Source organism: Magnolia sinica, chromosome 1 (genome assembly GCF_029962835.1).
Source record: "Magnolia sinica isolate HGM2019 chromosome 1, MsV1, whole genome shotgun sequence".
Classification (NCBI taxonomy): domain Eukaryota; kingdom Viridiplantae; phylum Streptophyta; class Magnoliopsida; order Magnoliales; family Magnoliaceae; genus Magnolia; species Magnolia sinica.
Genome location: NC_080573.1, coordinates 9,805,838 through 9,920,549, shown reverse-complemented (window position 1 = coordinate 9,920,549; position 114,712 = coordinate 9,805,838). Strand labels below are relative to the sequence as shown.

The 114,712-nt window shown below is 40.6% G+C and overlaps 3 protein-coding genes, 1 long non-coding RNA gene and 1 other non-coding gene across 7 annotated transcripts in view; 2 read left to right on the top strand and 3 right to left on the bottom strand.

Annotated features, from left to right (window-relative positions):
* The first annotated feature begins 21,152 nt into the window (after nt 1-21,152).
* Nucleotides 21,153-88,063, top strand: LOC131239224 (rab GTPase-activating protein 22-like). Its single transcript, XM_058236828.1, has 11 exons — nt 21,153-21,749; nt 38,002-38,097; nt 41,300-41,403; nt 72,403-72,698; nt 74,402-74,524; nt 76,367-76,455; nt 80,741-80,846; nt 83,926-84,023; nt 84,647-84,907; nt 85,752-85,835; nt 87,650-88,063. The coding sequence occupies exons 1-11, from the start codon at nt 21,660-21,662 to the stop codon at nt 87,662-87,664; spliced, it is 1,362 nt and encodes a 453-aa protein (XP_058092811.1). The 5' UTR covers nt 21,153-21,659; the 3' UTR covers nt 87,665-88,063.
* On the bottom strand, nt 49,104-50,381 carry LOC131239239 (uncharacterized). Its single transcript, XR_009168105.1, has 2 exons — nt 49,662-50,381; nt 49,104-49,359 (listed from the first exon to the last, which is right to left on the bottom strand). It is a non-coding gene; the product is annotated as an uncharacterized LOC131239239 (long non-coding RNA).
* On the top strand, nt 63,834-63,942 carry LOC131222288 (small nucleolar RNA R71). The gene has a single exon (XR_009159986.1). It is a non-coding gene; the product is annotated as a small nucleolar RNA R71 (small nucleolar RNA).
* A 1,711-nt stretch (nt 88,064-89,774) lies between the features above and the next one.
* LOC131239233 (DDRGK domain-containing protein 1) lies at nt 89,775-102,199 on the bottom strand. Its single transcript, XM_058236836.1, has 8 exons — nt 101,825-102,199; nt 100,412-100,511; nt 97,485-97,588; nt 97,157-97,258; nt 96,916-97,077; nt 90,970-91,026; nt 90,573-90,609; nt 89,775-90,042 (listed from the first exon to the last, which is right to left on the bottom strand). The coding sequence occupies exons 1-8, from the start codon at nt 101,936-101,938 to the stop codon at nt 89,837-89,839; spliced, it is 882 nt and encodes a 293-aa protein (XP_058092819.1). The 5' UTR covers nt 101,939-102,199; the 3' UTR covers nt 89,775-89,836.
* A 6,225-nt stretch (nt 102,200-108,424) lies between these two features.
* LOC131239207 (CRIB domain-containing protein RIC10-like) overlaps nt 108,425-114,712 on the bottom strand; it is a 9,110-nt gene continuing 2,822 nt past the window's right edge. For 2 of the 3 annotated variants that reach the window (XM_058236806.1, XM_058236821.1), the window contains 2 exons: nt 113,845-113,938; nt 108,425-108,905 (listed from right to left, as the gene is read on the bottom strand). In XM_058236806.1, the coding sequence (XP_058092789.1) occupies nt 108,685-108,905; nt 113,845-113,938 (315 nt within the window). In that variant the 3' untranslated portion in view covers nt 108,425-108,684. The remainder of the gene's footprint in view (nt 108,906-113,844; nt 113,939-114,712) is intronic. The other variant, XM_058236814.1, reaches the window with a different exon arrangement.

The window sequence follows — 114,712 nt, the reverse complement described above, 5'->3', positions numbered from 1 at the left end:
ACGTGTAATGTGAAGTGAGAGGTCTTGCTGACCTAAAATTGGACAGTGACCCCTTCACTACCGAAGTCACAGGTCAGTGATGGAAAAGCTCTGTGGGCCCACCATCACATATGTGTTTTATCTACGCCGTCCATCTATTTTAACATCTCATTTTATGGATGAACCCAAAATGGAGGCCGATCTAACGCTCAAGTGGACCACAGCGAACGCCTACCGTTGAGAGCTTTTTAGGGGCCAACCACAATATTTATTTGCCATCCAACCTGTTCATAAAGTCACGTAAACCTGTTTGAAGGTAGAACACAAATATCAACTTGATCCAGAAATTCTCTGGCCTTTCAATGGTAAGCGTTCAATATCCACTCTTTCCTATGGTGTGGTCCAGTTGAGGTCTGGATCTCCCTTATTTTTGGCCTCATGACCTAAAGTGAGCTGAAAAATTGTATGGACGGCGTGGATATAACAAATACATCCATTGACTTTTGTGATGGAGGGGTCAATGCTCAATCTGAGTCCCTTCTTTCATAGTCCAGTTCTAGCAGCTCCGCCGTGTAGAAAGTAGAGGTTTCCTGGAATGAGTATTGATTGTGTCGGTTCTTCAGACTCTTGATCTGGGTAATCTTTCAAAGATCCGACCGTTTAAACCATGGGCCTCACTTTGCATGAAGACTTTTGAACTGGTGTAATCTTTCAAAGATCCAGACCGTTTAAACGATGGATCTCACCTTGATCAAAGACGTGCAAGAAATAAACCTGTTGGATCGGAGTGTTTTAACCCTCAGATGATTTTTCTCCTTTTCTTTTAATATAGCCTATTAACCTTTAAATAATCAACCGGTGAAAATATTTCAATCTGAGATTCTTTATAAGTGCTTTCCATCTACAGTGAGGTCCATTATATAAACTGTTTGGATCATCCAAAAGGACCCCGATCCAACAAGTAAGGTCGCAATGTATCTTATTACAATACATAGGGATGTATCTTAGCAAAACTGTAGAGCGCAACGTGTTACATGAGTAAAGAAGACCGAGTCCTCCGCAGTCCACCGTAGAAAATCACCACCATTCTCCAACTACCGAGGGCGACCAGTTTCTTTCGCATAAACATAGGGGCATGCTATTCGCAGCCGTACATCTGCACAAGCCACAAAGTGCCAGAACGTGTAGATGTGGAAGATTTGTACCAGATCGAGACCGTTTATCATGGGGCCCTAAATTGACTGCTACTTAATCCAAGGTCTGGCCGATATATTGGGCTATATAATGAAGATTTTGGATAGTTAAAGGGATAGCGAATGCTAGACCCTGAATTGAATTGGAATGTGGCCCATTGAACGAGTGGCCGAACTTACTTTTAGGGTAAGAAATATTCATGGAATTGATCAGATAGTGGACGTCTCGGATCTGATACAAGTAGGGCTACTCAGGACATTTGAGGCGCATGTGTGTGATTCGTTGCAGATTCGCGGCTGGAAATAGAATTCCTTTGGTTGAAACTCTTGTGAGTCTACCACAACTCATGCCCTGAAATGAGCTTAAAAAATGGATGGACGGTATAAAACACATACAGTACAATGGGCCCCACAGAATCCTTCACCACGTAGCTACGTGCCTGTCCGCAAGCCATGAGCAGATTAAATATTTTAATCGATTGTACGGAGTATATGGTGACGGTTCATGTTCAAATCAAAACGGTCAAATTATCAAAGAATTGAAATGATCCAATTGGTAACTTCTATTTATGAATATCAACCGTAGAAAGTGAGACTCGCGGTATCAACGGTTATGAACGAGATTCAAAGCTTGAGTCCGATGAACCACTTTCTCGAATATATCCAAGGAATATATTACAATTAGGGGTGTAGGCGAGTCCAACGGAATCGAGCTTGGCACAACTTTGATTAGGCTCGGCCAGTTAGCTAACCTCAATAGGCACTCGGCTTGGCTCGGTCCTTGAGCTTGGCTGGCCAGCCTAGCTCAGCTTAGGCCAGCTCAAGTCAAGCTCGGGCCAAGAACAAGCCTCTACGGCATTATTCTCTTACATATAGAGTGCACCCTCAATTTCTCACATAACGTAAAACAGTAACATTGGTTCACAAGTATTTTATCAAACACTTGGCAGGCAACATAAAAATCAAGATTCAAGGATATCTATTTTATATACAGACCTTCCTTGCCTCTAGCCAATACTTGGTTAATTCATTTAATCAAGTACTTGCTACGCAACATCAATATCAAAATAACTGAATTACTGAACTAGTTTGATTTGAGTTCAAATAGAGTTGGGATCCATCCGAGTCAAGTCAAGCTTAGGGAAGCTCAAACTTGGCTTGAATTTTTTATTTTTTTTTTAAGCTCAAAAAATTAGCTCAACTCAACTTAGAATCATTTTTGATTTCAAGACGAGTTGAGCAAGCTAACCGATCTAACTAGGCTCGTGTACACTCCAAAATACAGTAGGTATGTACTTTGGCCTTCCAATTTACCCGTGAATTAGTTGAGACCCCGACCTCACCTAAGATAGTGCAGCCCTTTGTGAGACTTAATCTATATGCGGAATAGGCCCACGGATCTGTCTGTGCATGGGACATGGCGAGCAGGGGTTTAGATAGCGTACCTAGATGAGACGCCACCATGGAAGCCGAATAAGAATACCAGAATACCTGTAGGGCTTAGGATCTTCCTCTCCTTCACACCCTTTCTGAAAATCAGTAGATGAGACTAGAATTTCTACTGTAGTGTACGATCGGGGACCCAGCTCTCTTTTATATAATCTGTGGAGGGAGAGTTTAAAACCCATCACAACTCTCTCTCCCACGCTTCACTTTGTAGCATCCTAGTACAACTCAAATTGTTGTTTGCGTAAAACAGTGATAGCATTCCAGCCCTAGTACGCAAAGCTGCACAGATAGACTGCGCAGCGTATCACCTAAAGTGGGGCCCACTGGTCTACTCAATCATCCAGTCCAACTGAATGACAATTCAGACCGTTGATCAGTAAGGCCCACTAAATAGAGTTCTTACATTCTCCCACTTGGGCCTCATTGAGTAACGTCAATGATAGTCATATATATAATAATTTTGTAAACAAGTTTTGATATTTTAAGAAAATATCCAAATGGTTAACCAATGAAAACAGTTGGACAGTATGAGTAATGCTATTCAATCTGGTCCATCAAGACAGTCAGTATCGAAACGCGGTAGTCATCACAACATTTAATTTAGGCGAAGTGAGTTTAAGCGCAATCACAAATACTTTCAATCTTAACGACATAGATCACGTACTAGAAAATGTGGTATAAAGATTACACACTTTAGTGTGATGTTATGTGTCTATCTTTAAAAGGTCCTGAAGCTTTTACATGTCTCCAACGAGACACGACTGTAGTTTTACTTACTCAAAATTTGCGCATATATATAGAAAAGCAGAAATAAATCTTTATATCAAAATCATCCAAACAAACTGTATAAAATGAGATCTCTAAGTGTTTGTGAAAATCAAAGTACGTTTAACTCTCACTAACCGAAAACATCTGTGGGATCAATGACTCCCATGGATGTTACATGCTCCTGAAATGGCGTGATAAGGAGCCCTTTAGTGAGCGGATCTGCAATCATCTGCTTAGTGCTGATGAATTCCACGGACACTTGATGATTCTGAACTCTTTCCTTTACAACAAGGTTCTTGATGTCGATATGCCTTGACCTTGACGAATGCTTGTTGTTACTAGAGAAGGAAATAGCAGCCGAATTATCGCAAAATATTCTCAATGGTTTCGGGATATGCTCCAGTACCCACAAACCTGAGAAGAAACTCTGTAACTATAGTGCCTGATTAGATGCCTCATAACAGGCAATAAATTCAGCTTCCATAGTGGATGAAGCTGTGGTAGACTGTTTCACGCTTTTCCATGACACAGCTCCTCCCACCATTATGAAGATGTATCATGAAGTAGACTTCTTAGTGTCAACGCAGCTTACGAAGTCTGCGTCTGAATATCCGATCAACTCCAACTGATCAGACCTTCTATATGTGAGTCCGAAGTCTTTCGTTCTCTGAAGATACTGCAATACTTTCTTTGCAGCTATCCAATGTTGCATTCCTGGATTAGATAGATATGTTCCCAACATTCCAGTGATAAAAGCAATGTCCGGTCGTGTACAGACTAGATCATACATGATGCTGCCTACTACTTATGCGTATGGAAATTCTTTCATTCGATTCTTTTCTAAATTATTCTTTGGACACTGAAATAAACCAAATTTGTCGCCCTTCACAATGGGCGACTTTCCTGAAGCACAATTTTGCATGTCATACCTTTCGAGTACCCTATTAATATAGGCCCTCTGTGACAAGCTGAGCAGTCCAGGTGTTCTGTCATGGCGAATCTTAATGTCGATGACGTAAGAAGCTTCACCAAGGTCTTTCATTTCAAACCTTTGAGATAAGAATTTCCTGGTGTCGCTCAACATCCTGGTATCACTGTTAGCTAACAGAATGTCATCAACATACAAAATCATCATAACGAACTTACTCCCACTAGTTTTAATGTAGATGCATTCATCTGCAGTGTTTTCTACAAAGCCATATGAAGAAATTACTTCATGAAACTTAATGTACCACTGTCGCGATGCCTGTTTCAACCACTAGATGGACTTCTTAAGTTTGCAAACCAAATGTTCTGAGCCAGTAGCTACAAAACCTTCGGGCTGCAACATGTACACATTCTCATTTAGATTCCCATTGAGAAATGGGGTCTTTACATCTATCTGATGTAACTCTAAATCCATATGAGCTACAAGAGCCATTATGATCCTGAATGAGTCTTTCTTGAATACTGGTGAGAAAGTCTCCTTAAAGTCAATGCCCTCACGTTGGTTAAAACCCTTGGCAATAAGTCTGGCTTTATATCGTTAGACATTACCTTTGGAGTCCCGTTTGGTTTTAAATATCCATTTACAATCAATCGGCCTTATTCCAGTGGATAACTCTACAAGATCCCATACTTTATTGTCCTGCATGGATTTCAACTCATCTTTCATGGCATTAAACCAACGAGAAGGATCAGCACTTTGTTTGACTTGTGTAAAGGATTCAGGATCCTTTTCCACCCCTATGTCAAAGTCGTGTTCCTGTAAGTATATGATGTAATCGTCTCGATTTACAGGCCTTCTCTATCTTTCAGATCTTCTTAATGGTTCAGTTTGTTGGGTCTGATCTTGATTTTCCTCATCAGTGGTTTGTAGATGAGGTTATACGTGGTGCTCTGCAGTGACTGCAGAATCGACTGCATCATTAATGTCCACGTGATCTAGATTGACTATGACAGGAGTCACAGTCCTTTGTTCCTCAAATATAAAATTTCTTATGTTCATGCTCCCATTGTTTCCAGCGTCCTCAATGAATCTGGCATTCTCAGTCTCAACAATCCTGATGGAGTGGGAAGGACAGTAGAATCGATAGCCTTTTGATCTTTGTGAGTATCCAATGAAGAAACAACTTATGGTTCTAGGATCAAGCTTCTTTTCATGCGGGTTATAAATTTTGGCCTCAGCAGAACAACCTCAAACATGTAGATATCGGAGACTTGGTTTTCTCCCATTCCATAACTCAAAAGGAGTTTTGCTTACTGCTTTGCTGGGAACCCTATTTAATATATGAATTGCGGTTTTGATCACATCACCCCACAGAGATTCTGGTAATGTTGAATTGTTGACCATACTTCGCACCATATCCATAAGGGTGCGATTACGTCTCTCAGCAACTCTATTCTGCTCTGGAGTACTAGGCATAGCGTACTGAGCAACAATGCCACAATCCTGCAGGTATTTAGCGAATGACCCTGGATTGCGTCCTGATTCGTCATATCTGCCATAGTATTCACCACCATGGTCAGATCTGACAACTTTAATTCTCTTATCGAGTTGATTTTCAACCTCGGCCTTATAGATTTTAAAAGCATCCAGGGCATCTGATTTCTCACTGATAAGATATAGGTACCCGAAGCGAGAGTAGTCATTTATAAAGGTAATGAAATATTTGTGGCCACTCCATGAGGCTGTAGGGAATGGTCCACAGATATATGTATGTATAACCTCTAATAGATCTACACTCCTGGTTGCACCTTTCTTTCTCGTTCTACTCTGTTTTCCTTTTATGCAATCAATGCATACTTTATAGCCAGAGAAGTCTAGAGAATGCAAAATTTCTTCTCACACAAGCCTGTCTAATCACTCACGAGATATATGGCATAGTCGATTGTGCTACAACATAGAGGAATTCTCATAGTCTAGTCTTCGCTTGGATCCTACTTTATTTCCATACAAGTCATTAACATTATAGACGTGTGAGGCAATCAAGTCTTGCTGGCATAGGTTGTTTATCATAGAGTCTGTGTTGACTTTAATCAAATTAAGGTAAATACTAAATCCTTTATTTTCAAATTGGAATGAATATCCCAATTTATTCAAACGACAAATAGAGACTCGATTGCGCTTTATAAAAGGCACACAAAATGTATTTACCAAATTCAATAAACAAATAGACTCTAACCTAAGTTTATAGACTCTAATTGCCTCAACGTTGACTTTGACACCATTGCCTATGTAGGCTGAGTGTTCTACATCAGTTGGTGGCCTGGTCTGTAGTAAGTCTTGTATAAAAGTATATATATGAATAGTAGTTTTCGAATCTATCCACCAAGAATCCACTGACACATTAGTTAGATTAGATTTAAAACAAATTGGAACAGAATTATTATCTTTCTTTATGAGTCATTCCTTATACTTCACGCAGTCTTTCTTTTGATGGCTCGTTTTCTTGTAAAAGAAGCAAGTATCCCCTTTAGTCCGCTTATGACTCAATCCATTCCCAGGTCAGTTTTCAACTGAAGAACCTAGAGGACTGTGAGGTCCTGAGGATTCCTCGTTAGAACCATGTTTCCTCTTCTGTTTCCATTATGTCCAGGTACATATCTTGAGGTTACAAGATTGACTGTTTTCAAAAAGTTTTAACGGTTCAGAATTTTCTGAAGTGATCTCCAAATGTAACCATCCCAGAACTATCTCTATGAACTCCTTTTATTGAACATAATTGGATCCGGTTAGGATGAGAACTAAATGCAAAATATACTCACATTGGCAAATTGTTTTACATAGAACAATTCATGAATAAAACCAAATATCAAGCAAAGTAAATCAATTCAGTTGTTAAGGGAGGCGACAACTGAATCATCCAAGATGAAGATGGGCCTAACCATCATATCCTGGTGAGAATCTGTTACATCATTATCATTCCTCCTGTGGGTGGTAATAATAACATGTTAGTGATTCTCCTGAACATGAAGCTAAGTGATGTCAATCATGTAAATCTGAGACACTCAACACCTGTGGGTGAGATGAGTCTTTCAGCTTTACATTACCAGCACCATTTACTTCACCCGTTCACGTGTTTGCCAAACGGTAATTGTCTGTGTTTTCGTTACCGCATGCATGAAAACGTGAACGCAACTGTATGCAATCCGCTTATCCCAATGTTACAAGTCTGTACTTGTAATATTTTTCATCGATTGAGGTCACTATGGTGGCTAACACAATCGAATCCAACACTATAAATATAGACTTAGGATTGCGATTATAATCCTGCCTCTCAATGGATTATATCTTAATTAGTCCGATGCAACCCATAAGTTAATTGGTACTGGCCTTTTGAAAAATAAAGGAACCTTGAAGTGAACCATACGGATAGGTTTCACACCATTTATTCCAACGGTCCATATCAACTCCTACGGATGGGTGATGGGCTAATAATAGGGCCGAATCAGGACTCTATATGATCTAGTCATCATCAATGAGCATTACAAGCCTAGCCTTTGACACTTACATGATAGACGGTTGATATGAAACGATACAGATGGATGGTTAGATCCTTACATTAGTGTCCATAAGATGGACATATCAGATCCACATGTGAAAGTTTCATATTATTTATTGTCCTATCTAGTGAATGAGCCAGATTATATGCCTATTTTAAACTAAACAGATGTTCAGATCTAGGAAACGGATTCCAAAATTGGTCCAAATGGAAGGCTCAAATGTCCATTTAACATTTCCTGAGTTGGGCTGAATAAAATTGGTATGGGCCCAGAATAGGGGCTTCATATGGTCAACCATCAGGCCTTAATTGGGCCCAAAATTAACTGGAGTGGGCCCATGAGATGGTTCCTTATCATGAATTGCTAGACAGACCCAATTTAACCCCAAGCCTAAATTAAGGATCAACACAAGAGGTCAAAATGGACCCAAAATAAATTTTAAGTGGGCATAGACCCAAACTGGGCCATGAATATAGGGCCCATTAAACTTCACGGTTCATGGATATGATCTGAATTTAATGTGAACCATATGGTCCAAAGAAATGGGCCCAACTAACATCCATGCTAAAATCTATTGATGAGGCCCACTGGTGACAAAAGGAAACTTGATCTAATGTCCCAGAGTATATGTAATGAGCTTCAAATAGGTGTCAGGCCTAATACAAAAAGTAGGTGGATCCATGACTCGAAATGGGCCCTGACGAGCGTCAGCCTAGCAGGAAGGATTAAGGTGGATCTCGTTCATGGGTCCAAACTAGAACCCGAACAAATGAAATCGGGTCCGAAAGGCCCGACCTCATATAAGGTCGTTTACGACAAAAAAAAACCAGCCGAAAAATCAACCGTTCTCGACTGTCTGAGAGCAGCTGCTACAGAATCCTCAAGCGAGAGCTCTACCACTCGCATCTTATAGAAGGAGCTCTCTGTGCGGCGATGACGACCACTGTAGAGAGAGATCACAGTGCTGGTGATCACGGCTTCGACGATGGACATCTCATGGAGATGACCATCATCGATCGTGGTTGTAAGAAGTGTTCCAACACCTCGATGCTAATGGAGGAGGCAATTAATGCATGAGATGAAGGAGGTGGCAGGAATCCGACCCTGCTGAGATGAAAGCACGCTGCCGACTAACCGAGAAGATGATGGAGACCTTGCATCCATGGTTGTCTCCCAGAGATACAGGTCAGGGTACATAAAATTCCCAATTTTACTGGATCTGGGATTATGGAACTGAAATCCCCAATTTCTGATACGGGATTCGAATTGAAAATCCCCAATTTTACTGGATGTTTGTATTTCAGGGTTCGATTTCAGAAAAATCCCTAATTGTGTGATTTAAATCCCTAATCCATGAACGAATATAGGGGATTAAGGATCTGAAATCCTAATTGTAACTGGATTAGGGATCTGGGTTCTGAAATCCCTAATTGGAATCTGGAATTGGGGATGGGGATATGAAATTCCCAATTTGGGATTTGGGATTTGAAATCCCTAATTGCTGTATTTGGGATTAAAATAAACCTAATTTTCTCAATTTGGGGATTCAAATCTGAAAGCCCTAATTTTGGATGTGAGAATTGAAATTCCTAATTCGAATAGTTGTCTTTAGGGTTTTCGAAATTCAAATCCATGATCTGAATATATCTGGATTCAAGGATTTGAAAATCATTGATCACAACTGTTTCAGGAATTCGAAAATCCCTGATATGATCAGATATAGCTGGATGTGATCGTCCATACCTATGCACAGATAGCTCTGATACCAACTATGGGACTTAATCTATATGCGGAATAGGCCCACGGATCTGTCTATGCATGGGACATGGCGAGCAGGGGTTTAGATAGCGCACCTAGATGAGACGCCACCATGGAAGCCGGATAAGAATACCAGAATACCTGTAGGGCTTAAGATTTTCCTCTCCTTCACACCCTTTCTGCAAATCGGTAGATGGGACTAGAATTTCTGCTGTAGTGTAAGATCGGGACCCAGCTCTCTTTTATAGAATCTGTGGAGAGAGAGATTGAAATCCATCACAACTCTCTCTCCCACGCTCCACTTCGTAGCATCCTAGTACAACTCAAATTGCTGTCTGCGTAAGACAACTATAACATTCCAGCCCTAGTACGTAAAGCTGCGCAGATAGACTGCGCAGCGCATCACCTAAAGTGGGGCCTACTGGTCTACTCAATCATCTAGTCCAACTGAATGACAATTCAGACCGTTGATCAGTAAGGCCCACTAAATAGAGTTCTTACACCCTTACCATGGGGTCCACCTTGATGTTTGTATTCTGTATACTGTCCATCCGTTTTTAGAGATCATTTTAGGGATTATTCAAACAATGAAGCAGATACAATTATCAGGTGGATTATATCATAGGAAAGAGTGGTGATTTACCATTAATGGGCCACAACATATATTTGATGAAGCTGATATTTGTTTTTTTCCCTTCATCCAGGATTTTGTGACCTTATCAATGGATTGGATGGAAAATAAATACCATGGATACATTAAGGTGCACCGTCAGAATTTTTTAATGGTAGGGTGATCAATCACCTCAGTTTCTTAGATAATGGTCCACCTGAAATTTGGATATTTTTAATTTTTGGAATCATGCCCTAAAATGATCGAGGTAAAAAGGATGGACGGTGTAGATACAGAATATATACATCAAGGTGGGCCCCACGGTAAGGGACGCACTGACTTGGGGTGAGGCCGGGGTCTCACTTCTTCGGATCCCTTTAATTTAGGTCATCTTCCAATGGCCCAAACCGTTGTACGGTTGAAAAGCAACAAACAAAAGCCCACAAATGGATTCTTTTGAGAAATTTCTGACTGTACGACCCATTTATGGCCCATTTCCGAGACAAAGCCCACCTCATTTTACCTTCCAAGAATAAGCCCCAGCTGTACGGACGCCTTCCCAGTGGTCAAAAATGCACCTGCTTTTTTCTATAAGCGGATTGGCACAAGCCTCCAACTCCGAGTTGTACCAACGGTTCAAAAGAGATCAACTTTACATTAGCCCCATATTTCGAGATCATTTTGGAGCATTATAAAAAAAAAAAAAAAAATTCATATCCAAAGATCAATTGGACCACACCACAAAGAGTAGCAGAAAATTGATTTTCATTGTTGAAACTTTTGTAGGGCCCGCCATAACATTTATTTTCCATCCAATCTATTCATAAGGTCACAAAGACATGGATGAAGAGGAAAAACAAATTTCATAATGATCCAAAACTTCCGTGACCTCTAAAAGGGTTTCAACAGTAGACGTTCAAAGCAGAATGGTAAAGTCATTTGCTATGGTCAGACCTATCGCTACGGATTATAACCGTAGCCATAGATACCCAAATCCATAGCAATAGAAGTCCATCCAGGGTGGGCTCACCGAACTAGCAACCCCCGCGCCAATTGTTGGGCTGTCCGGCGGGGCCACACTCATCTGGCGGCCCTTATGGCTATATATTATAACCGTAGCCATAAATGGACTACCATCACAACCATTTATACATTTTTTATTTTTTTTATTTACATGAAGAACTTTATTCTACCTATAATTTTCTCTAACAAATATTTATATAAATATGTATATATAAGCATATAATTTTTTTTTTCTCTTTTTTCATTTATTTCTTTATTCATTTAACAAGAATATCTTCTAAACTAAAATTAGTTACTTGATGTACCCCATATGATTTTTGGGTAGGAGAAGCTATTTTTACCAAACGACCTAGTTATTTTCCAAGATTCCATTAGGTCAATGGTCGAAAATCCATTTCATTCACTTAGCGGTCAATTTCATTCAATACATTTACTTCGTGATCAATTCCATGCATTTCACGGTCAATCCCGACGATTCCGTTTTGATTCACAGTCATTTTCATGCATTTCACGGTCATTTCCCTACACTTCACGGTCATTTCCATGCATTTCACGGTCATTCCCAGCGATTCCGTTTTGATTCACGGTCATTTCCATGCATTTCACGGTCATTCCCGGCGATTTCGTGTTCATTCACGGTCATTTCCATGCATTTCATGGTCAATTCCCTTCACTTCACGGTCATTTCCATGCATTTCACAGTCAATTCGCTTCACTTCACAGTCATTTCCATGCATTTCACGGTCATTCCCCGCAATTCCATGTTGATTCACGGTCATTTCCACGCATTTCACGGTCAATTTCCTTCACTTCACGGTCATTTCCATGCATTTCACAGTCAATTCGCTTCACTTCACGGTCATTTCCATGCATTTCACGGTCATTCCTGGCGATTCCGTGTTGATTCACGGTCATTTTCATGCATTTCATGGTCAATTCCCTTCACTTCACGGTCATTTCCACGCATTTCACGGTCAATTCGCTTCACTTCATGGTCATTTTCATGCATTTTACGGTCATTCCTGGCGATTCCATGTTGATTCACGGTCATTTCCATGCATTTCATGGTCAATTTGCTACACTTCACGGTCATTTCCATGCATTTCACGGTCATTCCCGGCGATTCCGTGTTAATTCACAGGCATTTCCACGCATTTCATGGTCAATTTCCTTCACTTCACGGTCATTTCCAGGCATTTCATGGTTAATTCGCTTCACTTCATGGTCATTTTCATGCATTTCACAGTCATTTCCATGCATTTCATGGTCAATTCCCTTCACTTCACGGTCATTTCCATGCATTTCATGGTCAATTCGCTTCACTTCACGGTCATTTCCATGCATTTCACAGTCAATCCCAGCTATTCCGTGTTAATTCATGGTGATTTCCACGCATTTCACGGTCAATTCTCTTCACTTCACAGTCATTTCCACGTATTTCACGGTCAATTCGCTTCACTTCATGGTCATTTCCATGCATTTCACGGTCATTCTCGGTGATTCCGTGTTGATTTACGGTCATTTCCATGCATTTCACGGTTAATTCCCTTCACTTCACAGTCATTTCCATGCATTTCACACCCAATTCGCTTCACTTCACGGTCATTTCCATGCATTTCATGGTCATTCCCGGCGATTTCGTGTTGATTCACGGTTATTTCCACGCATTTCACGGTCAATTCCCTTCACTTCACATTCATTTCCTTGCATTTCACGGTCAATTCACTTCACTTCACGGTCATTTCCATGCATTTCATGGTCATTCTTGGCAATTCTGTGTTGATTTATGGTCATTTCCATGCATTTCACGGTCAATTCCCTTCACTTCACAGTCATTTCCACGCATTTCAAGGTCAATTCGCTTCACTTCACGGTCATTTCCATGCATTTCACGATCATTCCCGGCGATTCCGTGTTAATTCACGGTCATTTCCATGAATTTCACGGTCAATTCCCTTCACTTCACGGTCATTTCCAAGCATTTCATGGTCAATTCGCTTCAATTCACGGTCATTTCCATGCATTTCATGGTCATTCCCGGCGATTCGGTGTTGATTCACGGTGATTTCCATGCATTTCATGGTCAATTCCCTTTACTTCACGGTCATTTCTATGCATTTCACGGTCATTTCCATGCATTTCACGGTCATTCCCAGCGATTTCGTGTTGATTCACGGTCATTTCCATGCATTTCACGATCAATTCCCTTCACTTCACGGTCATTTCCATGCATTTCACGGTCAATTCCCTTCACTTCATGGTCATTTCCATGCATTTCACGATCAATACGCTTCACTTTACGGTCATTTCTTGCATTTAACGGTCATTCCCAGTGATTCCGTGATGATTCACGGTGATTTCCATGCATTTCACGGTCAATTCCCTTCACTTTACGGTCATTTCCATGCATTTCATGGTCATCCCGGCAATTTCGTGTTAATTCACGGTCATTTCCACGCATTTCACGGTTAATTCCCTTCACTTCACGGTAATTTCCACGCATTTCACAGTCAGTGAAGTGAATTGACCGTGAAATGCGTGGAAATGACCGTGAAGTAAAGGGAATTGATCGTGAAATGCGTGAAAATGACCGTGAATCAACACGGAATCGCTGGGAATGACCATGAAATGCATGGAAATGACTGTAAAGTGAAGCGAACTGACCGTGAAATGCATGTGAATGACCGTAAAGTGAAGGGAATTGACCGTGAAATGCGTGGAAATCACCATGAATCAACACGGAATCACCGGGAATAACCGTGAAATGCATAGAAATGACCATGAGGTGAAGCGAATTGACCGTGAAATGCATGGAAATGACCGTGAAGTGAAGGGAATTGACCATGAAATGCATGAAAATCACCGTGAATCAACACGGAATCCCTGGGAATGACTGTGAAATGCATGGAAATGACCGTGAAGTGAAGCAAATTGACCATGAAATGCGTGGAAATGACCGTGAAGTGAAGGGAATTGACCATGAAATGAATCAAAACGGAATCGCCAGGATTGACCGTGAAGTGAAGCAAATTGACTATGAAATGCGTGAAAATGACTGTGAAGTGAAGGAAAATGACCATGAAATGCATGGAAATGACCGTGAATCAACACGGAATCGCTGGGAATGACCTTGAAATGCATGAAAATGATCGTGAAGTGAAGCGAAATGACCGTAAAATGCGTGGAAATGACCATGAAGTGAAGGGAATTGTCCGTGAAATGCATGGAAATGACTGTGAATCAACACGGAATCGCCTGGAATGACCGTGACATGCATGAAAATGACCGTGAAGTGAAGCGAATTGATCGTGAAATGTGTTAAATTGACTGCGAATTGAATAAAATGAATGAAATTAACGACGAAGTGAATGAAATGAATTTTCGACCATCGACCCAATGGAATCTTGTAAAATAATTACATTGGTTGGCTAAATTAGCTTCTCCTACCCAAAATCATATGTGGTACGTTAAGCAACTCATTCTACTTCAGGAGATATGCTTGTTAAATAAATAGACAAAGAAATGAATTAAAAGATAGAAAAATATTTATATATACTTATGTATACATACTGCCATAATTATGTATTAGAGAAGAACGGTAGGGGGAAAAAGCTCCCCTTGTAATTATTTTTTGAAAAAAAAAACAAAACAAAAAAGTAAGACCTGCCAGACTGGGGCCGGCATTCTGGCTTTTTATTTTTTATTGTTTTTGTTTGCTGTGGAATTTTCGTTCCTTTTGTGGTCTCATCATGAGGCCTGTGTTATATCCAAACCGTCCATCTATTTGGCGAGCTCATTTTAAGGCTTGAGACAAAAAATATGACAGATCTAGCTATCAAAAAAAATATGACAGATCTAGCTATCAAGTGGACCACACCGTAAAAGGGAGTGGAGGATTGAACGTCTACCATTGAAATCCTTTAAGGGGTCACCGAAGTTTCATATCAATATGAAATTTGTTTTTCCTCTTCATTCAGGTCTTTATGACCTTATGAATAGATTGGATGGAAAATGTATGTCATGGTGGGCCCTATGAAATTTTTAACAGTGAAAATCAAGTTTCCCGCTGCTATTTGTGGTGTGGCCCAGTGAAAATCAAGTTTCCCGCTGCTATTTGTGGTGTGGCCCAGTGAAAATCAAGTTTCCCGCTGCTATTTGTGGTGTGGTCCAGTTGATCTTTGGATATGATTCTTTTTTTCCGATAATGCTCTGAAATGATCTCGAAATATGAATGAACGGTGATATAATAAATGCATCATTGTGGGCCATGTCGAGGAGCGTCAGCGCTCGTCTTCGCACACCAGCCAATCGGCTTCCGGAAGGAATGAATGACGGGGGTATTTTGGTCCCTTGAAAAGTCGGCCGTACACAGGGGGCGTATTCTTAGAAGCTTAAAAAGAGGTGGGCATCAAATGGCCGGTGGGCCATAAATGGGTCGTACTATAGGAAATTTCTCCTTATTCTTGGAAGGTAAAATGAGGCGGGTTTCGTCTCGGAAATGGGCCATAAATAGGTCGTACAGTCGGAAATTTCTCGATTCTTTTCCCTTTTGATAGTTTGGCTCTTTTGCTTTGAACATGAACGGTCATAATGACCTTTGGATGATCCAAGGGTTGAGACATTCAATCCGAGAGTTTTGTTTTTGAGAATCCCCCATCGAAGCGAAGCCCTATTAAATAAACAGTCTGTTTATTTTTTTTTAAAAAAAAATCCAAATCCAACGGCTATAGTCCGTGCGTATCTCACTGCAATATGACGGAATGTGTCGGAGCTGTTCTTTTCTTAATGCTATTGGAATGATAAGCCAGCATTACAGCTTGCATATCACGTGCTGTAGAGGCTCACATGTGCGAGATCAGGAATATTTATCAGGAGGCCCTCCCTGCTTATTCACCCGTAAAAAAACCAACGTTCCACATTTAACATCCCATTATGAGCATTTGACGATCAGGATATTCTGATATTCTGACCCTAGAATGAAAGCGTTGGATCTAGAAATTTGAACGGCTTGGATCTCTCACTTGAATTGTTCACAGCCACCGGTCAAGCAAGTAACATTATATTCCTACACGCCGAAGTATCCTTTTCATTTGCACGTTTTACGAGTCCAGAAACCGAAGTGAAAGTGAGTTCGTTTTGACTCGGTATATATCCAGCATGTATCGCCGCCTACTGGGGCCCATGTGCTGAAATGGTCAGACGATTTGAACCGTCCATAGTCTTATGCTACCATAGACAAGACATTTTCTTATAATAATTAAACTTCCTTAATAATCCCGTCCTTTGACTTTAGAGTTTAATGGGAGCCATTGAAAAATTTCTTTTCAATGTTCTAAATTCATCTATAGATAGTGATAGCCACATTCATTATTTCAGCCTAATTTTCTCACTCTACCTCTAATGGCATAGTGGAAATAATTAGGACGGTTCTGATCATTTGACAATGTAGGCCGCAATGGGCAGCTATTGACTTTGATGGACCATGACAAAAAATTCTCTTTCGTATGAGGCTGAGGCCTTTAGGTTAGTTGGCTATAAAGCTAAAAGAAAGGCTATAAAGCTAAGATGGCTTGCATATCTCCAAACATGGACAATTCTCGGGGCAGGGTCAAGCCCCACCAGACCAACAAACCTCCCCCACCCCTACACCACTGTCAGATCACACTTCACTATTAGCCACCCCCACGTGGGAATCAATGCTAAGACCTCAGTGTTGAAATGTAGTATATTTCACTTGGTCTACCACTTGAGCTATGGATTTGGGTGTTGGCCTACCCCCTTTAATCCTTCATTTCTTTAATTGAGAGTCTTGGGTCTGAATTTGGGAGGTTGGTTCCTCTGCAAAGTAATACTAGAATAAGCTTGTTCTACCATAGCTGCTTGTGGAGCTCACCGGGGTTTGTGTATTTCACCTAACCTATGCATTACTTGGGCTATTTCATAAAACTTAGAGGCCCCCAAAGTTAAGCAAGACCAATACTCGTGTAGGCTATCACGTGCATTAGAAAGTTTTTAAAATATTATGAATTATTTTCTTAAATGGGTCACAATGTTTTGGATGCACCATCTAACTTGCGATACAATATCATAAGTCTATTGAAAGCCGGCTCAAGTGGGTGGACCCATAGAATCTGACAGTCTTCATAATCTTAATTTAAGTCTTTTGTAATCATGTGAACTAGTCTTTGGAAAGTTGCCTGTTAATTTCTTAGGTGCGCATGCCCTATTACGTATGGGGCATTTAATTCTTAAGTTAGGTCCAACCACTAGGACAAATGCCCCGAATATCAGGTCCATACAATCAATAAGTAGACTTGATCATACAAAACAATGGGCCATCAATCATAAAAATTAAAAACTTCTAATTTCACTTGATAGCCAACATGATGGATGAATATTTTGCCTGATTATAGGAAATATGGACCACACAGTCACCACTCTCATCCTGTAGTGTTGTGACATGGCAAGATTTAATTGATTGGGCTGTATTCTTTCAAAGATGGTAGAGTAGGTAAGTTGTTAAAAATGTCAAGGGCCCATCAGAGCCCAACCAATCAAATCCCACCATATCACTGCACCACAGCTGAAGGTGGTGAGAGCTTGACTACTTCCAAATCCACGGCAGCGAGACCTTTTGAGGACAGCTTGATGTCATGCATACACCCCACTGGGCCCCACCTACAGTCCCTGTAGAATAACTCATTCTACGAGGGCTTCAGAGGAACGGGGCTCCTGAATTTGAAGTTCGATGTTAGCCTATGTGGGCCCACTTTCTATGACTTTTTTAAGGGTGATGGATCAAAAGGCCCACTTGGCGTGGAGGGCTAAAGACTAGCCATGCAGATGTGGACCGCTGGGATGCAATGCCCACCTGATGACCATACTTGACTAATTGTCGATGGACACAACGCGTGTGATGAACAGCCTGGATTCAACACGTGCTGTTGGGATGATCCGGTGTATGAGATGGGATTTTGTGTCTCACGTGCCAAATTCACTAATTCGTGTTCATCATGATCATATGGATGACTTCGCAATCAGATCTACGTACTACTAAGGAGTGGCATGTGGGGGATTACGTGCATGAGATCCACGTTGTTGTGCCTTGCCTCATGATCGGGACCGTCCGTTATTTGTGTGTGGGGCCCACTTTGGTCTATACATGTCATCCAATCCATTTATCTGATGAGAATGACGAGGATGAAGGGACTCTCTAAACATCACGATGTTCTGAAACTTAGGCATGCCACACCACAGGAATCAGAGGTTTTATGCATGATTTAACTGTTTCGTACGGTGAGGCCCACTGAAATCTGGATATCATTCAAGGCCAACAAATCAGGTGGCGCACCTGATGTATGGTACGGATCTGATGCACATAAAATCGTTCGCCCCAGACGGAGTCACGCTCCTGCCTGACGCATGGTAACATTAATTTGGGAAGGTGGGCATCTTATCTTTTCCTAAGACCAAGTCCACGGTCTGGATATAAAGGTGTGTCCCACCCAGTCAAGAAACTCCACATGGTGGGCCCCATCATGAACGGCTCATATTCCAACATTCTGGGTGATATGTGTAGACCCCGTATTATAGACGATGCAGATTGATCGAGACGAGGGGTGCATTGGTACCTCCTCCATACCCGATCTCTCTGGAACGGGTCCCACATTTTAGACAGTTTCATTTGAGTAAGTTTATGCCACGTCTACAAACGACCGAATGGTCGTGTAGAAATATTGTACTCTGCCGGAGGATCAAATGTCGAGCGGTCCGAATGGCCGTGGGTTGACGTAGATCGTAAAGCTGTTTTTGGTAGGACGTCGACAACATGGTTTTACTCGGTCCACATGCACCTCTACAAGTGGCCAAACGTGTCAACTGGCACGTGTGATGAACATCTAAGGGAGCATCGGTTGGCTTTGGTATGAAGATGAACTGGCTGAAATGTCAGGCCATTCCACTCACCAGGTGGGCCATACAACTGAGAAAATATCGGACGGTTAAAAACTCGCAGTTAATGTACACGTGAGTACACTGCCATAATGTTTGGAAAGCGTCATCTGCAGGGTGGGGGCCATCTTGTGCACAGATCAGATTTCTAACACGCTTAAGGTTGGCACGTGTAGGTGCGTGTAGCAAAGCTCAGATTGCACGAGTAGGGGAAAGGTCAAATGTGCCATGCTTGAATCCGGGACGTGGATTGCGTCCTGCACCTGCGAGGACGGACTCGGTCCAAGTGGAGGCTCTGTGGGGCCCACCGTGATGTATGTACCTTATCCACACCGTGTATCTATTTTTCAGATCATTTTAGATCACGAGCCAAAAATTAGGTAGATCCAAGGTCAAGTGGACCATACAGTGGGGATTTAACTTCCACCGTTAAAAACTTTTTTGGAGCCGTAGAAGTTTCGATCAAGCTGATATCCATGTTTTCCCTTCATAAGGTTGGATGGAAAATAAACATCACGGTAGACCCCAGGAAGTTTTCAACGGAGGTCGTTATTTTCACCGCTGCTTCCTCTGGTATGGCCCACAAGATGTTTTTAATGATCAATAACCACTTTTTCATCTGGTGTAGTCAACACGAGACTTTGATATCCTTTTTTTTTTGGATTCTGCCATGAAATGATTTTTTAAAATGTATGGACGGCGTGGATTTAAGGAAAGTACATCAAGGTAGACCCTACAGTCTGGGATACACCGACCTCGGTGAATCCGGAGATCCACCAAAGCTGCGTCCCGTCCACGCAGGGGCAGGACGCAATTCGCGTCCCTGAATCCAAATGTACCGTGTCCGTACGCGCCTCTAACAACCTCTTTAGGAAGTTAATGACGGACAGTTGCTGATGTGGCATACATACATCATATCCCCGCCGTTCATTAGCTAGGGTCCATTTAAAACATGACACTAGAAGATTAGGCCCAGTCCGGTTACCAGGCGGGTCACAGATGTACACCTGATAGGTGAACCGGGCCTGATTTTTGTGCGAGGGAATGCTCGTGGTGGGCCTCACTGCATTTCCATCAACGATCCTCGCAACGTTATCCCGAGTACAATTTATTTGGGATCGACCTCTCTCACGTGACAACTGAACACATGCACGAAATCCAAGCCGCTTATCAGTCATTTCCCTCCTTTTAGATTGCCTATCCAAAAAATAAAAAATAAAATTCAGACAGATGTGATCCGATCATTAGGATGACTCCACGAGCACAAAATAATCCATTAAACCAGTAAACAGATCCCCTACACCACAACTTGTGTGCTGTACCATCTTTCCCGCCAGCATGCCACTTGTGCAGGATATCAGTACCATTAGCATTGGGCCGATCATAAATACGGGTGGCTACAAAAAAATTCCAGTCCGATCATTATATGGGCCACATACTGGAAACAACATAAAACCGACGGTTTGGCTCAACATACAGAATGGCCCACCTGGTGTGCGTATAAAACTGACTTTCCAAAAAGATAATCTTGATGGTGGGGTCTATCGTTTATATGGTACTGATTACTTAAACAGTGACTACTTAACGAGAAAGATGGCACGCTACTACAAGATGTGGTACAGTTGCTTGGAGGTGACCAGTTCTCAAGATAACCTAAACAGGCCGTCCAAATTCAACCTACACGTGTGGGCAATATAATTATCATACCAGACTGAATTTACGGAGCAAGTATCTTAAAATAGGGAACTACACGATGAACGTACTGGATTATACACACGTTTCACATCTTCATCGAAAAAATGCGAGCGGCAGGAAAGTAGCACATCCATCATACAGTTCGGGAGCGGGACCCACATCTCGAGCTGTCCGGATCTCCGTCCGTCCGAATTATCCTCGACTAATTTTAGTTCATCCCTCCCTCAAAACATTGACGATGTCGCTCTAGCTCTTCGGCCTTCCTCTCTTACACACTCTCCTTCCTGCCTTCCCTCCACCAGAAATAAAAGAATAAAATCAAAAAAAAAAAAAAAAAACGCGGGGGGAAGGAGAAGTTGACGGAACTGACCCTAACAGCTCCATTCATTCCACGCCCCTTCCGTGTCCTCATCTCGTAAATAACATACCATTTTCAGGCAATTTGACGGAGAAACCATCAAACCTCCCTCTCTCCTAAAAATAAAATAAAATAATAAAAAATAAAAAATAAAAAACCAACCTTCTTCACACTGAAATCTTCTTCTCCTTTCATTTCCTTCTCATACTCGATCGCTCTTCTTTCTCGCCGGCACGCACCCGATCTCGTTCCCTCTCCATCGTCTAATTCATCTCTGTCGGGATCCAGCTCGCACGTGTACGGTTGAGATCGGTCGAGATCTCTCTCTTCCCCTCAAATTCAGACATTTTCTCCTTTTTTATTTTCTTGGAGGGGGCGGTTTTTATTTGGAATGTGGAAGGATACAGGAGCGCCTACGGATTCTTTCTATGAAGTCCGGCCAGAATGCACCGACGTTCCGAAGACTCGTTTCAAGATCAAGGTCAGTTTCTCAATTCCTCTCTTCGTTGTTCTGCTGCTATCCGTTCATATTTTTATTAGAGATTTTTTTTTTTTTTAGCTTGCTTCGTTCTTGAATTGTTGAATTTGGGCGCATTTGGTTGAAATTTTCTCATTTTTTTCTAATTTATTATTATTATTATTATATGTTTCTTGTAATTGTGGCAACAGTTTTGTTATGTAATTATTAGCTCAGAAAGAGAATGGATTTTTGTGTGGAGGAGTGGAATCTGTTTCTCCCATTACTTGTATTGAAGATTTTGTTCATGTGTGTGATGATCTGAACCATCCTTCCTGTGGGATCCACCGTGTATTGATTACTGTCTTGATTGGATGAACGTAAGCACCTGATATCAACAGACCTTTTCCCATTGGATGTGAACCATTTCAAACATTTGTGTTTTATCTTCCATGCGCGCACCAAATATTATACATCTTGGATCGTCCGATAAGTGAGGTTTTGGTTAGATGGCATGTTCATGGTGGGACCCATTTGACGAACGTTTTGGATCTCATCCATGTCTACTAGGAATTTGGGAGGAAGAATCGTTCCATTCACTTGGGTGTGGTAAATCTGACCAATTCACAACTTGTCATGAATTGGTTTACTGTTTCTGATGAATTCGACAAATTCCATTCGCAAATTAGTTGCTCTTAAGTTGCAAAAAAAATGGCTATTTCTATTCCATACGAGTTTATCGTAATTCACAAATCCTGAGCTCTTACTCTCTTGCAGTTCTGAGATTGCCGGATTCGACAAAAATCTGGGCTTGAGAGGATTTAAACTGACGATAAGAGTAATGGATGCTATGACTTAAAAGAAATTGAGCTTATGAACTTAACGAGATGATGTGATGAATTGAATGAGTTAATGGAAGCATGTAATCACCAAATTCAATTCTGTAGGAATTCTGTGAATCGACCAAAATGAATTGCGAGCCTGGTAACTATGCTGTGGAGTTTGTAGATTATATTGTTTATAATAGTTTTCACTTCATTGTTTGGTTCTGATCATGATCTTGTGGTTATTGTGGTCTAGGCATGATGTTCTCCTAGAAAATTTATTATGATGAGAAACTAGATTCATTTCCAAGAAAATAGTTTCACTGATTGCAAAAAGCCATAGATCTCTAGCCAGCCTTCTGTCCTGATCTTGATCCTCAGCTTGCCTTTTGCATTTATATGAGAAGTTACAAACAGCTGTTGTATATGCTTCAATCCAGGGTTTTGACCCAATCTGCACCTACATACAGTTAGGAAAGAGAACTGTAGAAGGTATAGCTGTATCCATATTCTATTATGATCTTTGCTTAGCTGTGTGTAATCTTTGCATTTGTGCCAACCATATTCTCACTTGTATATATTTCTTGATAGAATTTACAACTAGTCTTCCACAATGTAGCACATAGTTTTTACATGGTATCGGAGCCGATTGGTTCCATCACCATTTACAACATGATAACATCTCGCATATCTTCATTTGTGTCTTCTCCGTAGGTCTCTCATCTCTAGCCGTAGATTTGAACCTGTTTGTGCAGGACGACTAACCACTTGCTCTAAAAGCTCGAATTGATAGAGCGTGACGAATCAATCCCTTTATCTCCACTTCCCATGAGTTAGGTCCTTAGCCGAACCCCTCTCGTAGGCTCTACATCACATGGGTTCCGCCTCACACGAGCTACCTGCCTCACATGGGTGGGGCCCGCGTCACACGGGTTGATATCACTTTGATGGAGGACAACTAACCACTTGCTTTAAAAGCTCGAATTGATAGATTGTGGCAAATCAATCCCTTTATCTCATAGCCTAGGCCCCACTTCCCATAGGTTAGGTTCTCGGCCGAACTCTCCTCATGGGCCCCACATCACATAGATTCCGCCTCACACGAGCCACTTGCCTCACACGGGCGGGGCTCGCCTCACACGGGCCGCCCACCCTGAGTGTGCACCTTCATCCTACAGGCCACCCCACTCGAGCCTGGTGTGAAAATGCCCCTCCATTACCTGTGTTCTCGGGCAGCTTTCTAGTAGTCTCATTGGCAGTTGGTAATCCACTTTTATGGGGTTGTTGCAATTGTCTTCTTGCAAGGAGTTTGGGATCACTGATTATTCGGGAATCGGAGCCTCATTGTTTCAATGATTGGTTGTTGTATGATTCTCCAAATGTTGCTGCAGGATGATAAGAGCATTGTTGTGGTCCCAAGTTGATAAGGCTTTTTCTGTGGTGACTCTCAGCTCATCTGAGTTCGGGGCCTGGCAAGTCGATGGGCTGTCTAAATTTATCTCGGGCTGATTTCTCGGTTGATCTCCAGATGGCTTTTGGCACTGGGTTTCATTCTATTGGTCTGAAGCGTTGGGGCAACTTGATGTATGCCATCTTTGGGGCAGCTTGTTGTTTTTATGGGGCTATTTTCTGCATGATCATCACATTGAAATTATGGAGAATGATTCCTCATGGGATGGCTATCTACCCAAGCCTTTTGTTACCATTCTACTCCCATCTTGTTGGCCATTTGTTGCATTGTGCTCCTTGATCAGTTTGTAGGCAATGCCAACCTTTCAACAAAAAAAAAAAAAAAGAATAAAAGAAAAAAGAAGAAAGATCAGTTTGTGGGCAGATTTGACTGTATTATGATGTGATTTCAATTTGTAACTAGTTTTTGTCTGTGTGTGTCGTGTGAATTCTCAGCTGGTTTTCCAGAGCACAAATTCTTCTGTCCTTCCTCGTTGGGATCTGTTTCCTTGTTGATTTGAGTAGATCCATGGTCGGGTCTTGAGGCTGATTTTGGCAAGCTCGTAGGTGTTTTGAGGCTGATTTTGGCTTGGTGGTAGTGCTTTAGGCAGTGGATTTGGTAATTCCTGAGTAACTCTCTTGACATATGGGTATGATTGGGGTCTTACATTAACAGGGGACGGTCTGTCATAACTGGCTTATATTTTGCACTTCCTTGACATCATCAACATTGATCTCGTTCCTGAGATGCAGCCTGCATAAAACCATAACTGTCAACATTGATAGTGGCACGATACCCCTTTTTGTCTCCTAAACTTTGCCATTATTGGACACCAAATTTCAACACTTGCTGGTTTTGCTGTTTTGTTGCTTCTAGTCTGACGTCGTGCATTGATCTTGCTTTCAACTTCTCACATATGTTTCTAGAGAGCTTCTGGGTTTTCTCATCTGCTTTCTAGAGGGAATTCAGATGCTCCCCCTGATTTTTTTAGAGGATTTTGGCCTCTTGGAATTTGGTTGTCTTTCTTCTGATTTTTGGAGGATTTCTAGTGGCACCATCTGTCTACGTCAGATCTGATGTTTGCAGTCGCCTACAACATCCATCTGGATCTGTGGAATGAAGTCATTTGAATCTGTTTGCATAGCATGCCTTTGTCAGCTCTCAAGTCCATTTGTTGCCGTTGATTATCAATCTGAAGGCAGTAGTATCTATTGCCTGATGTTTGCTGTCATCGGCATTTGAATTCATATCTGCTCTTTTCTTTGGACCAATCATATCCGTGGATCTGATCGCAATCTATGGATCTAATTTATGGCCAATGTTTTTGTGTATTATGATATTCGTCCTTGACGTTACTGCTAGTTTACTAGATCCTAGCACCATGTCAGATCTGCACCTGTTGCAATCTCCAGCTTCCGATTTTTGGAGGGATTCTGTCAGCAATGTTCATCTGTCTGCATCAGATCTAAAGTTTGTAGTTAGTAGCAACATCCATCTGAATCTGTTGAAGGAAGCAGATGTTTTTTTTCAAGAGTCACGAAGATTATGTTAAAAGGAGGAGGAGAAAAACAGGAACAGAAACAAGAAACAAAAGCAAAAGCAAAAACCAAAAAAACAGAGGAGGAGGGCCGCTGAGGTAGCAGACCGACTAGGCTCCAAGAAAAAGGAGGTTACAACCCTTAAGCTTGTCTACGTTAACAGCCCATCCTACGATAAGCTGCTTGGCTCTACGCACTAGGGACGAAACTGAATTAGATTCAGCTCCGAAACATCTGCCATTTCTCTTTTCCCAAACAGTCCACCAGACAGCCAAGAGGGCTATTCTCCAGATAGGAGTTCTTTGGGTACCGAAATGAACACCATGCCACGCCTTTAAAAGAGAGCCAGTTGAGTTTGGAAGGCACCATGAAATACCGAAAGCAGAAGGATTTGAGACCAAATCTAGTTGATGAATGAGCAGTGCACGGACAAGTGGTTGTTCGTTTCTTCTTCGGCCAAACAGAAGAGGCAAACATTAGGGAGAATCATCCTTCTCTTCTTTAGGTTATCAACCGTGAGAGCTGTTGGACCTAGGCCAGTGGGGCCCACTGGTGAGCAATCACTAGTGGGTACGTCTCATGTTTCTTCCGGCTTTTTCCTATTATGTTATATTTCAAATTCAACTTTGAATTTGATTTATGATAGGAGATAGGGATAAGACCGGATGATATGGTTTCATCCAAACTCCTATGCCTTCCTATAAAATGGATGAGACTCTCTCTTGTTAAATACATCATAAGTAATACCGAGAGTATACGGAGAGATATAGTGTGCATGATAGTCTGTCCATTTTGGCTTGTCCTTGGGACGATCTAATCCATAGATCGCAATTCGGGGCCACTTATACCGTAGGATCAGAGGTGTGAATAGATCCATCTGCTCTATTAGTAGATAGACGGGCCATTGGAGTATTTATCTTCTGCTTTGTGAGGGTTCCAAAACTCGTGTAGACTGTCAGATCTTGAGGGCTCACCTTCCGCGCTTCCCAACAGTGGTATCAGAGCGTTCAACGGCGGATCTCCGATTATTTTCATCTAAAAAGGTAAGTGGCCCATCCTTTCTTTTTGGATTGGAATCTATAGCCTGTCAATAAGAATAATCTTAATTCCATACATGAAAAATCATGTGTACAATGGATTAGATTAGATTTTGTATACACGTTATGTATAATGGATGGTGTGATGCATTTCTACTGAATTCTTTCCGTAGACAAAGATTGATTACAAAAGCATGGTCCACGTGATGTACCCTATGATTGTACATCACAACAGCAATATACCACATGTATGTATATCACAGATATGTACATTTTCATACCATAGCTTTTGTAAACGTACATAGATATTAGTGGCTGATGTTGTTGTATTGAAATACACCACTAGATGATGTATTTGAGCAGCGGATTGGATGATGTTCATCATTCAAGCTAAATTCACGTCAGCCATTCATATGGGTTTGAACACATGGACTAAATTGTATCCAAACCGTCCATTTTGTTGGCTAACTCAGTTTAAGATCTAATCATTAACAACATCAAATAAGAACATTCACCTAAATTGAAATGTTTGGATTGAAATACCGAGGTATCAAAACCATTTTTTTTAGGTGTTTTGGAAAGTTTGGATTCAAGATACCATTCCATATTTTCCACAAACATGCCGCAACCTAAACTGGTTGTCTATGGACGGATTCTATACAATCTGGGTTGGATAGGTGGGGTCCACTTAAGATTACTTCTAAGGATCCACTCCTTTCATTATTTTCTCTGTATCATATTATGATATGGGGTTAAAAATGAGGCAGATCCACTAATCTGGCGGACCACACCACAATAAAAAATGTTAAACGGCAATATGCATAGCCCATATGATTACCGTACGATATGACCCACCTGTGAGAATCCATGTGATGTACCCCATGCATGTACATCATAGCAGCTATATATCCCATGCGTGTGCATCATACCAGCTAGATAGCTTCTGTACACGTGACTAGATGGGGTACATAAGTTGTTGTATTGTAATACATGTGTGTACATCTCACCAAACATACAACAATTGTTGTTGTATTCAACTACAACACGTGAAAGATGCTATATAAGTCAATTCAAGTATAGTGAGATACGTCACCAGCAACATATGTACATGTGGTGTAGTTGAATTGCTTGATGTGCACTTGAATTGGCTGATGAGCACACGTGTTGGCTGATATACACACGTGTGTTATATATGGCTATACACGTGTGTTATATATGTCTGATGTACAAGTGGGCCCATGTGTTATATATGGGTATACACACGTGTTTGCTGATGTGCACTTAAATTGCCTAATGTGGATAACGTCAGCTACAACATGTAGATGTTGTATTGTAATATAACACATGTATGTTTTGACGTTAGCCATACATATGGGTCTAATATGTATAACACATGTGGATTCACGTCAACAACACATGTGGGTCTTATCACGACGTATATGTTATATCCAAACCGTTCGACGGCATGGATAAACCACATACATTTAAGGTAGGTCCAAAGGAGTTTACTCAGTACGCAATACGATTTACATGTAGCCTGTGGCATCGTGGCACAAGTCCATGAGATAAATTCCGCTCATATGATACAACTCTTTATTGATGGTGCACTCAAAATAGGGGCCCACAAGACCCACCTTGCATTGGCCACAGCTTGAGAGTTACATGGATCTGGCAATCCTTACCAACCGATGAGTGGCGTGGCCTTCGAACCGATGGTGGAAAACAACCATCTGAGTGGATTTCTCATGTAATTTAGGCAAGTATGGACAAGTGAAGTCCTCTATGCAATGGATACATATATGCTTGTAATATGATGGGGCCTTTAATGTACATTGCCACTATGACATGTACATATACATGCTTATGATTATGTTTTCCTTTATATCAAACTATTAACTGTTGATCAACAGATCATTAGTGATTGAAACGATCATTAACCATGATGATCAATGTTGATGAAAGGAGCTATCATCAACAATGATCATTAACAGTAATGATCGGATCCATCTGTAATGGTCATGATCACTAGTGATGAGAGAACTTTCTTTATGGCTATGCACTTCATTTCTTTTCTGATGATAATGTTTATTTGTGTGTTATAAATAAGCTTGATGTGATTAGATCTAAGCCCTTCTTATTTTTCATTGGAAAATATAGAAAAACTTAGTGCTTAGATACTCCCTATAAATAAAGGTTGTGCATAACCTAAGTGGGAGTTTGTTCTCCTTCACCAAATGATGCATGCAACCAATAATGGAAGGTTGCACGTTATACAAATTTATTCTTATAAAAGCATTAAACTCATCTTAAATAGAGAACTTGATCGTTCTACACCGCCCATTCGGGTATGTGGACTTTTAGATCTCGTTAAGATGTATTGACTACTTTTATACTCTGAAAATTTGTATAACACGTAGAAATGTTGATGATTAATGTTAATACCTTAGATCATAGCTAAGTAGTGATATTTATGCAATGTAGAGATGGCCACTAAAGCGTTCATCGCTGAACAGCTGAAAGGACAACATTTCGACGGTAACAACTACGAAGACTGGTCTCGCGCGGTGCGATGCCTTCTCGACGAGGACGACATATCACATGCACTCGATGAAGTTCAAGAGGAACCCATATTGGCTGTAAACGGGAATTTACAAGAACATAGGGTTGCGATGACTCGTTATAATAAGTGGCGAAAATAGACTCGTTCAGCTCGTAATATCCTTCTTAGCGCTATGCACAAAGAACTCATACCTACGTATGAAGTGCATGACACCGCTAAGGGAATTTGGGAAGCACTGACAAATGCCTATGCGCAAAAGTCAGATGTGAGAGTTAGGGCAATAGAATTAGAATTCCAGGAGTATAGGATGCCAGTCGGTTGCCCCTTCAAAGATCATATCCGTAAGATAGAGCAAATGATAGGTGCTCTTAGGAATGTTGGATGTAAATTGACTGAAAATCAAAAGATAATAGCAATGCACCATTCCTTGCCTGAATCTTAGACCCAAATCAAAAGAATTCTGAACCATACTGATTCTATTACTACGTTCAAAGACTTTTGTGGCCACTTGGTACGTGAGATTAAAATAAATGCAACTCAGCCAAGTTCGGCCAAGGCCTTTGTAGTAGAGACCTATAAGCGGAAAGCTAACAAGAAACGGTTCAAAGCTCGCAAGAAGGCGAAAAAGAATAACCAAGAACAAAAGTCTACAACACCTCTTCCAAATCTCAAGAAGGGGAATGAAAAGAAGAAGAATCAGAAAAAGACAAATATAGTCTTCTTTGTCTGCAGAAATTTCGGCCATTATGCTTGGCAGTGCGTCCATAAAAAGACGATAATTCCTAAGTCACTTAATACTTTGTATGTAGGCATTTGTTTTGAAATCCTTTCCGTTGATACTATATCTAACGAGTGGATTTTGGATTCAGGCGTAACAAAGCATGTGACACAGAGTCATCGAGGACTCGAGGAATTCCGGCTTGTAGCCAAGGGAAGTTACAAGCTGTATATGGGCAATAACGCTGTTGAAGACGTACTAGGGATTGACGTTTTTCATCTCCGTAAGCGCATAGGGCAAATAATAATCCTCTGTGATACTCTATATGCACCGGGGATGCGTCGGAATTTAATTTCTGTTTCTAGGTTATTATTTGATGGTTTTGATATTCGATTTTCTGGGACAAGTGTTTTTTTGAGACTGAATAACCTCATCTTTGCATGAGAAAATTTAATTTTAGATTTATTTATTTTGGACGTAGATCATGATAATGCACCTCTTGCTTTATCTGCTATGTTGAATGAAACTATAATATCTGAATCTCAAAAATGGCACGCAAGGTTAGGTCACATCGGAAAGGATCGTATGACAAGACTAGTACGTTCTGGTCTGTTAGACTCCTTATCCAAAGTTGATTTGCCATTTTGTGAACATTGTGTGTCCAGAAAAGACTTCGAAGAAACCATTTCCCAAAGCGGCTAGGTCCATGGGCACACTAGAGATAATCCATTCAGATATCTGTGGACCCTTCAATGTATATGCCAGAAATGGATGTCAATATTTTGTCACTTTCATTGACGATTACTCGCGCTATGGATATGTATATCTGATCTCACAAAAATCTGAGGCTTTTGATTGTTTTCTTAAATATAAAGCTGAGGTGGAAAATCAGCTTGAGAAAAAGATTAAAATCCTTCGATCTGATAGAGGTGGCGAGTATACGTCTGAAACGTTTAAATCATATTGCGAAAACGTTGGCATTGTTCGACAGTACACAATGGCTTACACTCCACAACAAAATGGTGTTGCAGAGAAGGAATATGACACTATTGGACATGGTTAGATCGATGATGGTACAAGCCAATCTCTCTACCACATTCTGGGGAGATGCACTGTTAACAGCCGTCTACGTCCTTAATAGAGTCCCATCCAAAACCATTCCTAAGACCTCATATGAGATGTGGTCTAGGAGGACTCCTTCTCTAGCCAACCTACGCCTTTGGGGATCTTTGGGGTATGTTTTGCTACCAACTCCGCATAGAGGTAAACTTGATAGTAAAACCATTGAATGCGTGTTCATGAGGTACCCTATGCATTCAATGGGATACGTTCTAGTTTATGAGGACCATGGACGATGGATTGAGATAGAATCCCGAGACGTGACCTTCGTTGAAGATAGATACCCCAGCCGAATGAAGCAAAAGGCTCCAATAGAACTTTTTGAAATACCCAATGTATCTCAGGAGAGTGGGAGTTCTGCTCCTCAAGATGATGATGCTCCTATAGTTCGTCAGGACAGTGGGAAGACATCTCAGCAGGCTCCTGAGTTACGTGGAAGCAAAAGAGGATTGATTCCCCGAAGATACTTCGATATTGAGGGGCAAACATTCTCTTGCGTTACGGTTGATGATGATGAACTTGATTCGTATCAGGATGCATTGTTATCTTTTAACTCGGCAGATTGGGTGAATGCTATGGACGAAGAGATCGCTTCCATAGAGAAAAATAAAGTCTGGGAACTTGTTGATCTGCCTTCCAATCGTAAAGCGATAGATAATAAATGGGTACTAAAGATCAAAACAAAGGCAGATGGTACAGTGGACAAGTATAAAACACGATTAGTTGCTAAAGGTTTTACACAACAAGAAGGCCTTGATTACGAAGAGACCTTTTCACCTGTTGCAAAGTTCTCCTCAATCCGCATGATTTTGTCCATTGTCGCAAGTTTAAACTTATAGTTATATCAGATGGATGTAAAGACTGTATTTTTAAATGATGACTTGGATGAAGAAATATATATGCAACAGCCCATGGGTTATGTGGACAAAAAACATCCAAAGAAAGTCTGCAAGTTATTGAAATCTATCTATGGGCTGAAGCAATCTTCAAGACAGTGGTACATGAGGTTCCACTTGGCCATCACCACTTTTAGATTCACGATGAGTGAAGAAGATCATTGTGTATACAAGAAACGGTCTGGAAGATCTTTTCTGATACTATCTCTATATGTAGACGATATCCTATTAGCTGGTAATGACATGCGATTGTTGATATTGACTAAAGATTGGCTATTCTCGAACTTTGAGATGAAAGACCTCGGTAAAGCCAACTTTATTCTTAGGGTAAAAATCATCAGGGATCGCCCTAATAAATTTTTAGGTTTGTCTCAAGCAACCTATATATAAAAGATCTTAGAGCGGTTCATGATGGAAAATTCAAAAGCTGTTGAAACTCCTATGGATAAAGCTACCAAGCTAAACAGGAAATCGTGTCCCCAGATTGAAGCCGAGAAATTGGCTATGTCCTCAGTACCTTATACAAGCGCAGTAGGGAGCTTAATGTACGCTATGCTTTGCACCAGACCGGATATTAGCTATGCAGTTGGCATAGTCAGTTGTTATTAGAGTAACCCGGGACAGTCTCATTGGCAAGCCGTCAAACGTATATTCCGCTATCTCAGAGGAACAAAAGACCTAATGTTGTGTTATGAAGGTACAAGCCTCGAGTTCAAAGGATATTCTGATGCTGCTTGGGGTAATGACGCCGACGAGGGAAAGTCTACTTCAGGGTATGTATTCTTACTTGGAGGAGGGGCTATCTCATGGTCGCGTAAGAAACAGACATCCACAGCTCTTTCATCTATGGAGGCTAAGTACATTGCATGTTGTGCTGCAGTTCAGGAGTGCGTATGGGTTCGCAGATTTCTATTAGGTCTGGGTGTTGTACCAAGTGTTCGTCAGCCTATATTGCTGAAGATAGACAATACTTCTGCCATTGACTTGGCAAAGGACCCTAAACACCACCAGAAGTCTAAGCACATTGAGATTAAGTATCATTACGTCCGTGATCAAGTGAGAGATAAGAAGGTCGCCCTCAGCTACATTCCTACTAAGGAGATGATGGCTGATCTCATGACGAAACCTATAGTTAGAGATCTATTTCAGGTTCACGTCAGGTAGATGGGATTGAGGAAAGTTTGACTGATGTACTTGTTTTGTAATACATTCGATCTTTCATTAATGAATAATATATTCCATTTATTTAGTATTGAACACTAATATGAACTAGGTAAGTAGATCATCAGCATTTACCTTGAGATCATGTAGGATTTCTATCTTTGTTGGCAGGCCAGTCACCCACTTGCACGGGTTGACCAACCTTGAATGTACAAGAGAGGTACATTCGGGGCCATGTTTATACATTGAGGTGTGAACTTCTCTTTATTTTGAATAATAAAGGATGAGGATATGAGTGAGTCGTATCCGCCTACAATTTTATAAAGATTGAAAATGAGATTGATAAAGTTGAATAGCATAATCGCACCATTCCGTTACATGCGATTAATGCTATTACCTAAATTTAAAGCCAGGTTATGAGGTTATGAGATGAGTCGTACCTCATGTAGAATGACCTGCGTATTGTAGACCCGACATTCACCTAGTAATGTCTACTTTATGGCGTGGATTGTAGCCACGTGCTGGGACCTTTTACCTACAGATTGCTTTGATTTGATCTAATCATTGCAACGTGCGAGTAGCCAGTCCCGTAGGTGACTCTTTGTGTCCTTAGCTACCCTCCTCTTGTGTATATGAGGTTGAGATTGAGTGTCGCTACTTTAGTGTACTATGACGAAAGGTCCTTGATAGGCCAGACTCAGTTACATTAGGAAAGCGGGCAGATTAATTTCAAATTACACATCTGCGTGGGGAAGATCCTGTGACAGCTACACCAATTTTCTAGAATTATAAATACGCACTTGAAGACTTATCCGCCGGCAGTATCGAGTTGTTTTTATTAGACTTTTGCAAACAATATTTTTCTTAAAAAGCATATATATATATATATATATATATATATAAGTATTGCTGTAAATTGGTTTCAGTTGAAGTTTGTTTTCAGAATAACTCGATAAGTTGGATAAGTGCATATGTTGGCTGAGTACTCCAGATCGGGAGTTAACTCCATCCGGTGTGGTCATGCGTTCTAGGACAGGCATTGCAAAGCTTGGGTTATTAAGTACTAGTTAGGTGGTCACTTAGTACTTAAGCACCTGTGAGAAGATTATGGTGATCCAGCTGGTCCCACGCCTCTGATTCTTTGATCGCGATGTTTGGTCTTTGATTGTTATTAGACAAGTCAGATGGATAAATCTTTTGTGCCTATCCCACAATGTGATTGAGTGGGAGATGTTGGACCTAGGCCAGTGGGGCCCACTGGTGAGCAATCACTAATGGGTACGTCTCATGTTTCTTCCAGCTTTTTCCTATTTTGTTATATTTCAAATTCAACTTTGAATTTGATTTATGATAAAAGATAGGGATAAGACTAGATGATATGGTCTCATCCAAACTCCTATGCCTTCCTATAAAATATGAGACTCACTCTCTCGTTAAACACATCATAAGTAATACCGAGAGTATACAGAGAGAGATATAGTGCCCACGATAGTCTGTCCATTTTGGCTTGTCCTTGGGACGATCTAATCCATAGATCGCAATCCGGGGCCACTTATACCGTAGGATCAGAGGTGTGAATAGATCCATCTGCTCTAGTAGTAGATAGACGGGCCGTTGGAGCATTTATCTTCTGCTTTGTGAGGGTTCCAAAACTCGTGTAGACCGTCAGATCTTGAGGGCTCACCTTCCGCGCTTCCCAACAAGGGCCTTGTTCTTCCCAACCAACCAACCAAAAAAGATAACCCTGGGAGGAGCCAAATACTGCCAAATGTGGTTGGTCATAGTTTCAGCCATATGAGAGGGATTGAAGTCTAAAGATTTATATAAAGAGTTGACAGTAAAGATGCTCGATCTGTCTGCTCTCCAGCTGATCTTGTCTTCAGATTGGGGATCCGGCTTGCAATTTGATAGTTGCAGAAGAAGGGCTGAGAACTCATCTATCTCCCAGTCGTGGAGATTTCTTCTACAAACCAGATTCCATTCCAGACCTCCATCTGTAACAGAGGTGCACATTGCAATTGAGATATCGCGATTTGGGACTAGGCAGTATATGTGTGGGAATTCTGCTTTAAGAGGGAGGTCTCCTAACCATCTGTCTTCCCAGAAGCGGATGTTGACGCCATTGCCTATAACGAAACTGATTTCCTTGAGAGTCTCTTTTTTCATGGCAAGAATGCCTCTCCATAGGGCCAAGGCCCTGTAAGAAGATGATTCTAAGGTCCACCACCTGCCCGACGAACGGCCGTATTTGCTTTTTATGACGTTGTTCCAAAGAGATCCCTTTTTAGCTCCCAATCTCCATATCCACTTGCCTAGTAAAGCTCTATTCATATTCTTTAAAGATTTAATTCCTACACCACCATCCCGAATGTGATTGCAAACCTCCTTCCAGTCCACCAAATGGAATTTTTTCTTTTCTTCTTTTCCGTGCCAGGGGAAATCACGTCTGAGCTTTTCCAAACTAGCCAAAACCAAAGCAAGACATCTGAATAAGGACATAAAATAAAGCGGAAGGTTCGATAGGGCCAATTTGATGAGAGTGACACGGCCTCCAAAGGAGAGGTATCTGCATTTCCATCTGGCTAAATAGGAATCAAATCTGTTAATGACCTTGTTCCAAAGAGATATAGGCGGATTTCCAATGCAGAGCGGAAGGCCCACAAAGGAGGTTGGAAAGCTGCTGCTGGAACAGTTGAGCAGGGCCGCATAAGATGAAGTTGTCTGCATCTGTTGCCTCTGCTGGCTTTCAAGTCTGACATTTGTCACCATTGATCATCAATCTGAAGGTATTTGTCACCAACATTTGTCTCCTATCCTCAGTATCTGTTGCCTGATGTATGTTGTGACAGGCTTTTGAATTATATATGTTCTTGTCTCTGGATCAGATCTTTTATCAGTGGATCTAATATATGGTTTAGAGTTTTGTGTCATCATTTTGATCCGTGCCCTTGATGTCGCTGCTAGTTCATTGGATCTGATCACCACGCCAGTCCTCATTGCGACCACCAGCCCCTATTATAACCACTCTTGCCACCCATCATTACTCATCACCGCTTAGATTTTGTCTCTGCAGTCATCTCCAAGTGTTGGAGATGTGATTATTGCTCTTATTTCTGTTGCTGAAGCCTGTTATTTAAGTCTTCGTGATATTGTTCTCACATTTACTGACTTGAAACTCCAACCGCTCTTTCACATTGAGTTGGTATCTTTTATATTCTTTGCTTAGTTGTGTGCACACTTTTTTGTACACGCATTTCTACTTGATATATTCGGTTATTCTCAATATAACATACAATAAATCTTCCAAAATATATCCCCTAGTTTTAACACATACAACAGGATAGAGAGTGGAGGTGGAACAAGGCTGTGGGACATTTCAGATAATTCTCTATGGTGAAAGTGGCAAAACTTCTATTATGGTTGCAGTTTCTAGATTCAATAGAATAGATGGCTAAACCATCAGGTATTGAACTCTTATGGTGGGTGATGTAAGAATTCTATGAGGTGGGCCTTATTGATCAATGGTCTAGATTGTCATAAGGGTTGGATAATGTGATCGGGTGCAACAGTGGACCCCACTAAGTTGTGATGTTTCTAGAATTCATGTAAGGGATGTGATGCTATATTTGTAATACACAAACAGTATCCAAGTGGGACTGGGATTACCAAATTCATGTGGAGCCATAGGGAGAGGAGTTTTGATGGGTTTTAAACTCCTCTGCCCTATATAGCTATAAGAACAGGGCCGGGTCCCCAATCCAACACCAATCAACAGGAGCTTCAACCCCATCAGCCTGTCACAGAAGACTTCAACATCCTATCTACAACAATGGCATCCCAATGAGGTAAGCTATTTGGCTCTTTAGATCTCCATATCTAATGCATAGCAAGGTCCTTTGGCAATTCCGCATACAGTATAACAGGTGATATCTACATATTGTTTTGGAGAACTGCAAAACTAAGTTTGAGAATACTCTCATCCCTTCTATACTTTTCTGGAGTGAGGTCCGACATGATGTTGTTGTTATGAGGACGCAAACTTTTTTTTTTTTTTGTTTGGAGAATCAACAAATACTCTTGATGAGATCCGAATATGGGGAACACATTTCCACTATAATGTCTGAATGGCTCTCACTCTCATTTGCAAATGCATCGACAACAGTACTTGCCTCCCTCTCAACATTGGCAATTGAAAAAAGTAGCCTGGGGCAATATGCTGGATTTCTATAGAATAAGTTCAATCTCCAAGGCGTGAAATGCTCGAAAGAGGCCCACGAAATGAGATTCATGGGTTCCCCTTCAACTATCATCGCAATGGAGAAATCCTTTGAGAAAATCGATGACAAGTACACCCTAGACTCAAGTACCATTGAAATGGAGAAATCCTTTAATGAGGTAAGTTTTACTAGTTGCTTGTTTTGTATGTTTCTCATCTTTTTGTGACTAGCCAATGGGATGAGTCAGAAGTGGGAAAATTGGTATATGATTCTGTCCATGATCCAATAATCCTTCTATTGTAGCTGGTGTCATTTATTCTGCATGAAGATTTAGGTGATTATATTTTGTGAAAGAAAAATGTGTTTTTGATTGTGAGACATGTTTCCAAAAGACAACTTGCAAATTAAGTTATCCTTATTTCTCAGAACGTTTCAGTTATTTTTGCTGATCTTTCAAGAATCTCAGACTGGAAAATTTCCCTCAGCCCACCTCCCCTTCTAAGTTGACAATAACTGATAATGCAATTTCCATATCAGAAATTTACACACTGCTTGTGCGAATTGCTCAAGAATGGTGAAATTATGTACAAAATAAGTAGTTGAGCTCTGAGTTCTTTGCCCTGCAATGGAGGTTTTGCTGCACAGAATGACGAGTCATGTCCAAATGCATTTTTCTGACATTTACATTACTGTTTTGTTTTGAGGTACTTTATAGCATATTCACGGATGGCTTCCTGTTCTAATCTGTTTATGCAGGCTGGAAAAACTCTAAGTGAACGGAAGTGGCAGGCTGCGTTTACTCCAGAAGGTTGCTTGGATATATCCAAGACACTTGGCAGAATCCAGCGTGGGGTAAGAAAATTCCTTCCTGGCCTGTAAGATGCCTCACATACAAAAATATCATTGTTTTTTCACTCGATATGCTTGTATGATGCTTATGATGTGCTAACATTCTCTCCAGATTCTCCACACAACCTGAAGGTGGGAAAACAGTCTCTATGACAGTTGTAACATGTTTTTTTTTTTTTTTTTAATTTTATGGGTGTTCTTGAAAAGAATATTTGGCCTTGTAAGTTGTGACATTGAAACTTGTTGATTGCAATCAACTTGTTGATTGTAATCAACCTATTTAATAGACTATTAGATAGTGCTTGATTATAAGCAACCTATGTAATAGTCTATTACATTGCACCCATGGGGACTTTTGTGTTCTCATTGCCGGTTCCCAGCCTGGATAACGGAGGAGGGTTGCGTCAGGTTGGCAGCCGCTGTCAAACTTATGTGATAACTTCCAACATGAATCTGAACAATATGACATTCCAAGTTCATGCTAGGGTGTTTCGAAGTTATGGTCCTCGACAGAGTGGAAGGATGGAAAAAGATTCACATAGCCAATTAGTTGTGATAAGGCGTAGATGATGATGATGATGATGGAGTTGTAACATTCAATGGTTCATTGCCGCTAGGAATATTTATTAGTTTGGATAATAATCTCTGTGAATAAGATCAATCATGATGAAATAAGATACGTTGAATATTTAACTTTCTAAACTACTACATGACATCCATTTTTGTTAATGCCCCTTTAGCACTATGTTTACATAATATATCAATTGTGTGAGGCATAAAACATTCCGTTTGGGACACAGACAGATCGTCATCAGTCAAGGTGGTTTGGCTCTTGATTCACCCTTGTGGGGTCTTGTCATCCAAGAGTCTCGCAGCAGCTCAACACCCAAGGCAGTTCAGAACCCAAGGTTATCTGGTCCAAGAAGACAAATTGGCCCAGTCCGAGGGTTCTTGGAGCTCATCGGCACGAGGGACATCTGAACTTGGTACTTGAGGGGGTTAGTATCCAAGGTCTATCGAGAAGCACCCATAGTCAAGGAGAATTGGCAAGTTTTGAGGCATGGCTCCCTAAGCAGGCCAAAGCATCTGACCTTCCTAGGTGCTGGCATAGAGCATTAATGTGATTTGTCAGATTCAGTTGTACACCTATTAAAGGCACGCATTGGGTCATGAATGAACGTGATGGCTCATTTAATGTCATTAAGGAAGACAAGCAAAACGTGCAACATGTGGCATGCATCCATTGATTACCTACAGGGATTTGCAGGGAGAGATCCCGTTGTGTATATTTATTTGCAGATGACATGGTTTTGATTGACAAGATGAGGGAGGGTGTAAGCACAAGCTAGATTACACTTGAGGTCTTAGTATCGATCCCTAGCGGGGGTGGCTAACATGGAGTGTGTGTACTGACATGGGTGTGTACTAACAAGCTAACCCCCCAAAAAAAAAGAAAAAAAAAAAAACACACTCAAGCTAGATTTATGGAGGGATGCTTTAGAATCTGAAGGAATTAAAATTAGTCGGACTAAATGTATGGGGCGCAATTTTAGTAGCAGGAGTGAGAACAAGGAATTAATAAGATTGCTGACCAAGAAGTTGCCCAAAATGATCACTTTCAACACCTTGGGTCAATAATTCATGAGAGTGGAGAGATTGAGAAGGATAAGAAAGAAATGTTCCTTTGGAGTTTAATGTGATCGTCGTGTGCCACTCAAACCAAAAGGGAATTTTTTTAGGACAACTATAAGATTAGCCATGGTTTATGGGACAGAGCGTTGGGCAGTTAAGGAACATGTTCATAGGATAGGATGATTATAGCTAAAAATGAGGATCTTGAGATAGATGAGTGGCAAGACGAGGAAGAATGGAATTAGAAATGAATGCATTCAAGGGAACTCAAGAGTAGCACCAATAAGATGAGGTAAAGTAGACTTAGATTGTTTGGTCATGTGCAATAGAGACCAAGAAACGCGCCAGTTAGGAGTGAGTGGGTACAAGTTGAAGGCTCTAAAAGGCAAGGGGAATGCACAAAAGGACGCGGATGTAGTAAGAAAAAATTGAAACATATGGTCTAACCGGAGGTTTGACCCTTGATAGAGTGGAATGGCGGAAGAAGATTCATGTAGTCGACACGCATTACTTGGGATAAGGCTTAGATGATGATGATTACGAGGTCAATTGCTGGAGACCCTTGCCTATATAAAGGCTTGCATTCATTCCTAAACTACTTCACCATTTCACTGCTACTGGAGCATTTACTAAGGCTCCAGATGACACAGGGAACTATCTGTGAGACCTTCCTGTGGCGCATTTTGGCCATAGGGTTTCTGCCTACCCTCAGCCATCTTCCTAGCTCTTCTTACGAGTTTATTAGTTAGAATTAGTCAATGAATCTCAGGCCTCTAGGTCTCCCTGGGAGTGACCAACCACCTCTAGATCCTTTATGCCCTCTGCCCTTTGAGCCAAAGCAAGCCTCTATCCTTGTTGCAATGAGGCTTAGTTGGATAGTGGAAACGACAAACCCCATTCTGGACACACTGTTTGTAATTGAAGGCTGGTGTAACTGTCATCTTATGATTGATGGATAGTGTAACTTTCAGATTGATGGTATTTGTGCCCTTATTATGAATCTTTGATAGTCAACCAACCAAACCCAGCACCTTTTCACTTTCCATGCACCATTCCCAGAGCCCAACCACCGACGCCCCTAACCATACTGGTGCAAAGGTCAAACATTTCAACCTTGCTCCCAAATGACTCCAACTAACCGAACAATCTTTGATGAGCATCTATAATTTGTTCTTGCCTTTCCTAAAGGGATTTATATGGTTCCTTTGGTGACCGTTGGTCATAAGAAATTAGAATCCACTTCATTATGCTTATTTCATTCATGAAATACAGAATTTAGAACTATATGGACATCACTTCAATTGTTGAAAGATCATCGTATGAAGTCTATTGGGAAGCCCAAGTCCCTTTCATCAGAAATTCCATCCATACCAACTATATAGCTGTAGTTAGCTGTGTTAGTGAACAGCTCTTTCTGCACTTGTGTGAGCATTTAGTTTTTGTATATTCTATTGTTTACGATCATATCCATATTGGTCAACTTAATATTTACAAGGCGTTATTTGTTTTTCTCTGATGTTTTACTGAACAAAAATTCTGATCCCTGTTACATCGTAAACTTTGGTTATATCAGGGTATACATCCATCAATCAGAGGAGAAGTTTGGGAGTTTCTTCTTGGTTGTTTTGATCCTAAGAGCACCTTTGAAGAGCGAGATCAGCTGCGACAACGCCGAAGGTAATTGTTTCTCCTCCACTTTGAGCTTGTTATGAGCGTTAAACTTGTATTGCAGTCTTATATACCGGTCAGTTTTCAACAACTACAAACAAACTTGTATTCAAACCTTAGGGCCTATTTGGATTTTTGGAAAAAAAATAATTGAGGAAACGGTGCTTCTCAGGAAATGCTGTTTCTAGAAAAGAGTGAGAAAAGAAACCTGTTTCCTTTGATTATTTTTCAACAAGGTTTTCATGATTTTTTTTTCACCGTTTCCAAATATGTTGTTTGGAAAAAAGAAGAAGAAGGGATTTTTCATGAAAATTTTAATCAAATACAGAATGTGGCAAACATTTGTGCTGAAGATGGCTTGTGGTACATGACACATTGTCACATGTGACACATAGGCACATGTAGGTGCTTGAAGATGGACGTTGGCAAATTGTTGCACCCATGGGCATGTTGGCACATATGACACATATGGAATTCTTAAAGATGGAAATGGCCCATGTGGCATAATGGTGCATGTGGTACATTGTCACATTTGTAGTGCTTAAATGAGGGTGGCGCATGTTGCACATATGGTAAATTGGAGCATGTGGTATGTTGGCACACGGGGCACTTAAAGATGGACATTTGTGCACGTTGCGTGTTTGTCACATTGGGACATGGATGGTGCTTTAAGATGGATTGTGGTGCGTGTGGCACATTGATACATGTGAGGCAATGGAATGAATGTTTGCAAACGTGGTGCACTTGAAGTTGGTTGGTGGCACATGTTTCATGTCTTACATTGGCACAAGTTGTGCGTATGAGGCGCTTAAAGATGGATGGTTGTCATATGGCACATTTGGCTCTTAGCACATATGGACATTGGCACATGTGGGGCGTTTGAAGATGAGGGTGGCACATGTTGCATGTGGTGCATTGGAGTGTTTGACACATTTAGACGTGGGACACTAAAAGATGGGCAGTGACACATGTTATTGTTTACACCTGGTCGATCACGATCAAATCAAATGGTCCAGAAGATGCCATGTGGTAGTCATGCCACACGTGGTGTAGATGAACTTCTAAAGGAGGAGTTAGAGATGTGCGCATTTGGGAGCATTAAATGCTAGTGTTTCATCAAAATCAACTCTTTGCAAAGCAAATCCCATCAAAGCCAATCTCTATCAAGCATTAAATGCTAGAGTCCCACCAAAAGCAACTCTCTGCAAATGCAAGAGCCTAGGGACATGAGGACTATACCAAGTTTCCTATGCAAGAATCCAATGATGTGGAGATTCTAGTAAGCCTTCCAATGCATGAGTGAAATAGCAAGAAGTGTACATGATCTCTTGTACACATGGCCTAATACAATAGGCTACGCTTATGTGGAGAATCCAGGATATTTGCATGGCTAACTATCCAAGTCTCTCATGTTGTCAAATCATATGCAAAGCCACCGTATCTCCAAAACTATAAAAGCAACACTCTAAGAAGAGTTCCAGGCCCTCACCATAAACAAACAATCTTTCTATAGCACAACGCTGCCTATCTTTTAGTTTAACTTCTTAGCTTTAGTCATTCCACTTCTGTCTAACCATGCTGCAACAAGTTCGGAGCCATTAGTTTAGCTTAGATTCGTTAATGTTTAGCGTATCGTTGTAGTACGCGTTAGGAGTATATTAAATATCCACAACCCAGTCGTTGGATCCCCTCGATCATCGAGTTTTTGCTTGATACATAACCAGTCACATCCTGTTGACTTCACACCACGACCATCTAGTAGTTTGCACAACTATTTTGCTAGCAAAAGCCGTCGTAGGTATTTCCTCTTTTTTTTACTTAGTTTTAGTTTTATTTTCATTGATTGTACTGCCCTTACATTTCAATTAATAAAATCGGTGATCCAACCTTATTTTTAATTATGTCCAATCTTATTGCTTTTTTGAGAAACCTGATACGCTATCACCGTTGAAAGAAAAGTCCTTGGTTCGAAGGCAAAAAGATTCTATTTTGAAGGACCAACCCTCCCCTTTTAAAATCGCTTGATCGCTGTAACAAGTGGTGGTTGAACAGTCAGGGTAACCTTCACAGGTCTGGTCCTAATCTGGCTAGTCTTGCGCTTGAGGTCACAAGCGTTTAGTCAATTTGGGTCGAGTATGACTCTGGCATGCTTGGCACTATTCCTAAGCGCACGTGTTTGATCAAATTTGGGCTGTTCGTAACACGTGTGGCCATGTGTTTGGATTGAACAACAGCAGTTGTATGTGTGGCACATTGGTGCATGTGTGGCACTTTATGATGGATGGTGGCACATGTTGGACACGTGGGGCACTTGAAAGATAGATGGTTGCACATATGGGGCACATAGAAGATGGGCGGTGACACATGTGACTACCATGCGGGGCACTTTATAAAGATTGTCGTTTCCTCTCATTTACCTCAGGGGGTGTTTGATTTTTTAAATTATTTGTAAATACAAGGAAATGAATCATTATTACCTTCCACCTATGTTTGGTAAGAACTGGAGATCACAGAGGATTTTTGCCTAAAAATTGATTCAGAAAGGGCCCACTTAAATTTGTGGGCCCCACCATGATGTAAGTGACTTATCCACGGCATCCATCTATTTTACAAGAAGATTTTAGGGCATGACAAAAAAATGTGGCAGATTCGAATCTCAAGTGGACCACACCACACGAAACAGTGATCTAAAAGACGTCAACCGTTAAAAGTTTTTTCCTTCTTAGGGCCCACATTGATGTTTGTTTATCATTTAACCTGTTCATAAGGTCATAAGGTCACAGAGACATGGATAAAGGGAAAACAAAAATATCAACTCAATCAAAACTTCTAGGGCCCCAAAGAATTTTTCAATGTTAGGCATTCAAATCTCGTTGTTTCCTCCAGTGTGGTCCACTTGAGCTTCGGGTTTGCCTCTTTTTTTGGCTCATGCCCTAAAATGAGCTTGTAGAGGGGATGGATGGCGTGAATTAGTCACATACATCATGGTGGGCTTCACAATTTTTGTCTTCTGCTTCGGGTTTAGTGATGGAAAAGGTGCTGTCAGTGTCACGTTGGGAACATTGCCGGTAAGTACAAAAGTAAATAATCATTACCTATGTTCAAGTATTTACATAACCAATTGAAAAATCAAACACCCCCTTAGTTTCTTGAAAATTACATTTCTTAAATATGGGGCAAGGAAATGAAAAAGGAGACATTTGTCAAAAAATGAAAGGGAAATGGACCCAAGGTTTTCAAGAAATTTACAAAAATAAACAACGGAAGCACCATTTTCAAAGAAATGGCATTTCCTCAATTTATGTTTAAGAAATAGGCCCTTAAATCAAATAGAATAGAACAGAAAATAAACCACTATAACTGTTTGAGTATGAAAAAATTATTACAAATTTGTTAATATAGGGAAAAGTTCGAAGCTGTGGCCTTTTTGAACGATTGTGACAAAAAACCCATTACCCTATCTGTTTGAGGCACATTAGGCCCCAAGTCCCATCTAGTTGAACTGCCATCATCTGAGTGAGTTCAGATCACGAACTGCCCCCACATGAGATTATCACTTGAGGAGGCTTTTAGCATGTTGATGCTTAAGATAATTCGGATCCTGTGACCAAGTAGCTATTCCCCCAAGCTCAACAACCGTCAAAGTCAACTGCCATGGGGGAACCTAGAGCTCGTCGCTCAAGGGAGTTCACAACTAGGATCCATTGCCAGAAAGCATTTGTCACCCCTGAAGGCTTAGACCCTTTTAGTGTGAAGAGTTTGACCACTATCGACATTAACAACTGTCATTAGCATGGTTCTTGGGGTTTGATCGTGCTCGTTATAAAGATGCACAATGAGCCATTGACAAGCATGATGGCTCTTACATGGGTGAACGATGGAGCATTTATATTAGGTCAGCTTCTCACTAAGAGAACCTGCAGAGTGACCAGCACGTAGCAGATGCCCAATTGAATTTCAAAATACGAGGATAATTATCAGATTCCCGTGACCAAAGGGACTTATTCACTACCCTCAACAACTAACAATTATCTTGAATGCCTGCTGCTCAAGGCAGTTACTAAGATCTCATGCTAAGCGAGGACTATCTGAGAGTTGTTCCCTTCATTGCATTTTGCCAAGGAACTCTGCCTATCTTGGCCCCTCTTTGAACCCGACTGTATCTACATTTGTTAGTCAGTCATTTGGTGAGCCTTGGTTGGCCTGCAAGTGACTGGTTACCCTTATTATCATTATTATTTTTTGTAACTATTCGATTTGTACAACTCTAGGCATTTCCTAAGTTCATGGGCTGAGAGAAAGGACTATTTGATGCAGGGCCGATGCATGAACTAATTAACATGTGAGATCAGATAACCGAATTAAGATATTTAACAAAAAAACACAAACGTTGCTATATCCATCACAAATATCATGAAAATCAAAAGAAAATCATGAGTAATCCTGGCCTAAGCTACGAACATCGTAACATAAGATCATTAAATAAAACGAAACTAGGATCTAATGGATGTAGGGACATCCAATTAGCATAGGGTATAATCTATTTTAAAATAGGAAACCTAATATATCCTAGGGTGAAAATTAGGGTTTGGGTAATTTGGGGAAAGTTAGGGATTTTAAGTTTAGGGTTAGGGTTTCGGGGATGGATGAATGGGGTTTTGATATAATGACGATGGAAAGCCAAAAAGGGGTTAGTTAGGGTTTGGTTTGTGGATGGGTATGGGAAAGTTGGGTTTTGGAAAAAACGAAGATTTGAGATGGGAGAATTAAGAACCTAAAGAGAATACCTAGATGGGGAAGAAAAGAGAAGATGGTGTTGGGATAGATGGAGACCTCGCACCTCCGTTGATGAAGATTAGCATCGCACCAATTTTCCTTCCAAATCACATTAAAGTATTTTCAAATCGCATGAAGATGGGAGAAGAAAGCAAGAGCTTCTCTCTCTCTCTCTCTCTTTTAATCACGAAATTCAATGAGGGAGAGGTCACACTGAAAACAGTGAAGCCAAAAGGTTCTGTATCTGAGACAACCCAATGGGGTTGAATATATAGAGATTACAACCATTTATACAAAGAAAGCAATAAACTTAGAATCCTCTACCTATGGAAACAAATTATATAAGGTATACTAGTTATACAAGGTATGTGAGCTGTCTAACATCCCCCCTCAAACTAATGCTGGTCATCTATAAGTAATAGTTTGCTAACTAGAAAAGAGTGACGTGCAGAAGTGAGGGACTTGGTGAGAATGTCGGCAATTTGATCATGGGATGCAACATGTGGAAGAGAAATGAGCCCAGACTGAAATTTCTCGCGGATAAAGTGACAGTCAACTTCAATATGCTTCGTCCGTTCATGAAAAACCGGGTTAGAGGGAATCTGAATTGCACTGAGATTATCGACATGGAGTGGAGTAGGATTCTGTAGAGGAATGCCCAAGTCTGAAAGAAGTCCACGTAACCAGATGAGCTCACTACACACAGCGGCCATCGCCCGATACTCGGCTTTTGTACTCGATTTGGAAACAGTGGCATGCTTCTTACACTTCCAAGAGATGAGAGAAGTGCCGAGAAAAACACAGTAGCCAGCGTGTGAGAGCGCAACCGGGCCAATCGGCATCCGAATAAGCACGAAGGTCCAAAGTCGCTGTGGAGGAGAAGAACAGGGATCGATCTAGAGTTCTACGAAAGTATCGTAGGATGTGCAACACCGCAGTCATATGAAGAGTCCGATGAGCATAAACAAACTGACTGACGACTTGGACAGTGTAGGCAATATCAGGGCGAGTCATAGTTAAGTAAACCAGACTCCCGACTAAGCGGCGGTATAAATCGGACTGTGCAAGTAGATCACCATCATCACGGCCATAGTGAACGTTAAGTTCTAAGGGAGTCTGAACTGTCTTATGATCTGTCAATGATGCCAAGGCGAGAAGATCCTTAGTATATTTACGCTGGTTGACCAGGATCCCACGGTTGGAACGTGAAAATTCAAGTCCAAGAAAGTAGGTTAGATGGCCGAGGTCTTTCATCTTGAAGGATGATTGCAGAACTTCCTTTAAAGCCGAAATGCCAGTAGCATCGCTACCAGTTAGGAGGAGGTCGTCAACATAGACCAGAACAATGGCAATTCCGTGAGCAGTGATGCGCAAAAATAAGGATGGGTCATGACCACTTTGAGTAAAGCCAACACCCATAACAACATCGCGAAAGCTTTGGAACCATGCCCAAGGTGCCTGTTTGAGGCCGTATAGGGCTTTCTTTAGGCGACATACCTTATTGTCAGGGATTAAAGAACCAGGATGAGGTTTCAAATATACGGTTTCTTGGAGGTCTCCTTGAAGAAAGGCAATTTTCACATCCATCTGAGCGAGTGGCCATGAGCGAACAGAGGATATAGCCAGAAGAGTACGAACAGTTTTCATCTTGGCCACGAGAGCGAATGTCTCATCATAATCAATTCTGTATTCCTGTTTGTATTCCTGAGCGACAAGTCGAGCCTTGTATCGATCCAATGATCCATCAGACTTGAGCTTGATAGAATAAATCCATTTGCTACCAATTAGCTGTTGGTCAGGGGGGTCGAGTGACATTGTCCCACGTATGATTATCATTCAATGCCGCAAGTTCTTCTGCCATAGCCTTCTTCCGACAATCATGAGTGGTTGCCTGAAAGTATGAAGTAGGAATAGAAACAGTATTCAGAGTAGCATTCATGGCAGACATAGAGCATATCAAGCGATCAGGCGCTCGATGTTCACGAGCGGAATGACGTATCGAGGTAGGTTTGGGATCTGCAACAGGTACAGTAGGTTCGGGTTGAGTAATAGGTGGTGGATCTGTACGTGGTCGACATGAGTAAACCTGCAACGGACGAGGGAGAGTACTTGAGGCAAACGGAATTTCAGGGAAGGCAGTTAGACCAGGAGAGTTTGGAGTGTGCAGAGGAGGAAGAGATGAATGAAAGACAATGTGTTCGAGAAAAACATGTCGTGAAACCCGAACACGACGAGAAATAGGATCATAACATCGAAAATCCTTATGAGTTTTTCCAAGTACATACATTTGATTGATTTTGGAGATAGTTTGTTACATTCACATGAAGTCAGGTGAACATAATAGATATAACCAAAAACACGAAATGTGGAATATGCAGGAGGTAAGCCGGTGAGAACAAAGTAGGGAGATTTACTGTTCAGAACTTTGGTTGGCATCCGGTTAATCAAGTAGACTGAATGTAACATTGCTTCCTCCCAGAAAGAACGAGGAACACTCATAGCTGTCATCAGGGTGTTGGCAGTTTCAACAATATGACGATTTTTTCGTTCAGCCACCCCGTTCTATTGTGGGGTATCAGAACAGGTGGTCTGATGAATAATCCCATGACCTTGAAGAAATGTACGAAAATCGGTTGAGAGATATTCCCCCCCTGAGTCAGAGCGGAGAGTTTGAACTGGAACCCGAAATTGAGTCTCCACCATAGAGTGAAATAACTTGAATTTTTCAAAAACCTGTGACTTCGACTGTAGAAAGTAAATCCAAGTGTAACGTGTGAAATCATTAGTGAATATAACATAGTATCGTAACCCAGAGAGAGACATAATTGATGATGGACCCCAGACATCCGTATGCACAAGTTCAAACATAGAAGATGATTTTGTAGTACTTAGAGAAAAGGGAATACACTTACTTTTTGAAAGGCAACAGGAAGAACAAGATTAATCCAAATCATTTTTATTAAGAGAAATATTCCCTAACATGCCAGAAGAAATTAACTGAAGTAACCGATCGGAATGTGAATGACCTAGGCAAAAGTGCCACAGTTTTCACAATTTATTTGCCGAACAAATATCTGATGAAGATGGAGAAAAGAAACAACGAGCCGGAGTGACAGATGGATCAAAGTCCAGCACGTACAGACGGCCATGCCGCCTACCCATCCCAAGTACCTTCCCTGTTGCCAAATCCTGCACAAAACAACAGTTGAGAAGAAATATGACTAAGCAGTTATTTGATGTGAGTTGACTAACTGAAATTAAATTGGAGGAGAGGTTAGGGACATGAAACACATCACGAAGGGTGAACTGACGATGAGCAGAAGGAGAGAAAGTCAATGATCCAACAGACTTAATAAGTAGTCTAGTGCCATCCGCAGTAGAAATAGCCCGGTTGCCGGTGTAGGGACGAATGTCACGAAGATGGGATACAGCACTGGTCATATGATTGGAAGCACCTGAATTGAAGAACCATGTAGAAGATGGGGATATACCTGACATACCAGCCGCAGAAAGGGCCTGAACGATTTACTGGAGCATCGCTGGAGTCAACGGAGATGAAAGACCTTAAGCAGAAACAGTAGATGCAGAATCACTAACAGACGGCTCGGAAGAAATAGTGGCAGCAGTAGCAGAAAGAGCACGACCACGGCCACGGCCACGACCACGACCACCACGTCCATGGCCGAAAGAAGATGCATAGGCACATGTATGGCAGTCCTGAATACCATGACCAGTCCATCGATAATAAGTGCACCATTCTTTACATTGAGCGACAACATGACCCACCTTGTTACAGCCGTGAAAGTCAAAGGAGTGGAACCACGTGTTGGTGTAGTGGTGGACACAGCAAGCACCATATCAGATGATCCCGGAGTTGAGGAAGGAAGAGAGAGAACTTTCAGTCGTTGTTCCTCAGCCAATAAATCATTAATAACCGAATTCAATGAAGGAGTAGGGCTACGGTTTAAGAGAGCAGCCCGACAATGCTCAAATTCCGGATGCAGCTTCATAAGAAACTGTCGAACTTGTGCACTCTCGCACATATTTTGGAATATCTTAAAGTCATGAGGAAATGTTGGATCCATCATAGTCATCTCAGTCCAAATTGTGACAATTTTGGAGTAAAATGATTGAATACTATCATCACCCTGAGTAAGGTTAACGAGATCCTGTTCCAAGCGGTATAACCGGGCCGCATTACTCTGTTGATAAATTGTCTAGAGATGCTCCCACATTGCCTTAGCAGTGCGATGTGGTGTGAGGCCAACAACAATTGATCGATCGACCAAATTGAGAATCCAGGTAATAATCCATCCATTTTTCATTTCCCACTCAGCCACTTTGTCGGCATCTGTGGAAGTGGGGACAGGAACAGACTCATCAATCAGTTCCCACAAACCACGACCCTTGAGAAAACTCTGAAAGTGGATGACCCCATAGATTGTAGTTGGTACCATCGAAGCTACATCGTGGGGCCTCTGTACAGGATTCTTTGTCCATAGTTAGGAAGCGATATAAACCACACCAAGGAAGAAGGTACCTCTCAGCAGGATATCCGGTAGCAGTGACAGGCAATAGAACAGAGATGGAGGCGCAAATCAGCAGGAATGGAGCAACAGAGACGCAACAGGGACGTGCGCAGTAGCAGGGATGGAGCAATAGAGATGCAGTAGGGACGTGCGCAATAGCAAGGACGCAATGCAGCAGCAGGGGCGCAGTAGAGACACAGCAGGGAGGGGGCGTGCGGGCGTGCGCAGCAGGGAGGCAGCCAGGGCATGCGATCGGATAGGCCTGGGGAGAGCGGATGGGCTTGGGGAGATCGGATGGGGTTTGGAATGGGCGGACGGATTTGTTGACGCAGTAGGGATGATGCAGAAGGAGTGTAGGGGTTGTCCGGAGCAGGGTTTTCTGACGCAGAAGGGGCCGGATCTGGTAGGCGGTGGTGCCGGTGACGAGGGGGTGGGCGGATTTGGATCAGTAGGGCTCTGACACTATGAAAACAGTGAAGCCAAAAGGTTTTTTGTGTTTGAGAGAACCTAATGGGGTTGAATATATAGAGATTACAACCATCTATACAAGGAAAGTAATAAACTCAGAATCCTCTACCTATGGAAACAAACTATACAAGGTATACTAGTTATACAAGGTATGTGAGCTGTCTAACACACACGCCCTCTTCTTTTTATAGATCCAAGAAGTTTCAAAAATTACAAAAATCTCCGTCTTGTGAACTTTAATGAAAATAACTCTAGTCTAAATAAAATCAACTAAAACACCCATAATGTGTCCAAATATAAAATAATAAAAAACTAAATCCTAAAATATGATAAAGTCTAAAACTGATGTGGACGATCAACGATCAATGGCCCGACAATGTGATCCATGCAATCCAATGGCCCGATCGTCGCGTCCCTTTGATCCAACGGTCTAGATCACTCCATAAAGCAGCCTATGTGCATCTTCCCAGTGTGGGGTCTTTTAGATGCTCGCACATGCACATAGGGTCTTCAGCACGATCACGGGTACTCGCCTAGCCACAAGGAAATCGGCGCGGCCCGCCTCCTCTTCTGATACGTACTTAAGGGTGTACATGACGTGCTGTCCTCATCACTATCCCAGGGGTTTTCCTTTGGTGCACTCTTGCCCAAGTGCCTCCACCTAGTTTGGGCTCCTTGATATCCTTTGTATTTCTTACTTAGGTAGCCATTTAGTGAATCGCAGTCTGCCCCTAAGCATTGAATATTGTTGTGTTTGAGTTGTACCTTTTCCATAGTATGAGCCAAAGCAAAGGCTCTAACCTTGTGTCTGACAAGGCTTAGCTCGGGTAGTGGAAACGGTAGGCCTTACGAGCTATATAGAACTTATTTCTTGATAGGGTATTCTGTATTCACAAGTTTGTGGATATAGAGTGTAACTTTGTTGCATCTGTGTGTGTGCGCACACTAGACATTTATTTCGGTGATTCATCATATTTTCACCAAAAGTTAAAAAAAGAGAAAAAATATGAGGAATCACCAAAATAAATGTCATGCACAACCATATCCGGTGAAAATGAACTCTGAAATGGCCTTCGTTGCCACCCAAGATTTAGTGGCCTTATCTCCACATTAAGTAAAATCAATCTAAATTATCTTAGCTTTGTTCTCTTTCTAAGGTCTATACACATTCCCATTGCTTGAAACAACTCAAGGAAAGAGGAGACCTTTTGGGGAAAAAAGATAATAGCCAAACCATGAGGCAGATGTGGAGAGTAAGGAAGAGTATACTTTTCATTTGACCATAGAGAAGTGAGGGGAAAGGGTAATGAGTTGTTAGCCCAATTCTTCTTTTTTTTTTTTTGATTTTTTTGGGACAAAAAGAAAAAGGTTAAACCTAGATTTATTTTTCATCCAACAACTTATTACTTTACATGTACAAAGTGTGTACTAACTTGGGGTTGTGTAAGAGTGCCAAAGTGCACTCTTTTGGTGCTTAAAATAGACATGTGTCAAGTTTCATGAAAAATAAGAGAACCTCAGGAATACAGAAAAATGATTGAGGTGAAACCTAGAAACGACTCAGTGATATCAAATTAGTCTATTGCCAAAGTGCACTCTTTTGGTGCTTAAGATAGAGGTGTCAAGTTTCATGAAAAATAAGAGAACCTCAAGAATATAGAAAAATAATTGAGGTGAGACCTAGAAACGACTCAGTGAAATTTACATTTTCAAGAAAACAAGGAGTACTATCCATTTTGCAGTTAAGTTGCTATGAGTAAATCCGTAGTTTGGTTTTAACCTAAACCACTGATAACGGTAACCAAGTAACAGATAAACCTAGCCTGAGTGTCAAGCCTAGGCTTGGAACCTAGGCCCAATGTCTAGGCTAGGCCAGGGCCAATTATGAATGGCCCAGCTCGATTCATTATACTATTACAATTATCAAGCAAGCCACCCTTAGTTGCAGGAATCTTGTATATAGGTGTCACACCTACTTTCCGGCACTCTTCCAATCGTTGCTCCTGCTGCTGCACCAAAATTTGTTGCCTCCTTGCTTCACACTTCGTGCAACCATAGGGCCACCATTATACCAAAAGAGGAGGACAATTTAAACTTTAAAGACACTTGTGAGTGGTTCCCATTCAACACACATGTGCACTTTTAGATCTAGGGTCATGTTTCAATGATTAAAGCCATTTATATGATGATTGATTGTGGATGGAGGGAATAACTCAAAAACTTCGTAGATTGGACTTTTTCAAACCTTTGATCATTTCTAACCTTTAATTGGGCCAAGGCCAAGGCCAAGGCCTTTCTACCCTAATTGGGTCTAGGGTGGGGCTAGGGCTAGGGCCAACCCTAGCTCTAGCTTGACTCATTGCTGGCCTACATTGGGAATCGTATTTGGAGTTGTGGGGATTATTTGCTGAAATTTGTGTAGAGGTTACTGGACATTTTGGTATTTGTTAGAAATGGTTGTCTTGATTGCATGTATTCTAAGTGTGAGATGATATCGCGAGAGGGATTCTGCTTGTGAAAAGGATTCCTACTGAGAGAGAGAGAGAGAGAGAGAGAGAGAGAGAGAGAGAGAGAGAGAGAGAGGCCATGGATGTGGGTATTTCAAGAGGGATTCTAGAAGATCTTGCTCTTGAGTCTGAGGCAGAAGTAGAAGCTGGAGTAGACAATCAAAAGAGGGGATTACTAGAGATTCTCGAAATCAATTCCGTCAAGAGAAGAATGTAGCGTTCAAAAGCAGAGATGGAGTCCCAGGTAGTAGAATTAGGGAAAGTTCTTTGGGGAAGGGAGGGCCTTCATTGAAAGGTAAAGGGGTGGAGGTCTAATGCAGGGATATTTTCACACTGGGCTCGAGTGGGGTAACCTGTGGGATGCGGGGGCATTTTCACAACGGGCTCGAGTGGGATAGCCTGTGGGATGCGGGGACACACTCGGGGTGTGCGGCCCATGTAAGGCGGTACCCATGTGATGTGGGGCCCATGATGGGGGTTCGGTCGGGGTCTTAACCCATGCGATGTGGGGCCTTGGCTATGAGATAAAGGGATTAATTCGCCATGCTCTATTAGTTCGAGCTTTTAGAGCAAGTGGTTAATTGTCCTGCATCAAAGTGGTATCAGAGCGGGAGGTCTCGTGTTCGAGACTCCTCACCAGGGGTGATTAATGCAGGACTATTTTCACACTGAGCTCGAGTGGGGTAGCTTGTGGGATGCGGGGACACACTCGAGATGGGCGGCCTGTGTGAGGCAGTACCCATGCGATGTGGGGCCCACGAGGGGGGTTTAGCCGAGGTCCTAACTCATGTGATGTGGGGCCCTCGTGTGAGGCAGTACCCATGTGATGTGGGGCCCATGAGGGGGTTTAGCCGAGGTCCTAACCCATGCGATGTGGGGCCAATCGAGGGTAATAATGGTTAAGGAGCCAACCAAGGGTATGATAGACCCTATAAAGGGTAATGGTTGAGGAGCCATGTCTTCTAGGATGGTCTAGTTTCATCGATTTGTAGGTTGGAAGACGAGTTCGGGTTTGGGCGCTGATATGTTTGGGTTCAGCTTTGAGATCTCCCTTGGAGCTTTGGGTTGTGGAGACGGTGGCGGTGGCCTTCTGTGTGGATCGGGTTTTGGCCATCGATTTGGCGACAGGAGAATGGAATGACCTAAGAGTGGCTAGAGTGTGCATTGGAAAGAAAAAGCCCGGAATCATCCCAAATTTTATTCCGGTGATGGTTGATGACGAGAAAATACTCATTCACATAGTTTCAGATGGGAGTGGGAATGTTCCTACATGGGTTTCTATAGTTATGGGCCAGAAAGAGAGCGACCGACAAGCTTTGAAGAGAATGAGAATGGCGAATGAGGGTGATGGTGCACTAGCTCGGTGCTCCCGTGGTGTTCAGATCCATTGGATCTACGTGGATGAACGGGATGAGCCCACACAAGGTCGGTGAGGATGGAGTGCCGGATGGGGGGACATGTATCTCTTTCTCTAAAAGGCTGGTAGAAGAGATGAGACATCTAGGTGGGTCGTCAGTTATCCTCTCGTTTAAGCCCTATTAATGACCCAAGCTCGTCTCTTGGTGATGTCTCTGCCAGTGTTTTAAATATCAACGATATCAGCCGATTTATCCCACGATATATCTTGTATCCCACTTGTGCAATATGAAACGCACAGGTAGTGCCGATATATCCCACCTATTTGATCCAGTGATCATTTTCGATTTTCGATCCATGTTTTTATTGTAAATCACGTTAAACCAATGTCAAATGGTTACAAATTTATGATTCTTCATATTTTCCATGAAAAATTATGGATTTTGAACTTCGATTTCGAGATTTGGGGGAGATGGGTCAAGTTGCAGAAAATTGAGAAAAATCAAAATGTCTCAATTTCTCACAAATCAGTTGCAATCTTTGTATCCAAACACAAAATTAAACATGTATGTAACCTGATCTAGTGATTTTTCTTTTGCTTTTGAATGTATTGTTGTGTTTCCATACGTTTCTTACGTTTATAAATTATATGAATATACTTGCATCGGTTTAGTTGGAAAGTGTTCACTCCCCAAGTGCAGGGTTGTGATGTAGTAATAAACTCGGTAAGACCGAGGTCGAATCCACAGGGACTGATACCTGTACGTTATCTGAAACCAAGTAGAACTAGAACTAGACTAAGATGTGATCTAAACCAAATAGAATTTAGGAAATAATTTGTGAAATAATTATCTAAAACTTAAGTAGTTCAGGGAAGGGAAACTAGGGATTCAGAGGATCCACTTGTAGAGATCCGGGAGATCTTATGCTCGCATATGGAATTCAAACTGAACTTACTTGATGTGGTTTTCAAGAGATGAGAGGTATATGAATTAGAATGGATTCCATCATCTAACCATGCCCAGGAGACAAAGCAAACAACAGGATTAAACTAATTACCAACCAATCAACAATTTATGAAGATCAGAAAGGTACTGTCATCCTACCATGCCCAGGAGACGATGGTGAACAACAGGGCGTCCTGACTTCATAAATATAAAAAGAGGAAAGAAATATTCAAAGCCATTGCAAATCCATTGTAATTTCTGTCACAACAGACCATTAAAGACTAATAAAAATATTCCTTATAATAATCAACTTAAATCCAAGTTCAGTTTATGAAAAAACAGGAAATAATGTCTCCCATCTCGCTACAAGCTTCTCCCCTTAGCCCTAGCTAAGGGGTTTAGCCAAACATGGGTAGGCTAATCTCCAATTAAGAGAAAGAAGAAAAACAAAAAGGAAGAAAAAAAAGAACCGTTCAGCCGCTGTTCCTCCACATCTTCTGCTCCTTTTTTTCTTCTTTCACTTTTCTTCCTTTCTTCCTTACCTTCCTTTCCTTCCTTGCAAAAAAACTCCCCCACGTACAGCAACTTGATCCGATTCCCTGGCCTCCTGTCTTCCGTCCTCTTATACAGATTGTCGTCCGGGAGTCCTACCCGGAATAGAGTGCCCGTGCGAAAGGCCGGAGTCCGCGGACGAGTTGGTTGCGGAGACGTCTTCACGCACAGCAGCAAAACTCGGCGTCTTCTCCTCTTCTTCTTCTTTGCTTTCCTTCCAAAAGGACAACGTCCTTTGGAAGATTTTTGGCAGACCTTCATGATGAACGGTTCAGATCGTCCGTCCGATCACCGCCATGATCGCACAACACGCCGCAAAAGTCGGACGACGTCCGGCGCTAAAACAGAGCCTGCGAAAGGCTTTCGCTGTGACTTTGTGGGGCCCACCTGGCTTCCTCTTTGGAAAATCCGATCCGTCCACTGTGTTCTACTCGAAAAATCAGGTGGGAAGCACTACTTTTGGACTAAATTCCATGCGGCCCACAATGCTTTCTACTCCGCCGTCCATCTTCCGTTTGGACGGTAATCTTCCTGTTATTACGTTCAGGGGCCCAAAAGGACACCTAAGTGAGGCTTATAGGCACCCGTGGGACACAATGGACCGTTCTGATTGGTGTTATGCATGATGTGTGGGGCCCACAAGCGGAACCGACGGTCGGCAGCGTTGCGTTGCTGCGTAAAAATAAAGAATTTTGCGTTTTGAGTCGGTCAGCGCCTGCTGACCGACTTTCTTATTATTAATGCTCGTCCGGTGCACTTGTGCACCTTGCACGTGCACTGCATGCATGGGTCCCATGGTGATGTTTGTAAGAAATCTGCTCCATCCATCTGTTTTAACACGCAGTTTAAGGGGTTGAATCCAAAAATGAAGTATATCCAGCTGTCTGGCGGGCCCCAGATTGATAATTTGTGGGCTGATCTGTCCGTTGGGCCCTTTCCACAGTGATCCAGGAGCTGAAATTTCACGTGTACGGTTCATTTATGGTCTTCAGGACATGTATGGAGTTTTGAACTGATCAGATGGTGGGAACCCTATGATCTTGCATTCTGGACACTTTTCAGGCCACTTGAGCTTCAATTCTTTGATTTTCTTGGGTCCCTGATGTATAATTTCGTCGCTCTTGGTCTTCTGGAGTCCGTCCACTGCTTTAGTGTCGTCAGATCGGTAAATCCATGCTTTTTAGTGTCCTTTCCCAGTCCAAGCTCATGAAGACGCCCTGCATCACAAATTCAATTAAATTAGGCTATTAAACGGTGTCATGCTTGTAAACTCATGCAATAAATGGGTCTGATATGCAATATTTGACCCTCAACACAACCCCCAACCAGCATTTTGCTAGTCCCGAGCAAAGTATGCGAAAAAATAAGTTGAGAATTACAGAAGAATTTCTATGAACTCGAGTGATTTTGAAAAACAATCTAGATATTCAGAATTCAACAATTCATGAATGTTAGGCCTTACTCTCTCCTAGACTCAAACACACGGTAAGCTTCATTCAAAGTATTAGTCCCTTAATTAGAAATAATCCTAAACATTGAGTTCCACAGATGTAAAGTGTAATCCCAACTTTCAACATTAATATTCAATTCTTTATTTCAGGATATCGTTGGTAATCAACAAGAGAATTCATAATAACCAAAGCTTGCCTCAAAGATCATCTTTTCATTCCTTTTTTTTTTTTTTTTTTTTTTTTAAAGACTAATAACCAAGAAGGGGAATGAAGTCCACACCTATAGGGAGCAAACCTATAGTGAAGATTCTTTGCCTAACCTTTGTCAACGGTATCTCTTCCTTTTAATTGATCTTGACGGGCAATTGTTCCAATTGGTTCCTTCTATGCTTACTGATCATCAAATTAACCCTTCAGTTTCAAACTGAAATCTTAACGTGTAAGCGAGATGTGACATGTGAAATCATGACTCAATCAATGTTTACAACTTCTAATCATGGATTAATAATTAAACTTAACTGTGAAATCTAACGAGCAACTGAATCCAAGAGCAGTAAATCACCAACATTCCATATCTTGTAATTCTAAATCAAAGATGGTCGTCAAATCACTTTGAATTCACCAGAAAGTCCAGAAAAAAAATTAAAAATTTTCACAATTTTTGCTCAAGAAAATACTGATTAGGTACCCTAATCTCCCACCCCCAACTTAAAAGCTACATTGTCCTCAATGTAAAGGATATGAGTATGGAACGCGCATAGGACAACAAAAGTAAAGAAAAAGTGAAGGGAAGATAGTACCTGGGTGATGAATCATGAGAGACTTTCAAAGAGATCGCGGCATGGAATCCAGTCAGCACAAAACTAACAAAAATAAAATTCTACCTATACCACTTTCGCAGGTGCTCTCGATTGCATTTAGCGCATGCAACAAGCCTTTAAACCCCTAGGTTACCCCTAGTGGACGAGTTGTAGTCTCGTGAGGGTTTGCAGTAATGTTACCCACAAACATTGAACTAACTAATGATAAAAATGAAATGAAATGAAGAGCTGGGTTGCCTCCCAGGAGCGCTAAGTTTAACATCTTCAGCCAGACCAAAACAACTACCATAATCCTATGAAAGCGATAAACCTACCTATACCTCCATCAGACTAGGAGATCAGTCCTGGTAAACAGGATCAGTCAGAGGTATGGACATGTCCTCTGAATCAAATTTCTCGACAAATGGTTTCAATCGATGGCCATTGACTTTAAACTCCTTGCCATTGTCGGGATCTCTTATCTCAACGGCCCCATGAGGAAAAACAGTAACAACAATGTAAGGGCCGGTCCAACGAGATCGAAGCTTACCCGGGAAGAGATGTAATCGAGAATTGTACAAAAGGACCTTCTGACCAGGCGTGAATGATTTTCGCAAAATGTGTTGGTCATGGAATGCTTTCATCTTGTCCTTGTAAATTCTCAAATTATCATACGCATCATTCCGGATTTCTTCAAGTTCATTCAATTGAAGTTTGCGTAGCGAGCCAGCGTTGTCTAGATTGAAATTAAGATTTTTGATCGCCCAGTATGCTTTATGTTCCAGCTCCACAGGCAAGTGACAAGCTTTCCCATAGACAAGTCTAAAGGGAGACATTCCAATAGGAGTTTTAAAGGCAGTACGGTATGCCCATAAGGCATCGATCAGTCGGATTGACCAATCCTTACGATCTGGGTTGACCGTTTTCTCCAAAATGTGTTTAATCTCCCTATTGGAAATCTCAGCTTGTCCACTTGTCTGTGGATGGTATGGGGTGCTTACCTTATGAGAGATACCGTATTTCTTTATTAAGCTCTCGAATGGTCTATTACAAAAGTGTGAGCCCCCATCACTAATGATGGCTCGAGGCGTTCGAATCGAGAAAGGATGTTCTCTTTCAGAATTTAATGACCGTGTGATGGTCATTCTTTCGACAGGAATCGCTTGACCCATTTAGTGACATAATCCACGGCGAGCAAAATATACTGATTTCCAAACGATTGGGGAATGGTCCCATGAAATCGATGCCCCGAATCAAATGCTTCAATGATAAGGATGGGATTTAAGGGCATCATATTTCGGGGACAATGCTCCCAATTTCGACAACGCTCACAAGCTTTGCAAAACTCATGAGTGTCCCCGAACATAGTGGGCCGATAAAAGCCACACTGCAGAATCTTGGCCGTGGTCTTTTTAGCGAGAAAAGTGACCACCACGAGGCCTCGTGTGACGAAGGAGATGACGCTCTGATGCTCATCGTCTGGTACACATCTCCTTAGAATTTGGTCTGGGCAATATTTAAATAAGTAAGGATCATCCCAGAAAAAGTTGCGCACCTCGGTGAAAAATTTCTTCTTATCTTGCGCAGTCCACTGTGTCGGTATGGAACCTGTGGCAAGATAATTAGCAATATCAGCGAACCAAGGAGAATGAGAGACTCTGAATAGTTGTTCATCGGGGAACATATCATTGATATGGGTCGCCTCAAGGGAATCGGAGGTATTAAGGCGAGAAAGGTGATCGGCCACTACATTCTCTACTCCTTTTTTATCTTTAATTTTCAAATCAAATTCTTGGAGTAGAAGGATCCATCGTATCAAGCGGGGCTTAGAATCATTCTTAGAAAGAAGAAACTTCAGTGCCGCATGATCTGTATAGATAATGATCTTAGATCCGATCAAGTAGGACCTGAATTTTTCCAAGGCGAACACTACAGCTAAGAGTTCCTTTTCCGTAGTCGAGTAGTTCACCTGGGCGGGATTTAGAGTCCTACTCGCGTAATGAATGACGTAGGGCTTCTTATCTTTTCTCTGGCCTAGGACCGCCCCAAGAGCATAATCAGAAGCGTCGCACATAAGCTCAAAAGGAAGGCTCCAGTCGGGTGGCTGCATGATAGGTGCAGTGGTTAACGTGCCTTTAAGCTTGGTGAAAGCTTCCTGGCACTGCTCAGTCCACTCGTACGGAACATCCTTTTGAAGAAGATTACATAAAGGGCGAGAGAGAAGACTAAAGTCCTTTATGAATCTCCTGTAAAATCCTGCGTGTCCTAAGAAGGATCGCACGTCTCTGATGTTCTTGGGTGGAGGTAGGTTAGATATAAGATCGATTTTTGCCTTATCTACCCCGATTCCTTTGGACGAGATGATATGCCCAAGGACAATTCCCTTGAACCATGAAATGGCACTTCTCCCAATTAAGTACCAAGTTCTTTTCTTCACATCTTTTCAGCACACATTTAAGACTTTCCAAGCACTTGCTGAAAGATGGACCGTAAATAGAGAAATCGTCCATGAAGACCTCTAGATATTGCCCTACCATATCAGAAAAGATACTAAGCATACATCGCTGAAAGGTGGCAGGGGCATTACATAGTCCGAATGGCATCCTTCGATAGGCAAAGGTGCCGTAGGGACATGTAAATGTGGTCTTTTCCTGGTCTTGGGGCTATCTCTATCGGTTGTAGCGAATACTGTCGAGGAAGCGTAATAGGAATGACCACTAACCTTTCCAGGATCTGATCAATGAATGGTAAAGGAAAGTGGTCTTTCCTCGTGACGGTATTCAACTTCCTGTAGTCAATGCACATTCTCCAACCAGTAGTGACTCTAGTTAGCACGAGTTCATTATTAGTATTGGCTACGATGGTGATTCCGGACTTCTTAGGGACCACTTGAGTTGGACTCACCCATTGACTATCAGATATAGGGTATATAATACCCACATCCAATAGTTTAAGAACCTCGGCCTTAACCACTTCCTTCATGTTGGGATTTAGTCTACGTTGTGGTTGCCGAGCGGTTTTTGCATTATCCTCAAGGTATATGTGGTGAGTACAAATCGAGGGATCGATTCCTTTGAGGTCCGCTATCGTCCATCCCAGGGCTCCTTTATGCTCAATGAGAGTAGATATAAGCATACTCTCCTGTTCTTTCTCCAGGTGGGCAGAGATCACCACCGGGTATGTCTCATCTTGACCTAAATAGGCATATTTCAAATCAGAGGGCAAAGGTTTTAGGTCAAGCTTCGGCGGCTTGAGGTTAGACGGTAGAGGCACTACATCGGTTTGTGGTAATTCTTCAAATTGTGGCCTCCACTGGTTAACTTCAAGTACCGGTGCAGTATCAAGCAAGGCGCACGTCTCCCTAATCATGTCATCATCAAAATCATGGGAGTGGGCCAGGCATGTCTCTAGATAGTCGGAGGATAAGGTTAGAGGTGTCGTATCTTCCACGAAAGAGTCAATCATGTTAATATCGTGGAAATCGTCATCATCCTCCGAGTTGCTGCCGTTATTGAAAAAAATGTTTGACTCCAATGTCAAATTTCCAAAAGACATAGTCATGATACCATTCCTGCAATTGATAATTGCATTTGACGTGGCAAGGAATGGGCGACTAAGAATGACGGGAATCTGAGTGCTCATGTTATTGATGGGTTCGGTGTCCAGGATGATAAAGTCTACAGGGTAGTAAAATCTATCAACTTGGACCAACACATCCTCAATTATCCCTCTTGGTACACGAACAGAGCGATCAGCAAGTTGTAGTGTGGTTAGGGTGGGTTTTAATTCACCCAAACCTAACTGTTTGTATACCGAGTAGGGAATCAGATTGACGCTCGCTCCTAAGTCAAGAAGTGCGTGATCAATTCGATGGTTCCCGATTACACATGATATGGTTGGGCTACCGGGATCCTTGAATTTCTGCGGCACGTCTTGCTTCAGGATGGCACTCCCTGTCTCAGTCAAGAAGATTTTCTTTTGAATAATTTTCCGTCGCTTGGTCGTGCATAAGTCTTTTAGGAATTTGGCATATGAAGGTATCTGTTTAACGACATCAAGTAGAGGAATGTTGACTTTCACCTGTTTCAACACCTCTAAGATATCCTGAGAGTTAGAGAGAGGTTTTGGTGAAACCAACCGTTGGGGGAATGGAGCAACTGGCTTCTCTAGAAGTTCCGGTTCCACATTTTGTGGGACATCACTGGATCCATCATTGTCGTCCTCTTTTGGTTCTTGAGGCTTTTCGGGCCTAACCGGAAGAGTTTTATCAATGATCTTCCCACTCCTAAGAGTGGTGATGGATTTAGCATGTCCCATCTGATTTGAAGAGCTGGGATCATTATTCTCGTACTGCGGTTTAGGATTGGGGAGAGGTTGTGCAGGAAGCATCCCCTTTTCTATAACCGTCATACGAGAATCTATTTTTTGCATGAAATCTGTGATTCCCCGCATTGCCTGAGCCAGCTCTTGTATGGGATTTTGAACCGGTTCCTCTTGAGGTTTCACTTGATTTGGATTTTGATTGAAGAAACCTGGAGGAGTTGCCGTTTGTCCATTTCTCCAACTGAAGTTTGGATGATTTTTCCAGCCAGGATTGTATGTGTTAGAGTTAGGTCCAGTAAAAGGTCTTTGATAATTATTTACGGCATTGGCTTGTTCATTCAACACTCCTCGAAAGGCAGGTATTGTAGGACAGTTTTCAGTTGTGTGAATGTTGCAATCACAGATGCCGCAAACAATTTCATTGACCTTATCCTTCTTTCCTTCCATGGCCTCAACTTTCCTTATGAGCGTAGTCACTTTACACTTGAGATCATCCTCTTCTTTCAAGAGATATAATCCACCTTTTTCCTTTAATTGAGTTGGCCTAGACGTGGTGTTCGACTTTGGGTAATAGTCCCAAGATTGTGTTTTTTCAGCCAAACTATCGAGGTAGTCCCATACCTCGTCGATATCTTTATTAATGAACTCTCCATTACACATTGTCTCGACCATTTGGCGCATGGAAGATGTCAGTCCATCATAGAAAAAATTTGTAATGCGCCACGTTTCAAATCCGTGTTGTGGGCATGAACGCTGACCAAATCTTTGAACCTTTCCCAACATTGAAAGAATGTTTCATCTTCCTTTTGGGCAAAGTTCATGATCGCTTTTCTGAGGGTAATCGTTTTATGATGTGGGAAGAATTTTTTTATGAATTCCCTCTGCATATCGTTCCATGTGCCAATGGATCTAGGACGCAGTGAATGTAACCACGTCTTAGCTTTCTCTTTTAAGGAAAAAGGAAAGAGTTTCAGCCTAATTGTATCCTCAGATACATTAGGAAAACATAATGTAGCTATAATTTCATCGAACTCTTTCAAATGCAAATATGGACTCTCTGATTCAAGTCCATGGAATTTGGGAAGGAGTTGGATAACTCCTGGCTTGATGTTCATTTGTCCTGTATTTTCAGGAAAAATCATGCATGAGGGCGTACTCACTCCCGCCGGTTGTAAAAAATCTCGTAAAGTACGAGGCGGGGGTGCCTGTTGCACCTCATTTTCATCCTGGGTATCCTCCACCCTGGGTGGAAGTAGAGGAGGTTGGTCTTCAGCCATAACCTCAGTTAACTCAGGGGATTTCGAGCGGTGTCTAATCCTGCGATGGATAGTCAACCCCTCAACTAATCCTCCTTCAGTCAAGAGACGTCGAGTGTTGTCACGGGCCCACTTGGGCATGAAACACTCGCAGCCCTCAATCAAATTCAAAGTCTAATCCTAAGAAAGGAAAAGGAAATCTAAAAAGAAAAAGAGAGTTGGAAAGAAATTACCAAATTGGAGTCCTAAGTTAAGGGCCTGCAAAATAAAAATAAAATAAGTTAGATTCTAAAATAAACTAGGAAAGTCTTATACTAGAAAGTAAATTACTAAAAGAGAGTTGAAAAATAGAAAGTAGGGAAAGAGCTTACCAAATTAGAGATTTCTAACTTAAAGGCCTACAAAATAGGAAGGTTAGTTTCTGAACCAAAAATCCTAAAAATAAATGAGGAAACAAATTAGATTTTAAAAAGAGTTAAAAATAGAAAGTGAAAAACAAAAGAGAAAAGTTCCGAAAATTAGAGGATTTTTCTAGAAAGGGAAATAACTACCCTAGTTTCTAAAATAAACTGCTTCCTAAAAATAGAAAAAAGAAGACTAGAATTAAAAATTTCAAAATTTAAACCCTAATTCTAAAAATATGAAAAAGTAGAGAGATTAGGAAGGAATTACCAATTGAGAAACTTATGCCCAGATCCTATAAAATAGGAAACAAGTTAGTTTTGAACTCAAATAGAAATAAATAAATAAATAAATAAAACTAAGGTTAGTAAAATCCTAATCTTAAACTAATCCTAAAACCAATTAATTTCAGAAAATCGTAACCGTCAGTCCCCGGCAACGGCGCCAAAAACTTGTTCACTCCCCAAGTGCAGGGTTGTGATGTAGTAATAAACTCGGTAAGACCGAGGTCGAATCCACAGGGACTGATACCTGTACGTTATCTGAAACCAAGTAGAACTAGAACTAGACTAAGATGTGATCTAAACCAAATAGAATTTAGGAAATAATTTGTGAAATAATTATCTAAAACTTAAGTAGTTCAGGGAAGGGAAACTAGGGATTCAGAGGATCCACTTGTAGAGATCCGGGAGATCTTATGCTCGCATATGGAATTCAAACTGAACTTACTTGATGTGGTTTTCAAGAGATGAGAGGTATATGAATTAGAATGGATTCCATCATCTAACCATGCCCAGGAGACAAAGCAAACAACAGGATTAAACTAATTACCAACCAATCAACAATTTATGAAGATCAGAAAGGTACTGTCATCCTACCATGCCCAGGAGACGATGGTGAACAACAGGGTTTCCTGACTTCATAAATATAAAAAGAGGAAAGAAATATTTTAAGCCATTGCAAATCCATTGTAATTTCTGTCACAACAGACCATTAAAGACTAATAAAAATATTCCTTATAATAATCAACTTAAATCCAAGTTCAGTTCATGAAAAAACAGGAAATAATGTCTCCCATCTCGCTACAAGCTTCTCCCCTTAGCCCTAGCTAAGGGGTTTAGCCAAACATGGGTAGGCTAATCTCCAATTAAGAGAAAGAAGAAAAACAAAAAGGAAGAAAAAAAAGAACCGTTCAGCCGCTGTTCCTCCACATCTTCTGCTCCTTTTTTTCTTCTTTCACTTTTCTTCCTTTCTTCCTTACCTTCCTTTCCTTCCTTGCAAAAAAACTCCCCCACGTACAGCAACTTGATCCGATTCCCTGGCCTCCTGTCTTCCGTCCTCTTATACAGATTGTCGTCCGGGAGTCCTACCCGGAATAGAGTGCCCGTGCGAAAGGCCGGAGTCCGCGGACGAGTTGGTTGCGGAGACGTCTTCACGCACAGCAGCAAAACTCGGCGTCTTCTCCTCTTCTTCTTCTTTGCTTTCCTTCCAAAAGGACAACGTCCTTTGGAAGATTTCGGGCAGACCTTCATGATGAACGGTTCAGATCGTCCGTCCGATCACCGCCATGATCGCACAACACGCCGCAAAAGTCGGACGACGTCCGGCGCTAAAACAGAGCCTGCGAAAGGCTTTCGCTGTGACTTTGTGGGGCCCACCTGGCTTCCTCTTTGGAAAATCCGATCCGTCCACTGTGTTCTACTCGAAAAATCAGGTGGGAAGCACTACTTTTGGACTAAATTCCATGCGGCCCACAATGCTTTCTACTCCGCCGTCCATCTTCCGTTTGGACGGTAATCTTCCTGTTATTACGTTCAGGGGCCCAAAAGGACACCTAAGTGAGGCTTATAGGCACCCGTGGGACACAATGGACCGTTCTGATTGGTGTTATGCATGATGTGTGGGGCCCACAAGCGGAACCGACGGTCGGCAGCGTTGCGTTGCTGCGTAAAAATAAAGAATTTTGCGTTTTGAGTCGGTCAGCGCCTGCTGACCGACTTTCTTATTATTAATGCTCGTCCGGTGCACTTGTGCACCTTGCACGTGCACTGCATGCATGGGTCCCATGGTGATGTTTGTAAGAAATCTGCTCCATCCATCTGTTTTAACACGCAGTTTAAGGGGTTGAATCCAAAAATGAAGTATATCCAGCTGTCTGGCGGGCCCCAGATTGATAATTTGTGGGCTGATCTGTCCGTTGGGCCCTTTCCACAGTGATCCAGGAGCTGAAATTTCACGTGTACGGTTCATTTATGGTCTTCAGGACACGTATGGAGTTTTGAACTGATCAGATGGTGGGAACCCTATGATCTTGCATTCTGGACACTTTTCAGGCCACTTGAGCTTCAATTCTTTGATTTTCTTGGGTCCCTGATGTATAATTTCGTCGCTCTTGGTCTTCTGGAGTCCGTCCACTGCTTTAGTGTCGTCAGATCGGTAAATCCATGCTTTTTAGTGTCCTTTCCCAGTCCAAGCTCATGAAGACGCCCTGCATCACAAATTCAATTAAATTAGGCTATTAAACGGTGTCATGCTTGTAAACTCATGCAATAAATGGGTCTGATATGCAATATTTGACCCTCAACAGAAAGCGCATATATTAGGACCCCATATAAAGGAAATCCCCATTATGTGCATTTTTTTTTTGGTAATATTTTGATTTCAAAGTGTGTATTGATGTCTTTTTCAACAATCCCTAAAGTTTCATTGAAAAATTCAACCAATTTCCCAATGTTCCCATGTTTCCCAACAACAACGATACATTACGCGATACAACCGATATATCTCATGCGATAACCGATATATATCCGTATCCCAAGGGTGTGATACATTACGCGATAACGATATTTAAAACATTGGTCTCTGCTAAGGCAGCGGGAGATGACATGTGTTTGATTTGTGTTCCATTGCTAGGCGGTGGAGTTGGAGAGGTGACGATGTGAGAGATGTGTTGCTATTTCTTTGAAACAGGTGTGAGGGCGAGATGTTAGTGAGCAGGTGGCTATAGTAATGCGTGGATGGCTGGGATCACTCCACGTGGTCTAGATAAGGGAGAGGCCAATGGGGTATTAACATGTGTATTCTTGGCTAGCTGCAAGGATACAATATTTAAGCAGTGACGTTAGGGGGATGTGTCTGGAGGTGTAATTATTACAGATTTGAAGGCATTAATGGGTGTTATGCCTGAGATGCCATGTGGTCACTCTCTCTCGATGAGGGACGATGGGTGTCAGGGGGTTAGCGTTAGCAGGTTTGACGACGACGACGATGGAGAGAGGCCCTGGTGTCAAAAGGGTTGTAGGAGGGGTTATCAAGGTGCCTGTTGCCAGCCACAAGCTCTCTTTAGTTGATGTGTGTCCTCTTTCCACTTGGTTTGCCTAGACAATTGTGGGGTTAGGGAGAGGAGGCCATGTGCCCATGTGACGTCTTTAGCTCCTGTCGCCTCTTGCTTCTTATATATAGTTCGAGATGAATAACTTAGCTTTTTCCCAAGGTATTCCGCATCGGTAATGGTAGCTGTACTGGTCACCATCATTACCGATACGGGTATCAGCCATAACAGCCAATAAGGGAGCGTAACGACCATTACGACCATCGTTATGGTTGAAAAAAAAATTGCCAAAAAAATTCAGAAAAATATCTAAAAAATTCAAAATATTGTAAATATTCCAATTATGTATTCAATTTTTGTTTTAAAAATGTTTGTAATAGTGTAACAGTCCACCCTTTGGTGAGAGTGTTGTATCGAGTTATCTGGTGTATTTATGAACATGGTTATATGTTTCTAATGTTTACACATTACAATCAAGCATTAGAACTAGAAATCGGAAAAAAGAGCATAAATATCACTTTTCAATTTTTTGAAAAAATAGCCCTCGGAGCTTCTATTCACTCAAATCGTTTCAATATATGGTTTTAATCCTAAAAACTATAGTAAGAGTGGTCAAAATTTGTTGTAGAATGATTCAAGAGTGTTTGGAATGAGAAAAAGTGGAAAAATGAATTTAAATAAAAAAGAAGAGGCCATTTTTCGACTGTTACGGGGGTAACAATCATTTTGCCCTGTAAAGGCGGATACGGTCCCAAAAAACCAACTACCCCATTTTACTCCCGTATCGTGTAACTGTCACGGCCATTACCTATATGTATTGGCCTTTATGGCCGTATCGTAATGGATACGGAACACCTTCCTTCCTGAAGGCAATAACCCCATCTACAATTCTGATTATTCCTCTCCTCAAACCTCAACCTCACCTTCCCCTGAAGGTTTCCACATTCCTGCTTCTTCCATTTCCATTTCCTTCCTTGACGACCCCATTCTTAACGCCGATGTTGATGACCTTTGGCTCATTGAGTCTTCTGAGGTTGGGTTGCTCTCTTTGGTGGCAGTTCCTGACCCCTTGGCCTCCAGATGTGGTAGAGATGGGCTGTTTGAGATGGTGGTTAGGAAGGAGCTGTTTATCTTATAGCAAGTGTTTGAGGGAAGATGAGATCAAATGTCGTCAGCAGTCGATAGCCCTTTGGTTCAAAGAAGGCGATAAGAATGCTTAGTTCTTTCACGACATTGCTAGTTCCTGTGCTAATAAAATTTCGTCTTTGACGATTGAGGACATGTGCATTGAAGATAAAGAGCAAATTTGTTCAGCCATTGTCAATTTCTATTCGAAGGTCCTCTCTAAGGAGGAGTGGAATCGGCCATCCGTTGATAATTTGGATTTTAATTATATCTTTCCTAATGATGTGGAGTTGTTGGAGTGTATAGTTTCAGAAAAAGAAGTTAGGCATGCTGTTTCAGCCCTTGGAAGGGATAATGCTCTGGGGCCAAATGGGTACCCCATGCCCTTTTTTAAAAAAGTTTTCTAGGAAGTTATTAAGGATGACCTTTTGAGTTTAGATGTTGAGTTCTTTGCGTCTGGGTGGCTGCCAAAGGAAATGGGAAGTTTGTTCATTGCCTTAATTCCTAAGGTTGAGGGAGCTATATGTCTCAAAGATTTCTGCCCCATTAGTCTTGTCAGCAGTCTCTATAAGATCATCGCTAAAGTCTTGGCCCAAAGGTTCAAGTCTGTCCTCTTGAAGGTAGTCTCTACCTCTTAAAGTGCTTTCATCCTTGATAGGTAAATCATTGATAGTGTCGAGCTTATGAATGTATTGATGCATGTCATTGGGATGGTATGAAAGGGATTGTCTGTAAGCTGGATCCTGAGAAGGCTTATGATTATGTAGACTGAGGTTTTCTGGACGACATTTTGGTAGGTTAGGGTTTGGGGTAAAATGGAGATCTTGGATTCATTCTTGTATCTCCTCAATCAATTTCTCAGTCCTCATTAATGGGTCTCCATTTGGTTTCTTCAAAGCTTCTAGGGTCTTCGTCAGGGAGACCCCCTATCCCCTTTTCTTTTTTTGGTCACGTTCAAGGCTCCAAGTAAAATGCTTAGCAAGGGGCAGTCGGTGGTACTTTTTGAGGGTTTTAAGGTTGCGAATGTTGCTTTTCCAAATTTCTCATCTCTAATTTGCTGATGACCCACTCATTTTTTTGTGATGCGGTGGAGTCTAAGGTCAATAATCTATGTAAAATCATTTGTTGCTTTGAGTTAGTTTCGGCCCTAAAAGTTAATGTCCAAGAGTGAAATCTAGGGGTTCATTTGGAGATGGGGGAAGTCAAATCGTTGGTGAAAATTTTGGTTGCTGGGCCGGGTCCTTTCCATCAACTTATTTTGGGCTCTTTGTATCGGTAAACTTGCTAAACACTTTTGGGATGTAGTCACAAAAAAATGGAGAGGAAGTTGTCGCCTTGGAAAGGTAGACTTCTGTCCTTCGTAGGTAGATTTACTGTAATCAAGCCTGCTTTATTGAACCTTTCAATTTATTTTATGTCTTTATTTTGTTTCTCTAAGTCAGTTCTCCTTATAATTGTTAAGATGTGGAGGATTTTCTCTGGTAGGGTGGAGCATTAAAAGGGAAGTTCCATCTATTAAGTTTGTGGGAGGTTTGTAGGCCTTTTAAGGAGGGTGGGGTGGGTATTAGGAGGCTTGAGGGTGTGAACTCTGCTTTGCTGGTAAAATGGGCCCGGAGTTTTGGGGTGGAGGAGGGGAATCTATGGAGATCGGTTGTAGCTGGCAAGTATGGGCTTTCCAATATGGGGTGGTGGATCAGGGAGGCTTCTTTCTATAGAGCCTCCTTTTACTGGAAATCGATTGCAAGGTTGGCCGGAATTATTTTTTTTCATCTGATCGGGTTCTCAGTTGGAGAGGGGGGAAGCGTTCACTTCTGGGATGATATTTGGTTCGAGGAGTCTACCCTCAAGTATGATTTTCTTGCTACCGTGACTTGTGAGGTTATGTCTGATTCATTATATCTCGGTGGCCAAATGCTTTTCGAGTTAGAATCAAGGAGGTGTTTGGCTTGTTCCTTGTCGTTGGAATCTCTTGGATGTCGAAGTCGAAGAGCTGGTGAGACTTCTATCTCATCTCAGTGGTCTCTGTCCAAATCTTGGAACCTGGTTGAAAGATTGGTCGGGTGGATTATGAGTTCACTCCTTCCTTGAAGTTCTTTCATCTCCTACTTTTGAAGCTAAAGGTAGCTTCATGGGTTGTGTTTGGAGGTACAGAGCCCCTCCAAAGGATGTTGTCTTTGCGTAGCTTGCGAGAAGGAACAGCGTGCTAACTGTTGATAACTTGTGTAGAAGGGGTTTGGTGTTACCTAATGCTGGCATCCTTTGTTTGAAGGATGAGGAATTGGCAGAGCATATTTTCATTCACTGTCCTTTTGTGAAGGGGGCCTAGGATTGTACTCTCCCAGCTTTTAATGTTTCTTGGGTTATGCCTAAGTCTATGGAAGTGCTGTTTCTTTTGTGGCATGAAGGGGTTCCTCAGTCCAAAGAAAGGTCTAAGTGGCAGCTTACTTCGTTTGTGGTTCTGTGGTCTATCTGGTTGGAAAGGAACAACAACTATTTCAGGAACAGTAGTGAATCCATAGCTATCATTGTTAGGAAGGTGTTTTTCTTTTTCTTTTTGTTATTATTGATCAAGGAATGTGATCCTTGAGTTTTAGTTGTTAGGTTTGTAAGGCTCTTTGGGTTTTCTTTTCTTTTGTTGTTTCTTGCCTTCGGGTGCTTTCAGTAAATTCATTAAATCTCCCCCACCCCCAAATAAAAAAATAAAAATAAATCTAGCAAACACCCATATTATTGTATTAGAATTAAGGCAACACCTATCTATTATTGTTGGAATCATGTGGCCATCAATCAGGTCTTTCTAAATGTGGATCGACCGGCATCACATGGCCTGGGTATATCAGGTCTATTGTATGGATTTTGTCACGAAGCAACGCTCTAGAACAAACTCCAAAGTTTTCTGCTGGTGCTGGGCGCGGATCATGTTCCTTTTGGTATAACCTCCACCATATGTTTGATGAGCTAAGCTATGGAACTAACCTTGGGGCATGCATGCCATGCTCTAGCTCTTACATGTCTGACAAACTTGACTATTATGCCCTTGTCATTTGTTTGTTATCCTCTTTAATTTAAAGCTGTAGCTTCATTCTGTTATTATTCCGAATTTTCCTTTTTCCGCTATTAATTGAACTCATATGGTAATCAGACAATGGTTGTTAACTTCTCTGTGCTTAAATATGCATATGCAGGGAGCAATATGCTATATGGAAACAAGAATGCAGGGACATGGACCCTGTTGTTGGTAGTGGCAGGATTATCACAGCGCCCATAATCACTGAGGATGGTGTGCCCATTCAAGATCCTTTGGTACTTCTAGAAGCTAATCGAAACAAGGACGATGGTAGCACTGAGGACTCGCAGCATTCTGATGGAAATGGATTGCAAGAAACTGCTTCAAATGATTTAGGTCCAAATTCTGCTAATGTTGCGGAAAGGTTGACAGACAAGAAAATAATCCAGTGGAAGCTTACCCTACATCAAATAGGTACTAATGGTTGAAAAGATGGTACTTCTTTCTATTGATTTTATGTTTCTGTTTCACCTTGGATAATTTCGCTCCTGACTGCTAGCCACATTGTGGACACATTGTATATCCTCATTTTTCTACTTCATTTGGGGAAATCGATTTGGCGGCTTCAGTAATTTCACTTTCTAAACTGAAAAATACTGTACTGTGATCTACTGAAGGCGCCTCTTGTACATCCATGTGATTGAAACTGTGATCTTCAACAGGAACTATCTGAACTCACAAGCGATGAATATGTTTTGAGAATTGTATGGTGACCTCGAATTTCCTAACATTATAGGACAAGGTAGAAAGATCACTTCATTTCCTTAAAGTCTTAAAATTCCCAGTAAGCATCTTGATATAAATGTTATGGGATTTATCATCGCCAGATGACTCCTAGTATACATGTTTGTTGGTCTTTTACAGTGCCTTTGGTAGTAGCTTCTCATTCAAAATAGAAGCAATTTTACACTTTAGAATAGCTACTATTTTGTAAGAGAAGCTGCTATAAGTAGCTTCTGGTGGTGTTACCTACACACCCTTAACTTATCCAAGGTATTCAATAATGTTAATGGTGGCCGTAATGGCCACTGTTGTTACCATTATGATACGGGATGTAACAGCCATTACTTCCATTTAAAAATAAATAAATGAATAAATAAAATTGGCTGGTAATGGACCGTTATGGGCCATTTTTCTGTGGTGGTCGTTGTGGCCCCATAATGCGTAATGGTGTCCATCGTTACCATTATGTAATGGCTGTTACATAACAGTTTTTGCACACCTTGAATTTATCTCATTTTTTGTGATGCTAGAACAATGGCCTTCCATGAAAATGATGCATGTTCCAATTTTGAACTGTAATGTAGTGGTGATCACCAGCCATAGATATTGTAAAAATGTCGACTAGCTGCATACTAGATAACGAGGAAGGCACGCGATACCTTGAATAAACTTTCTTCATGAAAGTGATGATACTTTGAGATATTTAATGCATTTGTGAAAGATAGGACTTGATGCAATTTGAATGGTACTTGTAGTTGCAAAGTTCCGGATAGGAGAGACGACAAATGCGAAAATAGAACGAGTGAAGGAAGAAAGAAAGAAAATAGTGGAATTAGACATTGTCATAGGACCATGATGACAGAAATAAAAAGGACCAAGCTCAAGCTCCTATCTTGGATGGCAATATCCCAGCTGGAATCAACTCAAGCAATTCATGGCCCTGGGAAAGTGAAGGTCATTGGCCAGTAGTTGACATGTCTTATTTGTAATCTATTTGCAGGCAATTTTAGATCTTGATCTTTAATTCAATTTTGTTTTTCAAATAAACAGTTTTTTTTTTTTGCACTATATGTTTTTAACATTCCACCTTTTCATTAAGATTCACAGACTCAAGTTAATAGTCATATAGTTAAAATGGTTAGGGGCACCATTACTAATGATAGCGTGCAACATGATAAGAACTTTTTCCACTGAATGCTTTGATTCGTCATTTATCTTTTAATGGGTTTGAGAAATGATTCTATTGGGTGGGAGATGAGGATTGTAGTCATAAGTACTGTGACTGAATTGGAGACTTACTGGCATCGGATGGTAAAAACTCTTCCCGTATTCTAGAACTTATTTTATATACACAGAATTGTAATGTCTAATGAATGAATTGGTATTTATGCTAGGTCTTGATGTGCTTCGGACTGACAGAACATTGGTGTTCTATGAGAAGCAAGAAAATCTGTCAAAGCTTTGGGACATTCTTGCAGTTTATGCGTGGCTTGATAAAGATGTTGGCTACTGTCAAGGTGGGTGATCACTTGATCAGCATAAAAATGCAGCTTTTGTGAATTAAATGAAGTTATTACTTGAGGGACATTTGGGTGCTATAGCTTCCCGAGGCTGACAAGATGCACAGGGCGGCTGAATCATGGTTGAGAGAGAAACTAACCACGGTTTTGACTTCGATCAGTGAAATCAGGAATATGCTAGCTTGCTGTTAGTGTGCTTAATGTGGGTTGCATTTTCTGTACTGTCAAGCACATTATGTTGGCTTTGAGAACCCTGTCAACCATAATCTGGAATACACCCAAATTATACCCATATCTTACTAATCTGAAGAAAAATTGGCGTTGCTATCTCTAGCCAAGGTATTCCATAACGGTAACTTTACCTTTACAATACAGGGTGTAACAGCCATTATGGAGGCCGCAATCGTCGTTACAATCTCTCTCTCTCTCTCTCTCTCTCTCTCTCTCTCTCTCTCTCGGAAAAAAAAAAAAAGGTCCTGAAAAACCTGTATCAGCCCCGTAATGGACCGTTATGGCCTCTACGGGGGGCGTAATGGGCTGTTATGGGGGCTGTAATAGCCTTTACGGGTCATTTTTTTTTTCCATTATGGCCGTTACGGCCTTTACGACCCTGTAACATGTAACCAGTGTTCGAAGTATCGGTATCACTACAAGTTTCACTAGCAAGGGATACAGAAACAATATCGATATCGCCGATAATATCGCTGATAACCGGAAATATGGGGAAACATGGGAAAAACAGTGGAATTTTCAGCTAAACTTCAGGAGATGTTAAAATGTACATAGTTGTATATTTAGAAATTTAAAAAAAAAAATTGCAAAAAGAATACATACGTAACAAGTTTCCATTTAATGGGGCCTTAAAAGCAAGTGTCGTTGTAAGAAATTAGTCCAACCATCCCATCCAGCCTATTTAACCATCCAACTATCCATCGATATTGCAAAATATCAACAACACATGATATTTCACTAAGAAATCAATAATAATTGGAAAGGAAACAAAAGATTGTGGTCTCAATATCACGCATGTTGCGATATTGATAATATCGAGATATTATTAATATTATCAATGAAAAATTGAACACTACATACAACCATGTGCCTATCAAAAAGAAAAAGAAATAATTTTTTTTCTAATAAACAAAATTCTGATGATATCAATACGTTGGTGATATTATTGAATATCATTGATACACTTATGATACATGCATTACCTAGAATTTATATAGTCGAAAATATTGGCGATACATTGGCGATATTGATGCATTGGCAATACAAGCAACATGCAGAATTTACATAGTTGAAAATATTGACGATTACATTAGCGATATTGATACGTTGGCAATGCTTAGTGATACATTACTAATATCTAGAATTTCTGATACTACCAGCGTTATCGGTATCGCTACCAATGTTATCGGTATCGCTGAGCTGGAGATAAAGATAATATCGAAGATATTTCAATAATATCAGAGATCATTCGAACACTGCATATAACAGTTGCCACCGTTACCTTTACGCAACGGCCTTTACAGCCCCATAATGGCCTTTATGGCACTCCATGTCTCTAGCCTTTTTTGATTGAGGAAAGTCTTTTCAGAATATCATAGGTTTCTTCCTCTCTTCTGTTTTCCTTTGTTCTGCCCTCATTTGACATTTTCTCTTTTAAGGGGCTAGACCATATCCTTAAATTCAAGAATGTTTCTGTATTTAATTAAAAAGGCGTGGTTGATTTATGTAATATGTACTTTTTATAATGCTCAATTACTACGATCATCTTTCTGTTTTACTATTTGTACGAAATGCTAAAATACATATATTTATGACATTGGTGAACAGGAATGAGCGATCTTTGTTCCCCTATGATAATCCTTCTTGATGATGAAGGAGATGCATTTTGGTGCTTCGAGCGCTTGATGCGCAGATTGGTATATATTTTTCAACCTGTTGCTTCTTATTGGTCCAAATATGAGTGTTCTTTTGAGTTGCTTTGTAGTTCTTCAAAAGAATCATAAGATTCATGGCTCTACCGGATTACTTTTAGGGCCTGTTTGATTTTCCAGTGCACTGGTAAATACCAGGGAAAAGAGTAATAATTATTTCCCTGTGTATTTACAACGCACCTGATTTGACTACTTACTTTTTTGACACACAAACCGAAAATATTACAAAATATATATGGGTCCCACTGTGATGCATTTCGCTTATCCACACCGTTCATCCATTATGCCTTTTGAATTTATAGTATGAGCAAAAAAATGAGTTATATCCAAGACTCAAGTGGGCCACACCATATGAAAACAGGAATCGAATACTTACCGTTAAAAACTTTGTGAGGCCACTGTTTCTTTTGGTGTGGGCCACCTGAGTGTTGAATCATCCTCATTTTTTGGCTCATGCCTCAAAATATTGTGCTAAAACATATGGACGGAATTGATATATCATATACATTACCTTGAGGTTCAAAAATTTTAAATAGTTATTTTGAACCGGTTCCCAATGCAGAAGTTTCCCTGGATTTTCAAATGCATGAAATGGTAATGATTACCCATTTCCTGGGTATTTAGCCAAGCTCTTGAAAATCAAACACGCCCTTAAGGTGCAGACAACCATTGATCTCACATACCCTTTTGAGGGTTCATATATCTTTAGGATGTTGCATTTATGCTACTCTTTATATGCTTCTTTTTTCTTTTCAATAACGCAATTTTGGATGAGCAGCTACCCTTTTATTATTGTTTATATTGGAATTTCTTTTTTCCTTCACCTTATTATCTGAACACATGCATTTTAATCTGTCATCATGTCTTCAAACGCATGCATATGTATGTTTTTCTGTAATAGGGCTGTACTCCAATGGTATCAATACCACCAACACCACATGTTGTGGTGGTATTGGGCTATTGTGGGGCCTGCATGATGTGTGCATCTGATCCACCAACTATCATTTTCACTCCCCTCATGTTCACTGTAGAGCCCAAAAATCAGGCTGCTCCAAGACTCAGATGGTCCACACCATGTGAAACAATTTTGGATCATGCTTGCAACCTTTAAATTCACATTTTGTGGTCCACTTGAGTTTTGCAATGGCCTGACTTTTGGTGTGTCCCTTCATCCTGGTGGGGCAAGTCCGATGAGTGTCTGGTTTACATGTACACAAGATGGTGTACCCTACAAATATGTCGGGAGGTTTTATTGGTTGATCGTCCACTCCCAACTATCCCTTCAGGTGTAGCCCACTTGTGTTTGTGGTCGGGCTGATCTTTTAGCCCATGGCCTAAAATTGATGTGTGATCCATTAGACAAGGTGGATCTGATGTACACATCATGTGGGCCATACCATGTGAGTGTTTTCCATTACACACATGTATAGGGGAATGATCCCTTGCAATTGACTCTTACCGCAGAGTTGAGTTGTGTGGGCCCCACCATGATATGTGCATGACATCCAATCTGAACATCAGGTTGGCCTAGTTGTGTTTGGGTACGAACCCAAAAATAGGCCAATTGGTGACTTAGATGGGCCACATTATAGGGAAACAATTGAAAGGGGATACCAGGTGTTCACTATGATTGGGGCCCACTATGTTGCTTATACTTTATATGCCATCTGGTCCATTCAGCTGATGCATCCCATGACATGCCAAAACACAGGCCATTCCAACAGTTAAGTGGCCCAATGCGAGCAAGGGTTGGTGTCCCCTCCTAATTGTTTCCCTGTATTGTGGCCTACTTGGTTCATGTATATAGGTGATTTTTTTTGGGCCCCAACCATAACCAAGTGCACCTGATGAATGGAATGGTCTCAATTACACGCATCATGGTGGGGCCCACGCAACTTGACTTGATGGTAAGCTGCAATGGAGTTGACCATGTGTGTCTATAGGGGGTGACACCCACCATTGATTGTGTATGGGGCTCACCATGCTGTGTGTATGCAATCCAATCCATTCACTTGATGCATCCCACCGGCCAGGTTGAAGGACATGCTAAGAATCAAGCCATTACAACACTCAGGTGAACCCCAATGCAAACATCACAGGAGGGCATCCCAGCCCAACTGTTTTCCTGTGGTGGGGCTCATGAGCCATGGATTGGTGGATGGAATGGATTTTCATTCAGACATCACAGTAGGAGCCACACAACAAAGTACTACTGTAGCTTATGGTAGTGTTGGCAGTTGCACTACTGGATCATTCTCCATATGCAGAGAAATGTCCCCCATATGCACACACACGTGTGGGCACACACATAGTTAATAATAATAAAACGTATCCCAAGACCTTGACAGTTCTTGATCAAATCCAGCTACCAACTCATATTTGTAGTAATGTAGTTAAGAATTTTGGATAGATTTGTTATAACTCGTAAGTCATGACCCTCAGTCATAATTCGTAAGTCACAAGGGCCTGTTTGATTTTTCAAATCCTCCGGAAATGCATTGCAAATGGGTAATAATTATTTCCTTTGGAAATCACCGCATCATTCTTGAGGGTTGATTTGACGTATACTTTTTTCAATGCTAAAATCAAGGATGCTGCCAAATATGTGGGGTCCACCATGATGTATGTGACTTATCCACACCGTCCATCCATTATGCCAACTGAGTTTAGGGCATGAACCAAAAAATGAGGCAAATCCAAATTTCAAGTGGACCACACCACATGAAAAAGGGAATCGAACACCCACCATTAAAAACTTCTTGGGGCCACTATTTACTTTGGTGTGGGCCACTTCAATGTTGGATGTGCCTCATTTTTTGGCTCATGCCTCAAAATGTTCCAGTAAAATGGATGGACAACATGGATATGTCATATACATCACGGTGGGGCCCACAAATTTAAGCCAATGCTTTTGGACCATTTTTCGACGCGGAAATACCTGCCTATTTTCAAACAGGGTGAAATTGTAATAATTGGTTATTTACAGGGCATTTACAGTGAATTTGGAAAATCAAGCAGGCCCTAAATGTCCATTCATGTCTAAAATATAGCACTAGAATCTAGTGGAATATGTCAAATTCGGTTGCGGACTATCATAACTGTGAAAGGAATCTAGTGGCCTTATTCCAGTTTGTGATCTCATGATTTCGAAATTTGTTTTTCATCTTTGCAAGCTTCCTTAACAGAATCCTTGAGATATAGAGGTAGATCCTGGGGAGATATTTCCATGCCTTGGTGGTTCATGTCCCCCTTTCCCCTTTTGGGGCTGTTTGTTAAAATTCCTTTTGCTGTTGCCAAGAAAATAAAACAAAAGAAAATGAAGAAGCATAGAGGTCTTGGCTGTTGTATTATTGAGCTGCAATGGAGCTACTACTGGTCACTCCTTCAATGAATTGTACTTAACTAAACAGTCTAAATTTTTTCCCGCCAGTTAACTCATAACAGCACGAGGGTTTGCTTTATATTAATTACTTCCAGATTCTGCCATTTTCTCCTACTATGGATCTAGAACAGTAGGAATGGAGCACCAGCATTTTTATACATATTCAAGCCACCTCTTGAAGTGGATACACCAATCTTATGGCACCTGCCTTCAACATTCTAGTTTCTAATACCACCCATGTAGCATAATTTGTTTAGCTTCCCTTTCTCTATATAATACGCTGTTTGGAAATTGGAATATTTAGAAAAGGTTACCCCCACATTTATACAGGAGATAAATAACAATATATCCCATCCTAGAAGGAAAAAAAAAAAAAAAAGAGAGAAGAAAAGAAAAGAAAAGAAAAGAAAAGAGGGAAAGGTGGTTCCTAGGAATTGCAACCACAAACTATAGAGGGTCAATTACAGTTCCTATGAGAATTCACATTGAAAGTGCACATCACCAATTTAAATTGGGAGCATCAGGTGAAATGGAAGATCCTACAGCTAAGCCCTGATGGTATTATCTCCTTCTCAAGGTACTAGGATTGCATTTCTTGGACATTCCATCTCATGAGTTATTAGGGGAATTAATTTGTTCAGTAAAGTCAAGATTTAAAAATTAATCTGTACTGATATAATCCTTCAAAAGAAGAAAAAAAAATTACTGATGTAGTTTCTTTCCATGACACTCAAGTTAGCATGTGGAAATTAATTGACTGCTTCCTAATATTTCTTTCTTTATATGAGAATCTATTCTTTTGTTTTTTTTTTTTGGACTGCAGTAGCTTGTGGACTTTTTCATTTTAAATTTCAAGTTGCTTATGATATGTATTTTGAAAATTTAAAGCGAGGAAATTTCAGATGCACAGAGAGTTCAGTTGGGGTGGAGAGTCAACTTAACAGTCTTGCATCAATTACTCAAGTTCTTGACCCGAAGCTTCATCAACACTTAGGTACAGTTTATGTTCGTGTGTCTACCAATATTTGGGAGCTTTTCTTCACTGTTAATCAAGCGATTCCTGCATGCGCTATTTCTAAAATTGCATGGTTGATAATTATGATGAAAGATTGATCAATGCACATGCTGAGTTGATCTCGTCCCCTTCAGGGTTTTTTTTTTTTTCATGTTCATGCATTTTCTAAGTCAACTAAAATTTGGTTATGAAATCCCTAAAACCTGCGGGGCAATATTTATTATTTTTATTATTTTTTAAGGAGGGATACTTTATTAGAAAGACAAAAAAAAAAAAAAAAAAAAAAAAAAAAAAAAAAAAAAAACAAAAAACAAAAACAAACAAGGCTACAGGGACAAGAGGGTGCATGGGGCATGATGACAAATCATCAATCTCAAGAAAAGGTGGGCTTAGCTCCCTAATTTCCACAAACAGGTCTTTGCTGTACTTGGCAAAGGCTCTTCGGTTCAGGAACCTGATCAATGACCTTCATAGTGTTTTGGAAAACCACTTTCAGTGGGTTAATTTTGTTGCAAAACATACTGTTGTTGCATTTTTTTTCCCCCATACTGTCCAAATCCTTGTTGACAGAGCAAGTCTCCATGATCTTCTTTCTTGTTCCTGAACAACCCCCATGCCACACTTGGAGGACTGCAATTGACCTTGCCATCACCTTGACTATCCTGAGTAAGATTGGAAAACCTCTACCAAAAAGCCCTCCACAATATCTCCTTTGGGGATCAGGAATTGGTGATAAATTCTGATGGTATAAAGATCAAATTCAATCCAGGTTGGTAGTGGTAATCCTTCTTCTCATCTCAGTCGGTTGATGAGGTTGCAGACTTGCAATTGCTGAAATTGGGGATGATCCTTGTTAAAAAAGTGGGTGGACGTTGGTTAGAATAAGAAGGGAAAACAAATGCCTCTCAGTGGGAGGGATGGGTGACATTGTTCCTTTCCAAACTTCCTTGTATCCTTCATTGACAGGGTTAGAAGAGGATGTCTTTAAGATGGTAGGCTCATTTGGCAAGGTGGTGATCCCCAAGTCTAGAGGCTCTGGGAGTGCACACGCACGCACGCACGCAATTAAAAAAAAAAAAAAAAACAAATCCACCCTTGGCTGTTAGATTGGTGTGGCCTCCTCATCTTCGAATCTCTGTGGATGGGTGAAGTATGGCCACAATGGTCGAAGAGTAGTCCGGGTGGTGGAAGATGGCGGCCAAAAGGCTATTAGGGTGTGTTCATCAATCTTTGCTCTGGGTAAACACAGGTTGGAGTATAGCTTAGTTGGACATCGATCAGAAGAGAAGGCCTCTAGTCTCTTCATCGAAAGGTGAATTGCAGAGAAGTCGAAGGTGAAGTCTGCAAAAGCCAGGAGGCTGGGAATTCTAAGATGTAGATCCAGATATCCAATTCTGTTGAGGTTGTGAAGTGCTAAAAGGAGAGGGCATTTGCTTGAAAGCGTCTATTTATGACTTCACTAGGTGGATGGAGACAGGGGAATGCTAATGGACTAGAGGAGGTGGGTTCACCTATATAACATTGTATTGGTTGCTTGGGCCCCTGAATCCTTAACAACACTGGGTGATTGTTGGGGTAGTTGAGAAGGTTGATCCTTGATTCCTATCCATGGAGTTTATGGAGTATTCTAGGGTTAGAATCAAGTAGGTGAAGTGCTAGGACGGAAGATTGCAGGTAAAGCTTCGGCTAGAGAACATATGCTTCCAGATCGATGTAGTGATTGACCGAGGTCTATTAGTATTGGAAAATATGGTAGGGTGCTCGAGAAAAGTAATGAGTTGGGGGTTTTGCTTGATCTAGTAGGTGACGAGGTCTCGGTGGGAATTCAATCAAGTGTTGAAGATGTGAATGGGGACAAGGGAGTTTTGCTTTCAGGGGGAGAATTCCACGGTGCAGATCAAGGGGTTTTTCAATGCGTTGGGTACTTGGGTTGTACCTGTTGGGAACTGTGGCAGACAATGGAGTTCTAAATTTGGTGTTCTACGAACCACTGGTGGAGCCTAGGGACAGCTTCCGGGCAGTTGTTGGTGTCTTAGTCTTCAAGGATCCCATTGTTTCAAAGTTCAAATTTGAGTATTTTTCCTAGCATGTGAAAGGTGCAACTGTCCTCATGAGACATTGCCACCAATGCTGCTTGAGGTTGATGTTGATAATGTCTCTATCCCAGCACGTGGTGAGCCTATGAGTTGTGCAATTGAGAAGCTAGGGCTTGAAGGGCATTCTGATCTTGAGGGTTAAAATGGGGCCCTTGCTTCCTGGGACTTTAATAGCTGGTCAGATGTGGCCAGCTCACATGTGGGCGGTGTTGTTTTTTCATCAGAGGGGGTGAAACATATGCTCTTGCTTGTCTTTTACTATTACCCTGCATAGTAATTACTCTTTGGACCTGGTTCATGTGGACAGCATTGTCTTCCCTCTGGTTCCTTTAGATGATCGTGCACCTGGAGACAAAAGGGACCCGCTATCTCGACATCCAGATGCAACGACTCCCATTCATAGTCCTCACAATGATTCCACATCTAGTGTTCTGTCACCTTCTCCCAATGGTGGCTATGTTGGTGGCTGTTGGTGTATTAGTCCCTCTGCTGTTAGGAATCTGCAGCTTACAAAAAATTGTTGTTAGGAACTGGTTTCGATGACATCAATCTCTACTTTCTGTACAGAAAGTAGTAGAGACTAGAGGGTAAGGAAACAATTGCTTCAGTTCAGGATTTAACAACCACTACTGAAGCTGATGAATTTATCAAACCAACTTATGGATACCTCTAACAAGGCTGCAGCTAAAGATAGATCCAAAACATTCATCTGCAAGATAGGGATGACAAAGCTACATTCCCCAGTCATAATCGAAAAAAAAAATGTGTATAATAGTTCTGCTTCATAATCAGGTCATTGGTCTCAGGGATCATATGGTCTTTTGTATGTTACATATTTGTTTCCATTGATTTTCATGATAGAACTCTAGGGCTTCTCTCCTTTTGCTTGCTTGTATTTCTGTATAACCCTTTTCTTGGATCAGATAAGTAATGAGATTTCATATTATGGTCTTGGAGCACAGAGACCCTTGGTGGAGGAGACTATTTATTTGCATTCCGTATGCTCATGGTGTTGTTCCGCCGAGAGTTTTCATTCGGAGATTCATTATACCTTTGGGAGGTAAGCATGTACAATAAGACCTAAATCAATTGATAGATCTTCCAGTTTCTCAGCCCATCATTCTATATTTCATTAGCTTTACTTGTATTGTTGATAAACGTCCTAACCCATCGATAAAAATAAAAAAAGCCCACATCCAATTCAATGCTTTCCCATCACCTTCTCTTCGTTCATTTGAGGCTTTTGGGTTTTCCAAAACAGATTTATCTCTGAATGAAAAAAGAAAAAAAGCAGCAGCAGCATAGTTTCTTTCTCAAAGTCCCATGCTCTGAAGAAGCATCGTTGTAATATTAACTGCTTTTTGGCATTTGATGAATTTATAATCCAATTGATTAGAATAAAAAGCATACCCTTATTTTGATAAGGGACCTATTCATCCCTGTTCTATATACATCTCTCAGTGGCATATTTTTCTTGAAATAACAAAAAAGTGTCTCCGTCCTAAAAGAAGATTGAATTGGTTTACAATTTTCATATGTATCAATTGATCATAATATTTTAGAGTGTCTTATATTAACATATAGATTATTTTGGACAAAACAAAACTATGCATGTGGCTTCAATAGGTTATATGTGGCATGCATCAATGCCTGCTGATTTCCCATGCTTGAAACTTGTTGCAGATGATGTGGGCCTTAGAATATGACCCCGACATCTTTGCCATGTATGAAGAGACCGAAACACTCTCTGAAAGAAACGAGGGATCCAAAGGTAAAGTGAAGTCGACACGCCAATGTGGGAAATTTGAGAGGGAGAATTTGAGGAATGGAGGAAATAATCCAGAAGGCAACCTCCCTATTTCAGTTTTTCTTGTGGCCAGTGTCCTCAAGGACAAGAGCTCAAAGCTCTTGCAGGAAGCACGGGGACTTGATGATGTTGTAAAGGTATAGTGATGTTATTTATCTCTATAACTCGTAATGCTTCTGAAGCATCCTATTGTCTCTTTACATGTTTGACTTCACCTGTATTAGCTTTGAAATCGTTGTCCGTGACGACAGGACACCAAATACTCCCCTTCAATTAGCAGGAGTTCTGCTTATTTCACACACATCTTCCAACATGCGCATGTGTGAGGTGGATTCCACCCTCTGGATGACCTGGCCCAAAAATCAGATGAGCCACATGATTATGTTGAATGTGGACCATTGGAAGTTTAAAACTATTCCTTCTTCCTTTTTTTTTTTTGTGCACATGGCCCATCTGATGAGTTGAGCAGCCCGGTCTCGGGCCAGGTCATACACAGTGTGGCCCAGTTGATGCATGTCTTGGAGGTCCCATGCTTGTGCCAGGTTGCCAGGTCAAAACCTCAAAGCTTGATTATCAGAAATTTATCCTATTTCCCAAAAAAAGGAAAGAAAAGCAGGTTCTGAGTTTCCATAAACTATAATATGTTAAATCACATGGTAATTTCTAGTAATGCAAGCTCTTTGAGTACACGATTTCTCAACAGCTCAATCTGTCACCTGGATCATTCAGTCGCTGCAGTTCATGAAGGATATTTCTGTTATTTTAGCAGAAAGATCTAATGTTTCAGTACTTTCACAATTATGAGAAGTTCCACAATCATTCTACCAACTTGACTATCGCTGGAACCATAAGTTCTTCATTTTATCAAGAACGAGGCTAGAGTTTTAAAAGTCTCTGGAGTTGGAATTTTGTAATTCAACAAATTCATTTATTTGCTAAGATCGAGGGACTGTTCAATCTCATTATTTGCTTTCCCTGCAGATATTGAATGATATAACTGGAAATCTTGATGCAAAAAAGGCTTGCAGTGGTGCGATAAAGCTTCATAAGAAATATCTAAAAAAGGTAAGATATCGATGCTGTTTCTATGGTTGAAAACCTGAAATTGTGCGATGAGTCTTTCCTCTTTCTTCCAAAGTAATCATTGTGGCATATGTTATGTGCGTTTTTCTCAATATTAAATATTATAGGGCATCATGTGGTGAGATGAAACTGCAATACATCCCAGATAGTGCACCACCAACACTCATCTTTACATGTCTCACATCATTCAAGCTGGGTGGAAAAAGTGGATATTTGCCACTGGAGTTTTATGTGATCACCGCATACCAATCAAATGTAAGGGGAAATTTTATAAGATAGCTATAAGACCAGCCATGCTTTGTGGGACAGAATTTTGGGCAGTTAAAGTGTAAAATGTTCAGATGATGAGTGTAGCTGAATTGAGGATGTTGAGATGGATGGGTGACAGGACGAGGAAGGATAGAATTAGAAATCACTGATAGGTAATAAGATGAGGGAAAGTAGGCTTAGATGGTTTAGCCATGCATAATGGAGACCAAGAACTGCATCGATGAGGAGTGAGTTGATTCAAACTAAGGGCCATAGAAGGGCAAGGGGAAGGCCAAAAGGATGTGGGGGTGGTAGTAAGAAAAGACGTGATTACCTAAGGTTTAACTGAAGATATGGTCCTTGATAGTGAAATGGCAGAATAAGATGTGTAAGCAATCCCCAGTAGTTGGGATAAGGCTTAGATGTTTTTTTGTTTTTTGTTTTTTGTTTTTGTTTTTTGAAAGATACCATACTTTATCGAAGCCCAATGGCAAAAGAAAAACAGAACAAAAAAGGGAAAAGAAACTCAAAGGACGATATATTAGAAAAGGGATAAGGCTTAGATGATGGTGATGATATATTAGAAATAATCCTTCCACGACATGTTTTATGGCCAAATGATATCCCCAAGGACCCAAATCATTGAATAGTTCCATGCCGCTACATATATGTGGCATTTGTTTTCCTTCCCTTTCTTGAATCTCATTTTCTTTCCTGGGCACAGTCATGCCTAGAACGTATCAAATTGCAAGCCAGCTTTTTATTTTTTAAATAATCCAGGGCCTTTTGCAAAATGTGCAATGAACACCATGCCTTGAACCATGGCTGGCATTGCTATCACTCACCATGACATGCCATTTAAAATGCAGTGCATCCTTTTGCTTAAAACACCAGTGCTTTGGAGCCACTGGTGTAGCTTGTTACTTAAAGCATCCGTTTAATGATGCTGGACTGATGAAGCTGCATAGCATAACATATTAGCCAGTATTGATGCCATACTGGGAGTTATTGCTGATACTCTAATCTGTACATACCTGCACATTACTCGTAAGGACCCATTCGGGTGTACACCAGAATGAGAGTGGAAATGAATGTGCAGAAGTGGAGCCATTTGGAAACCCTGATCCATAGCTCAAGTGGTAGACTGAGTGAAAGATACCTCATTTCAACACTGAGGTCATGGTATCGATTCCCTAGTGGGGGTGGCTAGCACTGAAGTGTGAACTGACAGTTGGGTGTACTAACAAACTAATCAAAAAAAAAAAAAAAAAAAGTGGAGCCATTTGGGACTACTGTTCCCATAAAATGTACATGGTGTGATGAGCTGAACCCCCATCCCATCCACCGAATGCACCCACAAAATTGAGAACTGAATGAAAAATGGGTCTGTTCACGTCATTCTCATTCTTGGTGGTGGAGATACTGCTCCTGAGCACATTTTTTAGGTACCCCAAACTGCACACAACACTGCTTATCAGTCAACATTTGTTGAGCTGATATTTCCAAATACTGTCTCCCCTTCTCACTTGTTATTGTTTGAACTGCAGGCCAAGAAGACGTAGTTCTTGAATCAAAACGTTATTCCATTATACGGACAAAGTTCACTGGATATTCAACGGAATAATATGGGGTTTACTTGCTCAACAATGTCGCCTGGATTGCTTTCATATACTTGATTTTGACATGCCTTCACGTTGGTATTCTCTACTAAAACAAATTCCTGGCTCAGCGGAAGGATTCCTTTTAGGGGTTTCAGCACTGCTGGCAACCAGCAATGTATGTGAGATTTGTGTGTTACAGGGTTCTATGTTCTTCTCCATCATAGCATACCCACGAATTTGTAAGTGTAATCGTATTACCTTGTATGGTTGTCTATTATGATTGAAATACAGAGAAGGTCGCCTGATTGGTAGCTTCTTTCACAATTCATATTTAATAAAAATTATCCAAATTTTCTTTTATGAGTGCTCTTAGTAACTCAACGGCTCCTTTCAATCTAGTTCAAGAACTCAAATGTTCTAGCCAGGTAAGGTTGAGCAGAATCCAAGCACATTTTAAAGATGTGAACCATGAGGGATCTCTTATGGATCATTTTGTGTACCGGCAGGCTTGTTTCTTCTTAGCATGGCTAAGTCAAACATTTCTCCTACATGATTGGTCGACCTATTTGATCATTCTTCTACAATATCTCACTACTAGTAGTTAGCCATATCTCACTAGTAGTAGTTAGCCATGGATCAAAGTTGCGATCCTCAGCCCAAATGCAGCATGTTGTTTAATCAGAAACGGGCAAGCCTTCATCCTAGCAGGTGCCAAAGCTATTTCGCATATGCAATGCTCAAAGCTCACCCAAAACCGACCCCAGGATGGGCTTGTGTTTAACTTTTGTTTAGAATGTTGAAAACCTTGGAAAAGAAGAAGGAAAAAAATCCATAGAAATCAACTTTTCTACCTTTTGAGAGAAAAAGGGTAGCTATGGAAATCTTTTACCATTTCCACAGTTTTTTTGACGAAAATGTGAATATTGATTTCTTTCCACAAAAAAAAAAAAAAAAAGTAATAATAATAAAAAAAATTGTTAAATGCCAATTTCTACAATTACCAGAGAGTACTCACCATTTTGATCATTCTCCTTCTAACATCTCCGTGCATTGCTAAAGAAATGAATTGAATTGGGTTAATTTTCATGGGTTACCCTCTACGCAGGATTCCATTGTGGTTTTACATCTCCAGGTCTTGGTTTGGTTTGTCCTTTTACCCAAACAGTCTGAGGGGCAGAAATAAATGAACTGTGCACGGTCTCCCATCTATATCTCTCATTTCTGTGCTTGGGCTTGGGATTTACTTTCAGGCCCCTGGGCCATTGACAGACCTACACAGGCAAATATTGAAGACAAGGCACGCCTATGCAATGTCGGGCCGTTCGTAAGGTAGGCCAGCAAATAAGGAATAGATCCCGCAACAGTTAGGACGGGTTGGGCCTTTATGCACTGGCAGATAAGCCAACTACAACACAAAAAACTCTGCCTCAAAAAGCCCATCGGTCGGAAATACATGGTACAGTTCTTCCAGTCAGTGGGTCCCTCCCATCGACCCTACCTCATACCATCTAGTTAGTGGGTCCCTCCCATTGACCCCGACTCATCTCGTGAAGATAATGAATCAATGTTTTAAACCAGCATATCAGGTCTCATATTGTTCACCACCAATATGACCACATATCATCCCTGTATCGGGTTTTATATGAGCTATTTCAGGCACAATATAACTGTATCATTCATGAGCCGATAACAGTTTCAGCTGATACTTTAAACCTTGTTGCGGACACACTGGAAATAATACAAGGGAACAACTCATCAGAGGCATAACACGGTAGCGAGGCATGGATGCATGTTTGTACCAAATGGGTACTTGGTCCAGATAGTCGATTTGATGGTCCCAAACATGTATATGCCATTTGCCCAAAAACCTCCCGCATTGATCAGAGGCCAATTTTCAATCATCTCCCATCTTCATAGCCTTTGATAAGATTAACGGCGGTTGATCAGCAAAACATGGCCCAACTGCAAAGACTGGATGCATCATGACAGTATCAAGTTCTGATGCATCAAAACTCTATAATTCCTCTACCAAAAGGTGCACCTATGCAACTCAACTGAACATACAATTGGAAAAAAAAAAATTTCTTCCTGTATTCAAGCATTTGGATTTTCAAGTAACAGATTTACACAAGCTTAACCCACAGCAATCCCGTCAGAACTGCCAATTTCTTCAACAAATTGCAGTTTTGGCTCCAAATCGACGAACTGGTTGGACCTACTGGCTAAATGTGAAATGCTAACCCTTCCCTGACGTTTGATGTAGTCTGCGACTGCTTTCATTTCCTCAGCTGAGATATATATGTACTTTCCTCGATCATCCATCACACCAGATAGCCGTCCTGTGCATACACCCACAATAAATCCACACTTTTCAGTTTAGGCCTTCTCCTTCTTCCTTTTATCAGCACCTGTGATTTCCTGTGCTTGACAGGCCGTTTTGTTTTACAAGTAATTTGAACAGAGTTACCAAGTAGGGGCTGGAATACTGTCAGGGTTGATCGTTTCCTGCATGGTGAGTCATCCACTGCACTTGTGGCGTACATGGTTGGAAGTCCATAACATCTGTGTCTTGCGCCTTGTAGTGGATGGGACATAGCCAAAAAGTACATGATCAGGTGATCTTAATGGTCTGGTTTTGCTTGTCAAGTTCAGAAAGCTGACTGATTTTGGCCACCAGTTGGATGGTTAGATCATTCAATCAGTGTTATTTTCAGGCTATGTTCCATTTGCAAAACCTGGATGGTCCATTTTGGTGTAAATTCACCCCAGATGTATGGTAGACAAGTCACTGCTATTTAAAATATGCAGTGAATACAGACCGTAACCATGTCCATCAGGTAGATACGAGTAGAAGGCACTGCTAACATACCCATACTTTCCAGTGACGTTATTCGATTGATGCAGTCCTGCAAAACCAGAAATAGTTTCTCAATCAATTAAGAAAACAGATGAAACAAGAAAAACAGAAACCAATCTGAACTGCCCAGGCATGAGACCCAACAATTTCCTCTTTTTTATCCCTTTTTTTGGTTGATTTACATAATCAGTAAGAGCAAGACCTAGACCCAGTACAGCAGCAGCAGTTTATCCTGGATTTCCTCCTCTTGAAGGCGGTTGCATGTACCAACTCGGCTTCCAAGCCGCATGCATGACCCTACTTCATGAATGGCTGGAGTTTTTCTATGCACTGTGCCAGACATTGCTGTTGCAGATTTAAAAGTAATCAAATTTGCCAAATTGCACGAGACGTGCAGATGGGAAAGTACCTGAGTGCGTAGCTTGAACTCGGCTGCCAGATCTTCTAATTGAACACACTTGTTTTTCTGCAAAGATTATACAATATTATTACAATCAGTGTTTTAAATAGCGAATGCTGTGTAGCATAGCATTCACCCCTCTGAAGCATGAGGCATAAGCTACACACTACTTCTAGATTTTTAATCAAGTTTGCATTTGGTTACACTAATTCATGAGATTCTGCACCAAATTAGACTGATTAATAATGAAATTTAACAAAATTTCATGATATTTGGTGCAACTGAAAGTAACCTAAAATAATATGAAAGGGCAACGATTAAAGATGAAGGTAAAGAAAGAGCAACGAAATTGATTTATATTATTTTACTAAAAGCATTGAAAGATTAACTAATTTTTATTGAAAATAGAAAAATGTAACCAATTATGAAAAAAATTAATTGATTTAAATGTTGAAGTGAAAAGTAACTTGTAATGTAAGCTATGTAGTGTGTAGCATATGCAAATTATCATATAGCCTGAGTTATATGTAACTTAAGCTATTTTCATGAGCTAAGTTGATGGGGACATCACGCACACACACGCACTAACGCCACCCCCCCTACGCACGTACGTACGTAGAAGGAGGACCCTACCATCAATCTAGCTCAATGACGACGTTCAGGGAGGGCCTCCTAGCTAGAAGTCAAGTTTTGGTTCAAAAAAGTGGTCCGATAGTCAAGAAAAGCCCACCATGGGATCTTATGATCGTGGCCCACTCGTCGGATTGGTTTTATATTTTAGGTTTTGCTTATTATTATTATTTAAAACATCATGAACGCTTTAGATTTCCTTGTTTGGTTTTTATTTTAGTTTACTTCATCGCCAAGTAATAGGTGTTGCACATGGTGCGAGTTTTTGGGTATAGGGTTCTCCCTATAAATAGGCACCCCTTGTAGTTCTTTTCATTCATTGAAGTTAATAAAAAATTCCTGCTTTATTTTTCTGCTCTCTTCGTGAGTTGTGGAAGAATTCAAAAGTGGATGCGAAGTCCTCCCTTTTCGAAGGGCTAACTACCGTGGTGCGAAGCCACATCGATCCCAATTTACCCCCATCTTCCATCATCTTTTTTTCCATCTTCCATCACTCATACTTCGAATTTGTCCTTTTGTTGCATCAGATTTCTTCATTACAGCAGGTTTCCAGATTTCGTCCCGCAGGCGAACTAAAACTTCGGCGGAGCACCACGCACAAACCTTATATCGGATCGAGCTGAGATTTGGGAGTTTTGGAGTCCATCCCTGGCCGACCAGGGCCAAGGTGGCCTTTTTCTGAATAGTGGGCCCCACACACGTGCGGCCGGGATCACACGCACGTCCGTCTGGGCCATTGTTGTTGTCCACACGCGGGATCATCTTTTGGCTCAGGTTTTTATCCTCTTTTATCCTCTCATAGCCGCTTTTCATGAATCCTAACCTTAGATTACATGATCCCTAATTGATTTGCCCCTTTTTATCACCTTAGGGTTCATTGAATTGAAATTAGGGAATCCCTTGGATTAGAGACTGATTTTTATGCATGAGTAGTTGATTTTATTTCCCTTTGACATCGTTTGGTTTATAATTTTTATTGGTCCAGTCCTAGCCTGTGTCGGCTTGGACCCGCATAGATTCCCCTTTTTAATTGAATGTTTGGATTTTCATGTGGGACGTGGAATTTGTGTGATTGTTTCTGAATTGGTAGGATCTAAGCCTGAAATCTTGCATATCATATTTAATTTTCCATGTCCTACATCAAATTTGGTATCAGAGCCTAGGGTTCTTGTAGGGGAATTCATTACATGTTTAGGGTTTGGTTGTTTATGTTCATTACGCATCAATTCTCATCATATATGGCTGTTTAGAGGTCCATAAACCTTGAAATAAGCTGTTGAAATTTTCTATTATCCCCTTATTTGAATTATTTTAGAAATTAACTTAGTTTTCTATTTCTAGGTTTAGAAACTTTCCTTTTCGGTTTTTCTTATAAACTAATTTTTTAGAAACTTTCTTAATCTGTTTTTAGAAACTAATTTACTTTCCTTTTTCTTTTTTTAGAAACTAACTTACTTTCTATTTTTGGCAACTTTCCTTTTTTCTTTTTCTCTAGAAACTAGGTTGTTTTTTTTAGAAACTTTTCTAATTTGGTTTTTTTTTTTTTTTTTAGAAGCTTTCCTAATTTGTTTCTTTAGAAACTTTCCTTTTTCGTTTTTTAGAAACTAGGTCGATTCTTTAAAAAAAAAAAATAATAAATAAAAATAAAAAAATCTCTTATATTTTGACAACTATATTGCTAAATTTTGGTTAACACCCTACACTAAACATGGAACAATTGCAAGAGTCACTAAACAAGTTGTCCCAGAAGTTGGAGTTTATGATTAAGCGCTTGGAAATGGACCAATGTTTTGAGCAGCTTGAAGAATGCATTGCCCAACTAAAGACCATCGCCAGGACAAACGCCACCATTGGGGTAGATATCCAATCTCAAGCAGGTGGCCTGAAGGATAGACCAATGAATGGAGTTGGCCAAGGAATCAGTTATGGGCATGCACCCGTGTACCCCCCCATGAGGGACATCAAGACCATTATTTTGAGGGATACAACATGTGCAGCCTTGTGACTGGAGAGAGTGCACCAGATGTTAGTGTAGAGTTACCCACTAAGGTCATTTCGATAGTGGATGAGTTTCGTGATGTTTGTCCTGATGATCTACCGAATGAGTCCCCTAGGAGGGATATAGAGTACACCAGAACATGGGACACCGCAATACCTACAACCGAGTTTACGTTGAATAATTTTGTTGATAGGTCCACAGGTCTAAGTCCTCGTGAAGTCGTTACTGATTATAAACCTAGGAAACTTATTGATCTTGTCCCTATGTCACTGTCCCATAGGCCGTCAGAATCTGCAGAGTCTTTTGCGCATCACATTCATTCATGGCATTAAGAAATCAGGCAGAAGATCATGACTAATAATGAACATTGCACATTTTCTACAGACCAGTATAAATGTTTCAAAGGATTTAATATTGGGGACTCTGTGATGGTCTGCATCAGGCCCGAGCGGTATCCTTCGAGGGCTGTTCGTAAGTTACACGCGTGTAGCGCTTGACCCGTCAAAATTATAAAACAAAACGTTCTCAATGTGTATGAGGTAGATCTTCCACCTTCCATGGGAATTAGTTTCACATCCGATGTGGAGGATTTAGTTACTTTTCAGGAGACCACTGATACTTTGTCCGGCCCTTTGCCCACCCATCCTGATTCCCCATATTTATCCCTTGAACCATGGCCCCTTCCCAACCCATTTTCCCAGCTTCTACCTCCCATATCTACTTTTCCTAACCTTTCTTCCCAGCCTCTACCTCCCATACCTACCCTTCCCGACCCATTTTTCCAGCCTCTACGTCCCATACCTACCCGTTCCGACCCATTTTTTCAGCCTCTACCTCCGATATCTACCCTTCCCAACCCATTTTTTCAGCCTCTACGTACCATACCTACCCGTCTCGACCCATGTTCCCAGTCTCTACCTCCCATACCTACCCGTCCCGACCCATCTTCCCAGCCTCTACCTCTCATACCTATCCTTCCCGACTCATTTTCCCAGCCTCTATCTCCCATACCTAACCTTCACACACCCAAAAAGGAAACAAAGAATATCCTGGACCATCAGATAGTTTCAACGTCGGACGGCGGGTTTCAGAAGTACGTGGTTAAATGGAAGTCACGCCCAGCTTCAAACAGCACGTCGCTCACTGAGGAGGAGCTACAAAGACTTGATCCTGACATCCTGGAGCGGTTCAGGAGTTTTATTTTGCCAGTGGGGAAATCTTTGCAGCTAGGGAAAATTGATGAGGACATCACACACACACGCGCACTCATGCCGCCCCCTACGTATGCACGTACGTAGAAGGACCCTACCATCGATCTGGCTCGATGACGACGTCCAGGGAGGGCCTCCTAGCTAGAAGTCAATTTTTGGTTCAGAAAAGTGGCCCGATAGTCGAGAAAAGTCCACCATGGGATCTCATGATCGTGGCCCACTTATCGGATTGGTTTTATATTTTAGGTTTTGCTTATTGTTATTATTTAGAACATCATGAACGCTTTAGATTTCATTGTTTGGTTTTTATTTTAGTTTACTTCATCGCTAAGTAATAGGTGTCGCACATGGTGCGAGTTTTTGGGTATAGGGTTCTCCCTATAAATAGGCACCCCTTGTAGTTCTTTTCATTCATTGAAGTTAATAAAAAATTCCTGCTTTATTTTTCTGCTCTTCGTGAGTTATGGAAGAATTCAAAAGTGGGTGCAAAGCCCTCCCTTTTCGAAGGGCTAACTACCGTGGTACGAAGCTACATCGATCTCAATTCACCACCATCTTCCATCATCTTTTTTCCATCTTCCCCCATCATCCGTACTTCGAATTTGTCCTTTTGTTGCATCAGATTTCTTCATTACAGCAGATTTTCAGATTTCGGCCCATAGGCGAGCTGAAACTTTGGCGGAGCACCACGCACAAACCGTACATCAGATCGAGATGAGATTTGGGGTTTTTGGAGTCCATCCCTGGCCGACCAGGGCTAAGGTAGCCTTTTTCTTAATAGTGAGCCCCACACACGTGCGGCCGGGATCATACGCATGTCCGTCTGGGTCATTCTTGTTGTCCACACGCGGGATCATCTTTTGGCTCGAATTTTTATCTCTTTTTATCCTCTCATAGCCCTTTTTCATGAATCCTAACCCTAAATTACATGATCTCTACTTGATTTGCCCTTTTTTATCACCTTAGGGTTCCTTGAATTGAAATTAGGGAATCCCTTGGATTAGGGACTGATTTTTATGCATGAGTAGTTGATTTTATTTCCCTTTGACATCGTTTGGTTTATAATTTTTATTGGTCCAGTCCTAGCCTGTGTCGGCTTGGACCCGCATAGATTCCCCTTTTTAATTGAATGTTTGGATTTTCATGTGGGACGTGAAATTTGTGTGATTGTTTCTGAATTGGTAGGATCTAAGCCTGAAATCTTGCATATCATATTTAATTTTCCACGTCCTGCATCATACGTAGTGTTAAGGCTATGCTACACTACATAGAGTAAGCTACATGCTACATAGCGTAGCTATTTAAAAAACTGATTACAATTGTGTACATTATGTCCACTTGAATAGCATCATTACTTTTTATCCATTCATTTATACATGCATCTCTTATATTGCTCTCCTAATTTCATATGCATATCCATAGACGGCTCCATGCTCCATGCACGTGAGAGGGCAGACATCATACATGCTAGGCATCCACACATGCATCATCCCCAAACAACATCCCAGATGCATGGGTCCACACGGAGAAACACACGAACTTAACCCCACACAACTGCATGTGTAGGAGCATAGATGCAGAGACATCCATGCCAATGCAGGTATACCAAATGCTTGTGCACATACATGCATCCACTGATTACAATGCATGTGCGCACTCAAATAATCATCATCATCATCATATAAGCCTTGTCCCAACTAATTGGGTCAGCTACCTGTTCCACCATTCCACTTTATCATGGACCATATTGGGGTAAGCAAAAGACGAATGAAGCAGCCCCATTGAGTCTCTAGGTCTGCCTTTTGCATTGAATCCTCTTGTTCATTGCCTTAATTAAAAACAATTTCCTTTCATCCTCCTAATAAAAAAATTCCATCCTTTTCTTTTCTTTTGGAAGGTAACACTACCAAGGATTGAACCCTCGTTAAAATTTTCATTGTAGAGAAGAACTCATATGGACATTTCTGTCCAGTTCTTGGTGGTAGAAGTTCAAAATCAAAACTACTCTCTAGTAAAAATTTGTATCAAGATGACCACCACGGGTCCATTTTATTTCATGCCAATGCTGACAATATTCAAGTGACTCTTAAAAATAGGAAAGAAAGTCATGTCTACCTTGATGTATTCCACAAAATCAGAAAGCAAGCCCTGGCTCCCATCTTGCATTTCATCTGTTGTTGTACCTTCAGCATCAACAGAAAACTCCCCCTTCCATTTCTCAAACTCCAACGCGGCAGCTTCCTCCTCCTTTGCCTGTTGAGCCCTAGCTTCTTCTTCCTTAAATAAACCATTGTAAGTGGGGGATTAGATGTTTAATAGTGTTTCAGAAGACTCAAAATTCAGAGTCATCACCAACCAGCAAACGCTCCTGAGCTTCGCGCTCCTCATCCTTCCTCCGCCTCATTTCTGCATAGTGGTCTTGCTTTGTTTGCCTCGACTCACGTGCTGCTTCATCAGCCTTAAAAACAATAGGGTGTGTAAGAGAGAGGCAGAGATTCCAACATGATGCAGTTAACTTGAAGAGTCAGAAATCTTATCATTTTACATTTTTCATGATACTAAAGTTTGGAATCCATGCACTTCTGATGCTTCACAAGAACAGGACAAGCACAAACATTCTTGAAACTATGTGAAAACTCAAGACATCATACCAAAACAGGAAAAGGGGTGAAAAGATAATGCACCTGTCGCTGTGCCTCTCGTTCTTGTCGTTTCTTTTCCTTCTTATTCGCTGCTTTAGCAACATAATCAACCTCAGCAACATCCTCATCACTTTCAGCAATTATCTCTGCAATCCAAATTTGAATGAGTCCATCCATGAGTGGTATCTCAAAATTTCAACCAAACCAGAGTGTATGAATAGAATTGATTGCTTCGAATACTAAATGAATAGCAAACAACTGATAAATTTTGGTACTGAAACTACAGAAACTCACCATTATGATATTCAAAAGAACAGCCTAAAATAGCACCACCTGGCCAGGACAACTAGACAAGAACATAGAATCTAAGCATCCGAGCAATAAGACTGTGACAGCTACAAGCATTGGTGACAAACAGTGCCACTGCTATCTCAAACATCCAGATAACGTCCCCAATGCACAATGTTTCTGGCATGGTAATACAATGCCATACACACCCAAATTCAAGAAGGCTTATTGAAAATCTGTTGTCAATAGGTGTCATCATACACCTACTTGATCAGGCATGCTCAAATTCAGTGTCCATTTCATGAAATTCATTCATTTAGGGTGATCAAGTTTTGAGTTTTGATCATGTGGAAATATAAGTGACGTGGGTGTCATTTTATTATGTCATAGTTTTACAAGGATTAGGATTTCTTTTAATTAGATTAAATTGTGATCTATAACTGGGCCAGGTTTAAAAGAGTTACTTTTCATGCAATGGAAGCTTTGATCTGAGATGGTCAAAGTTTACTTATTTTGGGTTTCCCTTCGGAAATCCTCACAGGAAGGTTTTTTTTTTGAAGGATATCCTTGCAGGAAGTATAGCATATGCCATCATGAAAAATCCTAGCATAAGGCCTCTGATTGTCAGATTTCTCAGTGCATCACATGGTAATCAACATTGTATTTATATGCAATTATGATTGTTGCAACATAATTGGATTGCAGATTAAAGCCTTGAAAAGTAGATCACGTGTACGGTTCTTGTAATAAAGGAAGTGGGGTAAATGCTAGTAAAAGAAAGTATGTTTATACCATGTTAAGCTTCTTATATGGAAGTAAAATGAAAGACTTTCCATATCATTCCTTTGTTCCCCAGCTTTCATGCAACAAAACACTAACTACTGGTAGTACGAGTACTTGGTATGATCAGTGTTTTAAATAGAGGTAGCATGATGCGTAGCGCTCAGGCCTCTATAGCGTGTAGCATAAATACGTAGCGTGTAGCGTAAGCTATACAATACTTCTATTTTTTAATTTAAAAATAGAAAAAATATAATAAATAGTGAAAAAAAAAGGGGGGGAAATATAAAAATGCCTAAAAGATTATTCATTTATTCAATTATAAGCATGTTCAAAAAATTTATAAGTTATCATTTATCAAAAGCCAATCCACATATATAAGCCAAATCAAATAATTATCACATCAACAACTTTCTAAGCAAACCACTTTAATTAATAATGTCTAATTGAAACCACAAGTCACAATTACGAAAAAAAATAAAAATCTCATAGTTTAAAAGTATCAAGTACAATACAAGTGTTACATTCCTCAACATTAGAAACAAAGAAAACGTAAATATATACACATATATATATATAATAAAAAAAATAATAATAATAAAATAGTAAAAAAATACATTATAGCTTATGCTACAGACACTACGCGCTACGTAGCTGTAGCGTAGGATTTACGCTATTTGGGACGCTACGTAGCGCTACGGCCACGCTACGTAGCATACGCTACGGGCGCTATTTGAAACACTAGGTATGATTATCCAAGGGTGGTCAAATACTAATAAGGAATCACAACAAAGATGATAATATTGTCAGGTGAATTATGTATATTTCTTTCTAAGGCTGATGATTTGACAGCATGGAGTTCTACTCCTAATTCAAGAACAAAACTACAATGAGCTTAATACCTCCATGAAATTGTCAGATATTAGTGACTTTCATGTATGCAACGAAATAAGCATAATTAAGTAATATGCAGGTAGGCATCTCTAGAAGTTTGCTAATCTCAAAAACATGTATAATGCAGCCCCTCTAAACTATAAGGCTCAGATGGTAGACAGATCCAATCAAGGTGTTCCAAAACAGTAACGGTGGCCGTAACGGACACCACCGTTACCATTATGATGCGGGCCGTAATGGCCGTTACAGCCCCCATATCAGCCGTTTTTTTTTTTTTTTTTTGAAAAATGTTGTTACTAGACCGTTACAAGGCCATTACAGCACGTTTTTCTGTAATGACCGTTTCGACCCCGTAACGCGTAACGGTTATGACCGTTACGTAACCGATTTTGAATACCTTGGATCCAATACACATGCCAGCTCCACCATCACATGTAGAGTGGATGCATTATTCATGCATCGAGGATTAGCAAATCTCAGCATCTCAGATTAGACTTGGAATGAACTGAAAGAATTTATCAAATTGCTATATCTAAGATTCACACTGCTACTAAATAATGATTATACAGAACTTACGAACTTGGTTTTTCTTGTCAATGCATTTTCTTTTCTTTAAAAAAAAATAATAATAATTCATCCCACCCAGTTTTTCTATTTCAAATCAGGATTTCAGGCGGTATATCATTATCGCACACCCCTCTTCAGAAATGATATAGTAGCATGGTAGCACCTTCATTGCTCTATATACTATCCAATTCATCTCACCACACGGTACGAATTCTTTGGCATGAGAAAGGAAGTCAAAGAAAATTTTCATAAATGCATAATGACAATTAACCACCAAAGAAACAAAGTGTTAGATACCGAGAAGCAAGCCATCTGGAATCATAGCAAGAACATACCAAGGGCTAACAATAATGTGCACTTTAAAGAGAAGTTTGTGGATACTTGCAAAGGTCATTCATAGGTATTTGCAATTACAGGGTATGAAGATATTATGTGAAAACCTTCTGTAGCTGCTGCAGCTGCAGAAGTACTGGCAGCAGCTGGCCTCCGTCGCATGCGGCGAGTTGCAGAGTGGCGAACTACTGCCTCCCTCTGTGGTATCTGCAGTTCATGGCAATAAGGATAAATTATTTTCCACCAGCTTATCAAGTCAGATTTAGTTTATTTATTTGTCACGAATCATAAGATTTAACGGATAGCAATTTCAAAGCAGGCCCATAATATAAATCAGAAGCCAGATGAGGCCTACTTGAGTATATCTGCATGTTTATAACGATAACCATTTAAATAACAATCATAAGGGAATGCAAGAGGCAGCTAATTGCAATGTTACAATGAATAATACCAATTAATACAGTAATTTATAGAATAGAATGATTGAAATATCAAATGCAAATGTCATGCACAAGATAAAAGCAGGATCTAACTAAAAGTAGAAGATATTAAAAATAGCAAATCTTAACAATCAGACCATACTCTTCTTTCTTTCTTTATATATTGTTAATAAACTCATGCCTAACCAGGCAGTCCACAAAACTTCTCATGCTTCACATTATCACATCCCTTCGTGTGTCAAATTCTTACTAAAAATAGTAGTGCGTACAAAGGGGAATGTTTTCAAATTGTAGTCATTAATAACCTCACCGAGAATACAAAAAAGACTGATTATTTTATGTGAAGTTAGTATTCTTAAATCATGTAAATAATTCAAATTTCTCACCTTCATATTGTTTGCGAGATTTGGCAAGTATAATTTTCTTAGGTACATTGAAGGGTGTGCTCTAAACCAGATACTTGTTGGTCTGATCTTGTATGAAACCTCCAGGGCAGTATGAAACTCAATGCTAAAGATGCCCAAGCACTCCCACCAGGCAGGCCTCTTTAGTATAATGCTTGCGAACAATCAATTGATTTTTCTTAACCGTAAATCCTTCACAAACCCATGGCCCACCTTATGAACAGACCAGCCTAATTCCTGGGCCCATTCCACCCATCAGGCCGGCGTCTCTAGCATATTTTAGCGAACAATCAGTTGATTTTTCTTAACCTTACATCCTTTCCATAACCATGGCTCGCCTATTGAACAAACCAACCTAATTCTTGGGAACCCACCTGATGAACAGCCCAGATTCTTCCTGCGGATAGCCATAGCACGGCTCATAGACACTATGACACAATTCAACGCTACTATACGATTTATGAAAAACACATTCACGAGACAATATCGACATCAACGCATCAAAATTCATGGATTTTTCTTCTTCTTTAAGATAGAAAGTTAGGTGGAACGAACCAAAGCAATGCGATGAATGAGAATAAAATACATATATAAAAGACATAAATATAAATTATCAGAAATTTCTTCTTCTTTATTTCATACATTTTCATGTCGAAATCGGTAGAGAAATCGCTACCTGCGGTTGTTCTTCTCGATCGGATCGAGAAACCTGGCTTCTTCTCCACAGATAGAGAGGGAAGATGGCTAAAGCGAGCAGCATGAACAGGATTCCTACCAGAATCTCCTCCATCGCCGCTGCAATTCCCAGAGAGAGAGAGAGAGAGAGAGAGAGAGAGAGGATTTTTAGGTTTTCGCAGAATACAAGAAGGGTGAGTCGGGTTACAGAACCCCTGAAGAGGAATAGTGGGCCTGTTTGGGAGCGTGGATTCGGAACCCCTGGATTTGAAATCCTCCTTTTGTGTTTGGCATCCGGATTGGGAATCAACTTTAATCCAAAAGTGGCGATACTGGGGCGGGATTAGCCATTAGGGCAGTGCCGAGGAGAGAAGTGGTGGAGACGTGGAGTACATACGCGGATTAGCTACTGGCAGGTTGAGTAGCGAGACTAGCTACTGAAGTGACGTCACTAAGCTATGTGGGCCCCAATATGGTGTATGTGTTATATCCACACCGTCCATCCATTTTGAGATATCATTTTAGGGCATGAACCAAAGAATGAGGGAGATAAAAATCTTTAGTGGACCCCACCACAGAAAACAGTGGGGAGAGTGATTCCCACCGTTGAAACTATCCTAAGGTCCACCATGATGTTTATTTGAAATCCAACCTGTTCAAAAGTTAAAAAAGACGTTAAAGAAGGGAAAACACAGATACCAGCTTGGTCTAAAACTTTTGTGGCCTTTAGAAGTTTTTAATGGTTGGCGTTACTATCCCCACTGTTTTCTGTGCTGAGGTCCACTAGAGCTTTGGATTTAACTCATTCTCTGGATCTTGCTCTAAAATGATCTCTCTAAATAATTGGACGGCTTGGATACAAAACATACATCATGGTGGCGCCCACGGAACTCGGTGACTTCACTTCAGTAGAGTCGGATTCTCAAACCTGTTCGGTAGGCGTATACACGAACCGAGCTAGCTCGGGTAGCTCGCAAGACTCGACTCGAAAAAGGTTCGATTCGACTCGGTTCGAAGCTGAGTTCGAACCGAGTTGAGCTGATTTTTTGAGCTCAAAAATGAGTTCGAGGCGAGTTCTCGACTCGGATCAAATCCAAATCCAGCTTGAATCGAACTCAGGTTGAACCAGTTTGGTGACTTGGTTACTTTGCCCCCTTTTTTTTTTTTTGGGTTAGCTTGTTAGTACACCCCACTGCCAGTTACTTTGCCATTGATGTTGCTCACCAATGTTCGATAAAAGGACTCAACGAAATGTGGCCGGTGGCAAGGAAGGTTTGGCCGGTGGCAAGCAAGGTATGTACATTAAACAAATACCCCTCTCTCTCTCTCTCTCTCTCTCTCTCTCTCTCTCTCTCTCTCTCTCTTTTTCATATTACTTAAAAGGTGTTTGATAAAACACCTATAAAACCATTGCCTCTGTTTGTAAAATAGTAGGTTTTTGAAGTTGTAGTTTAGGTGTTTGTGGAAATGCCTCAATGGTGAACTCGGCTCGAACTCAAATCGAGCCGAGCTGGCCAGTCGGGCTCGAGGACTGAGCCGAGCCGAGTTCGAGCTGAGGTTAGCCAGTGTTTGAGCCGAGTCGAGCTGAGGCAAGTTCGACTCGATGTATACCCCTACCTGTCGATAGCTAATCCGAGCTCGTGGAGTACAAGTCACGGTTAAGAGGCGGATTGGCTAGTGGTGTATTGACGTTAGCAAGCTCCATGGGTCAAATTATGAGGTATGTGTTATATCCAAACCGTACATCCATTTGGAGAGCTCATATTAAGGCTTGAGCCAAAAAATAAGACAGATATAAAGATCAATTGGACCACACTGCAAAAAACAGTACGAGATTGAAAGTTTACTATTGAAACCCTTTTGGAGATCACAGAAGTTTCAGATCCATATGAAATTTGTTTTTCCTCTTCATCCATGTAATTTTAACCTTATTAACAGATTATATGGAAAATAAACGTTATGATGGGGCCATGTAACTTTGATCTCATTTGAACCGTTCGTACAACTTGGAGCTCAAGGCACGTCGATGCTCATCTTTGCACGACACGCATCTACACCAGCTATATACAGCTATATAGGTGGCATGTACCACATGAAATCGGATTGCTAACTCAGTACGCTCTTATCATACTGACTAAACTTTGCTTGAGCCCATCGTGAATGCATGTGGTTTATCCACGCCGTCCATTCGTTTTTCCAGATCATTTTAGGGGTTAAACCCAAAATTGATGCATATCCAAAGCTCAAGTGGACCATACCATAGGAAAAAGTAGACGTATTGATTTCCACCGTTGAAAACTTTATAAGGCCCCAGTGATGTTTATTTGTCATCCAACCTGTTCATAAGATCAGAAAGACATGGATGAAGGGGAAGAAAAAAAAAATATCAGCTTGATCTAAAACTTCTTTGGCCCCCAATAATTTTTCAACATAGATGTTCAATTCACACCATTTTCAGTGGTGTGCTCCACTTGAGGATTGGATACACTCCATTTTTGGGACAAAGCTCTAAAATTATCTGTTAAAAGAGATGGACGAATCGAACCGGTCTGGATTGGCCACCGATCCGAACTCGATCCAATATAAGGACGGATCTGAGTGGGCCTACTCGATCTGACCCGATCCTGGCCTTCAGTTCGGATCGGATCAGGTCAGATTCTGCCCAGCTCCCTACCAAGTAGGTCCTGATCTGAATCGTACCCAACCCGATTCGACTCGATTTTCCTAACCGAGTTGGACTCGGTTAAGGTCAGGCTAGTAGTGCATCGGATCGAATCAAGTTAGTTGACCCAGACTCGGTCCTGGATCGAATCAAATTCGAATCAGTTGCTTAAAAAATTCAAATCCAGTCGAGTTGAACATAATCCGGTTTGACTTAACTCGATGCCCACCTCTAGCTATACATGGTATATTTACGGGGGTTTGAATTTAATTACTAAATCAATTTTAATATCTCTAATTAGTGACCTATGTTTGACACAATAGTTGTAATAAGCCTACTTAAATATATGTTTTGCCTGAAAATGATGAAATTCCAAGTCTTAGATGGGCCACAAGCACAAGATCATGTCTGAGTGACTAACCAACAATTTTAACCGTTGATTTACATGGACAATGTTTAGAGGGTGCTGATCATCATATTAAAATAATTATAGTGATGCAATTGATAATCTAATTATTTTTTAAGATCATTAATGGGTCATGTGCCCAATAGAATAATGGTATGGTGACACACATATTACACATGCAATTATTGAAAGGATTTTAAGGGTAATCCAAGCTCTTGTCGTGGATTTGAAACCCCCTAGATTTGAAATCCAGTTTGAAATCCAAGGTAAGACATTGGATTACATCTAAAATCATACCCATAGTTGTATGTGTATCATGTGTATCACTAGACTATTAAGCTACTGGACACATGGCCCACTAATGATACCCTAAAATAATTAGATTATCAATTGCATCACTATAATTACTTTAATACGATGATCAACACCGTCCAAATATTGTCCATGTAAATCAACGGTTAAAAATCGTTGATTAGTCACTCGAATGTGATCTTGTGCTTGTGGCCCATTTGAGACTTGGAATTTCATCATTTTTTGGCAAAGTATATAGTTCAACGGGCTTATTAGAACCATTAATGTGTCAAAAATTATATAAGTTTGCTAATTAGAGATATTAAAGTTGATTTAGTAATTAAATTTAAGCCCATGTAAATATACTATGAATAGCTACTTTTGGATTAAAGTTGATTCTCAATCTAGGGTGCCAAACACAACAAGAGGATTTCAAATCCAGGGGGTTTCAGATTCGGGGGTTCTGAATCCAAGGGGTTTCAAATCCATGCTCCCAAACAGGCCCTAAGGGGTCATTTGGCACCATGGATTTGGGGGATTTGAAATCCCCTTGTTGTTTGGCGGCATAAAGTAACTGGGGTTTCAAATCTAGGGGATTTCAAATCCCCTCAAAGAGGGGGGTTTGGAATCCATGGTGAGAACCTGGATTACACCCAAAATCATTTTAATATTTGCATGTGTAGCATGTGTGTCACCATCATATTATTCTATTGGGCACATGACCCACTAATGATATAAAAAAAATAATTAGATTATCAATTACATCACTATAAACTACTTTAATATGATGATTAGCACTGTCCAAACTTTGTCCATGTAAATCATCGGTTAAAACTTGTTCGCTAGTCACTTGGACATGATCTTGTGCTTGTGGCCCATCCGACACTTGGAATTTCATCATTTTCGGGCAAAGCATATATTTCAACGGGCTTATTGCAACCATTATGTCAAACATTACATATGTAACTAATTAGAGATATTACAGTAGATTTAGTAATAAAATTCAAACCCCCATGAATATACCATGCATAGCTACTTTTGGATTAAAGTTGACTCCTAATCCAGGGTGCCAAACACAATTAATAGGAGGGCTCCAAATCCACGCTCCCGAACAGGCCCTAACATGAGCTGCATGGCACACGTTTAGACGATAAAGAGTTAGGGGTGAGATTCAGGCCCGCTGGAAGGTCCGTTTGGATCGTAAGTTGCTTACGATAAGTTACTTATGCAACGAGTAACTTGTCTTAATTTTTACTTATTAAGAAGATAGGTATATTTGGTAAACAACTTATCAGCTTCTCCTCTCTTTCCTCTTTCTTATGCATCTCTTCAATAACTTACAAAAAATAGAAAAGCTAAAAAAATTAACTGAAGTGATTAAGTACTTTTAAGTAAAAAAGTTACTTATAACTAATCATAAACCAAACTTACAAATCTGAAATAGGTTACTTATCTACAGATACCGAACAAATTTCCTAGGACTGCTATAACTCGAATGATATAGGCCACGAAAGATATGAAGGTGAACCACAATGAGAAACATACTTGCCCCATTAGCATGCATATAACGGAGCAACCAGCCCCCTTCAACGTCTCTCATAACGTGTTCTACGCTGTTGAAAGCTAGATCCACATGAGGTTATCTACTGCTGTAAGTAGAAAAAATTAACTTATTTAGCGGTGTCCAAAGGGGCCCTAATAATCATAATGGACCAGGCTGTGTTTGTTTTGGCCTATCATAGACTCTAGCCGGGCTCGAGCATATGTTTTATTTTGTTAGAAGGGTTCGTATTATGTTTTTAGTTTGACAAGCGAGGCCTATAGTCTTGTACGTAATCCATGCTATTCATCTGTTGAATCCCAACTTGAATGGACTATCACTCGAAAATCTCTATGACTGGACAATCTCACTCTTTGATTTGTGATCTATAAATTATCGCAATGAAAAGAAAAAAAACAACAGGCCATGTTCAACCCAAAGGCATTTTATTATTGGTTACTTAAGACTTTTCAATTACAGATATTTTTGGAGCAATCTAGACCAGTTGTAAAATATAACTGCCCAATGATCTGAATTAATATACCATGAGCCCTACTTATTTGGACTGAAAATCAGTTTGTACCATGCAAATGCTATGTGGGCCCCATCTCAGATTATTACAAGATGCCCAAGAATCCATATAAAACCCAGGGGTTCAAATGAATGAACCTTGAAGCAAAGAACATTTATGGAGGTGAACAACTACCCCAGTGGAATAGATGTGTATGTAAGGCTAATTGCATACACATGACCTTATCTGCTAACATGGCACACGAGCATGAGATCCAAGCCATCCATTACTAGAGCTTGACTCCATTCCTGCAGCATGTTGGGTGTGTTGGAATGTATGACTATATCACGTTTTTCCATAAGTGATGAAAATTCCAAATCTCTTTTAGTACCAAATGAAAATAAATGGCTTCTCTAATAGTAACAGACATAGCCCAAAACGGGTATGATTACATCCTCTATAAAAGCAGGTGTACATGAGCATTCATGGAAGACACTGAGATATACAATAGAAAGAGCCCAATTTTGGAGTGCAAAATCCTTCCATTGGCTATCTAGAGCCTAACAATAACACCCCTTCTCCAATCTTCAATCTCGACGATCTTCAATGTCCTTTCATATTAGTATGTCTGTTTTGAACACTTCATTGGAGGCGAAAGCGACAAAGAAGAAGATCATTGTAGCCTTCGTTAGATTTCAAACAAGGTGGTGGTGGAAATACACACACTCTCTCTATAAAATATAAGATGTTTGCCATCATGAAGATACACAGAATCCGTAATACATGTATCCATGTCCATGTTTATATCTAATTTACAAAGAGGTTTGCAGTGCTTTAATAATTTGATTCTTTAGCTTTAAATATGAAAGTCACCATAGTCTCTGTATAATCAAAAGGCTGAAATATCCTTCCATGAGCTTTTTCAGGAATCTCCGTTCTAAGGGGAGCGCTATCATATAAATAGCTTGGACCATAAAAAGAAATCCAGTTCTAGACGTATCTTGGCCCATATATAGTTTGTTTATATGGTTCTAAAGAAGAGCTTTGATTTGTTAATCTTAATCATCGATCCATGGCTCCGACAAAATGGATGATGGTATCAAAACAGTCCAAGTTGGCACTAATGCTAATGAATTTGGTTGTCACCCAAGTAAAAACAGGCACCATAAAAGGATCTGTGGGTCGCACCGCCAATGTTAGCCAATCACAGCAAATACACACCCGTGTGGGATTAACATCTTCCATCTCATTAATCTCACAAATCAAATTGTTTCTATTGGACAATAGACAACTAATATCACAAATGAAAATTGAACATTCCTTTGCATTTATATATATGAGGCTGTCCAGCCCTTTGTTTGTTTTTCCTTTTAAGTGAATATCCCTGCACCAAAATGGGATTTCATTCTCCTTAGCGTAAGAGGATTTTGTACTAATCATGTCGATCTCACTCACAGTACGCCTATCAGGCTTTCCAGGGCATCAAGTTGGATGTTGGCCGTGGTGAATGGAGCCTTGGATTTAGATGATCTTGTGGAAGATCTCGAGGAAGAAGCCTTGGTAGAACAAGCCTTGCTCTTTTTCCGCTTTACTTTCTTTCGAGCTTTCGGCAATTCATTTTCTGGGGAGTTTCCTAAAGCCTGATGGAGTCCCATGTCTTGTTCAAAATCTGCTAAAATATGGAAGTTCAAATGTCAAACAAGTTGTAAGAGAAGAGAGTGAATTACCTACCTCTAGAGGCATGGCATTTTCATGCCTTTAATTAGATTATACAAATGTCAAACAAGTAAAATAAGAGAGCAAAGTACCTAACTCTAGAGGCATGGCATTTTCGTGCCTCCAAATTATACTAATGCCAAACAAGTTGTAATAGAAGAGAGTGAATTACCTATCTCTAGAGGCATGGTATTTTCGTGCCTCCAAGTTATACTAATGTCAAACAAGTTGTAATAAAAGAAAGAGAATGACCTACCTATAGAAGCATGACATTTTTGTGCCTCCAGATTATACTAATGTCAAACAAGTTGCAATAGAAGAGAGTGAATTACCTCCCTCTAGAGGCATGACATTTTTGTGCCTCCAATTTGTACTAATGTTAAACAAGTTGTGATAGAAGAGAGTGAATTACATTCTTCTAGAGGCATGACATTTTTGTTCCTCCAGTTTGTACTAATGTCAAATAAGTTGTAATAGAAGAGAGCAATCTACCTCCCTCTAGAGAGGCATGGCATTTTCGTTCGTCTAGATTGTACTAATGTCAAACAAGTTATGATAGAACAGAGTGAATTACCTCCCTCTACAAGCATAACATTTCCGTGCCTCCAATTTGTACTAATGTCAAAAAAGTCAAGCATGCAATTTGTATTAATGTCAAACAAGTTCTAATAGAAGAGAGCGAATTAACTACCCCTAGAGGTACGACATTTTTTTGCCTCCAGATTGTGTTCAACACACATGGCACTTGAATATGATCATCCGAATTAGGCATCATGTGGGCTCCTCATTGGTTAACATTGGACTATCTTAAACATCTAATAAATGGGCTTTTCTTTACTTATTGAGAGTCGCTGCTGATAAATTTTTTTTCTTCTTCCTTTGAGTGTTTATTTGCATGCCACCAATTAAAAGGCCAAAAAATAATCTAATATGAAAATATGAAATTGATGGTTCAGATTCCATCCATTTGTGCCACATTTTAGTAATGTTTGGATTGCAGAAATGGATGCTTAGAGCTTTGTTTATATATATATATATTGGTAGGTTTTGTTGGTTGGTGCTGAAAAGTGGTATGTTATGAAAATTAAAATCTTAAACTATTAAATGTTTTAGTATGATGCTTTGATTTCTAGGGGTGCATTTGGTTGCAATGAATATCATGAAATTTAATGATGCTTGGTACAGCCAAACACACTCTAACAGTGCGTTTGGACTATGGGAAAAGAACATGGATGAAAAGGAATCTTAAAAGAATGTTTTAGTTTTTATGACTTTTGAAAAAATATGGAAACGTCAATAGTTAAAAAGTGAATCTATTTTTCAAAAATTATGAAAATGGATTTGTCAAGTATTTTTATTTTTATTTAGGAAAAGAAAAGCACCCTTTCTATGAAAATTGTTGAAAAGAAAACCATTTTTCAGATGTTACTTTACTATCACAATAGGTGGAAAATGTCAAATATGTGGAAAAAAAGTTCTTCCTAATTTCCACGGTTACTCTTTGTATTCCACCAATTCAAATAGGCCCCTAAAGGAAAATTCGAAGATGTGCATTGTTTAAACCTTGGTAGTAGACATTCCTCTTATTCTCTGGCCAAACGAAATCTAAAGAAGTGAAAAATATTAAGGGAAAAAAAAAAGAAGGTGAAAGCAACCCAAAGACAGTATTATCAGGCTATGCTACTTGTCGGCAAATATAGTCTGCGTACAACTCAAATTATGGTATGATGCAATCCAAACAGTCAATGCAAATAATTAAAGAGAAAATCAGATGTAATTTTTTTATGCTCCATCCATCATTAGATCAATATGGATTTCCATAGAACCATGCATATGCACGTCGAAAGAGTCATCACCATTTTTAAATGGTGCTAAAGTGGCACGGGAGTCTTACCTTGAAGGATCAATCTAACATTATTTAGGTTGTTCAAGTTTTAGGTATATGCCACATGGAATTCTTAATCATTTAGAGTAATTTTTTCATAGAAATATTAAAAAGTCAATAGTCAAAGGCGGGAGCTGCTTCATTATATCTTTAGAAATCCACAATTAGGTCCCGTTTGTTAAATCTGAAGTCTAAAGCCCGAATCTGAAATCCAGCTTCGGATCTGAAATCTGAAGTAAAAAAAACTTGTTTGATAATTATGACTGAAGTCTAAAAATTAATTATTGAATCTGAAACAAACGGTTTGTTAACAAACATCTTAAATATCTGAAATATGTTAATTTGACACATTTGCCCCTATCTCTCGTTTGAAAATGTTTTACATTATAAAGAAATTATTTTTTATTAAATGAAAATAAAATCATTAGCAAAAAAAACTTCAAATAAGGTCCATCTTATATTTATATGCTATCCAAACCATTTATAAGGTCATTACAAATCAGATGAAGTGAAAACATATTGATCCAAAACTTCCGTGGCCTATTTAAGTTTGGGTTTCAATTCACATCCTTTTTCGAGCTTTAATACGAGCTTCTGTGACCCCAAAAATCATATTGATCCAAAGCTTCTATGACCCTAAAAATCATATGCAGATTATTTTTCGTCTCAAGCTTTAATATGAGCTCACCAAATGGATGGATGGTTTGGATATAACACATACCTCATGATGGGACCCATAATTTGGATATAACACATACCTCATGATGGGACCCACAGAACTAGCAGCTATATAGCTGATGTGAAGTACACCAACCAATTTGCATCCTACTTGGACGCGGATTAGCTACTGAGTTGAATAGCTAGATTTGCTGCTGAAGTGATGTCATAAGTTCCATGGGCCCAATATGATGTATGTGGGCCCACTATGATGTATGTGCTTTATCTGCACCGTCCATCTATTTAGAGATTTAATTTTAGAGCATGAGTTAAAGAATGAGGCAGATCCAAATATGAAATTGACCCCACCACAAAACAACAGTGGCAAGATTGATGCCTACCGTTGAAGCCTTCCTAAGGCTCACCATGATTTTTATTTGAAATCCAACCTGTTCACGAGTTAACACAGACATGAAAGAACGGAAAAATCAAATATCAGCTTGATCAAAAACTTTTGTGGCCTATTTAAGTTTTTAATGGTGGGCGTCACTCTCCCCACGGTTTTCTGTGGTGAGGTATACTGGAGCTTTGGCTTTGATTCATTCTTTGGATCTTTACCTAAAATTATATTTCCAAATAGATGGACAACATGGATACAAAATATACATCATAATGGGGCCCACATAACTTGGTGAAGTAACTTCAGTAGCGAGTCACGAAGGACATGGATTTCCCACGAGAGCCCTTCGCAGGAAGATTCTGCGCTGTGAACTTAGGTGGGGCCCTTGTGATATTTGTCAGGAATCCACTCCGTCCATCCATTTTGTGAGCTAATATTAGGAGATTAGACCAAAATTAATGTGGATCCAGGACTCAAGTGGGCCGTACTAAATGAAAAGGTATTTAGGGAAATTCCTACCATTGAAACTTCCCTAGGTTCAACAGTGATGTTTACATGCCATCCATACCATTAATAACGTCATTCCTACTGGGATGAACCGAAAACACAAATATTAGCATGATTCAAAACTTCTGCGGCCTTGCGAATATTTCAACTGTGGACGATTCAATTATCACGTTTTCGGCCCACTTGGGAATTTTATACGATTCATTTTTGACCTTATTTTATAAAATGAACTCACAAAATGTATAGACGGTGAGTATTTATCACAAACATCCCAGTGGCCCCACCTGCGTTCCTAGCGCGGGAACTTCCTGTGAAAGGCTTTTACAGGAAATCCGTGTCCGGAAAGAGACTGGACACTTTCCTGCCACTCGCCAATGGCTGATGGTCGGTGCTATGTGGGCTCTACCATAATGTATGTGTTTCATTCATGCCGTCCATCTATGTTTCTAGATCATTTTATAGTACGAGACAAAAAATGAGGTATATCACAATCTCAAGTGGACCACATTATAGGAAAACAATGTTGAATTAACGTTGACCATTAAAAACTTTTTGTGGGCCAGAAAAGTTTTGGATCAAGTTGATCTTTGTTGTTTCCATTCATCTAGGTCTATATGACCTAATCAATAGATTGGATGTTAAATAAACAATACATTGGGCCTTAGGAAAATTTTAATGATGGATATCCAATCAATATTGTTTTCCTATGGTATGGTCCGCCGGAGATTTATATTCCTCTCTTTTTAATACCGAGCCCTAAAATGATCTTTAAAAATGGATGAAACACATACATCATGGTGGGGGCATAAAGAAGTTTCATGGGTTAAAAGTTGATTTTGTATTGCGCAAACAATTCAAAGAGAAAAAATTGTTGTACTAACTTAGAATGGGTAATTTTGAAAGCAAAAATTTTTGTTTAACGAACAATGCACTGAGTGCGCATTTCGCATTCTCCGTTAAGCAGACTCCTATCAAAGAAAGAATTCAGTGAAAAACCACTTAGCACTTTCCTTCTTCCGCGTTAACGACGAATTAACAAACCCCACTAAACACGAAACATATTCCCAATTCCGCGTTAAGTGCAAAAATTCAGCGTTAACAAACAGGCCCTTAGTATAAACTTGGGAAAAAATATCCATTGATTTTTAGTAAAACCTTATAAATGGAAATTGAATTCCACAGTTGCTTTCTTACACGAATAACAGCGGATGCAAACGCCCACGAAAATCAAATTCATTTCCAAAGTGTCGTCTCTCAATCCAAACGCTCCCTTTGCTAATAAAATGGTAGGGAATTCTATGCATGCATATACACCTCTTCTATTTTTAGTAATAGAACTAATCTAATGCCAAAACTATTCTAATATGAAAATTAGAAAAAGGGTGGATGCATCGAAAGGGCAGGTTCGGGTATCATTTCTGGTGTTTTATAAGAAGAGCAATGTACCTTGAGAAGAGTCCATTGCGTTTGGATCCCTTGGTTGGCCGAAGCTACTCAGTGACAGAGCTGAAAATTCAGGTTCCTTTGTAAATTCGCTCATCTATACAGATTCAAGTGAAAACAAAATCCCCCCCCCAAAAAAAGAGAGAGTCATTTTCAGAATAAAATGAAAACATCCACTCAATAGAAGAGAACACATCACCTATACATTAAGGTATGCTAACTTGTCTTGCAGGCCAGTTTTGCACTTGACATTTGCTAGAATATATCCAGACGTATTGCAATAACATATTTCAAAACTGTAGCCTTTGAATCTGGCCATCTTCCAATGATCCAAACCATTTGATGATAAGTTTCACTTTGCATGGTGAATAAATGACAAATAGAACCTCTTAAATGTGACTATTTCAATCCTTTTTTAAGTTGGCTCTTTTGCCTGAATATGGATGGTCACTATAACATTTGTACAATCAAAGGTTTGAAATATTTAATATAAGAGTTTTATGGTTTATCCTCCCATCCAAGAGGAGCCCCATCACATAAAATGGCTTGGGTCATTGAAACAAACACAAATCCAATGGCTAGAGCGCTGATTTACCCTAGCTACTTCAATACATCAATACATAATTAGGATGTATTCTAGCAAACTTCTTTCTACATTCTTGCTAACATGCCACTTGTGCAGACATTCAAAACACGAATTGCTTGCAATCAAGAACTGTAGGGGATTCCATGTTATTGAACGAGTAGGAGAGGACTTCATGGATGGTCTGGATGAAAATAACAGGGAGTAAAAAAGTTTGATCCAAGGAAAGAAAACAGCCTAGGCACATATTATATGTTCCAATACGCATCTCTTTTTACTCCATTCTCC

Coding starts and splice junctions, on each gene's coding strand:
- LOC131239224 (XM_058236828.1), top strand. CDS start 21,660: ATGTGGAAGGATACAGGAGCGCCTACGGATTCTTTCTATGAAGTCCGG. Junction 21,750..38,001: donor AGACTCGTTTCAAGATCAAG/GTCAGTTTCTCA, acceptor CTGTTTATGCAG/GCTGGAAAAACTCTAAGTGA. Junction 76,456..80,740: donor AGCGCTTGATGCGCAGATTG/GTATATATTTTT, acceptor GAAAATTTAAAG/CGAGGAAATTTCAGATGCAC.
- LOC131239233 (XM_058236836.1), bottom strand. CDS start 101,938: ATGGAGGAGATTCTGGTAGGAATCCTGTTCATGCTGCTCGCTTTAGCC. Junction 97,259..97,484: donor AACGAGAGGCACAGCGACAG/GTGCATTATCTT, acceptor ATTGTTTTTAAG/GCTGATGAAGCAGCACGTGA. Junction 97,078..97,156: donor AAGCTCAGGAGCGTTTGCTG/GTTGGTGATGAC, acceptor GGTTTATTTAAG/GAAGAAGAAGCTAGGGCTCA.